The sequence below is a fragment of the Opisthocomus hoazin genome, chromosome 38, assembly GCF_030867145.1.
Source record: "Opisthocomus hoazin isolate bOpiHoa1 chromosome 38, bOpiHoa1.hap1, whole genome shotgun sequence".
Lineage (NCBI taxonomy): Eukaryota > Metazoa > Chordata > Aves > Opisthocomiformes > Opisthocomidae > Opisthocomus > Opisthocomus hoazin.
This window is the reverse complement of record NC_134451.1, coordinates 1,576,120-1,716,686: the sequence shown is the minus strand read 5'-3', so window position 1 is coordinate 1,716,686 and position 140,567 is coordinate 1,576,120. Positions and strand designations below refer to the sequence as shown.

The 140,567-nt window shown below is 53.8% G+C and overlaps 4 protein-coding genes across 4 annotated transcripts; 1 reads left to right on the top strand and 3 right to left on the bottom strand.

The window, feature by feature from the left end:
* Positions 1-2,247: 2,247 nt before the first annotated feature.
* LOC142365374 (MAP kinase-interacting serine/threonine-protein kinase 2-like) lies at positions 2,248-10,230 on the bottom strand. Its single transcript, XM_075446111.1, has 13 exons — positions 10,172-10,230; positions 7,977-8,088; positions 7,729-7,809; positions 7,513-7,610; positions 6,434-6,513; positions 5,833-5,906; positions 5,639-5,743; positions 5,258-5,313; positions 5,012-5,107; positions 3,362-3,562; positions 3,103-3,267; positions 2,952-2,995; positions 2,248-2,682 (listed from the first exon to the last, which is right to left on the bottom strand). Exons 1-12 carry the CDS (start codon positions 10,217-10,219, stop codon positions 2,954-2,956), a joined length of 1,158 nt encoding a protein of 385 aa, XP_075302226.1. The 5' UTR covers positions 10,220-10,230; the 3' UTR covers positions 2,248-2,682; positions 2,952-2,953.
* A 23,671-nt stretch (positions 10,231-33,901) lies between these two features.
* LOC142365375 (MAP kinase-interacting serine/threonine-protein kinase 2-like) lies at positions 33,902-41,756 on the bottom strand. The gene is made up of 13 exons (XM_075446112.1): positions 41,683-41,756; positions 39,486-39,597; positions 39,238-39,318; positions 38,995-39,092; positions 37,916-37,995; positions 37,316-37,389; positions 37,121-37,225; positions 36,738-36,793; positions 36,492-36,587; positions 34,844-35,044; positions 34,585-34,749; positions 34,434-34,477; positions 33,902-34,164 (listed from the first exon to the last, which is right to left on the bottom strand). The coding sequence occupies exons 1-12, from the start codon at positions 41,728-41,730 to the stop codon at positions 34,436-34,438; spliced, it is 1,158 nt and encodes a 385-aa protein (XP_075302227.1). The 5' UTR covers positions 41,731-41,756; the 3' UTR covers positions 33,902-34,164; positions 34,434-34,435.
* Positions 41,757-62,836: 21,080 nt separating this feature from the next.
* LOC104330352 (MAP kinase-interacting serine/threonine-protein kinase 2-like) lies at positions 62,837-110,332 on the bottom strand. Its single transcript, XM_075446107.1, has 13 exons — positions 110,321-110,332; positions 68,469-68,580; positions 68,221-68,301; positions 67,978-68,075; positions 66,899-66,978; positions 66,299-66,372; positions 66,105-66,209; positions 65,724-65,779; positions 65,479-65,574; positions 63,831-64,031; positions 63,572-63,736; positions 63,421-63,464; positions 62,837-63,151 (listed from the first exon to the last, which is right to left on the bottom strand). Exons 1-12 carry the CDS (start codon positions 110,330-110,332, stop codon positions 63,423-63,425), a joined length of 1,122 nt encoding a protein of 373 aa, XP_075302222.1. The 3' UTR covers positions 62,837-63,151; positions 63,421-63,422.
* Positions 110,333-111,244: 912 nt separating this feature from the next.
* LOC142365370 (E3 ubiquitin-protein ligase RBBP6-like) lies at positions 111,245-118,364 on the top strand. Its single transcript, XM_075446105.1, has 8 exons — positions 111,245-111,322; positions 111,985-112,062; positions 113,857-113,945; positions 114,063-114,159; positions 115,353-115,492; positions 116,398-116,570; positions 117,315-117,418; positions 118,236-118,364. Exons 1-8 carry the CDS (start codon positions 111,245-111,247, stop codon positions 118,362-118,364), a joined length of 888 nt encoding a protein of 295 aa, XP_075302220.1.
* The last annotated feature ends 22,203 nt before the right edge of the window (positions 118,365-140,567 follow it).

Below are 140,567 nucleotides of genomic sequence, written 5' to 3'. Positions count from 1 at the left end.
CGCGTTTCTCTGTGGAAGAGCTCGGCCTTACGCATGGGAAGAGAGGGAAATTCAGTCTGCCAACACCAGCACGGGGGCCAAAAACACACGGGAGAGACTTCCCCCTGCCATCCCCTTCCCGAGATTTTTTTCTTTTTTAAAAACAGGGCTGCGGCGTGCAGCATTAACAACAGCTTCCACAACACCAGCTCAAGGCATCGCGTACTGTACAGCAACCAAGTATTTCTTAATGTAAGACAATAAGGAATTATCGACAACTGGTAAGACAGAATAAGCTATAAAAAGTAACAATGTACAATCAAGATGGATTTCTTTTTTTTCCTTTAAAGGAGGCTTCTCCGGGCTGTCGCGGTGCCTGTGCTGGGGGTCTCCCCTCGCCGCTGCCCTGCTCCTCCCCACCCTGTGTGGTGGGACCGGGGGCACCCAGGGGAGAGGGCAGAGGCGGTTTTGGGGGGAGCACCCTCCCAACCCACCGATGCTGCTCAGCAGAAGGGCCGGGAAGGGCCAGAAAAGACGGTCCCTGCCCCAAGCTCCATCAACACCCGAGATCACCATCTCCCAAGCTCACTCACACACACCTCCCTGAAACAAAAAACAACAGATATTGCATAGTTTTGCTGTCAGCAGTCTTCAAATAAAAAGGAGAACTTTGTTTTGCTTTCAGAGACAGTGACTGTGTCCTCAGCTGAAGACCTGGGGGGAGTCTCTTCCCCGGCTCACAGCAAGCTCCCAAAGCCTTCCCCTGTGCACGCCATGGGCCGAGGCTGCTTTTTCAGAGTGTAAAGCTCAAAGCATTCAGCTGGAAGGGAGAGGAGATCGCTAACGAAGGGGCACCCTCCCTCCCGGTGAGGCGCGGGGACGGCGGCGGGCGCAGCTCGGTGGCACGACGCGCGGCGGGCAGCGGGGCTTTGCCCCTCCGGCGTGGTGCCAGGGGGGGTTCGGAGGAGCTGGAGGCCAGCCCGGCCCCCAGCACGGGCGCTGCTGGCTCACCCGGACGGATCCGGCCCCGCTCCGCAGAAACCAGCCAAGGGCCTCGTCCCAGTTCAGCACCCCCAGGCCCTCCCCCGCGAGCATTCCCTCCCTTCCCCAAAGCAAGCTCCGAGGAAAGCGTGACTCCATGCATGAACACACATGAACACGGATGCACACACATGAACACGCATGCCCAGCTCTCCCCAGCCGCCCGTCCCACCCTGCGCTGCCGCCGCGACCCCAAACCCTCCGGCCCCGCATCCCGAGCCCTTCCCAAGCTGCTCCCCAGTGCCGTGGCCCTCGGGTGCTGCTGCCAGCCCGGCCGCTCGCCCACCGGCACATCCTGGGGCACTCGGCACCCTCGGCACCCCCAGACCCTCCGGCCACGGCAGCCTCGGGGACAGCCCGAAGCCACGCCAGGTCACACTGCCCTGCAGCGAGTTCCAGCACTTTTTAAAGGGGGGTCCTTCCCTTCCCACAGAGCACCCCGCTATTCCCGCAGGGGTATTATTTTTTGGCTGCTCCAGCCGCCCTGGAGACCTCATCCTGCCCTGCACCTCCACCAGCCACTGGTGAGCCCCCCCCTCCACAAACAGGGGTGCAACGCACGGCCCCAGGCGCCTGAGCATCCCCCCAGCTCTGACCTTGCCCCTGGGGAGCCGCCGGCCGGAGCGCGGGAGGAAAGGAAGACATTTCTCCATGCCCTGCAGAAAAGCACAGCTAGCAGTTTAAAACCAAAAATTTAAAAAAAAAAAAAAAAAGAAAAAAAGGGGTGAATAGCTTATTCTGAAAGCAGGCTGCCGAGGAGAGAGGGCGGCTCAGTGGGACGGGAGCTGCTCCCTCGCTGGCACCGTCTCTCCCCGGCCCGAGCTGCTCCCTGCCCGCCACAGCCCCTCCAAGCGCAGCCGGGGATGCCCCCGAGCACGGGACGGCGGGGGTCCCTGCGCCCGGGAGATGCCTCCCAGACCCCCGGGAGGGGGGGTTTGTGGGATCGACCCCAACATCGGAGAAAGACCCGCAGCTCCGAAGGGAGGGACGAGGTTAAAACGCAACTCCCGCTGTCGAAAATGCGACCGAGGGCCTTTTGTTCACAGCATGAAATGAGCTGAACTCGGCAAAGCGGCCGCGGATACAAAGAGTCCTTTGGTGTCAGGGAGGGAGGAAAAAATGTCAGAGGAGAAACCAAGAGTCGGGGAAACAAAAGTCCGTGTGTCAGTCAGATGTCCTGGGTGAAACAACCTTAATGATTTAATACCTTAAAAAACAGATCTTCAACAAACCCTCCCAACCCCAGACCTACAAGATCAGCAAAATCTTAGAAACCAGCCGCAGGGACAAGTCCTGATCTTGTCAGTAGCCAGAAATGGTGGGGGGTTGGGGGGGAGGGAAGAAAAATATAGGATGGGGGAGACGTGGGGTACAAGAGGTCCGAGGGGTGCAGCTCAGACTTGGTCAGCCACCAGGACCACGGGGGCTACCAGGTGCTGCCCAGCAGCCACCGCCTTGACCAGGTTGCTCTTCTGCCGCCGCTTGGCCAGCTTGGACTCAGAGGGGAGGTAGAGGTGCATGGCCCATGAGGTAGCACTGATGGTGATGGGCTGTGCTTCCTCCTCCACCTCCTCTTCCTCGTCCTTGTCGCGCTGTGTCAGCTGGTGGTTGACAGCAACGGCCTCTGCGGCGAAGGAGGTGAGCTCTTTGGCACTGCTCTTCCTGCGGGGAGAAAGCGGCTCAGGGTGGGATGCAGGGGGCTGCAGGGAGGTTGGGGGGCAAATATCGGGGTGTCCCCTCGCGCGCATGCCACGCCAGATGGGTCAGGCACCAAAAACACGGCTCCAGCCCGAATCACGTGCTGCAACCGCTGCCCAGACGGCGAGAGCCGCAGCCGAGCAGAGCCGAGAGCGGCTCACTGGGGAGAGGAGCCAGGATTTGGGGGGCTGGAATGTGTCCCCCACCCCCACCCCAGGGCCACCCACGCTCACCTCTACAAGATGATGGGGGTCAGCAGGCTGTTATCCAGGACATACTGCAACGAAACACAGCCGCGTCAGAGCCGAGCACCCCGCAATGGGGTGTCCCCCCACCCCGGCTTTCGGGAGTGGGGGAGGGGGTAGGGGGGGCAGCAGCACTCACCCCCTGCACCCAGGGGTGCTCCAGGACCTGGGCCGCGGTGAGCCGCTTGTTGGCATCTCTCACCAGCAGCCTGGAAATGAGATCTTTGGCCGCAGGGGAGATGTGCGCCCAGTCCTTTTCGGGAAACTCGTACTTCCCTTTCCGGATGCTCTTGAAGATCATTTTCTAGGTGGGGGGGGGGAATAAAAAAGGGGCTGAGCTGGGAGGGGTGCTGCCAAGCCAGTGGCGGGTTTTGGCACTGCCGGGGTCCGCCACGCACCTGGCAGGTGTTGCACATCTCGCCCATGTCCCAGCCGCAGTCGGAGCCGCAGCGTTCCATGAAGGGGGTGTACCCGCTCAGCATGTTGTACAGGAGGACGCCCAGGCTCCACAGGTCGCAGCGCTTGTCGTAGCTGGGCACCTCCTTGTGGCTGTAAAAAGTTTCCACCACCTCCGGGGCCATGAACTCGGCGGTGCCGCACTGCGGGGAGAGGCGGGGGTGAGCCCCAAAGGACAGGGGAGCGATGGGGCAGAGCTCAGAGACGGGGGGGGGGGGGGGTCTGCCAGAACTAAGGGGCTACCCCCTCCAAAATGAGGGTGCAGACACGGCCGCTTCCCGGGTTTGGTCCTGGCAGGGCAGATCATCCCGGCCAGGTTTCCCATCGCCACGCGGGGGATGTCACAGCCCTGCCACCCCCAAAAAAAATAAAACCCTGAAGGGGTACAACACCCCCCCCAGACCCCCCCCGGCACTGCCGCCACCGGGCCGGCTCAGCGGGGCAGCGTCCGTCCCATCGCCCGGGACACGGCGGCGGGGACGGAGCCGGCTCTGCCTGTTCCCCTGCCTGACGCGGGCAGGGCCGCCGCAGCGGGCACCGGATCCGGTGCCGGAGGAGCTACCGCTGGCGCGAGGCGAGAGCCAGCGGTCCCGTTCCCCCATGGTTCCCCCACGGCTCCCGGGGCTCTGGGGCTTTCCAGCGCACGTGACCCGACCCGCAGCCCGCACCGCCTCGTGACCAGGGGAGAGCAGAGCTGCAGCCAGCAGATAATCACCCCGTAACATAACGAGAGGCCTCCAAACGAGAGGCCTCGCCGGCCTCGGCAGCTGATGCCACCGCAAGAAGAAGAAAAACACCCACACAAGCCCAACCCGCAGCACCCTGCATGGGCTTCCACCCGGCAGGGACCGCAGCACCCACCCCCCTCTGCCCCCGCTGCTGAGAACGGGAAACTCAGGACACCTCAGAAATTCAGGTTCTCCCCCAGGCGGAGGGGAAACGCAGAGGAACGAGGAGGGTGGGGAGGGTGTTTTGGCCCCCACCTCGGCTGTTGGGCACCCTGCGTTGGCCCCCCCCAGCATGTGAGCACCCCGGAAACACCGTGAGCACCCCGAAAACAGCAGGGCACAGGGCAACACCCTGCACGGGGGGGCCCTGCTGCTGGTGATAAGGGGAGCAGGGCTTTCTGCAGGGGGGGGCAGGCTTGGTATGTGCCCCCCCCCAAAATGTGAGACAGCTCCTTGCAACACAGGGGCACCCAGAAGCTTTCAGGGTGCCCACCCTGCAGGGGCTGCACCGCACGCAAGCAGCCCCGGCTCCCTCTCACCCGCAACCTGAGTGGGGCGGGGGGGGATCACTGTGGCCCCCCCAGCCCCTCGCCTGACCCACTTCTCCCCGAAAGCGCAGCCTCCGCGCAGCCGCCTCCGCCGGGGCCGGCTGTTGCTAAGGCTCACGGCAGCCCGGGCTCTGCGCCAGCCCCCCCTGCGCTGCCCGGCCCCCCCGCGTTACAGAACCGCATCTCGCCCGCCGCTGCTGAGGGGGGTCCCGCAGCGACGGGAGCCCAAAGCCTGAGGGGGCCCCTCCAGGGACATTCCACCCCCCCCCCCCCCATCGACATTATACCCCCCCTGCCCCATGGTCTGCACGCTCACCGGCGAGAACAGCTTCGGGGTGGAAATGGGGAAGGAATCGTCCGTGAATTTGATGCCGCTTGCCAGGTCGAAGTCGCAGATCTTCACGGGGGAGACCTGGGGAGGGGGGAGAGGCGGCCAGTGACCCCCCCCAGCAGCCCCCGGGTACCCTCAGCCCCACGTTCGCGCCCCAGCTGCCGCAGCAGCATCCCCCGCGGGGAACCAGGGCCCCCCCAGCCCCGGCACCACCCCCTGCTCCCCGCTCACCTGGTCCAGGCGCTCGCACAGAATATTTTCGGGTTTTAAATCCCTGTGAGCAATTCCTGGGAGGGGGGAGAAGAGGCAATGAGTGGAAAAGCCTGCCCCCCCCCCCAAGATTTCCACAGCAGAAGGTCTGGGGGCGGCACAGGGACCCCTCCCTCCCCACCCCAAATCACCGCCCGCGTCACGGCGAAGGGCACAAATTGCTGCTGGCCCCGAGTCCCGGCCAAACCGGAGGAGCAGGCTGCGCACCATGACAACACGACGCAGCCGGGCCTGACCCTGCGCGCCCGCGGCCGGCACCAGCCCCTGCTCCCCGGGCAGGAGGGGGGGGCAGCACCCCCCGGCTGGGGGGGCATGGCTGCACCCCGGGGTGGCTCGGCTCACCTCTGATGTGCAAAAAGTGCAGGGCGCTGGCGATGTCCCGTACCACCATGCTGGCCTCCAGCTCGTTGAAGCGGCATCTCTCCAGGATGTGGGTCATGATGGAGCCTGCGGCCGGGCAAGAGCAGAGTGGGGGCTCGTGGGTGTTGGGGGGGCTCCCGCCGCCCCCGCTCCCCCTGCCCCGGCACCGCACTCACCTCCCCTCATCTTCTCAACCACCAGGTAAAAACTGTCCTCCTCCTCGAAGAACTCGATCAGCTGCAGGATGTTCCTGCGGGGACGGCGGCATCAGCCTGGCATCCCGCCAAAAAGATCGCGGGGTCCCCCCCTCCCCGCAGCCCCCCACCCCGCATGGCTCCTTGGGGGAGGGCCAACGGAGGAGAAAATCGGGTTTCCAGCGACTGAAACCACGCGGCTGGGGCCCCCGGCCACATTCCAGCGGGGAGAGGGGCTTCCAGCGCCGGGCCCCGCTCCCTAATGGCTCGCAGACCCTCCTGGCTCGCTCGCCCCGCTCCAGAAACAGCCCCGCTCAGCAGCTCTCCGCGGCGGGACGGCGAACGCCGCGGCGGCATCTCGGCTCGCCCCTCGGCACCGCTCCAACTTGGCCGCCGCGGCCCCTTCGTCATGGCAAGCGGCTCCACGTCGCCTCGGGATGCTCCCGGCGAGGCCCACGCAGAGGGAGAGCCGCGCAGGAGGGCGGCCTGCCTGCCGCCCATGGGTGTCTCGAGCGTCAGCCCGGTCTCAGCCCGCGCCCTGTGCCCACCGTGGGGGATGGGGACGGCGGCTGCCCTGCGGTACCTGTGTCCCTGGCACAGATTCAGCATCACCACCTCCCGTAAGACCCTGTTGAAGACTTGGCCCTGGCGCTTGTCGATGATCTGCAAGACAAAGCGGGCGAGACTCAGGGAGAGGCACCGCTGCCGGAGAGGGACCGGGGCCGGCAACCACTGCGCTCCAACTCAGCCGGCGCTGGGGATCCCCGGGGCCGGGCAGAGGCAGGCGGGAGGTGCCCGAAGGGGTTAAGGCAGCAGAACAGGCTGTTCCCGGTGGCGGGGCCAAGCCGCTCCCTCCCGGGGCCCGCGGCCAAGGCGAGCTCCGCGGCCGAGCCCCGGCGCAGCCGCCCCGGCAGCGGAGCACGGCCCTTCGCCCTGCCGGGCGCTGGCACAGCGGGTGCCTGGTGGACGTGCCATGGGGTGAGCAGGGGGTCTCCACCCACAGGGGAGAGCTGGGTGGTCCCACTGACCCCCAGCCCTTCGGGGCACACTGAACACCCAACCGCCATGCAGCCCTCCCCCTGCCTCAGTTTCCCTGCTTGGGCACCCAAAAGCACCCGGGGGCAACAGGGGAAGCCAAGTGCCCCTTGCGTTTGGACACAGGGCCTGTCCCAGCCCCCCCACGCCGTGACTGGGAGCCTGTGGGGTGCAGGGACGCGGCACCACCATCCCCGACCCCAAAAGCAGCTGGCTCACCCCGACCCCTCTAGTGTTCGCGGGGGCAGAAAACCCTCCCTGGGGCGAGCGGGGGCTGGCCACCCTGCCACACCACATGCCCCTGCTTGCCCCAAGTCCCTAGACGTGGCGCAAGCGTTAATTTAATCTCGCGTCTGCCCTAATTTACAGGGGTAGGAGCGTGGCTAAGGGGGTTGACCAAGGTCCTGCAGCTGGGCGGTGGCAGAGGACAGCGTGCCACCTGTGTGGCCTGGCCCTGCCCCGCTCCTGCCCCTCTCCATCCCCCCTACTCCGTGAAACCGTCGTCCTGTGCCAGCTCCGCACAGCCAGGAGAGCCAGGAGCCCAGGATGTGGAGGGCAGAAGGAGAAACTGAAGGCAGGGGGTGGGCAGGAGCCGGCTCTGCAGCCCCAAGCCCCGCGGAGCTTTACCTTCACTGCGTACTCCTTGTTGGTGATGAGGTTAACGCAGGTCTGGACTCTGCCTTGGGCCCCTTCTCCCAGCACCTCGTCGCACAGCCAGTAAACATCTGGCAGGAGAGAGGGCGCCTGAGCTGCCGGCCCCACCGCGGCACGGGACACCAGGAGGGCCCCAGCCCTGCCGCAGCCCGGGGGGGACCCCTGGGGTCCCTGGGCAGCCCCGCTCACCTTCGAACCTGCCGGAGAAGCTGTTGTTCTTGCTCCTTTTCTTGGTGCTGGGGGTGTCGATGGGCTGACTCAAAGGCACATCTGCGCCGGAGCAAAGCCACCGGCGTGAGTCACCCCCGGCCACCCTGCGCTCCCCCCAGCATCGCCAGCCCCGGGGCAGCCCCCCAGCGCCTTCAGGGCAACGCAGAGGGCCGACATCCCGGGGTCCAGGGTGAGGGCACCCCCCTGGGTGGACACCCGCAGCTCACCAGGACGGGATGGGCACTCAGAGACGGGCTCCAGGTCATTGGACTTGTCGAGCTCCAGGTCACTGGACTTGTCGAGCTCCAGGTCAAACGCCACCTCGAAGGGATTTTGTTCCTGCAGGGGCCAAGAACAGGAGTGAGACGGCAGCCGCCGGACCAGCCGCCGCCGCCCGCCCGGTCCGGGCACGCAGCCGGGCACGCCACTGGCCTGGGCACACACCCTGCTCGTGCAGGGCACCGGCTCACGGCACTGCTGCCAGAGGGATGCGGCAGAGCCGGAGGAAGAGGAGGAGGAGGAGGAGGAAGGGTTTGACCACGTCTCCTGCCGGGGATGTTGCCGCAGGGTCATGCCTCCGCGCCAGCAGCCCCAGGCCGGCACGCAGGCGATGATGAGAGGGACTGGGGCTGCGCGTACCAACCCAGCCCCGAATCTCCACCCCGACCTGAACTACAGCGAGGGGGGGAGGAAGAAAAGCCACAGGGCAGGACGGGCTCCGGAGCCACCGCACCGCGTCCTCCCGCCTCCCCGCAAGGTCACGGGGGGCCGGAGCCCACTCAGCGCCGCTCCGGTGAGCGCCGTGCCCATGGCTGCGTGACGCCCGTGACCTGGCAGGATCGGGCCCCGCTCCCAACCCTCCCTGCACCCCGCATGGGTGATGGGTGTGGGAACCACTGCCTCCCCCACCCCAAACCCAGCGCCTCCGCCCCCAGCACCCCAAAGGGGACATGGGGACCTTCAGCCCCCCCCGAGCCACCCCACCGCGGGACGGGGCAGTGCCGGGGGCACCCGGCCGCGAGGCGAAAGGGCCCCGTCCTCCACAGGGTTACGAAATCTGTTTGGGTGGAGGCAGCAGCTCCCGGCGGCGTTCCCCAACCCACCCCGGTGCCCCGGTGCCCGGGCCGGCTGCCAGACCCAGCGCGGCGCGGGAGCAGCCAGCCCCGGCCACCGCCACCAGAAACAGCCCGAGAGCGCTTGTTTGCTGCCAGGGCGGCTCTCGGGGGGCCGGGGGGTCCCCATCGCGGTGCGGGGATGCCAGGAGCATCCCCCCCAACCAAGCACCATTCCTGATGCCTGAAAACGCTCCTGCGCAGCGTTTGGCCAGATTCCTCCCCCCCCCCCTAAAAAAAGACAGTATCAAGGTTTGCGGAGTGCGGTGTCACCCTCCAGCCCCCCCCCAAGGCCCCCATGTCATGGCGGGGACGAGCGGCTCGGGCCCAAGGCCCTGCACCGTGGGCAGGATGAGGCCTCCCGGGGGGGCTCCAGGGGGGTACAGGGGGAGAGGGGGCCCTGCCCGCTGCCGCAGCACTGGCGCACAAAAGGTTTGGGGGATGGGACACACAGGGCAGACGCTGCGCGGTGGCTGCGGCAGCGCATCCGAGGTGTCCCCCGTGTCCCCCCCGTCCTGGTCCCTAACCACCCGGGGTGGGGGGGATGGAGGGGGGGCCCAAACCCCAGCCAGAAGTCCTCAAAGCAGGATTAGGTGTCAGCTAAAATAAGCTGGGCAGGTTTCGGGTGAGCTCCCAGCATCCCTCGCAGACCCGGGAGCCAAAGTAAACAAAGCTCCCATGAAGACGCCCGGCTGACGAGAGCCAGCGTTTGGGGGACCCAGACCCCCCCCCTCGCACCCCCCTCGCGTGACAGCGCCCAAGAGGGACAGGGGTCCTGGTGCCCCGGCTGCAGCCCCCTTACCAGGATCTGGCCCTCGCACAACAGGTCCTGGGCTGGGCCCGGCAGCCCCCCCAGCCCCTGCTCACAGACGTGCGGTGAATGGGTGCAGCTGGGGGGGGGGACATGCAGCCCACCCGCTGACCCACCCCACGGGGGACACCCGTGGGAGCTGCAGCGGGGTGAGCAAAGCCTTGCTGCGGGGGGGAGGGGTGTGGGGGGTGTCTGACCCCCCCTCGGGGAGCACACCCTGAGCCCCCGGGGCGGGGGGACAGGTGGGTCTTGCGGCCCGAGTTGGGTGGCAGCACCCTGGGCGCTCCCCTCCCTTCTCGGGGGCGGGGGGAAGGGGGGAGGTCGCTGATGTGTGTCCGTGCCCCCCCCTACCCCGGGCAGAGGATGCGGCGCAGAGCGCTGCAGATCGCAGGATCCGGCCGCAGCAGACCTGCACCCCAACCCCGCACCCTTCCGTCCGCCCCCCAGAGCACCCTCCCCCCACTCCGGAGCATCACGGGGGCGGGGAGCACCCCCTTACCTTGACGGAGCGGTGGAAACCGGGGTTCTCAGATTCCTTCTGCACCATCTTGCTGCGGGGAGGGGGCAGGGAGAAACACGGGAGAGGTGCGGGGCAGGAAAAAGCCCAACCGGCCAACCAACAAAAACAGGAAAATAAACCGGGAAAGGGGGGAGGGATGTGGAGGAGCGGCCAGAGACATCGGGGGGGTGCCAGGGGTGGGACGAGACCTGCGGAGAGAGGAGCCCGGGGGGGCGGGTGTCAGGGGGCTGCGGCCCGCACGGGGCCCGCACGGAGCCCCCCCGGTCCCAAAACCCCCCCGGCGCTCACCGGCCCCGCAGAGCCGCCGCTGCCAGGGGTACCGCAGCCCACCCCGCTCCGCATCGCTCCGCACCGCCGGGAGGGGATGCTCCCCTGCCCCCCCCCCGGAGCTTTATGGCAGAGGCTCCGCCCCCCCGCCCCGCCCCCGCCATGTGACACCGCCCCCCGGGGGGACACACCCCCACCCCAACCCCCGCGCTGCACCCAGGGGCGGGGACCCCCCCAGCCCCCCCCGGCTGCACCGGGCGGGGTGCGGAGAGCCCCAGGGACACCCCCCGGTGTCCCCCCCCACCCCAGCCCACGCGTGTCACGAGCGGGGCGGTGCTCAGCCTCGAGGCCTGCGCGCGGCAGGGGGTCACAGCACAGCCCCCCCCCCGGCCCCACCCCGGCTGGGTGGAACCGTGGGAGCCCGTCACGGCGCGGGTGTCCCCTCTCCCCTCCCCCCACCCCACGTCTTGCGTGACGCCGACCCGGGCTGAGAACGCACGCGCCGAGCGGCGGCGCCTCGGCCAATGGCTGCGCATGACGTCACCGCCCGCGCTGCCTATTGGCTGCTCACCCCCTCCCCTCCCGAGCCGCCACCGCCCCGCCCCACCGCGCCCCGCCCCCCCCGGGCACCGCGTCACGCTCCGCCCCCCTCGCCGCAGTCCGGGTGTGCCCCCACCCCCCAAAGTGCCGGTGGAGCCACAGCGGGGGGTCGCGACCCCCCCAGGCCCCCAAATTCCGCCCTCTCGCAGCCGGGGCAATCAGCGCCCTGCTCCACATTAGCGCTAACGAGGGCGCCCCAATTAGCGACACTCCTCCTAATGCACCCCAGGATGCCATTGGCCTTCTTGGCAGCCAGGGCACGCTGCTGGCTCATGGTCACCCTGTCGTCCACCAGGACACCCAGGTCCCTCTCCGCAAAGCTGCTCTCCAGCAGGGCCGCCCCAGCCTGTACTCGTGCCTGGGGTTGTTCCTCCCCAGGGGCAGGACCCTGCATTTGCCCTTGTTGAACCTCATCAGGTTCCTCTCTGCCCAACTCTCCAGCCTGTCCAGGTCTCGCTGAATGGCAGCACAGCCTGCTGGTGTATCCACCACTCCTCCCAGTTTGGTGGCATCAGCAAACTTGCTGAGGGTACATTCTAACTCTTCATCCAGGTCACTGATGAAGAAGTTAAACAAGGCTGGGCCCAGTACTGACCCCTGGGGCACACCACTGGTTACGGACCTCCAACCAGACTCAGCGCCGCTGATGACAACTCCCTGAGCTCTGCCATTCAGCCAGTTCTCAATCCACCTCACCGACCACTCGTCCAGCCCACACTGCCTGAGCTTCCCTAGGAGGATGTGATGGGAGACCGTGTCGAAAGCCTTGCTGAAGATGAGACAGACAACACCCACGGCTCTCCCCTCATCTACCCAGCCAGTCACGCCATCGCAGAAAGCTCCCTGCACGCTCCTGGCCTGTCTGCACACTCACTGCACGCTTAATGCACACTTACCGCGTGCTCCTTGCATGGTCACTGCTCACGCTCCACGCTCACAACTTGCTCCCTGTGCACGCCTGGCCTCTCTGCACGCTGCCTGCACGCTGCCTGCACACTCAACTGAACCACGGAACCACGGAATGTTTGGGGGTTGCCAGGGCGCTCTGTGAGTCACGGAATCACGGAATGTTCGGGGTTGGAAGGGACCTCTGGGGTCAAGGGGTCACGGAATGTTCGGGGTTGGAAGGGACCTCTGGGGTCACGGGGTCACGGAATGTTCGGGGTTGGAAGGGATCTCTGGGGTCACCCAGTCCAACCCCCTGCCCAAGCAGGGTCACCCAGAGCAGGCTGCACAGCACCGCGGCCAGAGGGCTCTTGAATATCTCTAGAGAAGGAGATGCCACATCCTCCCTGGGCAGCCTGGGCCAGGGCTCCGTCACCCTCAGAGAGAAGAAGTTCTTCCTCGGGTTCAGCTGGAGCTTCCTCTGCTTCAGTTTGTGCCCGTTGCCCCTTGTCCTATCGCTGGGCACCACTGAACAGAGTCTGGGCCCGTCCTCCTGACCCCCACCCTGCAGATCTTTAGAGGCATTTCTAAGGTCCCCTCTCAGCCTTCTCTTCTCCAGGCTGAACAAGTCCAGCTCCCTCAGCCTCTCCTCATAGGAGAGATGCTCCAGTCCCCTCATCATCCTCCTAATCCTCCTCTGGACTCTCTCCAGTAGCTCCTCGTCTTTCTTGAACTGGGGAGCCCAGAACTGGACAGAGTACTCCAGATGGGGCCTCACTAGGGCAGTGTAGAGGGGAAGGAGAACCTCCCTCGACCTGCTGGTGACACTCCTCCTAATGCACCCCAGGATGCCATAGGCCTTCTTGGCAGCCAGGGCACACTGCTGGCTCATGGTCACCCTGTCGTCCACCAGGACACCCAGGTCCCTCTCCACACAGCTGCTCTCCAGCAGGGCCGCCCCAGCCTGTACTCGTGCCTGGGGTTGTTCCTCCCCAGGTGCAGGACCCTGCATTTGCCTTTGTTGAACCTCATCAGGTTCCTCTCTGCCCAACTCTCCAGCCTCTCCAGGTCTCGCTGAATGGCAGCACAGCCTGCTGGTGTATCCACCACTCCTCCCAGTTTGGTGGCATCAGCAAACTTGCTGAGGGTACACTCTAACTCTTCATCCACGTCACTGATGAAGAAGTTAAACAAGGCTGGGCCCAGTACTGACCCTGGGGCACACCACTGGTTACGGACCTCCAACTAGACTCAGCACCACTGATGACAACTCCCTGAGCTCTGCCATTCAGCCAGTTCTCAATCCACCTCACCGACCACTCGTCCAGCCCACACTGCCTGAGCTTCCCTAGGAGGATGTGATGGGAGACCGTGTCGAAAGCCTTGCTGAAGATGAGACAGACAACAGCCACGGCTCTCCCCTCATCTACCCAGCCAGTCACGCCATCGCAGAAAGCTCCCTGCACGCTCCTGGCCTGTCTGCACACTCACTGCACGCTTAATGCACACTTACCGCGTGCTCCTTGCATGGTCACTGCTCACGCTCCACGCTCACAACTTGCTCCCTGTGCACGCCTGGCCTCTCTGCACGCTGCCTGCACGCTGCCTGCACACTCAACTGAACCACGGAACCACGGAATGTTTGGGGGTTGCCAGGGCGCTCTGTGAGTCACGGAATCACGGAATGTTCGGGGTTGGAAGGGACCTCTGGGGTCACGGGGTCACGGAATGTTCGGGGTTGGAAGGGACCTCTGGGGTCACCCAGTCCAACCCCCTGCCCAAGCAGGGTCACCCAGAGCAGGCTGCACAGCACCGCGGCCAGGGGGGTCTTGAATATTTAAAACTAAAATGAGATGTAGAAAGGCAACGTTAAAAGCCAGGGTGTTCTGGAAAAACAACAAAAAGAGACTAGAATAGAATGGAAGAGGAAGACATGAACGTTGACAAGTGAAAAACCAACAGAGACTAGGGAACAAAACAAAAAATATAGTGAAATACAAGGACCGCGACCTAAAAGACAGATTTCGAAAGAAAATCTGTAATACTAACGACTTAAGGAATGACACAAAACTCTTAAAGACAGCGATTTAAAAATATTACACTTTAAATGAACCTTGAAATAGGGAGGAAGATTCAGGAAACCAAGGAAAAAACTAAAAACTGAGGGCAGCACACGAAAAAAGACATAGCAAGGCTATGCAAAAATCTAGACTTCTACAGCAAAACTAGCAATACCTATAAATACAGGCAACGATTTCAAAAACTCAGCCTTCAATAAGATGTCAATAGGGAGGAGGATGAAGGAAGTCAAGGGAAATACTAAACAAAACACTGGCAGCAAACTAAAATGAGATGTAGAAAGACAATGTACAAAGCCAGGGTGTTCTGGAAAAACAACAAAAAGTGACTAGAATACAATGGAAGACGAAGACATGAACGTTGACAAGTGAAAAACCAACAGAGATTAGGGAACAAAAGAAAAAATCTCAGAGAAATACAAGGACCTCGAACTAAATAAAGATTTCGAAAGAAGATCTATAATACTAACGACCTAAGGAATGACACAAAACTCTTGAAGACAGCGATTTTAAAACCTTACACTTCAAATGAACCTTGAAATAAGGAGGAAGATCCAGGAAACCAAGGAAAAAACTAAAAACTGAGGGCAGCACACGAAAAAAGACACAGCAAGGCTATGCAAAAAGATAAAGATCTGCAGCAAAACTAGCAATACCTACAAATATAGGCAATGATTTCAAAAACTTAGCCTTCAATAAGATCTCAATACGGAGGAGGATGAAGGAAGTCAAGGGAAATACTAAACAAAAGAGTGGCAGCAGACTGAAACAGCTGTGGAAAGACAATGCAAAAAGCCAGCATAAAGACGCAAACCAAGACAGAATGACTACCACAGAAAGGAAGACCAAGAAATGAATAACTATAAGTGAAAAAAAACACAGATTAAAGAAACAAAGGAAAAAAAATAGAACAATACAGGTAAGTACTAAGGAATGACACAAAATTCGTGAAGAAAACCAGATTTGAAAGCCTCAGACTTCACACAAACATTAAAATAAAGAAGAAGATGAAGGAAGTAACGGGCAAAACTTGTAACCCTTGGCTTCAAAGTAATTCCGGTGCAGTAATACAGTGTAGAAAGCAAGACCACTCTGGAAACCCTTCAACTTAGAAAGAAAAGTGAACTAGGGAGGAAGATTAAGGAAGTCAAGGCAAAACCTAAAAACCTGAGCGCAGCACACTAACACAATGCAAAAAGCTAGAGATCTAAAGCAAAACTAGCAGTACCTACAAATACAAGCAATGATTTCAAAATCTTAGCCTTCAATAAGATCTCAATAGGGAGGAGGATGAAGGAAGTCAAGGGAAATGCTAAACAAAAGAGTGGCAGCAGACTGAAACAGCTGTGGAAAGACAATGCAAAAAGCCAGTATAAAGACACAGACCAAGACAGAATGACTACAACAGAAAGGAAGAGCAAGAAGTGAATGTCAAAAAGTGAAAAACCGACAGAGATTAAAGAAACAAAGGAAAAAAAATACAACAATACAGGTAAGTACTAAGGAATGACACAAAATTCGTGAAGAAAACCAGATTTGAAAGCCTCAGACTTCACACAACATTAAAATAAAGAAGAAGATTAAGGAAGTAAAGGGCAAAACTTGTAACCCTTGGCTTCAAAGTAATTCCGGTGCAGAAATACAATGTAGAAAGCAAACCACTCTGGAAACCCTTCGACTTAGAAAGAAAAGTGAACTAGGGAGGAAGATTAAGGAAGTCAAGGCAAAACCTAAAAACCTGAGCACAGCACAGTAACACAGACATAGCAAGGCTATGCAAAAAGCTAAAGATGTACAGCAAAATAAGCAATACGTACAAATACAGGCAATGATTTCAAAAACTTAGCCTTCAATAAGATCTCAATAGGGAGGAGGATGAAGGAAGTCAAGGGAAATACTAAACAAAACAGTGGCAGCAGACTGAAACAGATCTAGAAAGACAACGTAAAATCCAAGGCTCTTAAGGTGCCAGTATTTAACATGAACGTTTCTGTATTTCAAGGTCAGGGCTGCAACAGCTCTGCTGTCTGTGCATACCAGTGAGAGATGACCTGCTTTTCACCCGCTCAGGCACTGCACCTACACTTAGTCACAGATGTAGACGTATGTTTTCCCCTCCAAGATGTAACAGACAACAGGGCACTCTTTAAGTGAAACTACATAGCAGTTCTACTGATTTAAATACAAAAAGTTTTCTCCTGTGGTACATTCACCCACAAGAACTTTAACACCTCTTGATAGAAAAAATAATAAGAAACATGAAACTTTAACAACCTAGCTTCAGTGGGATTTTCTCGTTTTAGTTTTAACAAAGCAGCTGTGTGGAAGTTGCAAGCTGTCCTTATAGATTAGCAAACTTAGCAAGGACAAGACAGTGACAAGAGCAGGAGCTGCGACCAAGAACCAGCGAAAACCAGCTTTGCAGTTTTGCAACGAGATAGAATGAACCGAGTATGCGCAGTGCCCCGGATGTAAGTCACGGGCAAATGAGGAAGACTACCGAAAGAGATGAAGTAACCACCAAAGACCACCAGAGACCACCCGGGAGCTGTAATACACCTGCGTAAAGGAGAATGTGAATAGATTCATACGCTCTCGGAAATATAACGATTAATATGCATATTGTAGTTCTATTTAACCCGAAATTAAAGGGTGTTTGGCACACACGTTTGGAGGAGAAATCCCCTGTGTGCCTGGTGCCGTAATAAAGGACACCTGGTTAACAGTATACATTGTACTGTTAGGTTATTACCGGATTTGTGAATCACTCTAACCAGCATTTTCCTTTTTGACTAGAAAATGAAAATCTTCAACAGCAGATAGCCCTGAATTTAATATTAGTCAAATCTGGACCAAATACAGGGTGTGCGTTATGATATGACACAGATCTGGACTTGACTCTTCAAAGCAATCATGCACTAAGGAAAATTTTGGGTTGTTACACAGAGTTTTAACTAGAGTCTTGGCAACCAAATTTGGGACATGAAAGGTATTAGCACTACAGTGCCACGTGCAGTAAAGAAAAATGCTCTTGCAGTTCAATTCCAACGCCGCATCCTCAATCAAATTGAAGCTGCTGTGTTTGAGGAACATGGGTGGAAATCTCACCTGCCACGCTGCAGTGACGCTGGAGCATTTCTTCACCTTGTAGTCTCTTTCCTCAGGCGTCGTGAATCTCTCCCAGAGTCTGAGGCAAAGCCCATGCATTTCTCCTGTTTGCAACAGGGGATGTCTGAGCCGTCACATGGTGGTTTGTTGTGGGGCACCACTTGTACCCTGGATTTGCCTTCATAAATGCATCCCTGTACTAGAAAGAAAAGGAAAACTTCCAGTCAGGTCACTCATGAGAATGGACTATCCACAGGGCAACAGAGTGCACTGCTTGTAATGGGATTTAAGACCGTAAAGAAACCTTCAATAGCTTGATTTTTAACAGTTTAATGACATGTTTAGAGTCTGACTGCCAACACAACCGAACAAAAGGAACAGGATGATAAGAAGAGTTGTATTTAAAAAAGCGAGGTTTCTCTTTACCCACCTGACGGTCTATCACCCAGAGCAGGCTGAAGTTCTGATCCTGCAAACTGCTCCCCACTGCTTCTCTGCTCACCTTGGCAAACAAGGACAGCTGTTCCCATTCTTTTGCAGGTACAATATTTCCAGATGTACACTGCAGTTTGAATGAAATGAAGACATACATTTAGCAATACATGCAGAATAATGCTCCCAGACCAGGCACAGAAAAAAACCCCACGACCAGGATCACCTCATTCTCAGCAACTTTGGATACATCATTCCCGTGTTCCCACCAAAATGTACCACACTGCATCAAATCAACCAGGAAAAAAAATCTTCAGGTAACGCTGACCCACAGACACGCTGTATCTTCAGAACAGGGCGGCTGTAGGAAAGCTGCACACTCGGGGCTGCGACCCCTCTCCCCTCACCCCTTTTCTCTCTCCCTCAGCCCGGGCTGGGAGCTCATCTCACCACGGAAGGACACCAGGGAAGGACACCAGGGAAGGACACCAGCCTCACCGAGGGACAGGGAGGGGAGAAGGGAGCAGAGGGAAAGGCAACGCAGAGAGGAGCAGCTCTGCCTTCCCTCGATCAGCCCACAGCCCGCTGGTGCCTGTGCCCAGGGGCCCCGTCGCCGTCCCCTGCCACTCCCCAGCTCTGGGCTCACCCCCAGGGCTGCCCCGGCCGGGCCCGGCTCCAGCAGGGAGCTCCCCCTCGCCCCCCTGGCGCAGCCAGCAGGCAGCAGAGCCCCCATTGCCTGCCCCAGGGCCCCGCTCCCCTCACCGGCAGCCCCAGCCCTCACCTCAGCCGGGGCCTGGACTGGATCCTGTCCCTGCCACACCAACATGGCCACCCAGCAGCCCCTGACTCGGGCCTACAGCTCCCAGCATGCCCCGGGAACCAACATGGCCACCCAGCAGTCCCTGCCCCGGGCCTACAGCTCCCAGCATGCCCCAGGAACCAACATGGCCACCCAGCAGTCCCTGCCCTGGGCCTACAGCTCCCAGCATGCCCCGGGAACCAACATGGCCACCCAGCAGCCCCTGCCCCAGGGCAGGCCCCAGGACTACACCTCCCAGCATGCCCCGGGCCGCTCCCCCCCACACCCTGCCTTCCACCCTCTGGAAGCCTTTTCTTTCTTTCGTAACAGCTGAGCATTTAACCGAGTAAATCTCAGAGGTGCTCTTGTTTCTTCTCAACAAAGCAGCCATCTCCATCTGCTCCCGTCTGCCAAGCACACATCCAGTCAGGCCAGGAGAGCACGGGGTCCCATCTGCTCCCTGTCCCTCACACAGTAAGGAGGGTGACAGCCACCAGCCCCTGTGAGCTGACAGCTCGCCAACAGCCACCGCGCAAAGGGACACAGCCCCTGCTCAGACACCACGGGCCTCTGGAATGGCTCTCCAGAAAGGTGCACAGGAGAGGGACAAAAGCAGGACCAGGTATCTGCACGATCAGAGCAGAATGAGGAAGCCAAGAGCGTAACTTGCAACACTCCAAAAGTGAGAAAAGACACCAAACTCTTCTAAGGATGTCACATCATCTTGGCAGACCAGTGCCAGTGCCTGCATGCCAGCAGGACCCAGCAAAGTCTTACTCCTGAGATTTTCACCATCTGTGGTGGCAAGCCCCATGGGCAGGCCTCATTAGCCATATCCTCAACAGCTTTAATTGACGCCTCCAGCCCTTGGGACAGACAGACAGATGAGAGGCTGACCGAGGCTGTAAGGAAGAAAGAACCCCATGCTACGTCTACATCACCAAACGTCTCCAGGCGCATCAGACCTCAGCACGCTTCCCAGTTCCTCACAGCTCTACTAGTTATACCCGTAAATGTAAAATTTCCACTTACCAGAGTGCCTGTAATTAAACTAAAGTAGATCCTTGCTGTTTTGAGAAGATAGGAAAGCTCTAAGATAGAGAGATTCCTAAATAATTCTACTCCAGACAGCTCGGCCTTGGGAGGGCAGATGCACCAAGCTACAGAGAGAAAGAGGCACCAAGAGGGCAACAAGACCAGGGCAAACAACCTGGAAGGACACGGGACACTGATCTCAGAACTGGGTTTGCGCAGAAACAAAGGACAATGAGCGGACACTGTGATGAGGAGTATGAGCCTTCATCTTAGGACACCCAAAGGCCACCCGTGGATGATAACAGACATGTGTGAAAGACAACACCACGTGTTAATGACTTCTTGGAAAACTCATGAATATGCTAAGCATTTCTCAGAAATATAATGAATATGTATACTGTGATTGTATTTAACCCGAAATGACAGGGTGTTTGGCATGCAAATACCTGCTTAATAGCCTTCTGGCTATTGAGTCTTCAACCCTGGCTTGTCATGGCATCATTTCGCTACTGCCGAAATAACGACTTTGTCTCTCTCTGTCTTTTCTTTCGTAGCACTGTCCATTGCCGACAGCAGCCTGCTGCAAACTCCTTCCCTTAATTTCGCTCACTGACTGCAGTCGTGTGTGCATACAGACAGGACCCAGTAAGGAGTGGCACAGCAGGGAACGGGATTTTTGCCAAACTTGACAAAGACACCCTGTGAAAATGACATCCCTTCTGTCTGAGAGAGCAAAAACAGCTTTAGTAGCGGGGCGGGGAGGGGGGGAAGCTGAAAGAAGTTCTGTAGCATTTTTCAGTATTTTCCCTTGGAACAAACTGAATGAAATCAAGGTGCAATCATGCCTTGTGACTTTGGCCAATGAAATCCATTAAAAATTTAAGGAAATAGTTTATACTTTAAAAAAAAGCAACAACCAAACCAAACACCACAGCTGCATTTCTAGCAATTACTGGAAATCTGCTGACATAAATGTTGCACATTGCAAAGCTAAAGCACAGCCGCACAGAGCTGTTTGGTGGTTGGAATAATCACCAAATAATAGAAGAAGAGGAGAACATTTTGCAACTTCCAGAACTACAGTTGATTTGGATGGAGTCAAGAACTAAAGCAGCCACAACAGATGAAGGACATCATGTAACATCCATCATGTAACACATGCAAAAACTTTAGTTACTGAGACTCTGGTTAAAAACTGGGTGCAGGCATGACACATCCCTCCACTGCTGCTGAAACCGGAGCTCCATCACTGCTCCAGGGTTTCCACCGTGTCCCTAAACACGCGCTCCTGCACTTCACGTTGGACTTATCCAGCTGATAAACGATCCAGGACCATAAACCCAAACAGAAGGAACAAAGAAAAGTGTGAATTTTAGTGGAAGATTTCTGATTTCTCTTTCAGCTGAACATCAGATGCTTCCGAAAAGGAAACGCTGGGGCAGACAGCCCTGTTAGAAGAAACTGACCTCCACAAATACGAACAGTGACGGCTGCTGGCAAGCTTCCGTCGGATGAGTCGCATCAGACTGCGATTACTGGAGGAAACCTGGAACAGAGAGAGGGGAGAAAAACACCTCTGTGTTACCCCAACATCATCCTCTGAAGGAACTGTGTCCCATGGGACGCACTCGTTAACTGTCACAGCACATGTCACTAGCAGGCACATGTCAGCTCCTCGTTTTATTTCATGTTCCTGATTTCTGCGCTGCGTTCCTGTGCACTGTTCGGACAAGCTTTAGAGAAAGTTTTACAAGATTTTACATTACCCAGGGAGGTAAAATCATTGCAATATGTGGATGATTTATTGGTAGCAGGGGAAACTGAAGAGAGAACTCAAGAAGCCACTATTAAATTGTTAGATTTCCTAGGAGAAAAGGGATTGAAGGTGTCCCGATCAAAGTTACAGTTTGTAGAACAGGAGGTAAAATACTTAGGGCATTGGCTGAGTCAGGGAAAAAAGAAGGTAGATCCTGACAGGGTATCTGGAATCCTATCCTTAAGACTTCCACAAACTAAAAAGGAAATTCAGCAAATATTGGGATTGTTAGGATATTGTAGACCGTGGTTTGAAAGCTATAGTGAAAAGGTGAAATTTCTATATGAAAAATTAACTGATAACCAGCTTAAGTGGTTTACGGAAGATAATCAGAAATTTGAGGAGATAAAAAAGGCATTAATACAAGAACCTGTATTAAGTCTCCCAGACCTAGAAAAGCCTTTTTATCTTTTTGTGAACACATCAAACCAAACAGCATATGGGGTTCTTAATCAAGACTGGGCAGGAATCAAAAAACCTGTGGCGTATTGTTCTAAATTACTGGATCCAGTAAGCAGAGGGTGGCCTGCCTGTCCCCAAGCTTTAGTCGCTACAGCCTTATTAATAGAGGAAGCTAGAAGGATTACCTTTAGTGCTCCTTTAAAGGTGTATACCCCACACAATGTTAGGGGTGTTTTACAACAGAAAGCGGAAAAATGGTTAACGAATAGCCGGATTCTAAAATAGGAAGCAATACTAATTGGCTCCCCTGACTTAGAACTGAAGGTGACCTCGGCTCAGACTCCAGCACAATTCCTGTTTGGAAAACCATCAGAGGAATTACAACATAACCGTTTAGAGGTAATTGAGACCCAAACTAAAGTGAGGCCAGATATAAGGGATACTGAGTTGGGGAAAGGAGAAGCACTGTTTATAGATGGCTCCTCCCGAGTGGTGGGAGGACAGAGAAAATCAGGATATGCACTAATTAATAAGGACCTAGAACCAGTGGAATCAGGACCTTTGAGTCCATCATGGTCAGCTCAGGCTTGTGAATTTTATGCCCTATGTAGAGCCCTGGAATTATTAAAGGGGAAAAGCGGGACTATATTTACAGATTCTAAGTATGCATATGGGGTGATCCACACCTTTGGGAAAATTTGGGAAGAAAGAGGTTTAATCAACACTCAAGGGAGGAATCTTATACATCAGGAATTAATAGCAAGAATATTAAGGGCATTAAGAGAACCAAAGGAGATAGCAGTGGTACATGTGAGAGGACACCAAAAGGGATTAGATTACTGAACCAGAGGAAATAATTTAGCAGATAAAGAAGCCCGGGAGGCAGCCCTGAAGACTCAGGTCGCTAAAATTAGTGTAATACAGGGGGACACCAGCGAAGAAAAACGAGAGGGAGAAGGAAGGAGATTTACCCTGAGGAACACACAAGAGAAGATACGAGCCAAGTTAGAACAGGGAAAATGGACACTGCCCGATGGGCGAGAGATGCTGCCAAAAGCCTATGCCAGGCAAATATTGGAACGTTTGCATGCACACACACACTGCAGTACAAAGGCGTGAAGTGATCATTTTCTTAAACAATTCGGCTGCATTGGGATTTTTGAAATAGCAAAACAAATTACACGAGGCTGCTTAACTTGCCAGAAGATAAATAAGAAAGTGTTTCAACAAGCAGCCACAGGGGGGAGGAAAAAACCCTGCCTACAGACCTTTTGAGAGGGTACAGGCTGATTTCACCGAATTGCCTCAAGTAGGAAGGACAAAATATCTATTGGTAATAGCAGATCTCTTAACACAATGGGTAGAAGCCTATCCTGTAGCAAGAGCTATGGCACAAATGGTGGTAAAAATCTTATTAGAAAACTTGATACCCAGATATGGAATAATCCAGTACATTGATTCAGATCAGGGCACACACTTTACTTCTAAAATAATAAAATTGTTATGTCAGTCATTAGGTATCCAGTGGGAATACCGCACTCCGTGGCACCCACAGAGCTCAGGGAAAGTAGAATGAATGAAACAATAAAACAACAATTGGCAAGATTAATGATTGAGACTCAAATGCCTTGGACAAAATGCTTACCATTGGCACTTTTGGACATAAGAACTAAACCACATAGTGAGACTGGATTATGGCCATATGAAATGTTATATGGTATGCCGTATTCTCAGGGAATGCCTTTAGGGAATAATGTCATTGAGGATCATAGTATCCAAAAATACCTAATTACTATTGGGAAAAGATTAAAAGAATTAAGAGAGATTGGGATGGTGGCCCAAACACCACCTTCAGGATTTGCAATTCATCAGTTCGAACCAGGAGACAAGGTTCTAATAAAAGCATGGAAAGAAAGAAACTTATCTCCCCTCTGGGAAGGACCTTTTCTTGTTTTATTAACTACAGAAACGGCTGTGAGGACTGCTGAAAAAGGATGGACACATGTGTTGCGAGTGAAAGGTCCAGTGAAGGAGTGGAAAATAACATCTGAACCAGCAGAAACCAAGCTAACCATCAGACAAACCCGAAGAGGCCTTCATCAAAGAATATAAGTTAAGTTCCTGTGGGAATCTTACTGTAATTACTCCTGTAAAAATTTGTCAACGGGGAGATTTTAAATGCATACCTATTAGGGGAATCAACAACAGAGATCAATCAGTCCCCAAAGAGAACTACAGGTTGTCCGCAGTATACACCAAATTTTTACATAGCATACGAATTAGGAAGGAGGTAACCGTCACCTTCATTTGAGTCCTCGAAAGAAGGAGAACACCCCTTAAATTAAGGAAGAGGACAAGACCAGATAGGGAACTGGGGTTGCGGCTTGAAAGGTCTGCCAAGGGCTGCAATCCCTTCGGGCTGTGACCGCCGATCACTATGGCCCTTACTGGACCTCTTCTAGTCCTACTTGGGGTGAGTTCCTTAACGCAGGCTACAGCAAACAACGGCAGCCAATGTATGGTTACTCCTAGAAGGGGATGGGTAAGCTCCCACGCTTTGGTTTGTCATACCATCTATGATTGTAAAGGCCAGAAAATGGGAGGCTGCATTCATAACCAAACCCGATATGCCTGATGCAAAGAAGGAAACAGAACCATATGCTATGATCCAAAAGAACTCCCTTACCGATATGGGGTAGAAATGAGGACAAATTCAGAAGAGGGCAGATTAATTGGAACAAGTAAGATTATAGATGACTTGAGTGCATCGGTATCGATAGTTTTTGATGCATGCGACATTATAGATGATGATCCAGATACTCACTGGGGACCTCTAGAATGGAGACGGTATTATAGTGATACACCAAAATACATCTGTCCTGGTCGCCGTCAATGTCACATAAACCCTGATTAGGTACCAAGTCGAACTGCGAGACATCAGTCGGCACACCGATGTGGAAGGAGGGGATGGTCCTGTGTCTGTTGGGATACTGCCGGCTGGGGATATGACAGCCTGTGTGGGGATTTACGAGCTTCGATCACAAGGGTGCAAACAGACAGTGATTGTACAGCCAGTACCTGCAATCTGATAAACTTAACTCTTATAAATTTAGGAATTTGGAAACAGAGGAAGATAACTAAAATTGGGCTGAAGATAAATGGGCCTGGAGAAGATCCTGGTGTAGTTATTAATATTGAAATAAAAGGAAACACGAAAGAATCAGTACAACATAGACTGCTATTTAACTCCTTTTATAACGAAATAGAAACAGGGGTGAAATATGAGATTCCCACAGTTACTAAAAATCTATTTATAAACGTTGCTGAAAACATTGCTAAGTCATTAAATGTAACTAATTGTTATGTTTGTGGCAGAACAAATCAAGGTGAACGATGGCCATGGGAAGCTATGGAGAGTGATGCCCAGTGACAGGACAAGGGGCAATGGGCACAAACTGAGGCACAGGAAGTTCCGCCTGAACATGAGGAAGAACTTCTTCCCTCTGAGGGTGACGGAGCACTGGAACAGGCTGCCCAGGGAGGTTGTGGAGTCTCCTTCTCTGGAGATATTCAAGACCCGCCTGGACAAGGTCCTGTGCAGCCTGCTGTAGGTGACCCTGCTTCGGCAGGGGGGTTGGACTAGATGACCCACAGAGGTCCCTTCCAACCCCTACTATTCTGTGATTCTGTGATTCTGTGAGAGCAACATAAGTGATCCGCAAGTACGGAAAACGATGGGGAAGGGTAATAGGAAACAACAATGGGCACTTCAAACGAGTATAATTGGAAGGAGCTGTTGGCAAAATCTAAAAGACAAAGGAAGACAAGTAGGTAACTTGGAGTGTGAAGGAGGTTACCTATGGAATGAAACTCAGAATAACTGGGATAAATGGGGAAGCCGACTGGAAATGAATAATCAATTTAAAAATTGGACCAATGGGACAAACATACCAAACAGTTGGCCAGCTCCTGAAGGACATTATTGGATATATGGCAAACTACCCTATGCATATTTGCCAGAGAATTGGGCAGGATCTTGTGTGTTAGGGACTATAAGACCCATTTTTTTCCTATTGCCCATAAATCGAGGAGAGCGACTAGGAGTCCCAGTGTATGCTGAAGCTGATGAGCTAAGGAAAAAGCGCCAAAGAAGGAGCCCGCAAATTGGAAAGATCATTATGGCCACCGGAGAGAATCATTGCCTATTATGATCCAGCTACGTGGGCTGAAGACGGATCCTGGGGCTATAGGACCCCAATATAGATGCTTAATAGAATAATTAGATTGCAAGCTGTAGTGGAAATAGTTGTAAATAAGACTGGAGATGCACTTGGACTAATTGCAAAGCAAAATACCAAGATGAGAACTGCTTTGTATCAAAATCATTTATCTTTGGATTATTTGTTAGCACAAGAAGGGGGAGTTTGTGGAAAGTTTAACCTCGGTAATTGTTGTTTAAAGACTGATGATGAAGGAAAAGCTGCAGATGAGCTTCTAACAGAAATGAAGAAAATTGCACATGTCCCAGTTCAAACTTGGGATGGAATCAATCTAAGAGGATTATGGGGAGAATTTATGGGCAGTGATTGGCTTGTTAAAATTGGGATAGTTGTGTTGGGGGTGTTTGGAGGATTGTTAATAATTCCATGTTTAATACCTTGTTTTACTAGATTAATACATTCAGTTATACAAGGAATGCAGATATCTGTGGTACCTGTCGACCCAGAAGCAGGGAAAGAGAGAGTCCATTCCCTGATGATAATAAGAACAAAAGAAGACCCAAAATTAATACCAATTCGGCAAAATATTGACCTGATTGGGAATGAAAAACACGAATCAATACCATGAAAAAGGAAATGGGGGACTGTGAAAAACATTCATCTGATTCGTGTCAATATGAAAGCTAGGGCAGCATGATAAGATGTGATTTTCTGTCTTGCCTACCCTTGTATAACCACAGACTGAAAGAAAACAGTGGTCTGGGTAATAGACAGTGTTTCTGTATCTTGCAAAGTTGCCTGACAAATACCTTGGTATAGGGAGATATGTTATGCTGTTTAGAAAATCAACAAAACCAACATCTTCTGGAACATTTTGTCATGCTATGTTCCCAGTTTAAACCAGTTTCGTTGTTACATAGTGTTACATAAGAGAAGCCCATAGGGCACACGGGTAAAGCCCAGAACCTTTGCTATGAATATGTATTAGCGACAACAAGAACCTATGGGAAAGTCCAGAACCTTCTCTATGAATATGTATTAGGAACAAGGAGAACCTATGGGAAAGTCCAGAACCTTCTCTATGAATATGTATCAACAGACCATATATAAACTGGAGACGGGAACTGGACAGTGTGTGTGTCTTGGTTGAGCAGAGACCCCTACTCCCAGCGCTGTTTGCTTGCCTTTATTCACCTAATAAATTGGATACTTAAACTGAAACGCTGTTTGGGACTACCTCATTTATCACAACGTGATGAAATAAATAAGGATGATTTGTGTTGTGGCAGTAGCCAGAGGCTCAACTCAGGACCAGTGTAAAGAAACACAGCTACAGAAATAAGAGGGGATAATATGGATGGCGCAGAAATCTGCGTGGGGCACTGCTGCCTTGGTCCTGTGGGATGGGACAAGGTGGTTGCTACAGCGTCCCCGGACCACAGCAGCAGCGATCAGCAGCGCATTAGACAAAAGAAATAAGGTCAAAGAATAGTGCCATAGGGGAGACTTTAACATCCCCAAAATAAATCCGAGAACAAATGCTTCTAAACATGGCACGGCGCTGTTATTTCTGGATCTGACAGCCAACGGATTTCTTGGCCAATAAAGCACTCGCCAAAAGGCGGCACTGTTTTAGACGGGTAATCACAAGCTGATAAAATGCCTACCCACACTAATAACCTTGGGTGGAGGAATCGGTGGGATTGAGCCGGTGTTAGATGAAAGCCGACCAACTACAGGTCTGGAAATAAAGGGTCTTGGCTGCACAAGGGTGAGCTACGAGCAGCTGGCATGAAACTGGTGGGACCGGAGTGCTCAGAGTTTGATGGCAGGGGACACCTGGTGTTGCTTTACTTTGTAGAGGCAAAGCAAAAAAAACCAGATCTGGAATACGTATTCCAAGCAAAAGACAGGAATGCAGAGGTAGCTCGTACCTGGCTGAGCAGCTCATCTCAAAGGGTTTATGCCAAGACTAAACGAAGCTCCAAGGAGGACTGTGTGGCAAAGGCAGACACATCTTGGGGGTTAGCCAGAGGAGGGCTAAAGTGGGACTTGCCAAACCCCGTGCTTTAGCGACGAGCCTGTATTTAAACCTTCAGACAGGAGAGAAGCACCGCGAGGTCCGTGACGCGCTCCGTCACAGGCAGCAGCAGAATCTGCAAGGGGCGCAGCTGGAGACGCTCTCCTGGGCTTTGGGAAAACCTGACGCTGCTCTGCTCCCGCTGACCCGCGGCTCGCACGGCCTGTGCAATTCCACCCAGAGCTGAAACCCTGTGGGAAAGCCCAACCTGCGGCCCGTGGCTCTCCGAAAGCCACACCTCACCGTCTGAGCCCACAAACGCAAGACTCACCAAGGAGTTTTCCAGGCAGTGGAGGAGACGGCCGTGCTGCGCGGTGCTCGTGCCTCCAAGGCTTGTCCTGGCACGAGGGACGGACGCGCCGCACAGCGTGCGGGTGCAGGGCCAGACCCGGGCTGCACGTCGCTCCCTGAGCAGGCCACAGAGGGAGAACCCGCACGCCTGCGCACCAGCCACAAAATGGCACCAAAATGGCAGCGTCTACCAAAACAAACAAACAAAAAGCCCGCAAGGGTTTGTTTCGGGTGCCTGGACAGACGCGGTGATTCACTGCAAAATGCTCAGTGACCCTTTCTTCCTCTGCCTTGTCCCATAATCCATTTTAAAAGCACGAAAAGGAAAAATAAAACCTGTTTTTTATCCAAAACAGCCCTTCATGCCTTCGTCTCCACATGCCCAGCGTGGCTTTGGGGCTCACTGGCTGTTTAGGAGACCAGTCTGGGGCTGAGGGAATGCATGTTCCTCACCTCAGGACTTCTTTCCAAGCAGATGGTGAATGAAAACATGGCTTAATCATTCAGTTTGTCTCCTGCCACCAGTTTAGCCAGGTTTAGACCCAAAATACTGAAGATGCTTCGTCTGCGCGCTCACCCACCCTCAGCAGTGCCCCGTGCCGAAGCCAAGTGCGTCTCCATGGGCCGCCCAGGTGCCGCGGCCGCTCGCATCCGCTCATGACCTGGTGGCTCCATTAAATCCTGAGAACCGACACAAACCACCACGTCACCCGAAGCCTGGCTGACCTGCTGCGGCACCTGGGCCACCCCGGCACCTCTGCAGCGGCCTCTTCGCTCTCGTGGTGTGGGTGGCATCGCCTCTGCTCCTGCCGCGGGCCTTTTCTCCAATACAGATCACGGCAGACTTATTTATAGCACCCTTATCCCAGTGGCAGAGCCTATTTTTGGGCCGATGCTCAAGCATCAGAGCAGCACAGGTTATTTTAACCCAACGCTGGTTTATTTTTGGAGCTGCCCTTCTCCGCACGTGCTCTGAGATGGTTTCCAGCTACCGGGCGCTGGTGAAGCCAGGAGCATGGGGAAAGAGGGACCATACGAAGAAATTTTACAGAATTTAAAACCTAAACCAGCCTCTGCAGCAAAGCTCCCCTTGACTCGCCGCCTGCCTGGGACGCGCCCCGCAGCTTGGGAGGCAGAGCATCTGCAGGACGGGCCGTGGGAGGAAGGGTTTCTGGAGCAGATAGCTGTGGGCACAAGGACAGGTGAGACGGTGTGCAAGATGGAAAGGAGAGCAGGGTACACCAGGGGAGAAGAAAAGGAGAGGCGAGAGCTGGCTGCTCCTAAAATGTCCCGGGTCACAAGGTGGTGACCCCAGGCACAGGAGGGAGCAATAGCTTTGTCCACTACATCCAGAGGACCTCGGCTCTGGTCCCACCACGGGCCACCCCGGAGCAGCCTGGAGAGGAGACGCCTGGAGCCGCCCTGCGCGGATGCCGCAGCTGCGCCGTTTTTCGAGCAGTGAGCAGGGACTGCTCGGCAGCCGGGCGCTGCGGGGTCTCCTCGGCTTGGAGCTGCCCTCGCCAGCGTGTGGAGCCGGGAGCAGCAGCCACTGCTCCGTGGCAGAGCTCGCAGCCCCATCCTCAAAACCGGGGTGCCACGTATGGGGGGGGTCTGCCAGGCCCGCAGCGCCGGATGGGGTGGCAGTGGCATCCAGAAGGCTCGCAGCTCCATCCCCCAGCGGGGCAGCAGGACTGGAAAACTTACTTACCAGGCCAGGAAATACCTTCAAAATTAAAATATGTAAAAAAATAACTTTAGCAAGATCTTCCCTGGCTCCTGCTGCCCTTCTCCCACATCCTGATCCCCAGCCTCCAGTCCCTGCTGCTTCCCATATCCGCAGTCCCCCCTGCATCCCACCACACACCTTCCACTTGCCTCAGTTTCCCCCTCTGCAACCTGCCCGATGAAGGGAACCAGGGCAGCGGGCAGAGCGCCCGGCGCTGCGCCGTCACCCTCCAGCCCCCGTTTGGGGATGTGGCAGATCTCACCACCCCCCTGGGAAAAGTGAGTCAGGACTGGAGCCGCTGCCAGCCGGGATTCCTGGGATCCCAACCCAGCACCCCGCAGCTCCAGCCCTGCCCTCCCAGCACCCTTGGGCCCAGCACAAGATGGTGGGAAGACTGGGGGTCTCACTACCCCCCTCCACAGCCACCACTGGCCCTGTGCCCCCCAGCCTGCCCGCAGCCACGTGCCGACCACATCGGTCTCAATGCATTCTGGCATCAACAATTGTTACAAAGGAAAACTTCAGTTCAGCTGTATCAGGTCACCTGGTACATACAGTAAAGTCCTTGTTTTTGTGGGTGTTGGGTTTTTTTTTTTCTTTTTTGGTTTTTTTTGTGTTTTTTTTTCGTTTTCATTTTTGTTTTCCAGCCAGCCCCTGAGCATTGGCCAAAGTTACAAACCAAGAGTGCGTTAACATGACTCTCGTCAAACCAGCTTTGGCAGTCTTCATCAATTGTAAAGTGGAGAAAGTTTCTCCTGTTTTGATAAAAAAAAGTTAGCTTCACAGTAAACGTTTCTAACCAGTTCTAAGTTGAGTTAGTCGGCTGAAGGAAGGGCGGGGGGGAAGAAGAGGAAGCGAAAACACTTAAAATTTCCAGCTTTAAAAAAAAAAACAACCAAAAATCCCCACAAAAAAACCCAAACAACACCACCTTTTTGAAGTTGGTTTCCAAGACAGATGCTCTACAGGGGGGAGGAAGGCTTTAAAAGAGGAAGAGGAGGAAGAAGGCTGTTGGTGAGGGGGGTTAGCTGGTGCCAGACCGCGGGCCGGGCAGCATCTATCTGGAAACCGCCCCGGAGAGGCGCTGGCAGCGGCGAGGGGACGCCCAGCCCTGGCACGAGCATCGCCCCAGCCGTGGCGGTGCGGAGCCAAGGCACCCACGGGTCCCCAGCACCACCGCGCGTCAGGGCTCGAGGAGGCCTGGGCGATCCCCCGCCTCTCGAAGCGTTTAAAACTTCTCTAGAAACGCCGACCCTGCCCCGCACGCCGGAGCTGCCAGGAGCTCGCCAGCCCCGCGGCACAGGTCCCCTCCGGACCCCGAGTGCCACGCCAGGAGCGCCGGGTCCAAAACCGACCCCCCCGAGCCGCAACGCAAAGCCAAGCCTGGGCCGAGCGACCAGCGAAGAGCTCGGATGCTCGCCGGCACGTCCACCGCCTCGCCGCAAAGACGCGGCCGAGGATGCCCACGCGTGGGCAACGCGCCCACGGGGACGAGCTCCGGCCCAGCGCGCGGCCCCCCGGCCACGCACCCGCCGCCAGCAGAGCGTGCACCGCGTTTCTCTGTGGAAGAGCTCGGCCTTACGCACGGGAAGAGAGGGAAATTCAGTCTGCCAACACCAGCACGGGGGCCAAAAACACACGGGAGAGACTTCCCCCTGCCATCCCCTTCCCGAGATTTTTTTCTTTTTTAAAAACAGGGCTGCGGCGTGCAGCATTAACAACAGCTTCCACAACACCAGCTCAAGGCATCGCGTACTGTACAGCAACCAAGTATTTCTTAATGTAAGACAATAAGGAATTATCGACAACTGGTAAGACAGAATAAGCTATAAAAAGTAACAATGTACAATCAAGATGGATTTCTTTTTCTTCCTTTAAAGGAGGCTTCTCCGGGGTGTCGCGGTGCCTGTGCTGGGGGTCTCCCCTCGCCGCTGCCCTGCTCCTCCCCACCCTGTGTGGTGGGACCGGGGGCACCCAGGGGAGAGGGCAGAGGCGGTTTTGGGGGGAGCACCCTCCCAACCCACCGATGCTGCTCAGCAGAAGGGCCGGGAAGGGCCAGAAAAGACGGTCCCTGCCCCAAGCTCCATCAACACCCGAGATCACCATCTCCCAAGCTCACTCACACACACCTCCCTGAAACAAAAAACAACAGATATTGCATAGTTTTGCTGTCAGCAGTCTTCAAATAAAAAGGAGAACTTTGTTTTGCTTTCAGAGACAGTGACTGTGTCCTCAGCTGAAGACCTGGGGGGAGTCTCTTCCCCGGCTCACAGCAAGCTCCCAAAGCCTTCCCCTGTGCACGCCATGGGCCGAGGCTGCTTTTTCAGAGTATAAAGCTCAAAGCATTCAGCTGGAAGGGAGAGGAGATCGCTAACGAAGGGGCACCCTCCCTCCCGGTGAGGCGCGGGGACGGCGGCGGGCGCAGCTCGGTGGCACGACGCGCGGCGGGCAGCGGGGCTTTGCCCCTCCGGCGTGGTGCCAGGGGGGGTTCGGAGGAGCTGGAGGCCAGCCCGGCCCCCAGCACGGGCGCTGCTGCCTCACCCGGACGGATCCGGCCCCGCTCCGCAGAAACCAGCCAAGGGCCTCGTCCCAGTTCAGCACCCCCAGGCCCTCCCCCGCGAGCATTCCCTCCCTTCCCCAAAGCAAGCTCCGAGGAAAGCGTGACTCCATGTATGAACACACATGAACACGGATGCACACACATGAACACGCATGCCCAGCTCTCCCCAGCCGCCCGTCCCACCCTGCGCTGCCGCCGCGACCCCAAACCCTCCGGCCCCGCATCCCGAGCCCTTCCCAAGCTGCTCCCCAGTGCCGTGGCCCTCGGGTGCTGCCGCCAGCCCGGCCGCTCGCCCACCGGCACATCCTGGGGCACTCGGCACCCTCGGCACCCCCAGACCCTCCGGCCACGGCAGCCTCGGGGACAGCCCGAAGCCACGCCAGGTCACACTGCCCTGCAGCGGGTCCCAGCACTCTTTAAAGGGGGGTCCTTCCCTTCCCACAGAGCACCCCGCTATTCCCGCAGGGGTATTATTTTTTGGCTGCTCCAGCCGCCCTGGAGACCTCATCCTGCCCTGCACCTCCACCAGCCACTGGTGAGCCCCCCCCTCCACAAACAGGGGTGCAACGCACGGCCCCAGGCGCCTGAGCATCCCCCCGGCTCTGACCTTGCCCCTGGGGAGCCGCCGGCCGGAGCGCGGGAGGAAAGGAAGACATTTCTCCATGCCCTGCAGAAAAGCACAGCTAGCAGTTTAAAACCAAAAATTTAAAAAAAAAAAAAAAAAGAAAAAAAGGGGTGAATAGCTTATTCTGAAAGCAGGCTGCCGAGGAGAGAGGGCGGCTCAGTGGGACGGGAGCTGCTCCCTCGCTGGCACCGTCTCTCCCCGGCCCGAGCTGCTCCCTGCCCGCCACAGCCCCTCGAAGCGCAGCCGCGGATGCCCCCGAGCACGGGACGGCGGGGGTCCCTGCGCCCGGGAGATGCCTCCCAGACCCCCGGGAGGGGGGGTTTGTGGGATCGACCCCAACATCGGAGAAAGACCCGCAGCTCCGAAGGGAGGGACGAGGTTAAAACGCAACTCCCGTTGTCGAAAATGCGACCGAGGGCCTTTTGTTCACAGCATGAAATGAGCTGAACTCGGCAAAGCGGCCGCGGATACAAAGAGTCCTTTGGTGTCAGGGAGGGAGGAAAAAATGTCAGAGGAGAAACCAAGAGTCGGGGAAACAAAAGTCCGTGTGTCAGTCAGATGTCCTGGGTGAAACAACCTTAATGATTTAATACCTTAAAAAACAGATCTTCAACAAACCCTCCCAACCCCAGACCTACAAGATCAGCAAAATCTTAGAAACCAGCCGCAGGGACAAGTCCTGATCTTGTCAGTAGCCAGAAATGGTGGGGGGTTGGGGGGGAGGGAAGAAAAATATAGGATGGGGGAGACGTGGGGTACAAGAGGTCCGAGGCGTGCAGCTCAGACTTGGTCAGCCACCAGGACCACGGGGGCTACCAGGTGCTGCCCAGCAGCCACCGCCTTGACCAGGTTGCTCTTCTGCCGCCGCTTGGCCAGCTTGGACTCAGAGGGGAGGTAGAGGTGCATGGCCCATGAGGTAGCACTGATGGTGATGGGCTGTGCTTCCTCCTCCACCTCCTCTTCCTCGTCCTTGTCGCGCTGTGTCAGCTGGTGGTTGACAGCAACGGCCTCTGCGGCGAAGGAGGTGAGCTCTTTGGCACTGCTCTTCCTGCGGGGAGAAAGCGGCTCAGGGTGGGATGCGGGGGGCTGCAGGGAGGTTGGGGGGCAAATATCGGGGTGTCCCCTCGCGCGCATGCCACGCCAGATGGGTCAGGCACCAAAAACACGGCTCCAGCCCGAATCACGTGCTGCAACCGCTGCCCAGACGGCGAGAGCCGCAGCCGAGCAGAGCCGAGAGTGGCTCACTGGGGAGAGGAGCCAGGATTTGGGGGGCTGGAATGTGTCCCCCACCCCCACCCCAGGGCCACCCACGCTCACCTCTACAAGATGATGGGGGTCAGCAGGCTGTTATCCAGGGCATACTGCAACGAAACACAGCCGCGTCAGAGCCGAGCACCCCGCAATGGGGTGTCCCCCCACCCCGGCTTTCGGGAGTGGGGGAGGGGGTAGGGGGGGCAGCAGCACTCACCCCCTGCACCCAGGGGTGCTCCAGGACCTGGGCCGCGGTGAGCCGCTTGTTGGCATCTCTCACCAGCAGACAGGAAATGAGATCTTTGGCCGCAGGGGAGATGTGCGCCCAGTCCTTTTCGGGAAACTCGTACTTCCCTTTCCGGATGCTCTTGAAGATCATTTTCTAGGTGGGGGGGGGGAATAAAAAAGGGGCTGAGCTGGGAGGGGTGCTGCCAAGCCAGTGGCGGGTTTTGGCACTGCCGGGGTCCGCCACGCACCTGGCAGGTGTTGCACATCTCGCCCATGTCCCAGCCGCAGTCGGAGCCGCAGCGTTCCATGAAGGGGGTGTACCCGCTCAGCATGTTGTACAGGAGGACGCCCAGGCTCCACAGGTCGCAGCGCTTGTCGTAGCTGGGCACCTCCTTGTGGCTGTAAAAAGTTTCCACCACCTCCGGGGCCATGAACTCGGCGGTGCCGCACTGCGGGGAGAGGCGGGGGTGAGCCCCAAAGGACAGGGGAGCGATGGGGCAGAGCTCAGAGACGGGGGGGGGGGGTCTGCCAGAACTAAGGGGCTACCCCCTCCAAAATGAGGGTGCAGACATGGCCGCTTCCCGGGTTTGGTCCTGGCAGGGCAGATCATCCCGGCCAGGTTTCCCATCGCCACGCGGGGGATGTCACAGCCCTGCCACCCCCAAAAAAAATAAAACCCTGAAGGGGTACAACACCCCCCCCAGACCCCCCCCGGCACTGCCGCCACCGGGCCGGCTCAGCGGGGCAGCGTCCGTCCCATCGCCCGGGACACGGCGGCGGGGACGGAGCCGGCTCTGCCTGTTCCCCTGCCTGACGCGGGCAGGGCCGCCGCAGCGGGCGCCGGATCCGGTGCCGGAGGAGCTACCGCTGGCGCGAGGCGAGAGCCAGCGGTCCCGTTCCCCCATGGTTCCCCCACGGCTCCCGGGGCTCTGGGGCTTTCCAGCGCACGTGACCCAACCCGCAGCCCGCACCGCCTCGTGACCAGGGGAGAGCAGAGCTGCAGCCAGCAGATAATCACCCCGTAACATAACGAGAGGCCTCCAAACGAGAGGCCTCGCCGGCCTCGGCAGCTGATGCCACCGCAAGAAGAAGAAAAACACCCACACAAGCCCAACCCGCAGTACCCTGCATGGGCTTCCACCCGGCAGGGACCGCAGCACCCACCCCCCTCTGCCCCCGCTGCTGAGAACGGGAAACTCAGGACACCTCAGAAATTCAGGTTCTCCCCCAGGCGGAGGGGAAACGCAGAGGAACGAGGAGGGTGGGGAGGGTGTTTTGGCCCCCACCTCGGCTGTTGGGCACCCTGCGTTGGCCCCCCCCAGCATGTGAGCACCCCGGAAACACCGTGAGCACCCCGAAAACAGTGGGGCACAGGGCAACACCCTGCACGGGGGGGCCCTGCTGCTGGTGATAAGGGGAGCAGGGCTTTCTGCAGGGGGGGGCAGGCTTGGTATGTGCCCCCCCCCAAATGTGAGACAGCTCCTTGCAACACAGGGGCACCCAGAAGCTTTCAGGGTGCCCACCCTGCAGGGGCTGCACCGCACGCAAGCAGCCCCGGCTCCCTCTCACCCGCAACCTGAGTGGGGCGGGGGGGGATCACTGTGGCCCCCCCAGCCCCTCGCCTGACCCACTTCTCCCCGAAAGCGCAGCCTCCGCGCAGCCGCCTCCGCCGGGGCCGGCTGTTGCTAAGGCTCACGGCAGCCCGGGCTCTGCGCCAGCCCCCCCTGCGCTGCCCGGCCCCCCCGCGTTACAGAACCGCATCTCGCCCGCCGCTGCTGAGGGGGGTCCCGCAGCGACGGGAGCCCAAAGCCTGAGGGGGCCCCTCCAGGGACATTCCACCCCCCCCCCCCCCCCATCGACATTATACCCCCCCTGCCCCATGGTCTGCACGCTCACCGGCGAGAACAGCTTCGGGGTGGAAATGGGGAAGGAATCGTCCGTGAATTTGATGCTGCTTGCCAGGTCGAAGTCGCAGATCTTCACGGGGGAGACCTGTGGAGGGGGGAGAGGCGGCCAGTGACACCCCCCAGCAGCCCCCGGGTACTCTCAGCCCCGTGTTCGCGCCCCAGCTGCCGCAGCAGCATCCCCCGCGGGGAACCAGGGCCCCCCCAGCCCCGGCACCACCCCCTGCTCCCCGCTCACCTGGTCCAGGCGCTCGCACAGAATATTTTCTGGTTTTAAATCCCTGTGAGCAATTCCTGGGAGGGGGGAGAAGAGGCAATGAGTGGAAAAGCCTGCCCCCCCCCCAAGATTTCCACAGCAGAAGGTCTGGGGGCGGCACAGGGACCCCTCCCTCCCCACCCCAAATCACCGCCCGCGTCACGGCGAAGGGCACAAATTGCTGCTGGCCCCAAGTCCCGGCCAAACCGGAGGAGCAGGCTGCGCACCACGACAACACGACGCAGCCGGGCCTGACCCTGCGCGCCCGCGGCCGGCACCGGCCCCTGCTCCCCGGGCAGGAGGGGGGGGCAGCACCCCCCGGCTGGGGGGGGGGCATGGCTGCACCCCGGGGTGGCTCGGCTCACCTCTGATGTGCAAAAAGTGCAGGGCGCTGGCGATGTCCCGTACCACCATGCTGGCCTCCAGCTCGTTGAAGCGGTATCTCTCCAGGATGTGGGTCATGATGGAGCCTGCGGCCGGGCGAGAGCAGAGTGGGGGCTCGTGGGTGTTGGGGGGGGCTCCCGCCGCCCCCGCTCCCCCTGCCCCGGCACCGCACTCACCTCCCCTCATCTTCTCAACCACCAGGTAAAAACTGTCCTCCTCCTCGAAGAACTCGATCAGCTGCAGGATGTTCCTGCGGGGACGGTGGCATCAGCCTGGCATCCGCCCAAAAAGATCGCAGGGTCCCCCCCTCCCCGCAGCCCCCCACCCCGCATGGCTCCTTGGGGGAGGGCCAACGGAGGAGAAAATCGGGTTTCCAGCGACTGAAACCACGCGGCTGGGGCCCCCGGCCACATTCCAGCGGGGAGAGGGGCTTCCAGCGCCGGGCCCCGCTCCCTAATGGCTCGCAGACCCTCCTGGCTCGCTCGCCCCGCTCCAGAAACAGCCCCGCTCAGCAGCTCTCCGCGGCGGGACGGCGAACACCGCGGCGGCAGCTCGGCTCGCCCCTCGGCACCGCTCCAACTTGGCCGCCGCGGCCCCTTCGTCATGGTAAGCGGCTCCACGTCGCCTCGGGATGCTCCCGGCGAGGCCACGCAGAGGGAGAGCCGTGCAGGAGGGCGGCCTGCCTGCCGCCCATGGGTGTCTCGAGCGTCAGCCCGGTCTCAGCCCGCGCCCTGTGCCCACCGTGGGGGATGGGGACGGCGGCTGCCCTGCGGTACCTGTGTCCCTGGCACAGATTCAGCATCACCACCTCCCGTAAGACCCTGTTGAAGACTTGGCCCTGGCGCTTGTCGATGATCTGCAAGACAAAGCGGGCGAGACTCAGGGAGAGGCACCGCTGCCGGAGAGGGACCGGGGCCGGCAACCACTGCGCTCCAACTCAGCCGGCGCTGGGGACCCCTGGGGCCGGGCAGAGGCAGGCGGGGGGTGCCCGAAGGGGTTAAGGCAGCAGAACAGGCTGTTCCCGGTGGCGGGGCCAAGCCGCTCCCTCCCGGGGCCCGCGGCCAAGGCGAGCTCCGCGGCCGAGCCCCGGCGCAGCCGCCCCGGCAGCGGAGCACGGCCCTTCGCCCTGCCAGGCGCTGGCACAGCGGGTGCCTGGTGGACGTGCCATGGGGTGAGCAGGGGGTCTCCACCCGCAGGGGAGAGCTGGGTGGTCCCACTGACCCCCAGCCCTTCGGGGCACACTGAACACCCAACCGCCATGCAGCCCTCCCCCTGCCTCAGTTTCCCTGCTTGGGCACCCAAAAGCACCCGGGGGCAACAGGGGAAGCCAAGTGCCCCTTGCGTTTGGACACAGGGCCTGTCCCAGCCCCCCCACGCCGTGACTGGGAGCCTGTGGGGTGCAGGGACGCGCCACCACCATCCCCGACCCCAAAAGCAGCTGGCTCACCCCGACCCCTCTAGTGTTTGCGGGGGCAGAAAGCCCTCCCTGGGGCGAGCGGGGGCTGGCCACCCTGCCACACCACATGCCCCTGCTTGCCCCAAGTCCCTAGACGTGGCGCAAGCGTTAATTTAATCTCGCGTCTGCCCTAATTTACAGGGGTAGGAGCGTGGCTAAGGGGGTTGACCAAGGTCCTGCAGCTGGGCGGTGGCAGAGGACAGCATGCCACCTGTGTGGCCTGGCCCTGCCCCGCTCCTGCCCCTCTCCATCCCCCCTACTCCGTGAAACCGTCGTCCTGTGCCAGCTCTGCACAGCCAGGAGAGCCAGGAGCCCAGGATGTGGAGGGCAGAAGGAGAAACTGAAGGCAGGGGGTGGGCAGGAGCCGGCTCTGCAGCCCCAAGCCCCGCGGAGCTTTACCTTCACTGCGTACTCCTTGTTGGTGATGAGGTTAACGCAGGTCTGGACTCTGCCTTGGGCCCCTTCTCCCAGCACCTCGTCGCACAGCCAGTAAACATCTGGCAGGAGAGAGGGCGCCTGAGCTGCCGGCCCCACCGCGGCACGGGACACCACGGCTGTCCCTGAGCCTGGGGACACCAGGAGGGCCCCAGCCCTGCCGCAGCCCGGGGGGGACCCCTGGGGTCCCTGGGCAGCCCCGCTCACCTTCGAACCTGCCGGAGAAGCTGTTGTTCTTGCTCCTTTTCTTGGTGCTGGGGGTGTCGATGGGCTGACTCAAAGGCACATCTGCGCCGGAGCAAAGCCACCGGTGTGAGTCACCCCCGGCCACCCTGTGCTCCCCCCAGCATCGCCACCCCCGGGGCAGCCCCCCAACGCCTTCAGGGCAACGCAGAGGGCCGACATCCCGGGGTCCAGGGTGAGGGCACCCCCCTGGGTGGACACCCGCAGCTCACCAGGACGGGATGGGCACTCAGAGACGGGCTCCAGGTCATTGGACTTGTCGAGCTCCAGGTCACTGGACTTGTCGAGCTCCAGGTCAAACGCCACCTCGAAGGGATTTTGTTCCTGCAGGGGCCAAGAACAGGAGTGAGACGGCAGCCGCCGGACCAGCCGCCGCCGCCCGCCCGGTCCGGGCACGCAGCCGGGCACGCCACTGGCCTGGGCACACACCCTGCTCGTGCAGGGCACCGGCTCACGGCACTGCTGCCAGAGGGATGCGGCAGAGCCGGAGGAAGAGGAGGAGGAGGAGGAGGAAGGGTTTGACCACGTCTCCTGCTGGGGATGTTGCCGCAGGGTCATGCCTCCGCGCCAGCAGCCCCAGGCCGGCACGCAGGCGATGATGAGAGGGACTGGGGCTGCGCGTACCAACCCAGCTCCGAATCTCCACCCTGACCTGAACTACAGCGAGGGGGGGAGGAAGAAGAGCCACAGGGCAGGACGGGCTCCGGAGCCACCGCACCACGTCCTCCCGCCTCCCCGCAAGGTCACGGGGGGCCAGAGCCCACTCAGCGCCGCTCCGGTGAGCGCCGTGCCCGTGGCTGCGTGACGCCCGTGACCTGGCAGGATCGGGCCCCGCTCCCAACCCTCCCTGCACCCCGCATGGGTGATGGGTGTGGGAACCACTGCCTCCCCCACCCCAAACCCAGCGCCTCCGCCCCCAGCACCCCAAAGGGGACATGGGGACCTTCAGCCCCCCCCGAGCCACCCCACCGCGGGACGGGGCAGTGCCGGGGGCACCCGGCCGCGAGGCGAAAGGGCCCCATCCTCCACAGGGTTACGAAATCTGTTTGGGTGGAGGCAGCAGCTCCCGGCGGCATTCCCCAACCCACCCCGGTGCCCCGGTGCCCGGGCCAGCTGCCAGCCCCAGCGCGGCGCGGGAGCAGCCAGCCCCGGCCACCGCCACCAGAAACAGCCCGAGAGCGCCTGTTTGCTGCCAGGGCGGCTCTCGGGGGGCCGGGGGGTCCCCATCGCAGTGCGGGGATGCCAGGAGCATCCCCCCCAACCAAGCACCACTCCTGATGCCTGAAAACGCTCCTGCGCAGCGTTTGGCCAGATTCCTCCCCCCCGCCCCCCCTAAAAAAAGACAGTATCAGGGTTTGCGGAGTGCGGTGTCACCCTCCAGCCCCCCCCAAGGCCCCCATGTCACGGTGGGGACGAGCGGCTCGGGCCCAAGGCCCTGCACCGTGGGCAGGATGAGGCCTCCCGGGGGGGCCCCAAGGGGGTACAGGGGGAGAGGGGGCCCTGCCCGCTGCCGCAGCACCGGCGCACAAAAGGTTTGGGGGATGGGACACACAGGGCAGACGCTGCGCGGTGGCTGCGGCAGCGCATCCGAGGTGTCCCCCGTGTCCCCCCCGTCCTGGTCCCCAACCACCCGGGGTGGGGGGGATGGAGGGGGGGCCCAAACCCCAGCCAGAAGTCCTCAAAGCAGGATTAGGTGTCAGCTAAAATAAGCCGGGCAGGTTTCGGGTGAGCTCCCAGCATCCCTCGCAGCCCCTGGAGACAAAGTAAACAAAGCTCCCATGAAGACGCCCGGCTGACGAGAGCCAGCGTTTGGGGGACCCAGACCCCCCCCCTCGCACCCCCCTAGCGTGACAGCGCCCGGGAGGGACAGGGGTCCTGGTGCCCCGGCTGCAGCCCCCTTACCAGGATCTGGCCCTCGCACAACAGGTCCTGGGCTGGGCCCGGCAGCCCCCCAGCCCCTGCTCACAGACGTGCGGTGAATGGGTGCAGCTGGGGGGAGGGACATGCAGCCCACCCGCTGACCCACCCCACGGGGGACACCCGTGGGAGCTGCAGCGGGGTGAGCAAAGCCTTGCTGAGGGGGGGAGGGGTGTGGGGGGTGTCTGACCCCCCCTCGGGGAGCACACCCTGAGCCCCCGGGGCAGGGGGACAGGTGGGTCTTGCGGCCCGGGTTGGGTGGCAGCACCCTGGGCGCTCCCCTCCCTTCTCGGGGGTGGGGGGAAGGGGGGAGGTCGCTGATGTGTGTCCGTGCCCCCCCCTACCCCGGGCAGAGGATGCGGCGCAGAGCGCTGCAGAACGCAGGATCCGGCCGCAGCAGACCTGCACCCCAACCCCGCACCCTTCCGTCCGCCCCCCAGAGCACCCTCCCCCCCCTCCGGAGCATCACGGGGGCGGGGAGCACCCCCTTACCTTGACGGAGCGGTGGAAACCGGGGTTCTCAGATTCCTTCTGCACCATCTTGCTGCGGGGAGGGTGCAGGGAGAAACACGGGAGGGATGCGGGGCAGGAAAAAGCCCAACCAACCAACCAACAAAAGAAGGAAAAAAAACCGGGAAAGGGGGGAGGGATGTGGAGGAGCGGCCAGAGACATCGGGGGGGTGCCAGGGGTGGGACGAGACCTGCGGAGAGAGGAGCCCGGGGGGCCGGGTGTCAGGAGGCCCGCACGGAGCCCCCCCGGTCCCAAAACCCCCCCGGCGCTCACCGGTCCCGCAGAGCCGCCGCTGCCAGGGGTACCGCAGCCCACCCCACTCCACATCGCTCCGCACCGCCGGGAGGGGACGCTCCCCTGCCCCCCCCCCGGGAGCTTTATGGCAGAGGCTCCGCCCCCCCGCCCCGCCCCCGCCATGTGACACCGCCCCCCGGGAGGACACACCCCCACCCCACCCCCCGCGCTACACCCAGGGGCGGGGACCCCCCCAGCCCCCCCCGGCTGCACCGGGCGGGGTGTGGAGAGCCCCAGGGACACCCCCCAGTGTCCCCCCCCACCCCAGCCCACGCGTGTCACGAGCGGGGCGGTGCTCAGCCGCGAGGCCTGCGCGCGGCAGGGGGTCACAGCACAGCCCCCCCCCCGGCCCCACCCCGGCTGGGTGGCACCGTGGGAGCCCGTCACGGCGCGGGTGTCCCCTCTCCCCTCCCCCCACCCCACGTCTTGCGTGACGCCGACCCGGGCTGAGAACGCACGCGCCGAGCGGCGGCGCCTCGGCCAATGGCTGCGCATGATGTCACCGCCCGCGCTGCCTATTGGCTGCTCGCCCCCTCCCCTCCCGAGCCACCATCGCCCCGCCCCCCCGAGCCCCGCCCACGCCGGGCACCGCGTCACGCTCCGCCCCCCTCCCCGCAGTCCGGGTGTGCCCCCACCCCCCAAAGTGCCGGTGGGGCCCCAGTGGGTGGGTCGCGACCCCCCTAGGCCCCCAAATTCCGCCCTCTCGCAGCCGGGGCAATCAGCGCCCTGCTCCACATTAGCGCTAACGAGGGCGCCCCAATTAGCGACACTCCTCCTAATGCACCCCAGGATGCCATTGGCCTTCTTGGCAGCCAGGGCACGCTGCTGGCTCATGGTCACCCTGTCGTCCACCAGGACACCCAGGTCCCTCTCCACACAGCTGCTCTCCAGCAGGGCCGCCCCAGCCTGTACTGGTGCCTGGGGTTGTTCCTCCCCAGGGGCAGGACCCTGCATTTGCCCTTGCTGAACCTCATCAGGTTCCTCTCTGCCCAACTCTCCAGCCTGTCCAGGTCTCGCTGAATGGCAGCACAGCCTGCTGGTGTATCCACCACTCCTCCCAGTTTGGTGGCATCAGCAAACTTGCTGAGGGTACACTCTAACTCTTCATCCAGGTCACTGATGAAGGAGTTAAACAAGGCTGGGCCCAGTACTGACCCCTGGGGCACACCACTAGTTACGGACCTCCAACCAGACTCAGCGCCGCTGATGACAACTCCCTGAGCTCTGCCATTCAGCCAGTTCTCAATCCACCTCACCGACCACTCGTCCAGCCCACACTGCCTGAGCTTCCCTAGGAGGATGTGATGGGAGACCGTGTCGAAAGCCTTGCTGAAGATGAGACAGACAACACCCACGGCTCTCCCCTCATCTACCCAGCCAGTCACGCCATCGCAGAAAGCTCCCTGCACGCTCCTGGCCTGTCTGCACACTCACTGCACGCTTAATGCACACTTACCGCGTGCTCCTTGCATGGTCACTGCTCACGCTCCACGCTCACGACTTGCTCCCTGTGCACGCCTGGCCTCTCTGCACGCTGCCTGCACGCTGCCTGCACACTCAACTGAACCACGGAACCACGGAATGTTTGGGGGTTGCCAGGGCGCTCTGTGAGTCACGGAATCACGGAATGTTCGGGGTTGGAAGGGACCTCTGGGGTCAAGGGGTCACGGAATGTTCGGGGTTGGAAGGGACCTCTGGGGTCACCCAGTCCAACCCCCTGCCCAAGCAGGGTCACCCAGAGCAGGCTGCACAGCACCGCGGCCAGGGGTGTCTTGAATATTTAAAACTAAAATGAGATGTAGAAAGGCAACGTTAAAAGCCAGGGTGTTCTGGAAAAACAACAAAAAGAGACTAGAATAGAATGGAAGAGGAAGATATGAACGTTGACAAGTGAAAAACCAACAGAGATTAGGGAACAAAACAAAAAATATACTGAAATACAAGGACCGCGACCTAAAAGAGAGATTTCGAAAGAAAAGCTATAATACTAACGACTTAAGGAATGACACAAAACTCTTAAAGACAGCGATTTAAATATCTTACACTTTAAATGAACCTTGAAATAGGGAGGAAGATTCAGGAAACCAAGGAAAAAACTAAAAACTGAGGGCAGAACACGAAAAAAGACATAGCAAGGCTATGCAAAAATCTAAAGATCTACAGCAAAACTAGCAATACCTACAAATACAGGCAATGATTTCAAAAACTTAGCCTTCAGTAAGATCTTAATAGGGAGGAGGATGAAGGAACTCAAGGCAAATACTAAACAAAAGAGTGGCAGCAGACTGAAACAGCTGTGGAAAGACAATGCAAAAAGCCAGCATAAAGACGCAAACCAAGACAGAATGACTACAATAGATAGGAAGACCAAGAAATGAATAACTATAAGTGAAAAAAACCACAGATTAAAGAAACAAAGGAAAAAAAATACAACAATACAGGTAAGTACTAAGGAATGACACAAAATTCGTGAAGAAAACCAGATTTGAAAGCCTCAGACTTCACACAAACATTAAAATAAAGAAGAAGATGAAGGAAGTAACGGGCAAAACTTGTAACCCTTGGCTTCAAAGTAATTCCGGTGCAGAAATACAATGTAGAAAGCAAACCACTCTGGAAACCCTTCGACTTAGAAAGAAAAGTGAACTAGGGAGGAAGATTAACAACGTCAAGGCAAAACCTAAAAACCTGAGCGCAGCACAGTAACACAGACATAGCAAGGCTATGCAAAAAGCTAAAGATCTGCAGCAAAATAAGCAATACGTACAAATACAGGCAATGATTTCAAAAACTTAGCCTCAATAAGATCTCAATAGGGAGGAGGATGAAGGAAGTCAAGGGAAATACTAAACAAAAGAGTGGCAGCAGACTGAAAGACATCTAGAAAGACAACGTAAAATCCAAGGCTCTTAAGGTGCCAGTATTTAACATCAATGTCTCTGTATTTCAAGGTCAGGGCTGCAACCGTTCTGCTGTCTGTGCATACCAGTGAGAGATGACCTGCTTTTCACCCGCTCAGGCACTGCACCTACACTTAGTCACAGATGTAGACGTATGTTTTCCCCTCCAAGATGTAATAGACAACAGGGCACTCTTTAAGTGAAGCTACATAGCAGTTCTACTGATTTAAATACAAAAAGTTTTCTCCTGTGGTACATTCACCCACAAGAACTTTAACACCTCTTGATAGAAAAAATAATAAGAAACATGAAACTTTAACAACCTAGCTTCAGTGGGATTTTCTCGTTTTAGTTTTAACAAAGCAGCTGTGTGGAAGTTGCAAGCTGTCCTTATAGGTTAGCAAACTTAGCAAGGACAAGACAGTGACAAGAGCAGGAGCTGCGACCAAGAACCAGCGAAAACCAGCTTTGCAGTTTTGCAACGAGATAGAATGAACCGAGTATGCGCAGTGCCCCGGATGTAAGTCACGGGCAAATGAGGAAGACTACCGAAAGAGATGAAGTAACCACCAAAGACCACCAGAGACCACCCGGGAGCTGTAATACACCTGCGTAAAGGAGAATGTGAATAGATTCATACGCTCTCGGAAATATAACGATTAATATGCATATTGTAGTTCTATTTAACCCGAAATTAAAGGGTGTTTGGCACACACGTTTGGAGGAGAGATCCCCCGTGTGCCTGGTGCCGTAATAAAGGATACCTGGTTAACAGTATACATTGTACTGTTAGGTTATTACCGGATTTGTGAATCACTCTAACCAGCATTTTCCTTTTTGACTAGAAAATGAAAATCTTCAACAGCAGATAGCCCTGAATTTAATATTAGTCAAATCTGGACCAAATACAGGGTGTGCGTTATGATATGACACAGATCTGGACTTGACTCTTCAAAGCAATCATGCACTAAGGAAAATTTTGGGTTGTTACGCAGAGTTTTAACTAGAGTCTTGGCAACCAAATTTGGGACATGAAAGGTATTAGCACTACAGTGCCACGTGCAGTAAAGAAAAATGCTCTTGCAGTTCAATTCCAACGCCGCATCCTCAATCAAATTGAAGCTGCTGTGTTTGAGGAACATGGGTGGAAATCTCACCTGCCACGCTGCAGTGACGCTGGAGCATTTCTTCACCTTGTAGTCTCTTTCCTCAGGCGTCGTGAATCTCTCCCAGAGTCTGAGGCAAAGCCCATGCATTTCTCCTGTTTGCAACAGGGGATGTCTGAGCCGTCACATGGTGGTTTGTTGTGGGGCACCACTTGTACCCTGGATTTGCCTTCATAAATGCATCCCTGTAATAGAAAGAAAAGGAAATCTTCCAGTCAGGTCACTCATGAGAATGGACTATCCACAGGGCAACAGAGTGCACTGCTTGTAATGGGATTTAAGACCGTAAAGAAACCTTCAATAGCTTGATTTTTAACAGTTTAATGACATGTTTAGATTCTGACTGCCAACACAACCGAACAAAAGAAACAGGATGATAAGAAGAGTTGTATTTAAAAAAGCGAGGTTTCTCTTTACCCACCTGACGGTCTATCACCCAGAGCAGGCTGAAGTTCTGATCCTGCAAACTGCTCCCCACTGCTTCTCTGCTCACCTTGGCAAACAAGGACAGCTGTTCCCATTCTTTTGCAGGTACAATATTTCCAGATGTACACTGCAGTTTGAATGAAATGAAGACATACATTTAGCAATACATGCAGAATAATGCTCCCAGACCAGGCACAGAAAAAACCCCCACGACCAGGATCACCTCATTCTCAGCAACTTTGGATACATCATCCCCGTGTTCCCACCAAAATGTACCACACTGCATCAAATCAACCAGGAAAAAAAATCTTCAGGTAACGCTGACCCACAGACACGCTGTATCTTCAGAACAGGGCGGCTGTAGGAAAGCTGCACACTCGGGGCTGCGACCCCTCTCCCCTCACCCCTTTTCTCTCTCCCTCAGCCCGGGCTGGGAGCTCATCTCACCAGGGACGGACACCAGGGAAGGACACCAGCCTCACCGAGGGACAGGGAGGGGAGAAGGGAGCAGAGGGAAAGGCAACGCAGAGAGGAGCAGCTCTGCCTTCCCTCGCTCAGCCCACAGCCCGCTGGTGCCTGTGCCCAGGGGCCCCGTCGCCGTCCCCTGCCACTCCCCAGCTCTGGGCTCACCCCCAGGGCTGCCCCGGCCGGGCCCGGCTCCAGCAGGGAGCTCCCCCTCGCCCCCCTGGCGCAGCCAGCAGGCAGCAGAGCCCCCATTGCCCGCCCCAGGGCCCCGCTCCCCTCACGGGCAGCCCCAGCCCTCACCTCAGCCGGGGCCTGGACTGGATCCTGTCCCTGCCACACCAACATGGCCACCCAGCAGCCCCTGACTCGGGCCTACAGCTCCCAGCATGCCCCAGGAACCAACATGGCCACCCAGCAGCCCCTGACTCGGGCCTACAGCTCCCAGCATGCCCCAGGAACCAACATGGCCACCCAGCAGTCCCTGCCCCGGGCCTACAGCTCCCAGCATGCCCCGGGAACCAACATGGCCACCCAGCAGTCCCTGCCCTGGGCCTACAGCTCCCAGCATGCCCCGGGAACCAACATGGCCACCCAGCAGCCCCTGCCCCAGGGCAGGCCCCAGGACTACACCTCCCAGCATGCCCCGGGCTGCCCCCCCCACACCCTGCCTTCCACCCTCTGGAAGCCTTTTCTTTCTTTCGTAACAGCTGAGCATTTAACCGAGTAAATCTCAGAGGTGCTCTTGTTTCTTCTCAACAAAGCAGCCATCTCCATCTGCTCCCGTCTGCCAAGCACACATCCAGTCAGGCCAGGAGAGCACGGGGTCCCATCTGCTCCCTGTCCCTCACACAGCAAGGAGGGTGACAGCCACCAGCCCCTGTGAGCTGACAGCTCGCCAACAGCCACCGCGCAAAGGGACACAGCCCCTGCTCAGACACCACGGGCCTCTGGAATGGCTCTCCAGAAAGGTGCACAGGAGAGGGACAAAAGCAGGACCAGGTATCTGCACGATCAGAGCAGAATGAGGAAGCCAAGAGCGTAACTTGCAACACTCCAAAAGTGAGAAAAGACACCAAACTCTTCTGAGGATGTCACATCATCTTGGCAGACCAGTGCCAGTGCCTGCATGCCAGCAGGACCCAGCAAAGTCTTACTCCTGAGATTTTCACCATCTGTGGTGGCAAGCCCCATGGGCAGGCCTCATTAGCCATATCCTCAACAGCTTTAATTGACGCCTCCAGCCCTTGGGACAGACAGACAGATGAGAGGCTGACCGAGGCTGTAAGGAAGAAAGAACCCCATGCTACGTCTACATCACCAAACGTCTCCAGGCGCATCAGACCTCAGCACGCTTCCCAGTTCCTCACAGCTCTACTAGTTATACCCGTAAATGTAAAATTTCCACTTACCAGAGTGCCTGTAATTAAACTAAAGTAGATCCTTGCTGTTTTGAGAAGATAGGAATGCTCTAAGATAGAGAGATTCCTAAATAATTCTACTCCAGACAGCTCGGCCTTGGGAGGGCAGATGCACCAAGCTACAGAGAGAAAGAGGCACCAAGAGGGCAACAAGACCGGGGCAAACAACCTGGAAGGACACGGGACACTGATCTCAGAACTGGGTTTGCGCAGAAACAAAGGACAATGAGCGGACACTGTGATGAGGAGTATGAGCCTTCATCTTAGGACACCCAAAGGCCACCCGTGGATGATAACAGACATGTGTGAAAGACAACACCACGTGTTAATGACTTCTTGGAAAACTCATGAATATGCTAAGCATTTCTCAGAAATATAATGAATATGTATACTGTGATTGTATTTAACCCGAAATGACAGGGTGTTTGGCATGCAAATACCTGCTTAATAGCCTTCTGGCTATTGAGTCTTCAACCCTGGCTTGTCATGGCATCATTTCGCTACTGCCGACATAACGACTTTGTCTCTCTCTGTCTTTTCTTTCGTAGCACTGTCCATTGCCAACAGCAGCCTGCTGCAAACTCCTTCCCGTAATTTCGCTCACTGACTGCAGTCGTGTGTGCATACAGACAGGACCCAGTAAGGAGTGGCACAGCAGGGAACGGGATTTTTGCCAAACTTGACAAAGACACCCTGTGAAAATGACATCCCTTCTGTCTGAGAGAGCAAAAACAGCTTTAGTAGCGGGGCGGGGAGGGGGGGAAGCTGAAAGAAGTTCTGTAGCATTTTTCAGTATTTTCCCTTGGAACAAACTGAATGAAATCAAGGTGCAATCATGCCTTGTGACTTTGGCCAATGAAATCCATTAAAAATTTAAGGAAATAGTTTATACTTTAAAAAAAAGCAACAACCAAACCAAACACCACAGCTGCATTTCTAGCAATTACTGGAAATCTGCTGACATAAATGTTGCACATTGCAAAGCTAAAGCACAGCCGCACAGAGCTGTTTGGTGGTTGGAATAATCACCAAATAATAGAAGAAGAGGAGAACATTTTGCAACTTCCAGAACTACAGTTGATTTGGATGGAGTCAAGAACTAAAGCAGCCACAACAGATGAAGGACATCATGTAACATCCATCATGTAACACATGCAAAAACTTTAGTTACTGAGACTCTGGTTAAAAACTGGGTGCAGGCATGACACATCCCTCCACTGCTGCTGAAACCGGAGCTCCATCACTGCTCCAGGGTTTCCACCGTGTCCCTAAACACGCGCTCCTGCACTTCACGTTGGACTTATCCAGCTGATAAACGATCCAGGACCATAAACCCAAACAGAAGGAACAAAGAAAAGTGTGAATTTTAGTGGAAGATTTCTGATTTCTCTTTCAGCTGAACATCAGATGCTTCCGAAAAGGAAACGCTGGGGCAGACAGCCCTGTTAGAAGAAACTGACCTCCACAAATACAAACAGTGACGGCTGCTGGCAAGCTTCCGTCGGATGAGTCGCATCAGACTGCGATTACTGGAGGAAACCTGGAACAGAGAGAGGGGAGAAAAACACCTCTGTGTTACCCCAACATCATCCTCTGAAGGAACTGTGTCCCATGGGACGCACTCGTTAACTGTCACAGCACATGTCACTAGCAGGCACATGTCAGCTCCTCGTTTTATTTCATGTTCCTGATTTCTGCGCTGCGTTCCTGTGCACTGTTCGGACAAGCTTTAGAGAAAGTTTTACAAGATTTTACATTACCCAGGGAGGTAAAATCATTGCAATATGTGGATGATTTATTGGTAGCAGGGGAAACTGAAGAGAGAACTCAAGAAGCCACTATTAAATTGTTAGATTTCCTAGGAGAAAAGGGATTGAAGGTGTCCCGATCAAAGTTACAGTTTGTAGAACAGGAGGTAAAATACTTAGGGCATTGGCTGAGTCAGGGAAAAAAGAAGGTAGATCCTGACAGGGTATCTGGAATCCTATCCTTAAGACTTCCACAAACTAAAAAGGAAATTCAGCAAATATTGGGATTGTTAGGATATTGTAGACCGTGGTTTGAAAGCTATAGTGAAAAGGTGAAATTTCTATATGAAAAATTAACTGATAACCAGCTTAAGTGGTTTACGGAAGATAATCAGAAATTTGAGGAGATAAAAAAGGCATTAATACAAGAACCTGTATTAAGTCTCCCAGACCTAGAAAAGCCTTTTTATCTTTTTGTGAACACATCAAACCAAACAGCATATGGGGTTCTTAATCAAGACTGGGCAGGAATCAAAAAACCTGTGGCGTATTGTTCTAAATTACTGGATCCAGTAAGCAGAGGGTGGTGGCCTGCCTGTCCCCAAGCTTTAGTCGCTACAGCCTTATTAATAGAGGAAGCTAGAAGGATTACCTTTAGTGCTCCTTTAAAGGTGTATACCCCACACAATGTTAGGGGTGTTTTACAACAGAAAGCGGAAAAATGGTTAACGAATAGCCGGATTCTAAAATATGAAGCAATACTAATTGGCTCCCCTGACTTAGAACTGAAGGTGACCTCGGCTCAGACTCCAGCACAATTCCTGTTTGGAAAACCATCAGAGGAATTACAACATAACTGTTTAGAGGTAATTGAGACCCAAACTAAAGTGAGGCCAGATATAAGGGATACTGAGTTGGGGAAAGGAGAAGCACTGTTTATAGATGGCTCCTCCCGAGTGGTGGGAGGACAGAGAAAATCAGGATATGCACTAATTAATAAGGACCTAGAACCAGTGGAATCAGGACCTTTGAGTCCATCATGGTCAGCTCAGGCTTGTGAATTTTATGCCCTATGTAGAGCCCTGGAATTATTAAAGGGGAAAAGCGGGACTATATTTACAGATTCTAAGTATGCATATGGGGTGATCCACACCTTTGGGAAAATTTGGGAAGAAAGAGGTTTAATCAACACTCAAGGGAGGAATCTTATACATCAGGAATTAATAGCAAGAATATTAAGGGCATTAAGAGAACCAAAGGAGATAGCAGTGGTACATGTGAGAGGACACCAAAAGGGATTAGATTACTGAACCAGAGGAAATAATTTAGCAGATAAAGAAGCCCGGGAGGCAGCCCTGAAGACTCAGGTTGCTAAAATTAGTGTAATACAGGGGGACACCAGCGAAGAAAAACGAGAGGGAGAAGGAAGGAGATTTACCCTGAGGAACACACAAGAGAAGATACGAGCCAAGTTAGAACAGGGAAAATGGACACTGCCCGATGGGCGAGAGATGCTGCCAAAAGCCTATGCCAGGCAAATATTGGAACGTTTGCATGCACACACACACTGCAGTACAAAGGCGTGAAGTGATCATTTTCTTAAACAATTCGGCTGCATTGGGATTTTTGAAATAGCAAAACAAATTACACGAGGCTGCTTAACTTGCCAGAAGATAAATAAGAAAGTGTTTCAACAAGCAGCCACAGGGGGGAGGAAAAAACCCTGCCTACAGACCTTTTGAGAGGGTACAGGCTGATTTCACCGAATTGCCTGAAGTAGGAAGGACAAAATATCTATTGGTAATAGCAGATCTCTTAACACAATGGGTAGAAGCCTATCCTGTAGCAAGAGCTATGGCACAAATGGTGGTAAAAATCTTATTAGAAAACTTGATACCCAGATATGGAATAATCCAGTACATTGATTCAGATCAGGGCACACACTTTACTTCTAAAATAATAAAATTGTTATGTCAGTCATTAGGTATCCAGTGGGAATACCGCACTCCGTGGCACCCACAGAGCTCAGGGAAAGTAGAATGAATGAAACAATAAAACAACAATTGGCAAGATTAATGATTGAGACTCAAATGCCTTGGACAAAATGCTTACCATTGGCACTTTTGGACATAAGAACTAAACCACATAGTGAGACTGGATTATGGCCATATGAAATGTTATATGGTATGCCGTATTCTCAGGGAATGCCTTTAGGGAATAATGTCATTGAGGATCATAGTATCCAAAAATACCTAATTACTATTGGGAAAAGATTAAAAGAATTAAGAGAGATTGGGATGGTGGCCCAAACACCACCTTCAGGATTTGCAATTCATCAGTTCGAACCAGGAGACAAGGTTCTAATAAAAGCATGGAAAGAAAGAAACTTATCTCCCCTCTGGGAAGGACCTTTTCTTGTTTTATTAACTACAGAAACGGCTGTGAGGACTGCTGAAAAAGGATGGACACATGTGTTGCGAGTGAAAGGTCCAGTGAAGGAGTGGAAAATAACATCTGAACCAGCAGAAACCAAGCTAACCATCAGACAAACCCGAAGAGGCCTTCATCAAAGAATATAAGTTAAGTTCCTGTGGGAATCTTACTGTAATTACTCCTGTAAAAATTTGTCAACGGGGAGATTTTAAATGCATACCTATTAGGGGAATCAACAACAGAGATCAATCAGTCCCCAAAGAGAACTACAGGTTGTCCGCAGTATACACCAAATTTTTACATAGCATACGAATTGGGAAGGAGGTAACCGTCACCTTCATTTGAGTCCTCGAAAGAAGGAGAACACCCCTTAAATTAAGGAAGAGGACAAGACCAGATAGGGAACTGGGGTTGCGGCTTGAAAGGTCTGCCAAGGGCTGCAATCCCTTCGGGCTGTGACCGCCGATCACTATGGCCCTTACTGGACCTCTTCTAGTCCTACTTGGGGTGAGTTCCTTAACGCAGGCTACAGCAAACAACGGCAGCCAATGTATGGTTACTCCTAGAAGGGGATGGGTAAGCTCCCACGCTTTGGTTTGTCATACCATCTATGATTGTAAAGGCCAGAAAATGGGAGGCTGCATTCATAACCAAACCCGATATGCCTGATGCAAAGAAGGAAACAGAACCATATGCTATGATCCAAAAGAACTCCCTTACCGATATGGGGTAGAAATGAGGACAAATTCAGAAGAGGGTAGATTAATTGGAACAAGTAAGATTATAGATGACTTGAGTGCATCGGTATCGATAGTTTTTGATGCATGCGACATTATAGATGATGATCCAGATACTCACTGGGGACCTCTAGAATGGAGACGGTATTATAGTGATACACCAAAATACATCTGTCCTGGTCGCCGTCAATGTCACATAAACCCTGATTAGGTACCAAGTCGAACTGCGAGACATCAGTCGGCACACCGATGTGGAAGGAGGGGATGGTCCTGTGTCTGTTGGGATACTGCCGGCTGGGGATATGACAGCCTGTGTGGGGATTTACGAGCTTCGATCACAAGGGTGCAAACAGACAGTGATTGTACAGCCAGTACCTGCAATCTGATAAACTTAACTCTTATAAATTTAGGAATTTGGAAACAGAGGAAGATAACTAAAATTGGGCTGAAGATAAATGGGCCTGGAGAAGATCCTGGTGTAGTTATTAATATTGAAATAAAAGGAAACACGAAAGAATCAGTACAACATAGACTGCTATTTAACTCCTTTTATAACGAAATAGAAACAGGGGTGAAATATGAGATTCCCACAGTTACTAAAAATCTATTTATAAACGTTGCTGAAAACATTGCTAAGTCATTAAATGTAACTAATTGTTATGTTTGTGGCAGAACAAATCAAGGTGAACGATGGCCATGGGAAGCTATGGAGAGTGATGCCCAGTGACAGGACAAGGGGCAATGGGCACAAACTGAGGCACAGGAAGTTCCGCCTGAACATGAGGAAGAACTTCTTCCCTCTGAGGGTGACGGAGCCCTGGCCCAGGCTTCCCAGGGAGGTTGTGGAGTCTCCTTCTCTGGAGATATTCAAGACCCGCCTGGACAAGGTCCTGTGCAGCCTGCTGTAGGTGACCCTGCTTCGGCAGGGGGGTTGGACTAGATGACCCACAGAGGTCCCTTCCAACCCCTACTATTCTGTGATTCTGTGATTCTGTGAGAGCAACATAAGTGATCCGCAAGTACGGAAAACGATGGGGAAGGGTAATAGGAAACAACAATGGGCACTTCAAACGAGTATAATTGGAAGGAGCTGTTGGCAAAATCTAAAAGACAAAGGAAGACAAGTAGGTAACTTGGAGTGTGAAGGAGGTTACCTATGGAATGAAACTCAGAATAACTGGGATAAATGGGGAAGCCGACTGGAAATGAATAATCAATTTAAAAATTGGACCAATGGGACAAACATACCAAACAGTTGGCCAGCTCCTGAAGGACATTATTGGATATATGGCAAACTACCCTATGCATATTTGCCAGAGAATTGGGCAGGATCTTGTGTGTTAGGGACTATAAGACCCATTTTTTTCCTATTGCCCATAAATCGAGGAGAGCGACTAGGAGTCCCAGTGTATGCTGAAGCTGATGAGCTAAGGAAAAAGCGCCAAAGACGGAGCCCGCAAATTGGAAAGATCATTATGGCCACCGGAGAGAATCATTGCCTATTATGATCCAGCTACGTGGGCTGAAGACGGATCCTGGGGCTATAGGACCCCAATATAGATGCTTAATAGAATAATTAGATTGCAAGCTGTAGTGGAAATAGTTGTAAATAAGACTGGAGATGCACTTGGACTAATTGCAAAGCAAAATACCAAGATGAGAACTGCTTTGTATCAAAATCATTTATCTTTGGATTATTTGTTAGCACAAGAAGGGGGAGTTTGTGGAAAGTTTAACCTCGGTAATTGTTGTTTAAAGACTGATGATGAAGGAAAAGCTGCAGATGAGCTTCTAACAGAAATGAAGAAAATTGCACATGTCCCAGTTCAAACTTGGGATGGAATCAATCTAAGAGGATTATGGGGAGAATTTATGGGCAGTGATTGGCTTGTTAAAATTGGGATAGTTGTGTGGGGGGTGTTTGGAGGATTGTTAATAATTCCATGTTTAATACCTTGTTTTACTAGATTAATACATTCAGTTATACAAGGAATGCAGATATCTGTGGTACCTGTCGACCCAGAAGCAGGGAAAGAGAGAGTCCGTTCCCTGATGATAATAAGAACAAAAGAAGACCCAAAATTAATACCAATTCGGCAAAATATTGACCTGATTGGGAATGAAAAACACGAATCAATACCATGAAAAAGGAAATGGGGGACTGTGAAAAACATTCATCTGATTCGTGTCAATATGAAAGCTAGGGCAGCATGATAAGATGTGATTTTCTGTCTTGCCTACCCTTGTATAACCACAGACTGAAAGAAAACAGTGGTCTGGGTAATAGACAGTGTTTCTGTATCTTGCAAAGTTGCCTGACAAATACCTTGGTATAGGGAGATATGTTATGCTGTTTAGAAAATCAACAAAACCAACATCTTCTGGAACATTTTGTCATGCTATGTTCCCAGTTTAAACCAGTTTCGTTGTTACATAGTGTTACATAAGAGAAGCCCATAGGGCACACGGGTAAAGCCCAGAACCTTTGCTATGAATATGTATTAGCGACAACAAGAACCTATGGGAAAGTCCAGAACCTTCTCTATGAATATGTATTAGGAACAAGGAGAACCTATGGGAAAGTCCAGAACCTTCTCTATGAATATGTATCAACAGACCATATATAAACTGGAGACGGGAACTGGACAGTGTGTGTGTCTTGGTTGAGCAGAGACCCCTAGCACTCCCAGGGCTGTTTGCTTGCCTTTATTCACCTAATAAATTGGATACTTAAACTGAAACGCTGTTTGGGACTACCTCATTTATCACAACGTGATGAAATAAATAAGGATGATTTGTGTTGTGGCAGTAGCCAGAGGCTCAACTCAGGACCAGTGTAAAGAAACACAGCTACAGAAATAAGAGGGGATAATATGGATGGCGCAGAAATCTGCGTGGGGCACTGCTGCCTTGGTCCTGTGGGATGGGACAAGGTGGTTGCTACAGCGTCCCCGGACCACAGCAGCAGCGATCAGCAGCGCATTAGACAAAAGAAATAAGGTCAAAGAATAGTGCCATAGGGGAGACTTTAACATCCCCAAAATAAATCCGAGAACAAATGCTCCTAAACATGGCACGGCGCTGTTATTTCTGGATCTGACAGCCAACGGATTTCTTGGCCAATAAAGCACTCGCCAAAAGGCGGCACTGTTTTAGACGGGTAATCACAAGCTGATAAAATGCCTACCCACACTAATAACCTTGGGTGGAGGAATCGGTGGGATTGAGCCGGTGTTAGATGAAAGCCGACCAACTACAGGTCTGGAAATAAAGGGTCTTGGCTGCACAAGGGTGAGCTACGAGCAGCTGGCATGAAACCGGTGGGACCGGAGTGCTCAGAGTTTGATGGCAGGGGACACCTGGTGTTGCTTTACTTTGTAGAGGCAAAGCAAAAAAAACCAGATCTGGAATACGTATTCCAAGCAAAAGACAGGAATGCAGAGGTAGCTCGTACCTGGCTGAGCAGCTCATCTCAAAGGGTTTATGCCAAGACTAAACGAAGCTCCAAGGAGGACTGTGTGGCAAAGGCAGACACATCTTGGGGGTTAGCCAGAGGAGGGCTAAAGTGGGACTTGCCAAACCCCGTGCTTTAGCGACGAGCCTGTATTTAAACCTTCAGACAGGAGAGAAGCACCGCGAGGTCCGTGACGCGCTCCGTCACAGGCAGCAGCAGAATCTGCAAGGGGCGCAGCTGGAGACGCTCTCCCGGGCTTTGGGAAAACCTGACGCTGCTCTGCTCCCGCTGACCCGCGGCTCGCACGGCCTGTGCAATTCCACCCAGAGCTGAAACCCTGTGGGAAAGCCCAACCTGCAGCCCGTGGCTCTCCGAAAGCCACACCTCACCGTCTGAGCCCACAAACGCAAGACTCACCAAGGAGTTTTCCAGGCAGTGGAGGAGACGGCCGTGCTGCGCGGTGCTCGTGCCTCCAAGGCTTGTCCTGGCACGAGGGACGGACGCGCCGCACAGCGTGCGGGTGCAGGGCCAGACCCGGGCTGCACGTCGCTCCCTGAGCAGGCCACAGAGGGAGAACCCGCACGCCTGCGCACCAGCCACAAAATGGCACCAAAATGGCAGCGTCTACCAAAACAAACAAACAAAAAGCCCGCAAGGGTTTGTTTCGGGTGCCTGGACAGACGCGGTGATTCACTGCAAAATGCTCAGTGACCCTTTCTTCCTCTGCCTTGTCCCATAATCCATTTTAAAAGCACGAAAAGGAAAAATAAAACCTGTTTTTTATCCAAAACAGCCCTTCATGCCTTCGTCTCCACATGCCCAGCGTGGCTTTGGGGCTCACTGGCTGTTTAGGAGACCAGTCTGGGGCTGAGGGAATGCATGTTCCTCACCTCAGGACTTCTTTCCAAGCAGATGGTGAATGAAAACATGGCTTAATCATTCAGTTTGTCTCCTGCCACCAGTTTAGCCAGGTTTAGACCCAAAATACTGAAGATGCTTCATCTGCGCGCTCACCCACCCTCAGCAGTGCCCCGTGCCGAAGCCAAGTGCGTCTCCATGGGCCGCCCAGGTGCCGCGGCCGCTCGCATCCGCTCATGACCTGGTGGCTCCATTAAATCCTGAGAACCGACACAAACCACCACGTCACCCGAAGCCTGGCTGACCTGCTGCGGCACCTGGGCCACCCCGGCACCTCTGCAGCGGCCTCTTCGCTCTCGTGGTGCCACCGGGATGGCGTGGGTGGCATCGCCTCTGCTCCTGCCGCGGGGCTTTTCTCCAATACAGATCACGGCAGACTTATTTATATCACCCTTATCCCAGTAGCAGAGCCTATTTTTGGGCCGATGCTCAAGCATCAGAGCAGCACAGGTTATTTTAACCCAACGCTGGTTTATTTTTGGAGCTGCCCTTCTCCGCACGTGCTCTGAGATGGTTTCCAGCTACCGGGCGCTGGTGAAGCCAGGAGCATGGGGAAAGAGGGACCATACGAAGAAATTTTACAGAATTTAAAACCTAAACCAGCCTCTGCAGCAAAGCTCCCCTTGACTCGCCGCCTGCCTGGGACGCGCCCCGCAGCTTGGGAGGCAGAGCATCTGCAGGACGGGCCGTGGGAGGAAGGGTTTCTGGAGCAGATAGCTGTGGGCACAAGGACAGGTGAGACGGTGTGCAAGATGGAAAGGAGAGCAGGGTACACCAGGGGAGAAGAAAAGGAGAGGCGAGAGCTGGCTGCTCCTAAAATGTCCCGGGTCACAAGGTGGTGACCCCAGGCACAGGAGGGAGCAATAGCTTTGTCCACTACATCCAGAGGACCTCGGCTCTGGTCCCACCACGGGCCACCCCGGAGCAGCCTGGAGAGGAGACGCCTGGAGCCGCCCTGCGCGGATGCCGCAGCTGCGCCGTTTTTCGAGCAGTGAGCAGGGACTGCTCGGCAGCCGGGCGCTGCGGGGTCTCCTCGGCTTGGAGCTGCCCTCGCCAGCGTGTGGAGCCGGGAGCAGCAGCCACTGCTCCGTGGCAGAGCTCGCAGCCCCATCCTCAAAACCGGGGTGCCACGTATGGGGGGGGTCTGCCAGGCCCGCAACGCCGGGTGGGGTGGCAGTGGCATCCAGAAGGCTCGCAGCTCCATCCCCCAGCGGGGCAGCAGGACTGGAAAACTTACTTACCAGGCCAGGAAATACCTTCAAAATTAAAATATGTAAAAAAATAACTTTAGCAAGATCTTCCCTGGCTCCTGCTGCCCTTCTCCCACATCCTGATCCCCAGCCTCCAGTCCCTGCTGCTTCCCATATCCGCAGCCCCCCCTGCATCCCACCACACACCTTCCACTTGCCTCAGTTTCCCCCTCTGCAACCTGCCCGATGAAGGGAACCAGGGCAGCGGGCAGAGCGCCCGGCGCTGCGCCGTCACCCTCCAGCCCCCGTTTGGGGATGCGGCAGATCTCACCACCCCCCTGGGAAAAGTGTGTCAGGGCTGGAGCCGCTGCCAGCCGGGATTCCTGGGATCCCAACCCAGCACCCCGCAGCTCCAGCCCTGCCCTCCCAGCACCCTTGGGCCCAGCACAAGATGGTGGGAAGACTGGGGGTCTCACTACCCCCCTCCACAGCCACCACTGGCCCCGTGCCCGCCAGCCTGCCCGCAGCCACGTGCCGACCACATCGGTCTCAATGCATTCTGGCATCAACAATTGTTACAAAGGAAAACTTCAGTTCAGCTGTATCAGGTCACCTGGTACATACAGTAAAGTGCTTGTTTTTGTGGGTGTTGGGTTTTTTTTTTTCTTTTTTGGTTTTTTTTGTGGTTTTTTTTCGTTTTCATTTTTGTTTTCCAGCCAGCCCCCGAGCATTGGCCAAAGTTACAAACCAAGAGTGCGTTAACATGACTCTCGTCAAACCAGCTTTGGCAGTCTTCATCAATTGTAAAGTGGAGAAAGTTTCTCCTGTTTTGATAAAAAAAGTTAGCTTCACAGTAAACGTTTCTAACCAGTTCTAAGTTGAGTTAGTCGGCTGAAGGAAGGGCGGGGGGGAAGAAGAGGAAGCCAAAACACTTAAAATTTCCAGCTTTAAAAAAAAAACAAACCAAAAATCCCCACAAAAAAACCCAAACAACACCACCTTTTTGAAGTTGGTTTCCAAGACAGATGCTCTACAGGGGGGAGGAAGGCTTTAAAAGAGGAAGAGGAGGAAGAAGGCTGTTGGTGAGGGGGGTTAGCTGGTGCCAGACCGCGGGCCGGGCAGCATCTGTCTGGAAACCGCCCCGGAGAGGCGCTGGCAGCGGCGAGGGGACGCCCGGCCCTGGCACGAGCATCGCCCCAGCCGTGCCGGTGCGGAGCCAAGGCACCCACGGGTCCCCAGCACCACCGCGCGTCAGGGCTCGAGGAGGCCTGGGCGATCCCCCGCCTCTCGAAGCGTTTAAAACTTCTCTAGAAACGCCGACCCTGCCCCGCACGCCGGAGCTGCCAGGAGCTCGCCAGCCCCGCGGCACAGGTCCCCTCCGGACCCCGAGTGCCACGCCAGGAGCGCCGGGTCCAAAACCGACCCCCCCGAGCTGCAACGCAAAGCCAAGCCTGGGCCGAGCGACCAGCGAAGAGCTCGGATGCTCGCCGGCACGTCCACCGCCTCGCCGCAAAGACGCGGCCGAGGATGCCCACGCGTGGGCAACGCGCCCACGGGGACGAGCTCCGGCCCAGCGCGCGGCCCCCCGGCCACGCACCCGCCGCCAGCAGAGCGTGCACCGCGTTTCTCTGTGGAAGAGCTCGGCCTTACGCACGGGAAGAGAGGGAAATTCAGTCTGCCAACACCAGCACGGGGGCCAAAAACACACGGGAGAGACTTCCCCCTGCCATCCCCTTCCCGAGATTTTTTTCTTTTTTAAAAACAGGGCTGCGGCGTGCAGCATTAACAACAGCTTCCACAACACCAGCTCAAGGCATCGCGTACTGTACAGCAACCAAGTATTTCTTAATGTAAGACAATAAGGAATTATCGACAACTGGTAAGACAGAATAAGCTATAAAAAGTAACAATGTACAATCAAGATGGATTTCTTTTTTTTCCTTTAAAGGAGGCTTCTCCGGGCTGTCGCGGTGCCTGTGCTGGGGGTCTCCCCTCGCCGCTGCCCTGCTCCTCCCCACCCTGTGTGGTGGGACCGGGGGCACCCAGGGGAGAGGGCAGAGGCGGTTTTGGGGGGAGCACCCTCCCAACCCACCGATGCTGCTCAGCAGAAGGGCCGGGAAGGGCCAGAAAAGACGGTCCCTGCCCCAAGCTCCATCAACACCCGAGATCACCATCTCCCAAGCTCACTCACACACACCTCCCTGAAACAAAAAACAACAGATATTGCATAGTTTTGCTGTCAGCAGTCTTCAAATAAAAAGGAGAACTTTGTTTTGCTTTCAGAGACAGTGACTGTGTCCTCAGCTGAAGACCTGGGGGGAGTCTCTTCCCCGGCTCACAGCAAGCTCCCAAAGCCTTCCCCTGTGCACGCCATGGGCCGAGGCTGCTTTTTCAGAGTATAAAGCTCAAAGCATTCAGCTGGAAGGGAGAGGAGATCGCTAACGAAGGGGCACCCTCCCTCCCGGTGAGGCGCGGGGACGGCGGCGGGCGCAGCTCGGTGGCACGACGCGCGGCGGGCAGCGGGGCTTTGCCCCTCCGGCGTGGTGCCAGGGGGGGTTCGGACGAGCTGGAGGCCAGCCCGGCCCCCAGCACGGGCGCTGCTGCCTCACCCGGACGGATCCGGCCCCGCTCCGCAGAAACCAGCCAAGGGCCTCGTCCCAGTTCAGCACCCCCAGGCCCTCCCCCGCGAGCATTCCCTCCCTTCCCCAAAGCAAGCTCCGAGGAAAGCGTGACTCCATGCATGAACACACATGAACACGGATGCACACACATGAACACGCATGCCCAGCTCTCCCCAGCCGCCCGTCCCACCCTGCGCTGCCGCCGCGACCCCAAACCCTCCGGCCCCGCATCCCGAGCCCTTCCCAAGCTGCTCCCCAGTGCCGTGGCCCTCGGGTGCTGCCGCCAGCCCGGCCGCTCGCCCACCGGCACATCCTGGGGCACTCGGCACCCTCGGCACCCCCAGACCCTCCGGCCACGGCAGCCTCGGGGACAGCCCGAAGCCACGCCAGGTCACACTGCCCTGCAGCGAGTCCCAGCGCTCTTTAAAGGGGGGCCCTTCCCTTCCCACAGAGCACCCCGCTATTCCCGCAGGGGTATTATTTTTTGGCTGCTCCAGCCGCCCTGGAGACCTCATCCTGCCCTGCACCTCCACCAGCCACTGGTGAGCCCCCCCCTCCACAAACAGGGGTGCAACGCACGGCCCCAGGCGCCTGAGCATCCCCCCGGCTCTGACCTTGCCCCTGGGGAGCCGCCGGCCGGAGCGCGGGAGGAAAGGAAGACATTTCTCCATGCCCTGCAGAAAAGCACAGCTAGCAGTTTAAAACCAAAAATTTAAAAAAAAAAAAAAAAAGAAAAAAAGGGGTGAATAGCTTATTCTGAAAGCAGGCTGCCGAGGAGAGAGGGCGGCTCAGTGGGACGGGAGCTGCTCCCTCGCTGGCACCGTCTCTCCCCGGCCCGAGCTGCTCCCTGCCCGCCGCAGCCCCTCGAAGCGCAGCCGCGGATGCCCCCGAGCACGGGACGGCGGGGGTCCCTGCGCCCGGGAGATGCCTCCCAGACCCCCGGGAGGGGGGGTTTGTGGGATCGACCCCAACATCGGAGAAAGACCCGCAGCTCCGAAGGGAGGGACGAGGTTAAAACGCAACTCCCGTTGTCGAAAACGCGACCGAGGGCCTTTTGTTCACAGCATGAAATGAGCTGAACTCGGCAAAGCGGCCGCGGATACAAAGAGTCCTTTGGTGTCAGGGAGGGAGGAAAAAATGTCAGAGGAGAAACCAAGAGTCGGGGAAACAAAAGTCCGTGTGTCAGTCAGATGTCCTGGGTGAAACAACCTTAATGATTTAATACCTTAAAAAACAGATCTTCAACAAACCCTCCCAACCCCAGACCTACAAGATCAGCAAAATCTTAGAAACCAGCCGCAGGGACAAGTCCTGATCTTGTCAGTAGCCAGAAATGGTGGGGGGTCGGGGGGGAGGGAAGAAAAATATAGGATGGGGGAGACGTGGGGTACAAGAGGTCCGAGGGGTGCAGCTCAGACTTGGTCAGCCACCAGGACCACGGGGGCTACCAGGTGCTGCCCAGCAGCCACCGCCTTGACCAGGTTGCTCTTCTGCCGCCGCTTGGCCAGCTTGGACTCAGAGGGGAGGTAGAGGTGCATGGCCCATGAGGTAGCACTGATGGTGATGGGCTGTGCTTCCTCCTCCACCTCCTCTTCCTCGTCCTTGTCGCGCTGTGTCAGCTGGTGGTTGACAGCAACGGCCTCTGCGGCGAAGGAGGTGAGCTCTTTGGCACTGCTCTTCCTGCGGGGAGAAAGCGGCTCAGGGTGGGATGCGGGGGGCTGCAGGGAGGTTGGGGGGCAAATATCGGGGTGTCCCCTCGCGCGCATGCCACGCCAGATGGGTCAGGCACCAAAAACACGGCTCCAGCCCGAATCACGTGCTGCAACCGCTGCCCAGACGGCGAGAGCCGCAGCCGAGCAGAGCCGAGAGCGGCTCACTGGGGAGAGGAGCCAGGATTTGGGGGGCTGGAATGTGTCCCCCACCCCCACCCCAGGGCCACCCACGCTCACCTCTACAAGATGATGGGGGTCAGCAGGCTGTTATCCAGGACATACTGCAACGAAACACAGCCGCGTCAGAGCCGAGCACCCCGCAATGGGGTGTCCCCCCACCCCGGCTTTCGGGAGTGGGGGAGGGGGTAGGGGGGGCAGCAGCACTCACCCCCTGCACCCAGGGGTGCTCCAGGACCTGGGCCGCGGTGAGCCGCTTGTTGGCATCTCTCACCAGCAGCCTGGAAATGAGATCTTTGGCCGCAGGGGAGATGTGCGCCCAGTCCTTTTCGGGAAACTCGTACTTCCCTTTCCGGATGCTCTTGAAGATCATTTTCTAGGTTGGGGGGGGGAATAAAAAAGGGGCTGAGCTGGGAGGGGTGCTGCCAAGCCAGTGGCGGGTTTTGGCACTGCCGGGGTCCGCCACGCACCTGGCAGGTGTTGCACATCTCGCCCATGTCCCAGCCGCAGTCGGAGCCGCAGCGTTCCATGAAGGGGGTGTACCCGCTCAGCATGTTGTACAGGAGGACGCCCAGGCTCCACAGGTCGCAGCGCTTGTCGTAGCTGGGCACCTCCTTGTGGCTGTAAAAAGTTTCCACCACCTCCGGGGCCATGAACTCGGCGGTGCCGCACTGCGGGGAGAGGCGGGGGTGAGCTCCAAAGGACAGGGGAGCGATGAGGCAGAGCTCAGAGACGGGGGGGGGGGGGTCTGCCAGAACTAAGGGGCTACCCCCTCCAAAATGAGGGTGCAGACATGGCCGCTTCCCGGGTTTGGTCCTGGCAGGGCAGATCATCCCGGCCAGGTTTCCCATCGCCACGCGGGGGATGTCACAGCCCTGCCACCCCCAAAAAAAATAAAACCCTGAAGGGGTACAACACCCCCCCCCAGACCCCCCCCGGCACTGCCGCCACCGGGCCGGCTCAGCGGGGCAGCGTCCGTCCCATCGCCCGGGACACGGCGGCGGGGACGGAGCCGGCTCTGCCTGTTCCCCTGCCTGACGCGGGCAGGGCCGCCGCAGCGGCCGCCGGATCCGGTGCCGGAGGAGCTACCGCTGGCGCGAGGCGAGAGCCAGCGGTCCCGTTCCCCCATGGTTCCCCCACGGCTCCCGGGGCTCTGGGGCTTTCCAGCGCACGTGACCCGACCCGCAGCCCGCACCGCCTCGTGACCAGGGGAGAGCAGAGCTGCAGCCAGCAGATAATCACCCCGTAACATAACGAGAGGCCTCCAAACGAGAGGCCTCGCCGGCCTCGGCAGCTGATGCCACCGCAAGAAGAAGAAAAACACCCACACAAGCCCAACCCGCAGCACCCTGCATGGGCTTCCACCCGGCAGGGACCGCAGCACCCACCCCCCTCTGCCCCCGCTGCTGAGAACGGGAAACTCAGGACACCTCAGAAATTCAGGTTCTCCCCCAGGCGGAGGGGAAACGCAGAGGAACGAGGAGGGTGGGGAGGGTGTTTTGGCCCCCACCTCGGCTGTTGGGCACCCTGCGTTGGCCCCCCCCAGCATGTGAGCACCCCGGAAACACCGTGAGCACCCCGAAAACAGCAGGGCACAGGGCAACACCCTGCACGGGGGGGCCCTGCTGCTGGTGATAAGGGGAGCAGGGCTTTCTGCAGGGGGGGGCAGGCTTGGTATGTGCCCCCCCCCAAAATGTGAGACAGCTCCTTGCAACACAGGGGCACCCAGAAGCTTTTGGGGTGTCCACCCTGCAGGGGCTGCACCGCACGCAAGCAGCCCTGGCTCCCTCTCACCCGCAACCTGAGTGGGGCGGGGGGGGATCACTGTGGCCCCCCCAGCCCCTCGCCTGACCCACTTCTCCCCGAAAGCGCAGCCTCCGCGCAGCCGCCTCCGCCGGGGCCGGCTGTTGCTAAGGCTCACGGCAGCCCGGGCTCTGCGCCAGCCCCCCCTGCGCTGCCCGGCCCCCCCGCGTTACAGAACCGCATCTCGCCCGCCGCTGCTGAGGGGGGTCCCGCAGCGACGGGAGCCCAAAGCCTGAGGGGGCCTCTCCAGGGACATTCCACCCCCCCCCCCCCATCGACATTATACCCCCCCTGCCCCATGGTCTGCACGCTCACCGGCGAGAACAGCTTCGGGGTGGAAATGGGGAAGGAATCGTCCGTGAATTTGATGCCGCTTGCCAGGTCGAAGTCGCAGATCTTCACGGGGGAGACCTGGGGAGGGGGGAGAGGCGGCCAGTGACCCCCCCCAGCAGCCCCCGGGTACCCTCAGCCCCACGTTCGCGCCCCAGCTGCCGCAGCAGCATCCCCCGCGGGGAACCAGGCCCCCCCAGCCCCGGCACCACCCCCTGCTCCCCGCTCACCTGGTCCAGGCGCTCGCACAGAATATTTTCTGGTTTTAAATCCCTGTGAGCAATTCCTGGGAGGGGGGAGAAGAGGCAATGAGTGGAAAAGCCTGCCCCCCCCCAAGATTTCCACAGCAGAAGGTCTGGGGGCGGCACAGGGACCCCTCCCTCCCCATCCCAAATCACCGCCCGCGTCACGGCGAAGGGCACAAATTGCTGCTGGCCCCGAGTTCCGGCCAAACCGGAGGAGCAGGCTGCGCACCACGACAACACGACGCAGCCGGGCCTGATCCTGCGCGCCCGCGGCCGGCACCGGCCCCTGCTCCCCGGGCAGGAGGGGGGGGCAGCACCCCCCGGCTGGGGGGGGGCATGGCTGCACCCCGGGGTGGCTCGGCTCACCTCTGATGTGCAAAAAGTGCAGGGCGCTGGCGATGTCCCGTACCACCATGCTGGCCTCCTGCTCGTTGAAGCGGCATCTCCGTTCGATGTGGGTCATGATGGAGCCTGTGGCCGGGCAAGAGCAGAGTGGGGGCTCGTGGGTGTTGGGGGGGCTCCCGCCGCCCCCGCTCCCCCTGCCCCGGCACCGCACTCACCTCCCCTCATCTTCTCAACCACAAGGTAAAAACTGTCCTCCTCCTCGAAGAACTCGATCAGCTGCAGGATGTTCCTGCGGGGACGGTGGCATCAGCCTGGCATCCCGCCAAAAAGATCGCGGGGTCCCCCCCTCCCCGCAGCCCCCCACCCCGCATGGCTCCTTGGGGGAGGGCCAACGGAGGAGAAAATCGGGTTTCCAGCGACTGAAACCACGCGGCTGGGGCCCCCGGCCACATTCCAGCGGGGAGAGGGGCTTCCAGCGCCGGGCCCCGCTCCCTAATGGCTCGCAGACCCTCCTGGCTCGCTCGCCCCGCTCCAGAAACAGCCCCGCTCAGCAGCTCTCCGCGGCGGGACAGCGAACGCCGCGGCGGCAGCTCGGCTCGCCCCTCGGCACCGCTCCAACTCGGCCGCCGCGGCCCCTTCGTCATGGCAAGCGGCTCCACGTCGCCTCGGGATGCTCCCGGCGAGGCCACGCAGAGGGAGAGCCGCGCAGGAGGGCGGCCTGCCTGCCGCCCATGGGTGTCTCGAGCGTCAGCCCGGTCTCAGCCCGCGCCCTGTGCCCACCGTGGGGGATGGGGATGGCGGCTGCCCTGCGGTACCTGTGTCCCTGGCACAGATTCAGCATCACCACCTCCCGTAAGACCCTGTTGAAGACTCGGCCCTGGCGCTTGTCGATGATCTGCAAGACAAAGCGGGCGAGACTCAGGGAGAGGCACCGCTGCCGGAGAGGGACCGGGGCCGGCAACCACTGCGCTCCAACTCAGCCGGCGCTGGGGACCCCCGGGGCCAGGCAGAGGCAGGCGGGGGGTGCCCGAAGGGGTTAAGGCAGCAGAACAGGCTGTTCCCGGTGGCGGGGCCAAGCCGCTCCCTCCCGGGGCCCGCGGCCAAGGCGAGCTCCGCGGCCGAGCCCCGGCGCAGCCGCCCCGGCAGCGGAGCACGGCCCTTCGCCCCGCCGGGCGCTGGCACAGCGGGTGCCTGGTGGACGTGCCATGGGGTGAGCAGGGGGTCTCCACCCGCAGGGGAGAGCTGGGTGGTCCCACTGACCCCCAGCCCTTCGGGGCACACTGAACACCCAGCCGCCATGCAGCCCTCCCCCTGCCTCAGTTTCCCTGCTTGGGCACCCAAAAGCACCCGGGGGCAACAGGGGAAGCCAAGTGCCCCTTGCGTTTGGACACAGGGCCTGTCCCAGCCCCCCAACGCCGTGACTGGGAGCCTGTGGGGTGCAGGGACGCGGCACCACCATCCCCGACCCCAAAAGCAGCTGGCTCACCCCGACCCCTCTAGTGTTTGCGGGGGCAGAAAGCCCTCCCTGGGGCGAGCGGGGGCTGGCCACCCTGCCACACCACATGCCCCTGCTTGCCCCAAGTCCCTAGACGTGGCGCAAGCGTTAATTTAATCTCGCGTCTGCCCTAATTTACAGGGGTAGGAGCGTGGCTAAGGGGGTTGACCAAGGTCCTGCAGCTGGGCGGTGGCAGAGGACAGCGTGCCACCTGTGTGGCCTGGCCCTGCCCCGCTCCTGCCCCTCTCCATCCCCCCTACTCCGTGAAACCGTCGTCCTGTGCCAGCTCCGCACAGCCAGGAGAGCCAGGAGCCCAGGATGTGGAGGGCAGAAGGAGAAACTGAAGGCAGGGGGTGGGCAGGAGCCGGCTCTGCAGCCCCAAGCCCCGCGGAGCTTTACCTTCACTGCGTACTCCTTGTTGGTGATGAGGTTAACGCAGGTCTGGACTCTGCCTTGGGCCCCTTCTCCCAGCACCTCGTCGCACAGCCAGTAAACATCTGGCAGGAGAGAGGGCGCCTGAGCTGCCGGCCCCACCGCGGCACGGGACACCACGGCTGTCCCTGAGCCTGGGGACACCAGGAGGGCCCCAGCCCTGCCGCAGCCCGGGGGGGACCCCTGGGGTCCCTGGGCAGCCCCGCTCACCTTCGAACCTGCCGGAGAAGCTGTTGTTCTTGCTCCTTTTCTTGGTGCTGGGGGTGTCGATGGGCTGACTCAAAGGCACATCTGCGCCGGAGCAAAGCCACCGGCGTGAGTCACCCCCGGCCACCCTGCGCTCCCCCCAGCATCGCCAGCCCCGGGGCAGCCCCCCAGCGCCTTCAGGGCAACGCAGAGGGCCGACATCCCGGGGTCCAGGGTGAGGGCACCCCCCTGGGTGGACACCCGCAGCTCACCAGGACGGGATGGGCACTCAGAGACGGGCTCCAGGTCATTGGACTTGTCGAGCTCCAGGTCACTGGACTTGTCGAGCTCCAGGTCAAACGCCACCTCGAAGGGATTTTGTTCCTGCAGGGGCCAAGAACAGGAGTGAGACGGCAGCCGCCGGACCAGCCGCCGCCGCCCGCCCGGTCCGGGCACGCAGCCGGGCACGCCACTGGCCTGGGCACACACCCTGCTCGTGCAGGGCACCGGCTCACGGCACTGCTGCCAGAGGGATGCGGCAGAGCCGGAGGAAGAGGAGGAGGAGGAGGAGGAAGGGTTTGACCACGTCTCCTGCCGGGGATGTTGCCGCGGGGTCATGCCTCCGCGCCAGCAGCCCCAGGCCGGCACGCAGGCGATGATGAGAGGGACTGGGGCTGCGCGTACCAACCCAGCCCCGAATCTCCACCCCGACCTGAACTACAGCCGGGGGGGAGGAAGAAAAGCCACAGGGCAGGACGGGCTCCGGAGCCACCGCACCGCGTCCTCCCGCCTCCCCGCAAGGTCACGGGGGGCCGGAGCCCACTCAGCGCCGCTCCGGTGAGCGCCGTGCCCATGGCTGCGTGACGCCCGTGACCTGGCAGGATCGGGCCCCGCTCCCAACCCTCCCTGCACCCCGCATGGGTGATGGGTGTGGGAACCACTGCCTCCCCCACCCCAAACCCAGCGCCTCCGCCCCCAGCACCCCAAAGGGGACATGGGGACCTTCAGCCCCCCCCGAGCCACCCCACCGCGGGACGGGGCAGTGCCGGGGGCACCCGGCCGCGAGGCGAAAGGGCCCCGTCCTCCACAGGGTTACGAAATCTGTTTGGGTGGAGGCAGCAGCTCCCGGCGGCGTTCCCCAACCCACCCCGGTGCCCCGGTGCCCGGGCCGGCTGCCAGCCCCAGCGCGGCGCGGGAGCAGCCAGCCCCGGCCACCGCCACCAGAAACAGCCCGAGAGCGCTTGTTTGCTGCCAGGGCGGCTCTCGGGGGGCCGGGGGGTCCCCATCGCGGTGCGGGGATGCCAGGAGCATCCCCCCCAACCAAGCACCACTCCTGATGCCTGAAAACGCTCCTGCGCAGCGTTTGGCCAGATTCCTCCCCCCCGCCCCCCCTAAAAAAAGACAGTATCAGGGTTTGCGGAGTGCGGTGTCACCCTCCAGCCCCCCCCAAGGCCCCCATGTCATGGCGGGGACGAGCGGCTCGGGCCCAAGGCCCTGCACCGTGGGCAGGATGAGGCCTCCCGGGGGGGCTCCAAGGGGGTACAGGGGGAGAGGGGGCCCTGCCCGCTGCCGCAGCACCGGCGCACAAAAGGTTTGGGGGATGGGACACACAGGGCAGACGCTGCGCGGTGGCTGCGGCAGCGCATCCGAGGTGTCCCCCGTGTCCCCCCCGTCCTGGTCCCTAACCACCCGGGGTGGGGGGGATGGAGGGGGGGCCCAAACCCCAGCCAGAAGTCCTCAAAGCAGGATTAGGTGTCAGCTAAAATAAGCTGGGCAGGTTTCGGGTGAGCTCCCAGCATCCCTCGCAGACCCGGGAGCCAAAGTAAACAAAGCTTCCATGAAGATGCCCAGCTGACGAGAGCCAGCGTTTGGGGGACCCAGACCCCCCCCCTCGCACCCGCCTCGCGTGACAGCGCCCAAGAGGGACAGGGGTCCTAGTGCCCCGGCTGCAGCCCCCTTACCAGGATCTGGCCCTCGCACAACAGGTCCTGGGCTGGGCCCGGCAGCCCCCCCAGCCCCTGCTCACAGACGTGCGGTGAATGGGTGCAGCTGGGGGGGGGGACATGCAGCCCACCCGCTGACCCACCCCACGGGGGACACCCGTGGGAGCTGCAGCGGGGTGAGCAAAGCCTTGCTGCGGGGGGGAGGGGTGTGGGGGGTGTCTGACCCCCCCCTCGGGGAGCACACCCTGAGCCCCCGGGGCGGGGGGACAGGTGGGTCTTGCGGCCCGAGTTGGGTGGCAGCACCCTGGGCGCTCCCCTCCCTTCTCGGGGGTGGGGGGAAGGGGGGAGGTCGCTGATGTGTGTCCGTGCCCCCCCCTACCCCGGGCAGAGGATGCGGCGCAGAGCGCTGCAGATCGCAGGATCCGGCCGCAGCAGACCTGCACCCCAACCCCGCACCCTTCCGTCCGCCCCCCAGAGCACCCTCCCCCCACTCCGGAGCATCACGGGGGCGGGGAGCACCCCCTTACCTTGACGGAGCGGTGGAAACCGGGGTTCTCAGATTCCTTCTGCACCATCTTGCTGCGGGGAGGGGGCAGGGAGAAACACGGGAGGGGTGCGGGGCAGGAAAAAGCCCAACCGGCCAACCAACAAAAACAGGAAAATAAACCGGGAAAGGGGGGAGGGATGTGGAGGAGCGGCCAGAGACATCGGGGGGGTGCCAGGGGTGGGACGAGACCTGCGGAGAGAGGAGCCCGGGGGGGTGGGTGTCAGGGGGCTGCGGCCCGCACGGGGCCCGCACGGAGCCCCCCCGGTCCCAAAACCCCCCCGGCGCTCACCGGCCCCGCAGAGCCGCCGCTGCCGGGGGTACCGCAGCCCACCCCGCTCCGCATCGCTCCGCACCGCCGGGAGGGGATGCTCCCCTGCCCCCCCCCCGGAGCTTTATGGCAGAGGCTCCGCCCCCCCGCCCCGCCCCCGCCGTGTGACACCGCCCCCCGGGGGGACACACCCCCACCCCACCCCCCGCGCTGCACCCAGGGGCGGGGACCCCCCCAGCCCCCCCCGGCTGCACCGGGCGGGGTGCGGAGAGCCCCAGGGACACCCCCCGGTGTCCCCCCCCACCCCAGCCCACGCGTGTCACGAGCGGGGCGGTGCTCAGCCTCGAGGCCTGCGCGCGGCAGGGGGTCACAGCACAGCCCCCCCCCCGGCCCCACCCCGGCTGGGTGGCACCGTGGGAGCCCGTCACGGCGCGGGTGTCCCCTCTCCCTCCCCCCACCCCACGTCTCGCGTGACGCCGACCCGGGCTGAGAACGCACGCGCCGAGCGGCGGCGCCTCGGCCAATGGCTGCGCATGACGTCACCGCCCGCGCTGCCTATTGGCTGCTCACCCCCTCCCCTCCCGAGCCGCCACCGCCCCGCCCCACCGCGCCCTGCCCCCCCCGGGCACCGCGTCACGCTCCGCCCCCCTCCCCGCAGTCCGGGTGTGCCCCCACCCCCCAAAGTGCCGGTGGAGCCACAGCGGGGGGTCGCGACCCCCCCAGGCCCCCAAATTCCGCCCTCTCGCAGCCGGGGCAATCAGCGCCCTGCTCCACATTAGCGCTAACGAGGGCGCCCCAATTAGCGACACTCCTGCTAATGCACCCCAGGATGCCATAGGCCTTCTTGGCAGCCAGGGCACGCTGCTGGCTCATGGTCACCCTGTCGTCCACCAGGACACCCAGGTCCCTCTCCGCAAAGCTGCTCTCCAGCAGGGCCGCCCCAGCCTGTACTCGTGCCTGGGGTTGTTCCTCCCCAGGGGCAGGACCCTGCATTTGCCCTTGTTGAACCTCATCAGGTTCCTCTCTGCCCAACTCTCCAGCCTGTCCAGGTCTCGCTGAATGGCAGCACAGCCTGCTGGTGTATCCACCACTCCTCCCAGTTTGGTGGCATCAGCAAACTTGCTGAGGGTACATTCTAACTCTTCATCCAGGTCACTGATGAAGAAGTTAAACAAGGCTGGGCCCAGTACTGACCCCTGGGGCACACCACTGGTTACGGACCTCCAACCAGACTCAGCGCCGCTGATGACAACTCCCTGAGCTCTGCCATTCAGCCAGTTCTCAATCCACCTCACAGACCACTCGTCCAGCCCACACTGCCTGAGCTTCCCTAGGAGGATGTGATGGGCGACCGTGTCGAAAGCCTTGCTGAAGATGAGACAGACAACAGCCACGGCTCTCCCCTCATCTACCCAGCCAGTCACGCCATCGCAGAAAGCTCCCTGCACGCTCCTGGCCTGTCTGCACACTCACTGCACGCTTAATGCACACTTACCGCGTGCTCCTTGCATGGTCACTGCTCACGCTCCACGCTCACGACTTGCTCCCTGTGCACGCCTGGCCTCTCTGCACGCTGCCTGCACGCTGCCTGCACACTCAACTGAACCACGGAACCACGGAATGTTTGGGGGTTGCCAGGGCGCTCTGTGAGTCACGGAATCACGGAATGTTCGGGGTTGGAAGGGACCTCTGGGGTCACGGGGTCACGGAATGTTCGGGGTTGGAAGGGATCTCTGGGGTCACCCAGTCCAACCCCCTGCCCAAGCAGGGTCACCCAGAGCAGGCTGCACAGCACCGCGGCCAGAGGGCTCTTGAATATCTCTAGAGAAGGAGATGCCACATCCTCCCTGGGCAGCCTGGGCCAGGGCTCCGTCACCCTCAGAGGGAAGAAGTTCTTCCTCGGGTTCAGCTGGAGCTTCCTCTGCTTCAGTTTGTGCCCGTTGCCCCTTGTCCTATCGCTGGGCACCACTGAACAGAGTCTGGGCCCGTCCTCCTGACCCCCACCCTGCAGATCTTTAGAGGTATTTCTAAGGTCCCCTCTCAGCCTTCTCTTCTCCAGGCTGAACAAGTCCAGCTCCCTCAGCCTCTCCTCATAGGAGAGATGCTCCAGTCCCCTCATCATCCTCCTAATCCTCCTCTGGACTCTCTCCAGTAGCTCCTCGTCTTTCTTGAACTGGGGAGCCCAGAACTGGACAGAGTACTCCAGATGGGGCCTCACTAGGGCAGTGTAGAGGGGAAGGAGAACCTCCCTCGACCTGCTGGTGACACTCCTCCTAATGCACCCCAGGATGCCATAGGCCTTCTTGGCAGCCAGGGCACACTGCTGGCTCATGGTCACCCTGTCGTCCACCAGGACACCCAGGTCCCTCTCCACACAGCTGCTCTCAGCAGGTCTGCCCCAGCCTGTACTCGTGCCTGGGGTTGTTCCTCCCCAGGTGCAGGACCCTGCATTTGCCTTTGTTGAACCTCATCAGGTTCCTCTCTGCCCAACTCTCCAGCCTGTCCAGGTCTCGCTGAATGGCAGCACAGCCTGCTGGTGTATCCACCACTCCTCCCAGTTTGGTGGCATCAGCAAACTTGCTGAGGGTACACTCTAACTCTTCATCCAGGTCACTGATGAAGAAGTTAAACAAGGCTGGGCCCAGTACTGACCCCTGGGGCACACCACTGGTTACGGACCTCCAACCAGACTCAGCGCCGCTGATGACAACTCCCTGAGCTCTGCCATTCAGCCAGTTCTCAATCCACCTCACCGACCACTCGTCCAGCCCACACTGCCTGAGCTTCCCTAGGAGGATGTGATGGGAGACCGTGTCAAAAGCCTTGCTGAAGATGAGACAGACAACAGCCACGGCTCTCCCCTCATCTACCCAGCCAGTCACGCCATCGCAGAAAGCTCCCTGCACGCTCCTGGCCTGTCTGCACACTCACTGCACGCTTAATGCACACTTACCGCATGCTCCTTGCATGGTCACTGCTCACGCTCCACGCTCACGACTTGCTCCCTGTGCACGCCTGGCCTCTCTGCACGCTGCCTGCACGCTGCCTGCACACTCAACTGAACCACGGAACCACGGAATGTTTGGGGGTTGCCAGGGCGCTCTGTGAGTCACGGAATCACGGAATGTTCGGGGTTGGAAGGGACCTCTGGGGTCACGGGGTCACGGAATGTTCGGGGTTGGAAGGGACCTCTGGGGTCACCCAGTCCAACCCCCTGCCCAAGCAGGGTCACCCAGAGCAGGCTGCACAGCACCGCGGCCAGGGGGGTCTTGAATATTTAAAACTAAAATGAGATGTAGAAAGGCAACGTTAAAAGCCAGGGTGTTCTGGAAAAGCAACAAAAAGAGACTAGAATAGAATGGAAGAGGAAGACATGAACGTTGACAAGTGAAAAACCAACAGAGACTAGGGAACAAAACAAAAAATATAGGGAAATACAAGGACCGCGACCTAAAAGACAGATTTCGAAAGAAAATCTGTAATACTAACGACTTAAGGAATGACACAAAACTCTTAAAGACAGCGATTTAAATATCTTACACTTTAAATGAACCTTGAAATAGGGAGGAAGATTCAGGAAACCAAGGAAAAAACTAAAAACTGAGGGCAGCACACGAAAAAAGACATAGCAAGGCTATGCAAAAATCTAGACTTCTACAGCAAAACTAGCAATACCTATAAATACAGGCAACGATTTCAAAAACTCAGCCTTCAATAAGATGTCAATAGGGAGGAGGATGAAGGAAGTCAAGGGAAATACTAAACAAAACACTGGCAGCAAACTAAAATGAGATGTAGAAAGACAATGTACAAAGCCAGGGTGTTCTGGAAAAACAACAAAAAGTGACTAGAATACAATGGAAGACGAAGACATGAACGTTGACAAGTGAAAAACCAACAGAGATTAGGGAACAAAAGAAAAAATCTCAGAGAAATACAAGGACCTCGAACTAAATAAAGATTTCGAAAGAAGATCTATAATACTAACGACCTAAGGAATGACACAAAACTCTTGAAGACAGCGATTTTAAAACCTTACACTTCAAATGAACCTTGAAATAAGGAGGAAGATTCAGGAAACCAAGGAAAAAACTAAAAACTGAGGGCAGCACACGAAAATAGACACAGCAAGGCTATGCAAAAAGATAAAGATCTACAGCAAAACTAGCAATACCTACAAATATAGGCAATGATTTCAAAAACTTAGCCTTCAATAAGATCTCAATAGGGAGGAGGATGAAGGAACTCAAGGGAAATACTAAACAAAAGAGTGGCAGCAGACTGAAACAGCTGTGGAAAGACAATGCAAAAAGCCAGCATAAAGACGCAAACCAAGACAGAATGACTACCACAGAAAGGAAGACCAAGAAATGAATAACTATAAGTGAAAAAAACCACAGATTAAAGAAACAAAGGAAAAAAAATAGAACAATACAGGTAAGTACTAAGGAATGACACAAAATTCGTGAAGAAAACCAGATTTGAAAGCCTCAGACTTCACACAAACATTAAAATAAAGAAGAAGATGAAGGAAGTAACGGGCAAAACTTGTAACCCTTGGCTTCAAAGTAATTCCGGTGCAGTAATACAGTGTAGAAAGCAAGACCACTCTGGAAACCCTTCAACTTAGAAAGAAAAGTGAACTAGGGAGGAAGATTAAGGAAGTCAAGGCAAAACCTAAAAACCTGAGCGCAGCACACTAACACAATGCAAAAAGCTAGAGATCTAAAGCAAAACTAGCAATACCTACAAATACAAGCAATGATTTCAAAATCTTAGCCTTCAATAAGATCTCAATAGGGAGGAGGATGAAGGAAGTCAAGGGAAATGCTAAACAAAAGAGTGGCAGCAGACTGAAACAGCTGTGGAAAGACAATGCAAAAAGCCAGTATAAAGACACAGACCAAGACAGAATGACTACAACAGAAAGGAAGAGCAAGAAGTGAATGTCAAAAAGTGAAAAACCGACAGAGATTAAAGAAACAAAGGAAAAAAAATACAACAATACAGGTAAGTACTAAGGAATGACACAAAATTCGTGAAGAAAACCAGATTTGAAAGCCTCAGACTTCACACAACATTAAAATAAAGAAGAAGATTAAGGAAGTAAAGGGCAAAACTTGTAACCCTTGGCTTCAAAGTAATTCCGGTGCAGAAATACAATGTAGAAAGCAAACCACTCTGGAAACCCTTCGACTTAGAAAGAAAAGTGAACTAGGGAGGAAGATTAAGGAAGTCAAGGCAAAACCTAAAAACCTGAGCACAGCACAGTAACACAGACATAGCAAGGCTATGCAAAAAGCTAAAGATGTACAGCAAAATAAGCAATACGTACAAATACAGGCAATGATTTCAAAAACTTAGCCTTCAATAAGATCTCAATAGGGAGGAGGATGAAGGAAGTCAAGGGAAATACTAAACAAAAGAGTGGCAGCAGACTGAAAGACATCTAGAAAGACAACGTAAAATCCAAGGCTCTTAAGGTGCCAGTATTTAACATCAATGTCTCTGTATTTCAAGGTCAGGGCTGCAACAGTTCTGCTGTCTGTGCATACCAGTGAGAGATGACCTGCTTTTCACCCGCTCAGGCACTGCACCTACGCTTAGTCACAGATGTAGACGTATGTTTTCCCCTCCAAGATGTAATAGACAACAGGGCACTCTTTAAGTGAAACTACATAGCAGTTCTACTGATTTAAATACAAAAAGTTTTCTCCTGTGGTACATTCACCCACAAGAACTTTAACACCTCTTGATAGAAAAAATAATAAGAAACATGAAACTTTAACAACCTAGCTTCAGTGGGATTTTCTCGTTTTAGTTTTAACAAAGCAGCTGTGTGGAAGTTGCAAGCTGTCCTTATAGGTTAGCAAACTTAGCAAGGACAAGACAGTGACAAGACCACGAGCTGCAACCAAGAACCAGCGAAAACCAGCTTTGCAGTTTTGCAATGAGATAGAACGAACCAAGCGTGCGCAGCACTCCACAGGTAACTCATGGGCAAATGAGGAAGACTACCGAAAGAGATGAAGTAACCACCAAAGACCACCAGAGACCACTCGGGAGCTGTAATACACCTGCCTAAAAGAGAATTTGAATAGATTCATACGCTCTCGGAAATGTAACGATTAATATGCATATTGTAGTTCTATTTAACCCGAAATTAAAGGGTGTTTGGAACACACGTTTGGAGGAGAGATCCCCCGTGTGCCTGGTGCCGTAATAAAGGACACCTGGTTAACAGCATACATTGTACTGTTAGGTTATTACGGGATCTGTGAATCACTCTAACCAGCATTTTCCTTTTTGACTAGAAAATGAAAATCTTCAACAGCAGATAGCCCTGAAATAAGCTTCAGTCAAATCTGGACCAAATACAGGGTGTGCGTTATGATATGACACAGATCTGGACTTGACTCTTCAAAGCAATCATGCACTAAGGAAAATTTTGGGTTGTTACGCAGAGTTTTAGCTAGAGTCTTGGCAACCAAATTTGGGACATGAAAGGTATTAGCACTACAGTGCCACGTGCCGTAAAGAAAAATGCTCTTGCAGTTCAATTCCAACGCCGCATCCTCAATCAAATTGAAGCTGCTGTGTTTGAGGAACATGGGTGGAAATCTCACCTGCCACGCTGCAGTGACGCTGGAGCATTTCTTCACCTTGTAGTCTCTTTCCTCAGGCGTCGTGAATCTCTCCCAGAGTCTGAGGCAAAGCCCATGCATTTCACCTGTTTGCAACAGGGGATGTCTGAGCTGTCACATGGTGGTTTGTTGTGGGGCACCACTTGTACCCTGGATTTGCCTTCATAAATGCATCCCTGTACTAGAAAGAAAAGGAAAACTTCCAGTCAGGTCACTCATGAGAATGGACTATCCACAGGGCAACAGAGTGCACTGCTTGTAATGGGATTTAAGACAGTAAAGAATCCTTCAATAGCTTTATTTTTAACAGTTTAATCACATGTTTAGAGTCTGACTGCCAACACAACCGAACAAAAGGAACAGGATGATAAGTAGAGTTATATTTAAAAAAGCGAGGTTTCTCTTTACCCACCTGACGGTCTATCACCCAGAGCAGGCTGAAGTTCTGATCCTGCAAACTGCTCCCCACTGCTTCTCTGCTCACCTTGGCAAACAAGGACAGCTGTTCCCATTCTTTTGCAGGTACAATATTTCCAGATGTACACTGCAATTTGAATGAAATGAAGACATACATTTAGCAATACATGCAGAATAATGCTCCCAGACCAGGCACAGAAAAAACCCCCACGACCAGGATCACCTCATTCTCAGCAACTTTGGATACATCATCCCCGTGTTCCCACCAAAATGTACCACACTGCATCAAATCAACCAGGAAAAAACATCTTCAAGTAACGCTGACCCACAGACACGCTGTATCTTCAGAACAGGGCGGCTGTAGGAAATCTGCACACTCAGGGCTGCGACCCCTCTCCCCTCACCCCTTTTCTCTCTCCCTCAGCCCGGGCTGGGAGCTCATCTCACCAGGGAAGGACACCAGGGAAGGACACCAGGGAAGGACACCAGCCTCACCGAGGGACAGGGAGGGGAGAAGGGAGCAGAGGGAAAGGCAACGCAGAGAGGAGCAGCTCTGCCTTCCCTCGCTCAGCCCAAAGCCTGCTGGTGCCTGTGCCCAGGGGCCCCGTCTTCGTCCCCTGCCCCTCCCCAGCTCTGGGCTCACCCCCGGGGCTGCCCCGGCCGGGTCCGGCTCCAGCAGGGAGCTCCCCCCCACCCCCCTGGCATGGCCAGCAGGCAGCAGAGCCCCCAGTGCCCGCCCCAGGGCCCCGCTCCCCTCACCGGCAGCCCCAGCCCTCACCTCAGCCGGGGCCTGGACTGGATCCTGTCCCTGCCACACCAACATGGCCGGCAGTAGCCCCTGCCCCAGGGCCTACAGCTCCCAGCATGCCCCGGGAACCAACATGGCCGGCAGTAGCCCCTGACTCGGGCCTACAGCTCCCAGCATGCCCCGGGAACCAACATGGCCACCCAGCAGCCCCTGCCCCAGGGCCTACAGCTCCCAGCATGCCCCGGGCCGCCCCCCCCACACCCTGCCTTCCACCCTCTGGAAGCCTTTTCTTTCTTTTGTAACAGCTGAGCATTTAACCGAGTAAATCTCAGAGGTGCTCTTGTTTCTTCTCAACAAAGCAGCCATCTCCATCTGCTCCCGTCTGCCAAGCACACACCCAGTCAGGCCAGGAGAGCACGGGGTAATGGGCACAAACTGAGGCACAGGAAGTTCCGTCTGAACATGAGGAGGAACTTCTTCTCTCTGAGGGTGACGGAGCACTGGAACAGGCTGCCCAGGGAGCTTGTGGAGTCTCCTTCTCTGGAGATATTCAAGACCCGCCTGGACAAGGTCCTGTGCAGCCTGCTGTAGGTGACCCTGCTTCGGCAGGGGGGTTGGACTAGATGACCCACAGAGGTCCCTTCCAACCCCTACTATTCTGTGATTCTGTGATTCTGGGGTCCCATCTGCTCCCTGTCCCTCACACAGCAAGGAGGGTGACAGCCACCAGCCCCTGTGAGCTGACAGCTCGCCAACAGCCACCGTGCAAAGGGACACAGCCCCTGCTCAGACACCACGGGCCTCTGGAATGGCTCTCCAGAAAGGTACCCAGGAGAGGGACAAAAGCAGGACCAGGTATCTGCAAGATCAGAGCAGAATGAGGAAGCCAAGAGCGTAACTTGCAACACTCCAAAAGTGAGAAAAGACACCAAACTCTTCTGAGGATGTCACATCATCATGGCAGACCAGTGCCCGTGCCTGCACGCCAGCAGGACCCACCGAAGTCTTACTCCTGAGATTTTCACCATCTGTGGTGGAAAGCCACTGGGTTTAACTGACGCCTCCAGCCCTTGGGACAGACAGACAGATGAGAGGCTGACCGAGGCTGTAAGGAAGAAAGAACCCCATGCTACGTCTACATCACCAAACGTCTCCAGGCACATCAGACCTCAGCACGCTTCCCAGTTCCTCACAGCTCTACTTGTGATACCCGTAAATGTAAAATTTCCACTTACCAGAGTGATTGTAATTAAACTAAAGTAGATCCTTGCTGTTTTGAGAAGATAGGAATGCTCTAAGATAGAGAGATTCCTAAATAATTCTACTCCAGACAGCTCGGCCTTGGGACGGCAGATGCACCAAGCTACAGAGAGAAAGAGGCACCAAGAGGGCAACAAGACCGGGGCAAACAACCTGGAAGGACACGGGACACTGATCTCAGAACCGGGTTTGCGCAGAAACAAAGGACAATGAGCGGACACTGTGATGAGGAGCATGAGCCTTCATCTTAGGACACCCAAAGGCCACCCATGGGTGATATGGAATTATTAGTAAAATTAAGGTTTTACATCCGAAAATTAAGGTTTCTATGAAAAATGTAACAGTGTTCACCCATTGAGGGAAAGCATGAAATCCAAAGGAGCTCTGAGGATGGGACACAGCTGCAGCAGGCATGCGAGGAATCCACTCACACAGCAACTCTCTGCAATGTACCACAGAGGACAGAACGGAGTGGAGACTCCGTGGCCCTGCTCCGTGATGATAAAGCGGAAGAAATGGTTCTCTAGAACTGATCAGCAGCTCAGCTGGCCCCCTGAGCCAACAGGTTTTCGAAACCTTGCCAAAGTGCTATCCTCTCGTGAACTTTGCTCGTTTTATTATCATTTTAATACCAAAACACACCTCCATCCCGAAGGCTACCCGCCTCCGAGGTGCGACCACCCCTCTTCGAGTCTGCGCTCTCGATTGTTCGTAAACTCTACCTTTAAACGTGAAGCGAGACAATTTTACACCAATCATGATAAAAGGTCTGTATGACTTCAGTCACTCAAACTCCACCTTAAAGGCAGAAAGGCTATAAAAATAGCCAGGGAAATGGGGGATTTTCGGAGAAGAAGATAACACCGTAGATTTTCGGAGAAGAAGATCTTTGGAGGAAAAGAAGATAACACCGTGAGCGAGTCAAGGGAAACTCCACCTCAGACTGCCTCCGACCACCGGGACTGGCCGACGGGCTGAGCCTTGCTTCTCCCCCCCTTGGGACGCCTTGGGTGAGACTTCAGTTAAGCGCTTTTCTCGGGAATAGTTACTCCCTAATGTTTATAGCCAGGCTGTATTATTTATGATCTTTTCACGCGTTTTCGATTTGCACGTGCTTTCTTGCAGACAGTCACTCTCACCGGCAATTCAAAAAACCTATATATCTGTTGCACAAATAAAACTGCACTGTTTCAGGAGCCAGTTGTCACAGTTTCTCACTGAACACGACCGAATGCGGCCGTGCCAGTTCATGAGCACGACTGGACTGAAGGTGCAGACTGCTAAGAGTGTATCCAGAGTCGTGGTAGTTTAATATACGTATTAAACGCGACTGGACTGGTAGTGGCAAATTGGACATCACTCAGAATTCAAACCTAGCCGCACCGAGCCTCTCACTCCGGTGAAGAGCGTTAGAAAGCAGGGGGTTTATTTTCTGCCAAATTAACGCGACAGATGATAACAGACATGTGTGAAAGACAACAACATGTGTTAATGACTTCTTGGAAAACTCATGAATATGCTAAGCATTTCTCAGAAATATAATGAATATGTATACTGTGATTGTATTTAACGAAATACAATCACATGAAAACAGACATAGCAAGGCTATGCAAAAATCTAAAGATCTACAGCAAAACTAGTAATACCTACAAATACAGGCAATGATTTCAAAAACCTAGCCTTCAGTAGGATCTCAATAGAAAGGAGGATGAAGGAAGTCAAGGGAAGTACTAAATAAAAGAGTGGCAGCAGACTGAAACAGATGTGGAAAGACAACTTAAAAAGCCAGGCTTCTTAAGGTGCCAGTATTTAACATGAACGTTTCTGTATTTCAAGGTCAGGGCTGCAACAGCTCTGCTGTCTGTGCATACCAGTGAGAGATGACCTGCTTTTCACCCGCTCAGGCACTGCACCTACGCTTAGTCACAGATCTGACGGGTTTTTTTAAGTTTTCCCCTCGAAGATGTAATAGACAACAGGGCACTCTTTAAGTGAAACTACATAGCAGTTCTACTGATTTAAATACAAAAAGTTTTCTCCTGTGGTACATTCACCCACAAGAACTTTAACACCTCTTGATAGAAAAAATAATAAGAAACATGAAACTTTAACAACCTAGCTTCAGTGGGATTTTCTCGTTTTAGTTTTAACAAAGCAGCTGTGTGGAAGTTGCAAGCTGTCCTTATAGGTTAGCAAACTTAGCAAGGACAAGACAGTGACAAGACCACGAGCTGCAACCAAGAACCAGCGAAAACCAGCTTTGCAGTTTTGCAATGAGATAGAACGAACCAAGCGTGCGCAGCACTCCACAGGTAACTCATGGGCAAATGAGGAAGACTACCGAAAGAGATGAAGTAACCACCAAAGACCACCAGAGACCACTCGGGAGCTGTAATACACCTGCCTAAAAGAGAATTTGAATAGATTCATACGCTCTCGGAAATGTAACGATTAATATGCATATTGTAGTTCTATTTAACCCGAAATTAAAGGGTGTTTGGAACACACGTTTGGAGGAGAGATCCCCCGTGTGCCTGGTGCCGTAATAAAGGACACCTGGTTAACAGCATACATTGTACTGTTAGGTTATTACGGGATCTGTGAATCACTCTAACCAGCATTTTCCTTTTTGACTAGAAAATGAAAATCTTCAACAGCAGATAGCCCTGAAATAAGCTTCAGTCAAATCTGGACCAAATACAGGGTGTGCGTTATGATATGACACAGATCTGGACTTGACTCTTCAAAGCAATCATGCACTAAGGAAAATTTTGGGTTGTTACGCAGAGTTTTAGCTAGAGTCTTGGCAACCAAATTTGGGACATGAAAGGTATTAGCACTACAGTGCCACGTGCCGTAAAGAAAAATGCTCTTGCAGTTCAATTCCAACGCCGCATCCTCAATCAAATTGAAGCTGCTGTGTTTGAGCAACATGGGTGGAAATCTCACCTGCCACGCTGCAGTGACGCTGGAGCATTTCTTCACCTTGTAGTCTCTTTCCTCAGGCGTCGTGAATCTCTCCCAGAGTCTGAGGCAAAGCCCATGCATTTCACCTGTTTGCAACAGGGGATGTCTGAGCTGTCACATGGTGGTTTGTTGTGGGGCACCACTTGTACCCTGGATTTGCCTTCATAAATGCATCCCTGTACTAGAAAGAAAAGGAAAACTTCCAGTCAGGTCACTCATGAGAATGGACTATCCACAGGGCAACAGAGTGCACTGCTTGTAATGGGATTTAAGACAGTAAAGAATCCTTCAATAGCTTTATTTTTAACAGTTTAATCACATGTTTAGAGTCTGACTGCCAACACAACCGAACAAAAGGAACAGGATGATAAGTAGAGTTATATTTAAAAAAGCGAGGTTTCTCTTTACCCACCTGACGGTCTATCACCCAGAGCAGGCTGAAGTTCTGATCCTGCAAACTGCTCCCCACTGCTTCTCTGCTCACCTTGGCAAACAAGGACAGCTGTTCCCATTCTTTTGCAGGTACAATATTTCCAGATGTACACTGCAATTTGAATGAAATGAAGACATACATTTAGCAATACATGCAGAATAATGCTCCCAGACCAGGCACAGAAAAAACCCCCACGACCAGGATCACCTCATTCTCAGCAACTTTGGATACATCATCCCCGTGTTCCCACCAAAATGTACCACACTGCATCAAATCAACCAGGAAAAAACATCTTCAAGTAACGCTGACCCACAGACACGCTGTATCTTCAGAACAGGGCGGCTGTAGGAAAGCTGCACACTCAGGGCTGCGACCCCTCTCCCCTCACCCCTTTTCTCTCTCCCTCAGCCCGGGCTGGGAGCTCATCTCACCAGGGAAGGACACCAGGGAAGGACACCAGGGAAGGACACCCGCCTCACCGAGGGACAGGGAGGGGAGAAGAGAGCAGAGGGAAAGGCAACGCAGAGAGGAGCAGCTCTGCCTTCCCTCGCTCAGCCCACAGCCTGCTGGTGCCTGTGCCCGGGGGCCCCGTCTTCGTCCCCTGCCCCTCCCCAGCTCTGGGCTCACCCCCGGGGCTGCCCCGGCCGGGCCCGGCTCCAGCAGGGAGCTCCCCCCCACCCCCCTGGCATGGCCAGCAGGCAGCAGAGCCCCCAGTGCCCGCCCCAGGGCCCCACTCCCCTCACCGGCAGCCCCAGCCCTCACCTCAGCCGGGGCCTGGACTGGATCCTGTCCCTGCCACACCAACATGGCCGGCAGTAGCCCCTGCCCCAGGGCCTACAGCTCCCAGCATGCCCCGGGAACCAACATGGCCACCCAGCAGCCCCTGCCCTGGGCCTACAGCTCCCAGCATGCCCCGGGAACCAACATGGCTACCCAGCAGCCCCTGCCCCAGGGCCTACAGCTCCCAGCATGCCCCGGGCCGCCCCCCTTACACCCTGCCTTCCACCCTCTGGAAGCCTTTTCTTTCTTTCGTAACAGCTGAGCATTTAACCGAGTAAATCTCAGAGGTGCTCTTGTTTCTTCTCAACAAAGCAGCCATCTCCATCTGCTCCCGTCTGCCAAGCACACACCCAGTCAGGCCAGGAGAGCACGGGGTAATGGGCACAAACTGAGGCACAGGAAGTTCCGTCTGAACATGAGGAGGAACTTCTTCTCTCTGAGGGTGACGGAGCACTGGAACAGGCTGCCCAGGGAGCTTGTGGAGTCTCCTTCTCTGGAGATATTCAAGACCCGCCTGGACAAGGTCCTGTGCAGCCTGCTGTAGGTGACCCTGCTTCGGCGGGGGGTTTGGACTAGATGACCCACAGAGGTCCCTTCCAACCCCTACTATTCTGTGATTCTGTGATTCTGGGGTCCCATCTGCTCCCTGTCCCTCACACAGCAAGGAGGGTGACAGCCACCAGCCCCTGTGAGCTGACAGCTCGCCAACAGCCACCGCGCAAAGGGACACAGCCCCTGCTCAGACACCACGGGCCTCTGGAATGGCTCTCCAGAAAGGTACCCAGGAGAGGGACAAAAGCAGGACCAGGTATCTGCAAGATCAGAGCAGAATGAGGAAGCCAAGAGCGTAACTTGCAACACTCCAAAAGTGAGAAAAGACACCAAACTCTTCTGAGGATGTCACATCATCATGGCAGACCAGTGCCCGTGCCTGCACGCCAGCAGGACCCACCGAAGTCTTACTCCTGAGATTTTCACCATCTGTGGTGGAAAGCCACTGGATTTAACTGACGCCTCCAGCCCTTGGGACAGACAGACAGATGAGAGGCTGACCGAGGCTGTAAGGAAGAAAGAACCCCGTGATACGTCTACATCACCAAACGTCTCCAGGCACATCAGACCTCAGCACGCTTCCCAGTTCCTCACAGCTCTACTTGTGATACCCGTAAATGTAAAATTTCCACTTACCAGAGTGATTGTAATTAAACTAAAGTAGATCCTTGCTGTTTTGAGAAGATAGGAATGCTCTAAGATAGAGAGATTCCTAAATAATTCTACTCCAGACAGCTCGGCCTTGGGACGGCAGATGCACCAAGCTACAGAGAGAAAGAGGCACCAAGAGGGCAACAAGACCGGGGCAAACAACCTGGAAGGACACGGGACACTGATCTCAGAACCGGGTTTGCGCAGAAACAAAGGACAATGAGCGGACACTGTGATGAGGAGCATGAGCCTTCATCTTAGGACACCCAAAGGCCACCCATGGGTGATATGGAATTATTAGTAAAATTAAGGTTTTACATCCGAAAATTAAGGTTTCTATGAAAAATGTAACAGTGTTCACCCATTGAGGGAAAGCATGAAATCCAAAGGAGCTCTGAGGATGGGACACAGCTGCAGCAGGCATGCGAGGAATCCACTCACACAGCAACTCTCTGCAATGTACCACAGAGGACAGAACGGAGTGGAGACTCCGTGGCCCTGCTCCGTGATGATAAAGCGGAAGAAATGGTTCTCTAGAACTGATCAGCAGCTCAGCTGGCCCCCTGAGCCAACAGGTTTTCGAAACCTTGCCAAAGTGCTATCCTCTCGTGAACTTTGCTCGTTTTATTATCATTTTAATACCAAAACACACCTCCATCCCGAAGGCTACCCGCCTCCGAGGTGCGACCACCCCTCTTCGAGTCTGCGCTCTCGATTGTTCGTAAACTCTACCTTTAAACGTGAAGCGAGACAATTTTACACCAATCATGATAAAAGGTCTGTATGACTTCAGTCACTCAAACTCCACCTTAAAGGCAGAAAGGCTATAAAAATAGCCAGGGAAATGGGGGATTTTCGGAGAAGAAGATAACACCGTAGATTTTCGGAGAAGAAGATCTTTGGAGGAAAAGAAGATAACACCGTGAGCGAGTCAAGGGAAACTCCACCTCAGACTGCCTCCGACAACCGGGACTGGCCGACGGGCTGAGCCTTGCTTCTCCCCCCCTTGGGATGCCCTGGGTGAGACTTCAGTTAAGCGCTTTTCTCGGGAATAGTTACTCCCTAATGTTTATAGCCAGGCTGTATTATTTATGATCTTTTCACGCGTTTTCGATTTGCACGTGCTTTCTTGCAGACAGTCACTATCACCGGCAATTCAAAAAACCTATATATCTGTTGCACAAATAAAACTGCACTGTTTCAGGAGCCAGTTGTCACAGTTTCTCACTGAACACGACCGAATGCGGCCGTGCCAGTTCATGAGCACGACTGGACTGAAGGTGCAGACTGCTAAGAGTGTATCCAGAGTCGTGGTAGTTTAATATACGTATTAAACGCGACTGGACTGGTAGTGGCAAATTGGACATCACTCAGAATTCAAACCTAGCCGCACCGAGCCTCTCACTCCGGTGAAGAGCGTTAGAAAGCAGGGGGTTTATTTTCTGCCAAATTAACGCGACAGATGATAACAGACATGTGTGAAAGACAACAACATGTGTTAATGACTTCTTGGAAAACTCATGAATATGCTAAGCATTTCTCAGAAATATAATGAATATGTATACTGTGATTGTATTTAACGAAATACAATCACACGAAAACAGACATAGCAAGGCTATGCGAAAATCTAAAGATCTACAGCAAAACTAGTAATACCTACAAATACAGGCAATGATTTCAAAAACCTAGCCTTCAGTAGGATCTCAATAGAAAGGAGGATGAAGGAAGTCAAGGGAAGTACTAAATAAAAGAGTGGCAGCAGACTGAAACAGATGTGGAAAGACAACTTAAAAAGCCAGGCTTCTTAAGGTGCCAGTATTTAACATGAACGTTTCTGTATTTCAAGGTCAGGGCTGCAACAGCTCTGCTGTCTGTGCATACCAGTGAGCGATGACCTGCTTTTCACCCGCTCAGGCACTGCACCTACGCTTAGTCACAGATCTGACGGGTTTTTTTAAGTTTTCCCCTCGAAGATGTAATAGACAACAGGGCACTCTTTAAGTGAAACTACATAGCAGTTCTACTGATTTAAATACAAAAAGTTTTCTCCTGTGGTACATTCACCCACAAGAACTTTAACACCTCTTGATAGAAAAAATAATAAGAAACATGAAACTTTAACAACCTAGCTTCAGTGGGATTTTCTCGTTTTAGTTTTAACAAAGCAGCTGTGTGGAAGTTGCAAGCTGTCCTTATAGGTTAGCAAACTTAGCAAGGACAAGACAGTGACAAGAGCAGGAGCTGCAACCAAGAACCAGCGAAAACCAGCTTTGCAGTTTTGCAATGAGATAGAACGAACCAAGCGTGCGCAGCACTCCACAGGTAACTCATGGGCAAATGAGGAAGACTACCGAAAGAGATGAAGTAACCACCAAAGACCACCAGAGACCACTCGGGAGCTGTAATACACCTGCCTAAAAGAGAATTTGAATAGATTCATACGCTCTCGGAAATGTAACGATTAATATGCATATTGTAGTTCTATTTAACCTGAAATTAAAGCATGTTTGGCACACACGTTTGGAGGAGAGATCCCCCGTGTGCCTGGTGCCGTAATAAAGGACACCTGGTTAACAGCATACATTGTACTGTTAGGTTATTACGGGATCTGTGAATCACTCTAACCAGCATTTTCCTTTTTGACTAGAAAATGAAAATCTTCAACAGCAGATAGCCCTGAAATAAGCTTCAGTCAAATCTGGACCAAATACAGGGTGTGCGTTATGATATGACACAGATCTGGACTTGACTCTTCAAAGCAATCATGCACTAAGGAAAATTTTGGGTTGTTACGCAGAGTTTTAGCTAGAGTCTTGGCAACCAAATTTGGGACATGAAAGGTATTAGCACTACAGTGCCACGTGCCGTAAAGAAAAATGCTCTTGCAGTTCAATTCCAACGCCGCATCCTCAATCAAATTGAAGCTGCTGTGTTTGAGGAACATGGGTGGAAATCTCACCTGCCACGCTGCAGTGACGCTGGAGCATTTCTTCACCTTGTAGTCTCTTTCCTCAGGCGTCGTGAATCTCTCCCAGAGTCTGAGGCAAAGCCCATGCATTTCACCTGTTTGCAACAGGGGATGTCTGAGCTGTCACATGGTGGTTTGTTGTGGGGCACCACTTGTACCCTGGATTTGCCTTCATAAATGCATCCCTGTAATAGAAAGAAAAGGAAAACTTCCAGTCAGGTCACTCATGAGAATGGACTATCCACAGGGCAACAGAGTGCACTGCTTGTAATGGGATTTAAGACCGTAAAGAATCCTTCAATAGCTTTATTTTTAACAGTTTAATCACATGTTTAGAGTCTGACTGCCAACACAACCGAACAAAAGGAACAGGATGATAAGTAGAGTTATATTTAAAAAAGCGAGGTTTCTCTTTACCCACCTGACGGTCTATCACCCAGAGCAGGCTGAAGTTCTGATCCTGCAAACTGCTCCCCACTGCTTCTCTGCTCACCTTGGCAAACAAGGACAGCTGTTCCCATTCTTTTGCAGGTACAATATTTCCAGATGTACACTGCAATTTGAATGAAATGAAGACATACATTTAGCAATACATGCAGAATAATGCTCCCAGACCAGGCACAGAAAAAACCCCCACGACCAGGATCACCTCATTCTCAGCAACTTTGGATACATCATCCCCGTGTTCCCACCAAAATGTACCACACTGCATCAAATCAACCAGGAAAAAACATCTTCAAGTAACGCTGACCCACAGACACGCTGTATCTTCAGAACAGGGCGGCTGTAGGAAAGCTGCACACTCAGGGCTGCGACCCCTCTCCCCTCACCCCTTTTCTCTCTCCCTCAGCCCGGGCTGGGAGCTCATCTCACCAGGGAAGGACACCAGGGAAGGACACCAGGGAAGGACACCAGCCTCACCGAGGGACAGGGAGGGGAGAAGGGAGCAGAGGGAAAGGCAACGCAGAGAGGAGCAGCTCTGCCTTCCCTCGCTCAGCCCACAGCCTGCTGGTGCCTGTGCCCGGGGGCCCCGTCTTCGTCCCCTGCCCCTCCCCAGCTCTGGGCTCACCCCCGGGGCTGCCCCGGCCGGGCCTGGCTCCAGCAGGGAGCTCCCCCCCACCCCCCTGGCATGGCCAGCAGGCAGCAGAGCCCCCAGTGCCCGCCCCAGGGCCCCGCTGCCCTCACCGGCAGCCCCAGCCCTCACCTCAGCCGGGGCCTGGACTGGATCCTGTCCCTGCCACACCAACATGGCCGGCGGTAGCCCCTGACTCGGGCCTACAGCTCCCAGCATGCCCCGGGAAACAACATGGCCACCCAGCAGCCCCTGCCCCAGGGCCTACAGCTCCCAGCATGCCCCGGGCCGCCCCCCCCACACCCTGCCTTCCACCCTCTGGAAGCCTTTTCTTTCTTTCGTAACAGCTGAGCATTTAACCGAGTAAATCTCAGAGGTGCTCTTGTTTCTTCTCAACAAAGCAGCCATCTCCATCTGCTCCCGTCTGCCAAGCACACACCCAGGCAGGCCAGGAGAGCTCGGGGTCCCATCTGCTCCCTGTCCCTCACACAGCAAGGAGGGTGACAGCCACCAGCCCCTGTGAGCTGACAGCTCACCAACAGCCACCGCGCAAAGGGACACAGCCCCTGCTCAGACACCACGGGCCTCTGGAATGGCTCTCCAGAAAGGTACCCAGGAGAGGGACAAAAGCAGGACCAGGTATCTGCAAGATCAGAGCAGAATGAGGAAGCCAAGAGCGTAACTTGCAACACTCCAAAAGTGAGAAAAGACACCAAACTCTTCTGAGGATGTCACATCATCATGGCAGACCAGTGCCCGTGCCTGCACGCCAGCAGGACCCACCGAAGTCTTACTCCTGAGATTTTCACCATCTGTGGTGGAAAGCCACTGGGTTTAACTGACGCCTCCAGCCCTTGGGACAGACAGACAGATGAGAGGCTGACCGAGGCTGTAAGGAAGAAAGAACCCCATGCTACGTCTACATCACCAAACGTCTCCAGGCACATCAGACCTCAGCACGCTTCCCAGTTCCTCACAGCTCTACTTGTGATACCCGTAAATGTAAAATTTCCACTTACCAGAGTGATTGTAATTAAACTAAAGTAGATCCTTGCTGTTTTGAGAAGATAGGAATGCTCTAAGATAGAGAGATTCCTAAATAATTCTACTCCAGACAGCTCGGCCTTGGGACGGCAGATGCACCAAGCTACAGAGAGAAAGAGGCACCAAGAGGGCAACAAGACCGGGGCAAACAACCTGGAAGGACACGGGACACTGATCTCAGAACCGGGTTTGCGCAGAAACAAAGGACAATGAGCGGACACTGTGATGAGGAGCATGAGCCTTCATCTTAGGACACCCAAAGGCCACCCATGGGTGATATGGAATTATTAGTAAAATTAAGGTTTTGCATCCGAAAATTAAGGTTTCTATGAAAAACGTAGCAGTGTTCACCCATTGAGGGAAAGCATGAAATCCAAAGGAGCTCTGAGGATGGGACACAGCTGCAGCAGGCATGCGAGGAATCCACTCACACAGCAACTCTCTGCAATGTACCACAGAGGACAGAACGGAGTGGAGACTCCGTGGCCCTGCTCCGTGATGATAAAGCGGAAGAAATGGTTCTCTAGAACTGATCAGCAGCTCAGCTGGCCCCCTGAGCCAACAGGTTTTCGAAACCTTGCCAAAGTGCTATCCTCTCGTGAACTTTGCTCGTTTTATTATCATTTTAATACCAAAACACACCTCCATCCCGAAGGCTACCCGCCTCCGAGGTGCGACCACCCCTCTTCGAGTCTGCGCTCTCGATTGTTCGTAAACTCTACCTTTAAACGTGAAGCGAGACAATTTTACACCAATCATGATAAAAGGTCTGTATGACTACAGTCACTCAAACTCCACCTTAAAGGCAGAAAGGCTATAAAAATAGCCAGGGAAATGGGGGATTTTCGGAGAAGAAGATAACACCGTAGATTTTCGGAGAAGAAGATCTTTGGAGGAAAAGAAGATAACACCGTGAGCGAGTCAAGGGAAACTCCACCTCACACTGCCTCCGACAACCGGGACTGGCCGACGGGCTGAGCCTTGCTTCTCCCCCCCTTGGGACGCCTTGGGTGAGACTTCAGTTAAGCGCTTTTCTCGGGAATAGTTACTCCCTAATGTTTATAGCCAGGCTGTATTATTTATGATCTTTTCACGCGTTTTCGATTTGCACGTGCTTTCTTGCAGACAGTCACTATCACCGGCAATTCAAAAAACCTATATATCTGTTGCACAAATAAAACTGCACTGTTTCAGGAGCCAGTTGTCACAGTTTCTCACTGAACACGACCGAATGCGGCCGTGCCAGTTCATGAGCACGACTGGACTGAAGGTGCAGACTGCTAAGAGTGTATCCAGAGTCGTGGTAGTTTAATATACGTATTAAACGCGACTGGACTGGTAGTGGCAAATTGGACATCACTCAGAATTCAAACCTAGCCGCACCGAGCCTCTCACTCCGGTGAAGAGCGTTAGAAAGCAGGGGGTTTATTTTCTGCCAAATTAACGCGACAGATGATAACAGACATGTGTGAAAGACAACAACATGTGTTAATGACTTCTTGGAAAACTCATGAATATGCTAAGCATTTCTCAGAAATATAATGAATATGTATACTGTGATTGTATTTAACGAAATACAATCACACGAAAACAGACATAGCAAGGCTATGCGAAAATCTAAAGATCTACAGCAAAACTAGTAATACCTACAAATACAGGCAATGATTTCAAAAACCTAGCCTTCAGTAGGATCTCAATAGAAAGGAGGATGAAGGAAGTCAAGGGAAGTACTAAATAAAAGAGTGGCAGCAGACTGAAACAGATGTGGAAAGACAACTTAAAAAGCCAGGCTTCTTAAGGTGCCAGTATTTAACATGAACGTTTCTGTATTTCAAGGTCAGGGCTGCAACAGGTCTGCTGTCTGTGCATACCAGTGAGAGATGACCTGCTTTTCACCCGCTCAGGCACTGCACCTACGCTTAGTCACAGATCTGACGGGTTTTTTTAAGTTTTCCCCTCGAAGATGTAATAGACAACAGGGCACTCTTTAAGTGAAACTACATAGCAGTTCTACTGATTTAAATACAAAAAGTTTTCTCCTGTGGTACATTCACCCACAAGAACTTTAACACCTCTTGATAGAAAAAATAATAAGAAACATGAAACTTTAACAACCTAGCTTCAGTGGGATTTTCTCGTTTTAGTTTTAACAAAGCAGCTGTGTGGAAGTTGCAAGCTGTCCTTATAGGTTAGCAAACTTAGCAAGGACAAGACAGTGACAAGAGCAGGAGCTGCAACCAAGAACCAGCGAAAACCAGCTTTGCAGTTTTGCAATGAGATAGAACGAACCAAGCGTGCGCAGCACTCCACAGGTAACTCATGGGCAAATGAGGAAGACTACCGAAAGAGATGAAGTAACCACCAAAGACCACCAGAGACCACTCGGGAGCTGTAATACACCTGCCTAAAAGAGAATTTGAATAGATTCATACGCTCTCGGAAATGTAACGATTAATATGCATATTGTAGTTCTATTTAACCTGAAATTAAAGCATGTTTGGCACACACGTTTGGAGGAGAGATCCCCCGTGTGCCTGGTGCCGTAATAAAGGACACCTGGTTAACAGTATACATTGTACTGTTAGGTTATTACGGGATCTGTGAATCACTCTAACCAGCATTTTCCTTTTTGACTAGAAAATGAAAATCTTCAACAGCAGATAGCCCTGAAATAAGCTTCAGTCAAATCTGGACCAAATACAGGGTGTGCGTTATGATATGACACAGATCTGGACTTGACTCTTCAAAGCAATCATGCACTAAGGAAAATTTTGGGTTGTTACGCAGAGTTTTAGCTAGAGTCTTGGCAACCAAATTTGGGACATGAAAGGTATTAGCACTACAGTGCCACGTGCAGTAAAGAAAAATGCTCTTGCAGTTCAATTCCAACGCCGCATCCTCAATCAAATTGAAGCTGCTGTGTTTGAGGAACATGGGTGGAAATCTCACCTGCCACGCTGCAGTGACGCTGGAGCATTTCTTCACCTTGTAGTCTCTTTCCTCAGGCGTCGTGAATCTCTCCCAGAGTCTGAGGCAAAGCCCATGCATTTCACCTGTTTGCAACAGGGGATGTCTGAGCTGTCACATGGTGGTTTGTTGTGGGGCACCACTTGTACCCTGGATTTGCCTTCATAAATGCATCCCTGTAATAGAAAGAAAAGGAAAACTTCCAGTCAGGTCACTCATGAGAATGGACTATCCACAGGGCAACAGAGTGCACTGCTTGTAATGGGATTTAAGACCGTAAAGAATCCTTCAATAGCTTTATTTTTAACAGTTTAATCACATGTTTAGAGTCTGACTGCCAACACAACCGAACAAAAGGAACAGGATGATAAGTAGAGTTATATTTAAAAAAGCGAGGTTTCTCTTTACCCACCTGACGGTCTATCACCCAGAGCAGGCTGAAGTTCTGATCCTGCAAACTGCTCCCCACTGCTTCTCTGCTCACCTTGGCAAACAAGGACAGCTGTTCCCATTCTTTTGCAGGTACAATATTTCCAGATGTACACTGCAATTTGAATGAAATGAAGACATACATTTAGCAATACATGCAGAATAATGCTCCCAGACCAGGCACAGAAAAAACCCCCACGACCAGGATCACCTCATTCTCAGCAACTTTGGATACATCATCCCCGTGTTCCCACCAAAATGTACCACACTGCATCAAATCAACCAGGAAAAAACATCTTCAAGTAACGCTGACCCACAGACACGCTGTATCTTCAGAACAGGGCGGCTGTAGGAAAGCTGCACACTCAGGGCTGCGACCCCTCTCCCCTCACCCCTTTTCTCTCTCCCTCAGCCTGGGCTGGGAGCTCATCTCACCAGGGAAGGACACCAGGGAAGGACACCAGGGAAGGACACCAGCCTCACCGAGGGACAGGGAGGGGAGAAGGGAGCAGAGGGAAAGGCAACGCAGAGAGGAGCAGCTCTGCCTTCCCTCGCTCAGCCCACAGCCTGCTGGTGCCTGTGCCCGGGGGCCCCGTCTTCGTCCCCTGCCCCTCCCCAGCTCTGGGCTCACCCCCGGGGCTGCCCCGGCCGGGCCCGGCTCCAGCAGGGAGCTCCCCCCCACCCCCCTGGCATTGCCAGCAGGCAGCAGAGCCCCCAGTGCCCGCCCCAGGGCCCCGCTGCCCTCACCGGCAGCCCCAGCCCTCACCTCAGCCGGGGCCTGCAGCAGAGCCTGTCCCTGCCACACCAACATGGCCGGCAGCAGCCCCTGCCCCGGGCCTACAGCTCCCAGCATGCCCCGGGAAACAACATGGCCACCCAGCAGCCCCTGCCCCAGGGCCTACAGCTCCCAGCATGCCCCGGGCCGCCCCCCCCACACCCTGCCTTCCACCCTCTGGAAGCCTTTTCTTTCTTTCGTAACAGCTGAGCATTTAACCGAGTAAATCTCAGAGGTGCTCTTGTTTCTTCTCAACAAAGCAGCCATCTCCATCTGCTCCCGTCTGCCAAGCACACACCCAGGCAGGCCAGGAGAGCACGGGGTCCCATCTGCTCCCTGTCCCTCACACAGCAAGGAGGGTGACAGCCACCAGCCCCTGTGAGCTGACAGCTCACCAACAGCCACCGCGCAAAGGGACACAGCCCCTGCTCAGACACCACGGGCCTCTGGAATGGCTCTCCAGAAAGGTACCCAGGAGAGGGACAAAAGCAGGACCAGGTATCTGCAAGATCAGAGCAGAATGAGGAAGCCAAGAGCGTAACTTGCAACACTCCAAAAGTGAGAAAAGACACCAAACTCTTCTGAGGATGTCACATCATCATGGCAGACCAGTGCCCGTGCCTGCACGCCAGCAGGACCCACCGAAGTCTTACTCCTGAGATTTTCACCATCTGTGGTGGAAAGCCACTGGGTTTAACTGACGCCTCCAGCCCTTGGGACAGACAGACAGATGAGAGGCTGACCGAGGCTGTAAGGAAGAAAGAACCCCATGCTACGTCTACATCACCAAACGTCTCCAGGCACATCAGACCTCAGCACGCTTCCCAGTTCCTCACAGCTCTACTTGTGATACCCGTAAATGTAAAATTTCCACTTACCAGAGTGATTGTAATTAAACTAAAGTAGATCCTTGCTGTTTTGAGAAGATAGGAATGCTCTAAGATAGAGAGATTCCTAAATAATTCTACTCCAGACAGCTCGGCCTTGGGACGGCAGATGCACCAAGCTACAGAGAGAAAGAGGCACCAAGAGGGCAACAAGACCGGGGCAAACAACCTGGAAGGACACGGGACACTGATCTCAGAACCGGGTTTGCGCAGAAACAAAGGACAATGAGCGGACACTGTGATGAGGAGCATGAGCCTTCATCTTAGGACACCCAAAGGCCACCCATGGGTGATATGGAATTATTAGTAAAATTAAGGTTTTGCATCCGAAAATTAAGGTTTCTATGAAAAACGTAACAGTGTTCACCCATTGAGGGAAAGCATGAAATCCAAAGGAGCTCTGAGGATGGGACACAGCTGCAGCAGGCATGCGAGGAATCCACTCACACAGCAACTCTCTGCAATGTACCACAGAGGACAGAACGGAGTGGAGACTCCGTGGCCCTGCTCCGTGATGATAAAGCGGAAGAAATGGTTCTCTAGAACTGATCAGCAGCTCAGCTGGCCCCCTGAGCCAACAGGTTTTCGAAACCTTGCCAAAGTGCTATCCTCTCGTGAACTTTGCTCGTTTTATTATCATTTTAATACCAAAACACACCTCCATCCCGAAGGCTACCCGCCTCCGAGGTGCGACCACCCCTCTTCGAGTCTGCGCTCTCGATTGTTCGTAAACTCTACCTTTAAACGTGAAGCGAGACAATTTTACACCAATCATGATAAAAGGTCTGTATGACTACAGTCACTCAAACTCCACCTTAAAGGCAGAAAGGCTATAAAAATAGCCAGGGAAATGGGGGATTTTCGGAGAAGAAGATAACACCGTAGATTTTCGGAGAAGAAGATCTTTGGAGGAAAAGAAGATAACACCGTGAGCGAGTCAAGGGAAACTCTACCTCAGACTGCCTCCGACAACCGGGACTGGCCGACGGGCTGAGCCTTGCTTCTCCCCCCCCTTGGGACGCCCTGGGTGAGACTTCAGTTAAGCGCTTTTCTCGGGAATAGTTACTCCCTAATGTTTATAGCCAGGCTGTATTATTTATGATCTTTTCACGCGTTTTCGATTTGCACGTGCTTTCTTGCAGACAGTCACTATCACCGGCAATTCAAAAAACCTATATATCTGTTGCACAAATAAAACTGCACTGTTTCAGGAGCCAGTTGTCACAGTTTCTCACTGAACACGACCGAATGCGGCCGTGCCAGTTCATGAGCACGACTGGACTGAAGGTGCAGACTGCTAAGAGTGTATCCAGAGTCGTGGTAGTTTAATATACGTATTAAACGCGACTGGACTGGTAGTGGCAAATTGGACATCACTCAGAATTCAAACCTAGCCGCACCGAGCCTCTCACTCCGGTGAAGAGCGTTAGAAAGCAGGGGGTTTATTTTCTGCCAAATTAACGCGACAGATGATAACAGACATGTGTGAAAGACAACAACATGTGTTAATGACTTCTTGGAAAACTCATGAATATGCTAAGCATTTCTCAGAAATATAATGAATATGTATACTGTGATTGTATTTAACGAAATACAATCACACGAAAACAGACATAGCAAGGCTATGCAAAAATCTAAAGATCTACAGCAAAACTAGTAATACCTACAAATACAGGCAATGATTTCAAAAACCTAGCCTTCAGTAGGATCTCAATAGAAAGGAGGATGAAGGAAGTCAAGGGAAGTACTAAATAAAAGAGTGGCAGCAGACTGAAACAGATGTGGAAAGACAACTTAAAAAGCCAGGCTTCTTAAGGTGCCAGTATTTAACATGAACGTTTCTGTATTTCAAGGTCAGGGCTGCAACAGCTCTGCTGTCTGTGCATACCAGTGAGAGATGACCTGCTTTTCACCCGCTCAGGCACTGCACCTACGCTTAGTCACAGATCTGACGGGTTTTTTTAAGTTTTCCCCTCGAAGATGTAATAGACAACAGGGCACTCTTTAAGTGAAACTACATAGCAGTTCTACTGATTTAAATACAAAAAGTTTTCTCCTGTGGTACATTCACCCACAAGAACTTTAACACCTCTTGATAGAAAAAATAATAAGAAACATGAAACTTTAACAACCTAGCTTCAGTGGGATTTTCTCGTTTTAGTTTTAACAAAGCAGCTGTGTGGAAGTTGCAAGCTGTCCTTATAGGTTAGCAAACTTAGCAAGGACAAGACAGTGACAAGAGCAGGAGCTGCAACCAAGAACCAGCGAAAACCAGCTTTGCAGTTTTGCAATGAGATAGAACGAACCAAGCGTGCGCAGCACTCCACAGGTAACTCATGGGCAAATGAGGAAGACTACCGAAAGAGATGAAGTAACCACCAAAGACCACCAGAGACCACTCGGGAGCTGTAATACACCTGCCTAAAAGAGAATTTGAATAGATTCATACGCTCTCGGAAATGTAACGATTAATATGCATATTGTAGTTCTATTTAACCTGAAATTAAAGCATGTTTGGCACACACGTTTGGAGGAGAGATCCCCCGTGTGCCTGGTGCCGTAATAAAGGACACCTGGTTAACAGTATACATTGTACTGTTAGGTTATTACGGGATCTGTGAATCACTCTAACCAGCATTTTCCTTTTTGACTAGAAAATGAAAATCTTCAACAGCAGATAGCCCTGAAATAAGCTTCAGTCAAATCTGGACCAAATACAGGGTGTGCGTTATGATATGACACAGATCTGGACTTGACTCTTCAAAGCAATCATGCACTAAGGAAAATTTTGGGTTGTTACGCAGAGTTTTAGCTAGAGTCTTGGCAACCAAATTTGGGACATGAAAGGTATTAGCACTACAGTGCCACGTGCAGTAAAGAAAAATGCTCTTGCAGTTCAATTCCAACGCCGCATCCTCAATCAAATTGAAGCTGCTGTGTTTGAGGAACATGGGTGGAAATCTCACCTGCCACGCTGCAGTGACGCTGGAGCATTTCTTCACCTTGTAGTCTCTTTCCTCAGGCGTCGTGAATCTCTCCCAGAGTCTGAGGCAAAGCCCATGCATTTCACCTGTTTGCAACAGGGGATGTCTGAGCTGTCACATGGTGGTTTGTTGTGGGGCACCACTTGTACCCTGGATTTGCCTTCATAAATGCATCCCTGTAATAGAAAGAAAAGGAAAACTTCCAGTCAGGTCACTCATGAGAATGGACTATCCACAGGGCAACAGAGTGCACTGCTTGTAATGGGATTTAAGACCGTAAAGAATCCTTCAATAGCTTTATTTTTAACAGTTTAATCACATGTTTAGAGTCTGACTGCCAACACAACCGAACAAAAGGAACAGGATGATAAGTAGAGTTATATTTAAAAAAGCGAGGTTTCTCTTTACCCACCTGACGGTCTATCACCCAGAGCAGGCTGAAGTTCTGATCCTGCAAACTGCTCCCCACTGCTTCTCTGCTCACCTTGGCAAACAAGGACAGCTGTTCCCATTCTTTTGCAGGTACAATATTTCCAGATGTACACTGCAATTTGAATGAAATGAAGACATACATTTAGCAATACATGCAGAATAATGCTCCCAGACCAGGCACAGAAAAAACCCCCACGACCAGGATCACCTCATTCTCAGCAACTTTGGATACATCATCCCCGTGTTCCCACCAAAATGTACCACACTGCATCAAATCAACCAGGAAAAAACATCTTCAAGTAACGCTGACCCACAGACACGCTGTATCTTCAGAACAGGGCGGCTGTAGGAAAGCTGCACACTCAGGGCTGCGACCCCTCTCCCCTCACCCCTTTTCTCTCTCCCTCAGCCTGGGCTGGGAGCTCATCTCACCAGGGAAGGACACCAGGGAAGGACACCAGGGAAGGACACCAGCCTCACCGAGGGACAGGGAGGGGAGAAGGGAGCAGAGGGAAAGGCAACGCAGAGAGGAGCAGCTCTGCCTTCCCTCGCTCAGCCCACAGCCTGCTGGTGCCTGTGCCCGGGGGCCCCGTCTTCGTCCCCTGCCCCTCCCCAGCTCTGGGCTCACCCCCGGGGCTGCCCCGGCCGGGCCCGGCTCCAGCAGGGAGCTCCCCCCCACCCCCCTGGCATTGCCAGCAGGCAGCAGAGCCCCCAGTGCCCGCCCCAGGGCCCCGCTGCCCTCACCGGCAGCCCCAGCCCTCACCTCAGCCGGGGCCTGCAGCAGAGCCTGTCCCTGCCACACCAACATGGCCGGCAGCAGCCCCTGCCCCGGGCCTACAGCTCCCAGCATGCCCCGGGAAACAACATGGCCACCCAGCAGCCCCTGCCCCAGGGCCTACAGCTCCCAGCATGCCCCGGGCCGCCCCCCCCACACCCTGCCTTCCACCCTCTGGAAGCCTTTTCTTTCTTTCGTAACAGCTGAGCATTTAACCGAGTAAATCTCAGAGGTGCTCTTGTTTCTTCTCAACAAAGCAGCCATCTCCATCTGCTCCCGTCTGCCAAGCACACACCCAGGCAGGCCAGGAGAGCACGGGGTCCCATCTGCTCCCTGTCCCTCACACAGCAAGGAGGGTGACAGCCACCAGCCCCTGTGAGCTGACAGCTCACCAACAGCCACCGCGCAAAGGGACACAGCCCCTGCTCAGACACCACGGGCCTCTGGAATGGCTCTCCAGAAAGGTACCCAGGAGAGGGACAAAAGCAGGACCAGGTATCTGCAAGATCAGAGCAGAATGAGGAAGCCAAGAGCGTAACTTGCAACACTCCAAAAGTGAGAAAAGACACCAAACTCTTCTGAGGATGTCACATCATCATGGCAGACCAGTGCCCGTGCCTGCACGCCAGCAGGACCCACCGAAGTCTTACTCCTGAGATTTTCACCATCTGTGGTGGAAAGCCACTGGGTTTAACTGACGCCTCCAGCCCTTGGGACAGACAGACAGATGAGAGGCTGACCGAGGCTGTAAGGAAGAAAGAACCCCATGCTACGTCTACATCACCAAACGTCTCCAGGCACATCAGACCTCAGCACGCTTCCCAGTTCCTCACAGCTCTACTTGTGATACCCGTAAATGTAAAATTTCCACTTACCAGAGTGATTGTAATTAAACTAAAGTAGATCCTTGCTGTTTTGAGAAGATAGGAATGCTCTAAGATAGAGAGATTCCTAAATAATTCTACTCCAGACAGCTCGGCCTTGGGACGGCAGATGCACCAAGCTACAGAGAGAAAGAGGCACCAAGAGGGCAACAAGACCGGGGCAAACAACCTGGAAGGACACGGGACACTGATCTCAGAACCGGGTTTGCGCAGAAACAAAGGACAATGAGCGGACACTGTGATGAGGAGCATGAGCCTTCATCTTAGGACACCCAAAGGCCACCCATGGGTGATATGGAATTATTAGTAAAATTAAGGTTTTGCATCCGAAAATTAAGGTTTCTATGAAAAACGTAGCAGTGTTCACCCATTGAGGGAAAGCATGAAATCCAAAGGAGCTCTGAGGATGGGACACAGCTGCAGCAGGCATGCGAGGAATCCACTCACACAGCAACTCTCTGCAATGTACCACAGAGGACAGAACGGAGTGGAGACTCCGTGGCCCTGCTCCGTGATGATAAAGCGGAAGAAATGGTTCTCTAGAACTGATCAGCAGCTCAGCTGGCCCCCTGAGCCAACAGGTTTTCGAAACCTTGCCAAAGTGCTATCCTCTCGTGAACTTTGCTCGTTTTATTATCATTTTAATACCAAAACACACCTCCATCCCGAAGGCTACCCGCCTCCGAGGTGCGACCACCCCTCTTCGAGTCTGCGCTCTCGATTGTTCGTAAACTCTACCTTTAAACGTGAAGCGAGACAATTTTACACCAATCATGATAAAAGGTCTGTATGACTACAGTCACTCAAACTCCACCTTAAAGGCAGAAAGGCTATAAAAATAGCCAGGGAAATGGGGGATTTTCGGAGAAGAAGATAACACCGTAGATTTTCGGAGAAGAAGATCTTTGGAGGAAAAGAAGATAACACCGTGAGCGAGTCAAGGGAAACTCTACCTCAGACTGCCTCCGACAACCGGGACTGGCCGACGGGCTGAGCCTTGCTTCTCCCCCCCCTTGGGACGCCCTGGGTGAGACTTCAGTTAAGCGCTTTTCTCGGGAATAGTTACTCCCTAATGTTTATAGCCAGGCTGTATTATTTATGATCTTTTCACGCGTTTTCGATTTGCACGTGCTTTCTTGCAGACAGTCACTATCACCGGCAATTCAAAAAACCTATATATCTGTTGCACAAATAAAACTGCACTGTTTCAGGAGCCAGTTGTCACAGTTTCTCACTGAACACGACCGAATGCGGCCGTGCCAGTTCATGAGCACGACTGGACTGAAGGTGCAGACTGCTAAGAGTGTATCCAGAGTCGTGGTAGTTTAATATACGTATTAAACGCGACTGGACTGGTAGTGGCAAATTGGACATCACTCAGAATTCAAACCTAGCCGCACCGAGCCTCTCACTCCGGTGAAGAGCGTTAGAAAGCAGGGGGTTTATTTTCTGCCAAATTAACGCGACAGATGATAACAGACATGTGTGAAAGACAACAACATGTGTTAATGACTTCTTGGAAAACTCATGAATATGCTAAGCATTTCTCAGAAATATAATGAATATGTATACTGTGATTGTATTTAACGAAATACAATCACACGAAAACAGACATAGCAAGGCTATGCAAAAATCTAAAGATCTACAGCAAAACTAGTAATACCTACAAATACAGGCAATGATTTCAAAAACCTAGCCTTCAGTAGGATCTCAATAGAAAGGAGGATGAAGGAAGTCAAGGGAAGTACTAAATAAAAGAGTGGCAGCAGACTGAAACAGATGTGGAAAGACAACTTAAAAAGCCAGGCTTCTTAAGGTGCCAGTATTTAACATGAACGTTTCTGTATTTCAAGGTCAGGGCTGCAACAGGTCTGCTGTCTGTGCATACCAGTGAGAGATGACCTGCTTTTCACCCGCTCAGGCACTGCACCTACGCTTAGTCACAGATCTGACGGGTTTTTTTAAGTTTTCCCCTCGAAGATGTAATAGACAACAGGGCACTCTTTAAGTGAAACTACATAGCAGTTCTACTGATTTAAATACAAAAAGTTTTCTCCTGTGGTACATTCACCCACAAGAACTTTAACACCTCTTGATAGAAAAAATAATAAGAAACATGAAACTTTAACAACCTAGCTTCAGTGGGATTTTCTCGTTTTAGTTTTAACAAAGCAGCTGTGTGGAAGTTGCAAGCTGTCCTTATAGGTTAGCAAACTTAGCAAGGACAAGACAGTGACAAGAGCAGGAGCTGCAACCAAGAACCAGCGAAAACCAGCTTTGCAGTTTTGCAATGAGATAGAACGAACCAAGCGTGCGCAGCACTCCACAGGTAACTCATGGGCAAATGAGGAAGACTACCGAAAGAGATGAAGTAACCACCAAAGACCACCAGAGACCACTCGGGAGCTGTAATACACCTGCCTAAAAGAGAATTTGAATAGATTCATACGCTCTCGGAAATGTAACGATTAATATGCATATTGTAGTTCTATTTAACCTGAAATTAAAGCATGTTTGGCACACACGTTTGGAGGAGAGATCCCCCGTGTGCCTGGTGCCGTAATAAAGGACACCTGGTTAACAGTATACATTGTACTGTTAGGTTATTACGGGATCTGTGAATCACTCTAACCAGCATTTTCCTTTTTGACTAGAAAATGAAAATCTTCAACAGCAGATAGCCCTGAAATAAGCTTCAGTCAAATCTGGACCAAATACAGGGTGTGCGTTATGATATGACACAGATCTGGACTTGACTCTTCAAAGCAATCATGCACTAAGGAAAATTTTGGGTTGTTACGCAGAGTTTTAGCTAGAGTCTTGGCAACCAAATTTGGGACATGAAAGGTATTAGCACTACAGTGCCACGTGCCGTAAAGAAAAATGCTCTTGCAGTTCAATTCCAACGCCGCATCCTCAATGAAATTGAAGCTGCTGTGTTTGAGCAACATGGGTGGAAATCTCACCTGCCACGCTGCAGTGACGCTGGAGCATTTCTTTACCTTGTAGTCTCTTTCCTCAGGCGTCGTGAATCTCTCCCAGAGTCTGAGGCAAAGCCCATGCATTTCTCCTGTTTGCAACAGGGGATGTCTGAGCCGTCACATGGTGGTTTGTTGTGGGGCACCATTTGTACCCTGGATTTGCCTTCATAAATGCATCCCTGTAATAGAAAGAAAAGGAAAACTTCCAGTCAGGTCACTCATGAGAATGGACTATCCACAGGGCAACAGAGTGCACTGCTTGTAATGGGATTTAAGACCGTAAAGAAACCTTCAATAGCTTGATTCTTAACAGTTTAATCACATGTTTAGAGTCTGACTGCCAACACAACCGAACAAAAGAAACAGGATGATAAGAAGAGTTGTATTTAAAAAAGCGAGGTTTCTCTTTACCCACCTGACTGTCTATCACCCAGAGCAGGCTGAAGTTCTGATCCTGCAAACTGCTCCCCACCGCTTCTCTGCTCACCTTGGCAAACAAGGACAGCTGTTCCCATTCTTTTGCAGGTACAATATTTCCAGATGTACACTGTAGTTTGAACGAAATGAAGACATACATTTAGTAATACATGCAGAATGATCCTCCCAGACCAGCCACAGAAAAAACCCCCACGACCAGGATCACCTCATTTTCAGGAACTTCGGATAAATCATCCCCGTGTTCCCACCAAAATGTACCACACTGCATCAAATCAACCAGGAAAAAAAATCTTCAGGTAACGCTGACCCACAGACACGCTGTATCTTCAGAACAAGGTGGCTGTAGGAAAGCTGCACACTCAGGGCTGCGACCCCTCTCCCCTCACCCCTTTTCTCTCTCCCTCAGCCTGGGCTGGGAGCTCATCTCACCAGGGAAGGACACCAGGGAAGGACACCAGCCTCACCGAGGGACAGGGAGGGGAGAAGGGAGCAGAGGGAAAGGCAACGCAGAGAGGAGCAGCTCTGCCTTCCCTCGCTCAGCCCACAGCCTGCTGGTGCCTGTGCCCGGGGGCTCCGTCTCCGTCCCCTGCCCCTCCCCAGCTCTGGGCTCACCCCCGGGGCTGCCCCGGCCGGGTCCGGCTCCAGCAGGGAGCTCCCCCCCGCCCCCCCAGCGCGGCCAGCAGGCAGCAGAGCCCCCAGTGCCCGCCCCAGGGCCCCACTCCCCTCAGCGGCAGCCCCAGCCCTCACCTCAGCCGGGGCCTGGACTGGATCCTGTCCCTGCCACACCAACATGGCCACCCAGCAGGCCCTGCCCCGGGCCTACAGCTCCCAGCATGCCCCGGGAAACAACATGGCCACCCAGCAGCCCCTGCCCCGGGCCTACAGCTCCCAGCATGCCCCGGGAACCAACATGGCCACCCAGCAGCCCCTGCCCCAGGGCAGGCCCCGGGCCTACACCTCCCAGCATGCCCCGGGGCGCCCCCCCACTCCCTGCCTTCCACCCTCTGGAAGCCTTTTCTTTCTTTCGTAACAGCTGAGCATTTAAGCGAGTAAATCTCAGAGGTGCTCTTGTTTCTTCTCAACAAAGCAGCCATCTCCATCTGCTCGGGGTCCCATCTGCTCCCTGTCCCTCACACAGCAAGGAGGGTGACAGCCACCAGCCCCTGTGAGCTGACAGCTCGCCAACAGCCACCGCGCAAAGGGACACAGCCCCTGCTCAGACACCACGGGCCTCTGGAATGGCTCTCCAGAAAGGTGCACAGGAGAGGGACAAAAGCAGGACCAGGTATCTGCAAGATCAGAGCAGAATGAGGAAGCCAAGAGCGTAACTTGCAACACTCCAAAAGTGAGAAAAGACACCAAACTCTTCTGAGGATGTCACATCATCATGGCAGACCAGTGCCCGTGCCTGCACGCCAGCAGGACCCACCGAAGTCTTACTCCTGAGATTTTCACCATCTGTGGTGGAAAGCCACTGGGTTTAACTGACGCCTCCAGCCCTTGGGACAGACAGACAGATGAGAGGCTGACCGAGGCTGTAAGGAAGAAAGAACCCCATGCTACGTCTACATCACCAAACGTCTCCAGGCACATCAGACCTCAGCACGCTTCCCAGTTCCTCACAGCTCTACTCGGCTACTGCAGAAATAACTACTCCATAGCACTGTCCATTGCCAACAGCAGCCTGCTGCAAACTCCTTCCCGTAATTTCGCTCACTGACTGCAGTCGTGTGCATACAGACAGGACCCAGTAAGGAGTGGCACAGCAGGGAACGGGATTTTTGCCAAACTTGACAAAGACACCCTGTGAAAATGACATCCCTTCTGTCTGAGAGAGCAAAAACAGCTTTAGTAGCGGGGCGGGGAGGGGGGGAAGCTGAAAGAAGTTCTGTAGCATTTTTCAGTATTTTCCCTTGGAACAGCTTGAATGAAATCAACTGAATGAAATCAAGGTGCAATCATGCCTTGTGACTTTGGCCAATGAAATCCATTAAAAATTTAAGGAAATAGTTTATACTTTAAAAAAAAGCAACAACCAAACCAAACACCACAGCTGCATTTCTAGCAATTACTGGAAATCTGCTGACATAAATGTTGCACATTGCAAAGCTAAAGCACAGCCGCACAGAGCTGTTTGGTGGTTGGAATAACCACAGCGTGTGCTGTGCTGTGCGATTCACTGCCCTGTCTGCTCTCTGTCGCATTCCCTGTGCTGTGCTGCTGCGTTCTGTGGTACCGACTGCCCTGTACCCACGGTCTGTGTGACACTGTCACAGAATCACAGAATCACAGAATAGTAGGGGTTCGAAGGGACCTCTGTGTGTCATCTAGTCCAACCCCCTGCCCAAGCAGGGTCACCCAGAGCAGGCTGTAAAGCACCGCGGCCAGGCGGGTCTTGAATATCTCCAGAGAAGGAGACTCCACAACCTCCCTGGGAAGCCTGGGCCAGGGCTCCGTCACCCTCAGAGGGAAGAAGTTCTTCCTTATGTTCAGACGGAACTTCCTGTGTCTCAGTTTGTGCCCATTGCCCCTTGTCCTGTCGCTGGGCACCACTGAAAAGAGCTTGGCCCCATCCTCCTGACACCCACCCTTCAGATATTTATAAGCATTTATTAGGTCCCCTCTCAGCCTTCTCTTCTCCAGGCTGAACAAGCCCAGCTCCCTCAGCCTCTCCTCGTAGGCGAGATGTTCCAGTCCCCTCATCATCCTTGTAGCCCTCCGCTGGACTCTCTCCAGTAGCTCTTCATCTTTCTTGAACTGGGGAGCCCAGAACTGGACACAGGACTCCAGATGAGGCCTCACTAGGGCAGCGTAGAGAGGAAGGAGAACCTCCCTCGTCCTGCTGTCCACACTCTTGCTAATGCACCCCAGGATCCCATTGGTCTTCTTGGCAGCCAGGGCACACTGCTGGCTCATGCTCAACCTGTCGTCCACCAGGACACCCAGGTCCCTCTCCACAGAGCTGCTCTCCAGCAGGTCCACCCCAAGCCTGTACTGATGCATGGGGTTGTTCCTTCCCAGGGGCAGGACCCTGCATTTGCCCTTGTTGAACCTCATCAGGTTTTTCTCTGCCCAACTTTCCAGCCTATCCAGGTCACTCTGAATGGCAGCAAAGCCTGCCGGTGTGTCTACCACACCTCCCAGTTTGGTGTCATCAGCAAACTTGCTGAGGGTACACTCTAACTCTTCATCCAGGTCATTGATGAAGAAGTTAAACGTTTAATACTGGGCCCAGCACTGACCCCTGGGGCACACCACTAGTTACCAGCCTCCAACTAGACTCAGCGCCACTGATGACAACCCGCTGAGCTCTGCCATTCAGCCAGTTCTCAATCCTCCTCACCGACCACTCATCCAGCCCACACTTCCTGAGCTTCCCTAGGAGGATGTGATGGGAGACTGTGTCGAAAGCCTTGCTGAAGTCGAGGTAGACAACATCCACGGCTCTCCCTTCGTCTACCCAGCCAGTCATGTCATCATAGAAAGCTATTAGATTGATCAGGCATGATTTCTCCTGGGTGAATCCATGCTGACTACTCCTGATAACCTTATTTTCTTCCACTTGCCTGATGATGGCCTCCAGAATAAGCTGCTCCATCACCTTTCCTGGGATGGAGGTGAGGCTGACCAGCCTGCAGTTCCCTGGGTCCTCCTTCTTGCCCTTTTTGAAGATTGGAGTGACATTGGCCTTCCTCCAGTCCTCGGGCACCTCTCCTGTCCTCCAGGACCTCTCAAAGATGATGGAGATTGGCTCAGCAATGACATCCACCAGCTCCCTCAGCACTCGCGGGTGCATTCCATTGGGGCCCATGGATTTGTGGACGTCCAGATCACTTAAGCGATCCCTCACACAGTCCTCCTCGACCAAGGGAAAGTCGTCCTGTTTGTAGGCTTCCTCTCTTACCTCCGGGGCCTGGGATTCCTGAGGGCCAGTCTTAGCACTGAAGACTGAAGCAAAGAAAGCATTCAGTAGCTCTGCCTTCTCCGCATCCTCTGTCATCAGGACACCCGCCTCGTTCAGCAGCAGCCCCACATTGTCCCTAGCCTTCCTTTTGCTGCTGATGTAGTTGAAGAAGCCCTTCTTGTTGTTTTTGACATCCCTTGCCAGCTTCAATTCCAGGTGGGCTTTGGCCTTCCTCGTCGCATCCCTGCACGCTCTGACCACATTCCTGTACTCTTCCCAAGTGGCCTGTCCCTCTTTCCGCATTCCATGGACCTTTCTCTTCTGCCTGATCTCTGCTAGAAGCTCCTTGTTTAACCATGCAGGTCTCCTGCCTCCTTTGCTCAATTTCTTTCTCAGGGGGATGCATTGCTCCTGTGCATGGAAGAAGTGTCGTTTAAAGAGCGACCAGCACTCATGGACCCCCCTGCCTTCAAGAGCCCCGGCCCATGGGATTCCTCCCAGTAGCTCCTTGAAGAGGGCAAAGTCAGCCCTCCTGAGCTCCAAGGTTTTGATCCTGCTTATCGCCCTGCTTCCTCCACGCAGGATCCTGAACTCGACCATTTCATGGTCACTGCAGCCGAGTCTACCTCCAACCTTCACATCCTCAACCAGTCCCTCCTTGTTTGTTAACACAAGGTCCAGCAGCACGCCTTTCCTTGTTGGTTCCTCCACCACATGCATCAGAAAGTTATCATCGATGCTCTGTAGGAACCTCCTGGATTGCGCCTGCCTAGCTGTATGGTCTTCCCAGCTGATGTCAGGGTGGTTGAAGTCCCCCATGAGAACCAGGGCCTGTGACTGTGAGGCTGCTTGCAGCTGCCTGTAGAAGGCCTCATCAACCTCCTCCTCCTGGTCAGGTGGCCTGTAGTACACACCCACCGTAATGTCACCCTTATGAGCCTGTCCCTTAATTCTAACCGACAAGTTTTCAACTTGTTCCTCATTTGCCCCCAGGCCAAGCTCAATGCATTCCAGTTGCTCCCTCACATATAGAGCAACTGCCCCACCTCTCCTTGTTGGTCTGTCTTTCCTAAAGAGTCTGTAGCCATCCATGACAGCATGCCAGTCATGCGAGTTGTCCCACCACGTTTCTGTGATGGCGACCAAGTCGTAGCCGTCCTGCTGTATAATGGCTTCCAGCTCCTCCTGTTTATTGCCCATGCTACGTCCGTTGGTGCAAACACACTTGAGCTGGGCTGTCAATCTCACCCCTGGCCTTGGCACGCCAAGCCTAGGCTCATCCCTAGTGAGCTGGGCAATATCCCCTTCCCCCTTCGAACCTAGTTTAAAGCCCTCTCAATGAGCCCCGCCAGCTCGTGGCCAAGAATTCTTTTTCCCCTTTGAGATAGCTGAGTTCCACCTGTCGCCAGCAGGCCCGGTGCTGTGTACACCTCCCCATGATCAAAGAAGCCAAAATTTGACCAGTGGCACCAGTCCCTGAGCCACCTGTTAACCAGGTGAGTTTTCCTGCCCCTTTCAGTGCTGTTCCCTGCCATTGATGGGATGGAGGAAAACACCACCTGCGCCCCGATCCCTCAACCAGTCGCCCCAGTGCCCTGAAGTCCCTTTTGATGGCCTTGGGACTTCTTTCTGCGATCTTGTCCCCGCCAACCTGCATTACCAAGAGGGGGTGGTAATCAGAAGGCTGCACCAGACCAGGGAGTTTCTTAGCAACATCCCTAACCCGGGCCCCAGGGAGGCAGCAGACTTCCCTGTGGGATGGGTCCGGTCGGCAGATCGGGCCCTCTGTTCCCCTCAGAAGGGAATCACCTATGACAATGACCCTCTTTTCTTTCTTAGTTGAGGCAGTTGTAATACGTGGGGCTACATATGAATATACATTCCATGTTGTTTTCAGAATACACCAACGATAATGCCCTGATTCCGAAGAACTCATCTGTTATTGTCAGGAGAATCCCTGCCAGAGGAGTCACAGCGACCAGCAAAACATACGCTGCGTAGGTATCTGTAAAGCATTGCCTGCTCGGTTAGGGGTTTCAGGGTGTTAACTTGGTTTATGGATGTCAGTTCACAGAGGCGTTCAGGTTGTACCTCTCCTGCTAAAGCTGCTGTTAGGTTTTAGTGGAATGGGGTGGATTTTAACGTGTGTCCCCCAAAGCAGACAGACATTTTTAGGCCTGCTGGGACATGGGGTTCAAACTCCAACAATGGTAACTTTTAAGATGATGCTGTTGGGTTTGTTCTTGGGCTTGATTGTTCCGAGACCCAAGCGGTAATCCCGTTTCCTCTGTGTGGAGAGATTCCTTATTCTGTGTGTTTGCTTTTACTGCTTTTGCAGTAGAGAGGTAGGCATTTGCGCTGAGTGTAAGCTTACCATCAGCTCCATGCTCCAGAGAGTCTGATTCTCAGTGTTTGATTAGTTCTTGCATTTGGGGGAGAGGGGTGGGATATGGCAAGTGTTCTTACACCCCAAATCTGGGTTTTTTTACACACGAGCTATAGAGGGAAGACCAAGGGCTGCCAGCTGGCGACCCATGCAGACAAGAAGTTTAGAACTCGTAATTTGTGACGAAGTAGACATGTGATTTGGGGGTTTTGTTTTAGTTGCACTGAATGTCCCAAGAGAGACCAGTTAATGGATGCAAATAAATTTCCACATTCACTAGACTATCAGAACACATTGTTTTGGTTTTCAGGTTCTGTAATCTGCTTTCACTGCTTTAAGTTGGGTACAAGTGCTTGATTTTAAATTCTGATCACCTTTATTTCTTCTTCCAGAAATTGAACTGAACCAGGGAGTGGAACATCAAAAGCAGTACGTAAAAAACCAATCTCACACTTTTCTTCTGTAAAACTGTACTTAATTTTAAACGGTGTAGCCTTGTGCTAATTTTCCACGCATTGCCTTCCAACATGGTACATGTTGTAAATGCACTGTATTCAATTCAGCATCGTAAAAACCAAGGAATGCCATCACTGGCACAGTTCTAATGTGAATATTGGTATCTGTGCCTAGTAATGCATTGTATTTCATACTGAATATGCTGGAATAGTTCCTGTATGATTTTGTGTTGTACAGATAATGCAGGATCGTTTTTAGATCACGTAGGTTCGAGGTTTGCACAGCTGAGCATGGTGCCGTGTTCTACACCTGTCTGTCTGTAGCTGGTTAAATGAATGCTTGCATAGCTTGTTGTGTGCTTTTTGTTTCTTGCAAAAAGAATTGTTTGGAGTGTATTTTTTTCCATTTTCACATTATATCACTTACCTTTTTTTTTTAAATATGTTTTTTTGCCTAATGGTTTTTGACAATGTTATCAAAAACCATGGAGAACCCGTTCTTGTTAAACCTGGTGTCCTGTTTCTTACTTCCGACGTGGGGGTTCAATCAAATATGAAACCCAACATATCCGATATGTTTTGAGGACCGTTCTTGCAGCTAAATGATTTCTTTTCACTTTCTTAAAAAGTGGGTGTTTGTTCTTAAGCCTGTATAATTGAAATGATATTGTTTGGGCCCCTCTGAGTACATCAATGTCTTTCATAGATTGCTGTGAACGTAAATGTAGTTACAAAACGTGGGATTGTCACGTGGTGCATCTGTACTTTCCACTTTACATGATGAAGGAGTTTAGTTTCACAGTTTGCCTGCAAATGAAAGCATATAAAGCAGAGTGTACAAATTCTGGCAGCAGGTTAGAGGCTGGTGCATTTGTGGGTAAAATCCCTGTCATTTCTCCTAACTTCTGCCTGCAGTCCTTTTTTGGTCTTTTTTTCTTTTAAGCAGTGTTGAGCATTTGGCAAGGGTCTCTCTCCGAGATATTCTGGAGGAAGGAGTAGATCTCAAGTGGCTTTGGTTGTTTTAGTTTCTTCTCCTTCGTCACATGGGCACTCTCAGGCTGTCAAAGGTTTGGACTTTGTTTGGAACAAGTGCAAATCACACCAAGTTGGAAATGCCTCTTTCAGTGACGCTCAGAGGATATAGTGCAGACTTTCAGACTACAGCAGAGGTTAACTATTGCTGTGTTTTGATTGTAGAACTTCAAAATGTGTTTCATTTTTTGTGAACAGGTTGGTGACTCTTCTGCATCTCTTCCTCTGGCCCAGCTTATTAAGGTACATATATATTCTTGTCAAATCCTTAAAAAACAAAAGAGTTTCCTTCATATTTTTAAATCTTATACTGTGATCAATAGCTGGATCACTGTTTCAATCTGAACACAACATTACTTTAATTTATAATAATTTAAAATATTTATTTGAACCTTAAAGTATGAGTATCATCTGACACTGTCCTTTAAAGAGAAGCTCCCACTTTGGGAAGGTAGAAGGTGAGCAGCTTGTCAGACTCAACATGATGTGGCAGTATTACTCATTTTCAAGACACAAAGAAGAAGAACTGTAGATGCCGTTTACCATTTCTAACACTTTTCATTAATTTTGCATTGGAAACTAACACCATTCTCAGAGAAGAATTCAGTTCCTGTAAGTTGTGGACATTTCAGTGGGGTTTGCAAGAACCAAAACAGAGGCGTTTCTGTAACAAGGACAACAGCGCTGTCACGAAACGTGTCCGTGGTTCTGTAAAGTCCTGTGAAGTTTGGCTCTAAAATGTGAAACACTGTCCAAGTGGTGTACACATTTCAGCTTTCTGGAAAACGCAAATATTTCCAAAAAGTGCAGGAACAGAAGATAAAGCAGCTCAAAACTGTTACGTACTCGACCTCTTCAGTGCAGACCGGCTTGGCATGGAGGCAGTGTGTTACAGTCAAAAGTTTTCTGGTTTATTATTACTGTGTATTAAAGGGCATACTTGAATTGTGGTCTATTCCTGGAAATATTTTGTGGGTTTTGGATGTCTTCTGGAAACTATTTGGGTTCCAACAAATTGGTCAGGTATCCATAAAGTTTTCTGTAAGTGTTCGTGGAAATGATTTCAAAGATGTTGGTCTGGATTATGTTACTGTTGAGAAAAAACTGTGTGTATGAAACAACCATTTAATACAATGCTGAAACGAGTGGGCGCTTTTCTGAATGAATACATATAAAACCAAACCCACGAGTGATTGATCTCAGTGATAGGTGCTTGAAGGTCCAGACCCTTTACAGTCGCTCCCTTAGAGCCTGCTTGTATCTGGAATAATGTGTAACAAAAATTTGAACAAACAGAACTTTAAAACAAATCAGATGGCTTCACTGATTTGAAGATCTAGTTCTGCGTAAGGCTTCTATTACAATTTGTATATTAAAAGGGCACAATCACCTGGAAGAAAGTGCAGGTTTTTCTTACAGTAGTTCAAGAAGTCAGCAGGGGGGGAGCATGGTCAAATTTCAACTGAAAAGAATCTTTTGTCTTGCTGAGTGACTTTAAAAAATTTGATTGCTTTTAATGCTTCCGTGTCTGAAGCTGAATTTCATGAAGCAGAAACAACTGCCCCGACTCTTCAGCTGGGTGTCCTTTCAATGCCGTAAAATGGAAATAAGGATACTTGCATACGTCTTTCTCAGTGAAATGTACAGTGGATGTCTTCTCCTTCAAATAGTCTGGGGCGTAAAATCCAGTTTAAAACCACTGAATACTATAGGCTTTTCTACGCACAGGTTCAGTCCACTCAGAATAGAATTGGATTGGTTACACAAGTCCTTCTGTAAGGCCCAAACAGAGCCTAAGGACTGGAGTGCCCAAGAATGCTCCTGTCAAGTAGATTGACAGGTACATGAAGACCATGCCATGGCATGAGGACTCTCCAGAACATCTCCAGGACAACTGTCTTTTGTAGAAGCAGCTGTCTTCATGCCCCCCAGCCAGCGCTGTGCTGTTCTTTGCAGGACGGGATGAGCGATGTTGTCTTTGCTGTGTGGGCTGAAATGTGTTTCCAGTGTGTGTGCCAATAACTGTCTGCTCAACAGACTGCCAACCTGGCTGCAGCCAATGCTTCCGAAGAGGATAAAATAAAGGCCATGATGGTACAGTCTTGCCAGGAGTACGATCCCATCAAGTAAGTGTTGAGAATGCCAAATCTTTTCTTTGGAGACTATGGAAAGGTTGTAGAGATGTTTGTTTTAGCAAGAGAGACAAAGAATACCTTTTTCTTTTTTTCCCCCAAAATCTCCAGTTACATGAAAAGACCCGTGGGTCCACCTCCATCATTGTTCACTTGCCTTTACTGCGGAAAACCGGCCCACTATAGAAAGAACTGCCCGACAAGTGGGGTAATGTTGTGGGGGACTGTTGCGGTGGGAACGAGGACTCGATCAATATGATCCATAACAGTCACCTTTATTAGCAGAGAATCTGGATTATATGGACAGCACTCGGTACAGCACTCGGTTATGACAGGTCACTATTCACAGAGCGTCTATTAATAGAACACCCGGATTATATAGGCAGAACTTGACTATGATAGGTTACTACTCATAGAACGTCTGTTTACCTGCAGCCAGCCTTGGGGCATCTGTTTATCCACAGCCGGCCTCTCGATGGCCTTGAGGCCTGTGCTGCTGCAGAGCAATCAAGTCCATATTCAGAGTGTCTGGGCTGCTCACAATATGACCCTGTTCTTCCAGAAATCCCACAGGGGACCTCTGGTGTTGCTCAGGTTTCCATGTTTTCACCTTGGCAGTCACAGGACAAATGCACGAAGACTCCTGTTAAGAATTGTTTCTCTTGGGGTGAAGTACAGAGGTTCTAGGGCAATGTTGCAAAGCTCCTCAAAATTCAAGGGAAACCTGGAATGATAAAAGCAAAATTTTCTTTCTTCTGGATCATAGACATTAAAGATGAGCACAGATCTTTCTTGGTTAACTTTCATGCCTATTTTTATCTATTTCACTATTACTGTAAATTTTTCTGGTTTGAGCTCTTTTTAATGACAGTTCACAGTTTCCAGTGTTCCGTATAAAACCAAGATGATTCTGTTGACCCCATCCACTGAATATTTGTGTGTTTTAATTACACAAGTCTCTGCTTGAGTTTTCATGCCACTGAACGTTAGTCACTGACTGTACACGCGTGAGGTGTGAATCCAGCCCTCGTATAGGGACGGTGAACAGAAGTTTCTCCAGTGACCGATTCAGGGCGCGGAATTGAGCTCTGGCTCTGAGCTGCGCTTTGGAGGAGAAGCGGGTTTGTGGCTCTCCCCTGCGTGGATGGTGAGCTCAGGGATATTTCACGCTTAAGGAACCTGAAGTTAAGCCAAAGAATGTCGACTGAGTGCAAACCACTGCTCAAGCCTTTGGAGCATCCTGGCTATATTCATTTAGGAAAAGAAGTATTTTAGCTGAGCAACCCTTACGCTAGGTGAAAGGAGAGGGTTACAGGCTTTTGCTGCTTCAAATCAACATTGAAAGGTCATTTGAAGTGTGGGCCTTAAGATGAGATATGTCTGCATTTCTTTTCTGAACAGCACAAAAATTTTGCACCTGCTCCGAGAATGAGAAGGAGCACAGGAATTCCGAGGAGTTTCCTGATTGAGCTGAAAGATCCCAACACAAAGGGCGCGATGCTGACAAAGACTGGAAAATACGCAATACCAATTATTAGTGTGTACGTATGGCCTTCAGTGGAGTGACCAAAAAGAGAAAAACCACGCGTAAATGTCTGAATGGTAATGCAGCCATGTTGGCCGGCATCTGTGATTACGAGGGAGGAAGCATTGTTGCCGTATCTTCAACTTAAAATCTGTGATACTTTCTAGTATTAAAATCGCGGGATCCTGCCCCTGGAACTTGGGTCAGCTTATGGCATTTCTGTATTTCTGCAAAACGTTTCAGTAGTGTTGACAGTGGGAGTCGTTCTCTTGGAAAGCTCATTTTGCTCCTGGTTTATGTTTCAAAGGCTTCTTGCAACATTTAACAAGTGGCTGTTGCACTGAGGTTTCCTCCCCCTCTGACTTTGAGCAAATCCCACATGTGAAAGAGACAAAAGTTCTCCTCTTGCTCTAAACTAAGAAAATACTACTACTGTGTGCTGACAGGAGTGGCTGTTTTAAAAAGCACTTGATAGCACTTCTGCTTCTCTGTCGTGGATCTCCTCGGGTAGAAGCCGTAACACAGACTTCCTTTGTTTATAAAATGTAATTACTCAGAGACTAACTTTATTGTGAGCCTGCAATTTACTCTTACCCCCTGGCAAAAGAGAGGTGGGATTCATTTCACCTGCTCTCTAGCTGTCAAAAAATCATTTTTCTTGTCCGAGCTAATTTCTTAGTAGATCCAATAAATGGGAGAGTTCTGCAGAAGGAAAATTGTTCCCCCTCTCCCTTCTAGTCTTGTGGCTATCGAAAAGTAGTTGAAACTGAATGCTGACATTTTAGAAGGCTGATGTGGAGTGAGAAGAATTCCGTCTATTACCTTCCTTTGATAAAATCCACAGCTTGGAGAAGTTTTCCTTTACCCACCTTTAACTTTTTTCCGTTTCCTTGCCCCCCCACCACCACCCCCTGCCTGCAGGGAAGCTTACGCCAGAGGCAAGAAGGAGAAGCCTCCCTTTGTGCCAGAGGAGCTGCCCTCCTCCTCCTCCTCCTCCGATGCCCTTCCAGATGAGCAGCTGTGCCTCATCTGCAAAGACGCAATGACTGATGCAGCCGTTACTCCCTGCTGCGGCAGCAGTTACTGTGACGAGTGTGAGTGTTACTGCCTTGTTGTTAGCTCAGTGCATCGCGTCTGATCTTCTGAGAGCGGAACGAGGAGATAACAACTTGGTTACCAGTTCTATTTGATACTTAGGGATACCCTGAGTCGGGAAGGACTCTTCTTGTACAAAGGGGGAAAAAAGACAGAAAGCTTCTTCCCCTTTTCACCTGTCCAGTTGAATCCTCTTCACGCACGGAGGGACGGCTATGAGAAGAGTGCACACCTGTGCAGGTGCTGACAGCGTTAGATACCCAATGCATTTAGTCTGTCCGCAGCCCTTTCTCTCTTAGAACGTTACATAGCCAGCTCTGGTGACTTTCTGCAGCCTGCAGCAAACGGATCACTGGGCATTTAATGCCCATTCTGCTCCACGGGAAAGCTAGCTAAACCCTTCAGAACGCAAAGCTACTCATGGTCTTTTGAGATGTGTTTTCTTCATTAACCTTGAGGAGGGTGACTTCTCACTGTACAAGACAAGGGAAAACAGACCAGTCGAAACATCAAGGCACAGCCTGCTCTGCATCTTCAGATGTGACAACAGTGAAATACCAAAACTGCACAGTTCTTTGCTGCGTACTAGAAATCTTCTGCACTCTGGAACCTTTATAGCTTCATGCTCTCAACTGAAAACCATAGTAACTCATGAACTGTATGGTGTTTTTACAACTGATTAGAACCCCCAGCATTTCCTTAGCTTTGCTAAAAACTATTTGGATGATTCTAATTTTTCACAGGTATTAGAACAGCATTGCTGGCATCTGAGGAACATACCTGCCCAGCGTGTCACCAGGCAGGCGTTTCTCCTGATGATTTAGCTGCCAACGAGTTCCTACGCCAGGTAACATGATGACTTTTAAATAAACAGTTTGTAAGCAAAGCCTGTCTGTAAAAAGCTGAAAGGGAAGAAAACATTAATTGACAGCTCCTTCAGCAAGGCTAAATTGAATAAATCTAAATGTTCTTTTCAAATACGTCGTTTGTTGTTACAGCAGCTTACAACTCTTCAGAGATGCTCTGGCAAATTGAGGTCAGGCTTTTGGTTTACAGGATTGCCTCCCTTTCAACTCGGTATTAACACTGAAGTACTGAAATGCAGACACTCGGGGTGACCAGTGATTAACATCAGTGTTTATTGGGATGCGTTCCTCTGTCTGTCTGTCGATGTATTTTAGGATTGATAGCATTTACAGGAATACACAAGGAATTTTACTCTCTGGAGGCTTTTGTGCGTCTATGGACTCAAGTTTTCTGTTACCTTTTTGTAAATGTTCTTCTGCCTCCAGGCTGTCAACAACTTCAAAACCGGAGCTGGCTACACCACAAGGTTCCTTCAGAAGATTCAGCAGCAGCAGCAGCAGCCACCACCACTCCTGCCTGTCGCACCTCCTGGACCCTTTCAGTAAGTAAATCTGTAGATCAACCTGAACAGAAAAGACACCAAAACGCTGCAGTTAGAGTCTTCTTCTTGAGCTCCCCCGCTAGCAGTTTGTGTGTCACTAGTGCCAGTCCAGATAATTGTGGGAGTTCTGGCTGCCGCTTCTGCTCGGAGAGAGGACACTTTGAGATGCTGGACGTGTGCCTCATGCAAGAATTTTCTTAGCAGTGTTGCTTGTGTGGTGCCCTTCTCAGTCCTTCAGTGCAGGTTTACCCTGAAGGAGGAACTTTTTCCACCTGATGCCTGGAATGCAAAGAGCCGCTCTGTCCAAAGCCTGTCAGGCTCCTCTGTGCCGTTGAACGCAAAGGATCGCAATTCAAAAGAAGCTCTGAGGCAGCCCCTGAACTAGCACACAAGCCTTTCCTCAGAAAACTTCTGTTGTTGCATCTTCCAAAATGGAGATGCAGCGTGGGGGCTTTACATATTCTAATGCTTTCATGCGCAACTGGCTTAAGAAAATAGCTGGTGTAGATTTTTTTTTTTTCCAGTTTACAGTAGTCAGGCTTTTCACACCTTGGACTTTATATTTCAAGTAGCACTTCAAAACCCTGTGTGAATCATAAAAATTTGTTTTTTTGTTTTTTTGTTTTTTGTAGTGCTGCCAATACCGCTATACCTTCTCCTGCTCTGGTGACTGCCACTGATGAACGTTCTGAATCTTCTTCTCTGTCAGTGAGCCGCTTCCTGGAAGAGGAGGTGAGTTGATTTCAAGAGATGCAGGGATTCCTCTATTGTACTGGAGCTCTATTTTCCACCCCTTTGCATTTTTTCACAAGGGCTATCAGGTTGCTGTCCTAAGACAAGCAGCATTACCGAGTCTCCTGGGCCCCCAAAGGCAATCAATCCCCACCACTGGTAAGTCAGTATTACTTTAGAATTTCTTTTATCGATGATCTTCAGGTAAACTGAGTGGGATTTTGTTCTGTTTCCTCTCCCTGCTCCCAAAGGTCATCCCATGAGAGCCGGTACAATTCGCCCAGCAGGCGCCAGACCAGGCTGGGAACTGTGAGTATCGACAGAAATTCGGTGTATTACTACTTGTAACCTGTGAAATGAGGCTGTAACACGTAACTGATGCAACAGCGGATTTGTAATGACAGAAGTGTGCACAGATAGTTGTGGAGAATACAGGTGGCAATTAATTTTTAAATGGCTTAACTGGAATTGGCTTTAACAAAGGGGATCTGTGCTTGCAGTAAGATTATTTCAAGGAAATCTTTTTTGAGGATCTCTTGAATTGGTGAAGGACTTTGACAGGAGGCGTGATGCTAATGAGCATACGCAGAATAATGGGAAATGATTCTTTTAAAAATCAGAAAAGAAAAACTTGTGAAGAAAAAACTCAGGGTAGATGATGTTTTCTACCCCCAAAAATCGCTGGGGTGGGAGTCTGGCTAGCTCTCTGCTGGCGATGCTGTCAGTCTCTTTCCGAGAGCAGTGGCACTGAGTCCTGGTACGAGAGGCCGAGTTGAGAAGCTTTTTGGTACGACTCTTGTTGAAATGCGGTCACTGTCCCTGGCTAGAGCTAGCGGTGTGTGCAGCATTTTGCTAGGACATCTGGCTGGAAGTGTTGGTTAAGTAGTGCTGTCTGTAGGAGTGCAGTGCAAGTATTTTACGTTGCGCACAGACTGCCGAAGAAGTAGTGAAGTTCAGCAGACTGAGCTGGCATTTTAAAATGGAGCTTTACTGACTTCAGGTTAAATGCTGTTTTCCTGATGTTTGATACTGCCCTGTAGCCATTCAGAGTTGCTCTTTCTGCATCTCACTGCAACAAAAATGATTTGCACTGCGAGTAGTGGTGGAGTAGTTAAAAATGTGCGTGCTCACCTACCAGTAAGGCCGGTATACACCACCTCGAATCAATCAGTGGCTGTGGTAGTTCATGCGCCAGAGGGGAGTGGAAAAGACTGACCCTTCCTGCATGTTTTCACGCTAACGAAGCAGCAGTTGTTCTGTCTGGGGAGCAGAACCTTTCCCACGTCATCAGGTTCTGCAATTTGCAGTAGCATTATGTCGGCAGCTGCGTGAATCTTTGACGTGAGCATGTAGAGAGGAAAAATAAACCCCAACCGAATTTGGGAGGAAAAAAACTGGCAAGAGTGACTGTTTTGAATGAACTTCTATTATTTTTTGGCGTTTTTTTTAAGGTCCAAGTCTCCGTATAATACTTCACCTTACTGCAGGAGTTCACATACCTACTCCAAGTCGAGATCTGCCCACTCGTGCTCCTGCTCTCGATCATTAAGGCGTTCCCACTCTCGTTCCCGCTCACCATCGCTGCCGTATCCAAGAAGAGGCAAAGGGAAGTGTCTAAAGCATCATTCTCGGTCAAGGTCACACAGGTCTCAACGTTCAAGGTCACGCTCACGCCCATGCAGAGGACATCTTTCACAGTCAAGGTCTCCAGTGTTTAGAGGCCAGTCTCCCACCAAACGGACTGCAGCTCGAAGGGGAGGAGAGAGGGAGCGTTTTAACAGAGGCACAGAAGGTCCACCCTGCGATCTGAAGGCTTACTGTGGCACTGAAAGCAGTGCTGCGTATTTCCAGTTTGATTGACTTTAGAATGGCTTTACTCTTAGTAAAGGAATGACTTCAGATGGAGATAAGAAGTAACTTATTTCTTTTGCCTTTAATAGAAATATTAAGACATGATTTCAAATAATAAACAACATACAACAGAAAGAAACTTGATTTGATATGTTTTTAATTAGATGTGTTGCATATTACAAGCCATGTCAGGTCACTGGTAATCGGCCTTGACTTTGCTGTGCAAAAACAACAGGGCTAAACTTGATCAGTTACCTGAAATCAATAATTAAAATAATAAAAATCCTTGGATTAAAAAATAGCAAAGAGTCACTCACAGCTCCAACAGATACAGGAGCAGGCCATCTGCACAGATTGAGTACAGCTGTATTTGTCAGCCCTTTGGTGACATTTGTATTGCATGTGCACACCCCCAGCTCATCGAGAATATCACACCGCAGGCAGAGTCAGGAGAGAGAAAACGTCCTTTTACTGTGGACACCAAGTGCGGGAGCCTGGCAGTCACAGGGGTTCCTCCAGGAGCAGAGCTGCTCCTTCAGGGGCGTGCGGGCGCTGCTCGTTAACGGGCGCTGCTCTCTGTCCTGGCCGTGCCCTGCCTCGCCCTCCTTAATGAGCCTGGCCCTGCTAATGAGCCCCTGGCTGCCAATTAACCTTCCAGAGGTTAGCCCTCCCCAGATGGTTATTAGCCCCGCCCTGGGTTAATTATCCCCCCACCCTTTAATTAGCTGCCCAGATGTTAATTAGCCAGACCCAGAGGTTAATTAACCCCTCCCAGATGTTTAGTACCCCCCCCCGGGTGGATTAGCCCCACCCAGGTGTTAATTAGCCCCATGTAAGGATTAATTAGCCCCACCCAGGCAGCCACTATCGCCGAGCCCTCCCGGGGGACAGGGCTGCCCCTGAGGGCAGCCTTGCCGGCACCCGCCGCACCGCCATCTCTGCTCATCATCGCGTGGAACCATGCCTGGTGTCCGAGGCTGGCTGAATTGCTGGAAAAGCTCTCGGGAAGAACCAGCAGAATCATTTCCCGTTTTCAAGAGCCAGAGGTTGGGGAAAGCTTGTTGTTTTAAAGAATAGCCTTCCGGTAAACCAAGCAGCAGTGTTTCATCATCAGGGCCTGATAACTCCAGAGTCTGGGCACTGGAGTGTAACTTGCCAGGCGTGCTGTCCTGATGGCCGAGGCACGCCTTTCGCGTTAGTCGTGCAAATTCTCTTTCGAAATCCCAGCTGAGGGGGGCAGCCTGAAGGCACTGAGATTTGTTATTATTCCCTCAAGGCCACTGGGAAACACAGGAAATGATCAGCTTCATTTCCAGCAGAACAGGTTTCTGTTATGGAAACCCCAGCACCGCGCTGCTGGCTGAAAAGCCAGGCCACCTCCAGAAACTGTAGCATCGTGCCGTGGTTTGACCCCGAGACCATCACACGCCTCCTTTGCTGTGACTTTTGATAGACGAGTTAGACGAAGGTTTTTGAAGGACAGTCAAACTAGGCTTGACGCTACAGCACGGCAGAGGCCAGAGCGGGTGATGTCCGTCTCCCCAGCCCTGCAGTGCCGCGATGAGCTGTGTCCCATCCGGCTGGGAGGACTCAGCGCTTGCTCCCAAAGTCTCTGCGTTGGGGGAAAGGGAAGAAGCCCGCTGGTCTGAAGTCCGTGGGTCAGAAGCCCGTCGGTCAGTTCTACTCGCCCGTAACCACCTTCTCCACCTGCTGCTGGCACTTTCCTGCTTCTTCAGTGCCTCGAGGCACTCTCCTTCAGTGCTCCATTCCTTGGGTTTTTCCCCTAAGTTTCTGAAGTCACCAATACTTTTTCCCCAACGACAGATTCATTTAACCTCCCTGAGCCTCTGTAACATTTCTGGAAATCCAGTTCGCCGTGAAACGTCTCGTTTGGATCCTCTCTCAAGGCTCAAGCCAAGAAAAAGCTCTGTCCCTTCACCTCCCTTTTCTATTCCCCCAAAGGCCACCAGCCCCTCGCGGCGGTGTTTCACCGCTGCGGCTGCACCACTGCTCCCTGCGTTGTCCCCAGCCCGTGGCCCTCGTACCCCCCACAGCCGCCCCACTGATTCACCAGGTGAACGGGCAGGGTTGTGCTGGTTTATTGCCCTCACAGGACCGAGCGTTGGCGTCCCGAAAGCACTGACGGAAAACTCGCGTGGGCCGGAGCCCGGGGGCTGCCTGCGGGACGGGGGCTCTGGACGCGTCCCCCGGCCCCTTCCCGGGCGGCAGCAGCTGCGTCTTCCAAGGGCGTCGCTTTGCCCGCAGGCAGGGCAGCGGCGGGAGACACGGACGCCTTCCCACATCTGCGACTGAACACTGCCAGGGATCTTTCGAACCTTTCGGATGACTTCTTCCACTGCGCCATCTTTCTCTCCTGTTCTTTCAAAAACTGCTGCTGTAAGTATTTGTGGAAACGTTTAGTCTTCTTTTTGGCGTCTTCTAAAAGTTTTACCTTTACAAAAGCAAACGTAAGACCTTGTAGCCGCTGTCCTCACCACAGAAATAAAGAATTGCAAAGTGGTGCTTGACTTCGGGAAGCGAGACATCCCGCCGCTCCCCTCCCCGTGGCCAAGGTGACCGCCACGCAGAATTCCCCCCTGTCACGCTCAGCATTGGTCTGAGCGAAGTTACTGAAGCCCCCCCACCTCCCGGGCTGCAGCTCGCATTGCACTGCGGCAGGACGCCGGTCAGGAGGACAGCAGTCACACCCGGGGTGGACGGGGGAGCGGGGGCCGTCACCTTCTCTTCCAGGAGCATCTGGGCATGACGGGCACCGTGGCCGGCCGAGTCGCGCAGAGGACTGCTGGGCAAGGGGCTGTCCCACTCGAGGTCCACGTCTACGAAGGTGCTGTGGGCAAGAGGGCTCTTTGTGTCACACGAAGCAGGGTGCGGGGTGCGGCTGAGGTGTACCCCCCATCCCCGGGGTGTGAGGGTCCCCATCCCCAGGATGGTGTGAGGGTCCCCAGCCTCAGGATGGTGTGAGGTTCCCCAGCCCCAGGATGACGTGAGGGTCCCCAGCCCCAGGATGAGAGGGTCGCCATCCCCAGGAGGGTGTGAGTGTCCCCAGCTTCAGGGTGAGAGGGTCCCCAGCCCCAGGGTGGTGAGAGGGTCCCCATCCCAGGATGGTGCGAGGGTCCCCTTCTCCAGGATGGTGTGAGGGTCCCCAGCTCAGGACAGTCTGAGGATCCCCAGCCCCAGGATGCTGTGAGGGACCACAGCCCCAGGACGGTATGAGGGTCCCCAGCCCCACGACGGTGTGAGGGTCCCCAGCCCCAGGGTTTAAGGGTCCCCAGCCCCACGACGGTGTGAGGGTCCCCAGCCCCAGGGTGTGAGGGTCCCCCGCCCGCACCGGGGCCCGCTGAGCTGCCGGCTCTGGGGCGGTGGGAAGAAGGTGAGGCGAGGCCGCGCGCCGCCCTGCTCCGCCATGGCCGCAGTGCCCCCGCCATTGTGCGCGGCAGCGATTGCCATGGGGGTCCCGGCCTGGCCCCTGCACCGCACCCCGCATTGTGACGCGCGTTGTGGAAACCAGCGCAAGGTCAGAGAGCTGACATTCACAGAAATGGGCTGGATACAGATGAAAAATTGTCCTCAAATATTCCTGTGAAAGAAAAGTTTTCGTTTTCACACTTAATTCTGTTTGTGAAAAGACAAAGCACTTTTTGGAAATTTTTTCAGCATCTCTTGGACTGATACACCAACACGGAGAAAGTACTTAAGCGTCACTCAGGAATCGTTCACAAATATTAAAGATCCCTTTTTAAAAGCCAGTTGGCTTCCTCAAAATCCATCAGCTCTTCGGCAACCTTGCAGCAAAGGGGGAGACTGCTCCACTCTTCTGCATCTCTTCTGCTGAAAGGTTTGTCCCACTGCCATTCTCATCATCGGTCCCGTGGTTTTTTCCGATTTACAGCATTAAAAATCTCCCTTTCAATTTCCGGCTATGCTCGCTCTTTTTGAAAGTCCCCAGCGCATTCAGAACATCCCACTTCTGGCAATAAATGAACTTCCACCACACTTGGTCTGAATATATTTGTGTGCATTAAGAACGACGCGAGGAAGGCGACAGCGGCCAGCGCTCCTCCTCCTGGACACGCGATGAGCAACCCCCGTCAACCAGCATCAACCCTCATCGCCACCCAGACGCAGCCCGGAGACCCCGCTGCTTCCTTCCGTCTGCCCAACAGCGACGAGCACCAGCGGCCGAGCGAAGGAGGACGCGGAGAGAGGCCACGGCTTCAGCAGAGGCGCTGGCTGGAACCACCGCACGCTGCTCCCCACCATCCCCGGCTGACGCCAGCGGGGAAGGCTTGCGGGCGGACTCGTCTCCGCAATCAAGCTGGGAAATCAAAGTTTCTCTGTGTTCCCATGGGAAACCCACTGCTTCTTAGCTGTTTGCCCAGACTATCTCGGAGAACATCGGTCGCATTCTAGCTGGGGAAGGGCCCCTCCAATACTGGTCGTCCCAGCGCCCTCAGGAACAAGCGCCTTCACTCCTCCCGCTGAGCAGATCCCAACAAACACCAAGCAGCTGCTCTGAAGACACTTTCTCTGCCTAAAGCTTTGACTTTTCTTACTGACTTACACTCAATCCACTGACAAGATTTCATTCCTCCGTTGGCTGCGTTATAAGCAGTGATTCAAATGTTTGATAACACCGAATGCACGGGGGCTCCACCAGTGAGACTCCCGACGAGTTCTGCAGGCTGCCGGGCAGACAACGAGTTTCCAGAGCAGCTGCTGGGTCCCAGCAAGGACCAAGCTCACCTCACTCCAACGCGCCTTTAGCCAAGTGCTGTAGAGCAGAGCGGCCGTTTCCTTCAGGCACTCGCAGAAACTGACTCCAGAAGGGATCTGAGCTCTGCACAGAGTAACTCACTACCACAGTACCTCCAAACCCACAGCAAGACTGTCTTCTGGTCTGAAAATGTGTATTGAAGAGAAAAGGAGATCTATACCCAGATAACCAGGAGAAAGGAAGAAAAGACACGTCCTCAGTTTCCCCCCCAAACCATTCCTCTGCAATTTACCTTTCCCTTAAGTTTCAGCTTCAATGTTTTAACAGCAACAAAACCAAACAACCAACAAGGCTGAACTTTCCTTTCCCTTTCCTGTGCTGTTCAACCTGAGGAAATCAAGTGCTTTTCACTGAAAGCTTGCATGGGATGCAAGAAGAAACGGCAATAAAACTTCCTCACAACATACACCTACCAAAACATCTTGCTCAGGAGTCAGTATTAGAACTTAATAACGTTTTGCTGTTTCCTAGGTGTCTGGGAAAGGTACAGACACGTGTCCTGCCCCCGCGACAAGAGGCAGAAAGCCAGCATTCGGTACCACATTCCAGGAGAGAGACACAGGGACGTTCCTGTTTCCCCTGCAAAAGCAACAAAGATTGTGAGCACAAACACTTGAGTAAACCAATTTCATTCATAATTACCAATATTCAGTAAATTCAGATACAAATTGTTTTCCTGATCCCGAAACAGCGATCTTTTTAATTTTATGTAGTGACTTCACAAAGCATTACCTACTTTCCAGACCAGGCTTTTTCTCCTGCCGTTACCGCACTCCCCTGGAGCTGAGCGCATCACACAACTGATTCCACGCAGACAACGCTGGAAGCAAAACCCAGCAGCCCACTGCTCATATTGACAGCGCCAGCTTCTAGGCTGCAGAAGAAGCAGGGTGTCTTCTGTCCCAGGGTCACATTCTCACAACCAGACCGCGAAGATGCGATGGACTGACACAACATCAGACACAATGTAGGTATCTGGCCACACCAACAGAATCACAGGATGCTTTGGCTTGGAAAGGACCTTCAGAGGTCACCCAGCCCAACCCCCTGCAGCGAGCAGGGACATCTTCAACTGGAGCAGGGTGCTCAGAGCCCCCTCCAACCTGGCCTTGAATGTTTCCAGGGATGGGGCATCTACCACCTCTCTGGGCAACCTGGGCCAGGGTTTCACCACCCTCACGGTAAAAAGTTTCTTCCTCATATCCAGTCTGAATCCACCCTCTCTAGGTTTAAAGCCATTGCTCCTTGTCCTGTCAAAACACGCCTTGCTAAAAAGATTGTCCCCATCTTTCCTGTGGGGCCCCTGTAAGTACTGACAGGCTGCTCCAAGGTCTCCCTGGAGCCTGCTCTTCTCCAGGCTGAACAGCCCCAGCCCTCCCAGCCTGTCCTCCCAGCAGAGGTGCTCCAGCCCTCGGATCGTTTTTGTGACCTCCTCTGGCCCTGCTCCAACAGATCCCTGTCCTTCCTGTGCTGAGGGCTCCAGAGCTGGACGCAGGACTCCCGGGGGGGTCCCACCAAAGCAGAGCAGAGGGGCAGAACCCCCTCATCGACCTGCTGGCCACGTTGCTCTTGATGCAGCCCAGGATACAGTTGGCCTTCTGGGCTGTGAGCACACACTGCTGGATCATGTCCAGGTTTTTGCTTTTCATCCACCAGCACCCCCAAGTCCTTCTCCTCAGGGCCGCTCTCAACCCCTTCGTTCCCCCGCCTGTATCGATACTGAGGGCTGCCCCAACCCAGGTGCAGGACCTTGCACTTGGCCTTGCTGAACCTCATGAGGTTCGTGCAGGTCCACCTCCCCAGCTTGTCCAGGTCTCTCTGGATGACATCCCATCCTTCTGGTGTCGACTGCACCGCTCAGCTTGGTGTCACCTGCAGACGTGCTAAGGGTGCACTCGATCTCAGTGTCTGTGTCATTGCTAAAGATATTAAACAGCACTGGTCCCAGTGCGGACCCCTGAGAGACACCACTTGTCACTGGCATTGATTTGGACATCGAGCCGTTGTCCACTACCCTCTGGCTGGGACCATCCCATCAGTTCCTCATCCACAAAACAGCCCACCCATCAAATCCGTATCTCTCCAATTGAGAGAGAAGGGCATCGCGGGGGGCTGTGTCAAAGGCCTTACAGAAGTCCAGACAGACCACACCCATTGCTCTTCCCTTGTCCGCTGATGCAGTCGCTCCATCATAGATAGCCCCGAGGTTGGTCAGGCAGGACTTGCCCTTGGTGAAGCCATGCTGGCTATCTCAAATCACCTCCCTGTCCTCCATGTGCCTTAGCACAGCTTCTAGGAGGTCCTGTTCCATGATCTTCCCATGCACAGAGGTGGGGCTGACAGGTCGGTAGTTCCCAGGATCCTCCTTTCTACCCTTTTGAAAAATGGGCACAATGCTTCCCTTCTTCCAGTCACCAGGGGCTTCACCTGACGGCCGTGATTTTTCAAATATCACGGAGAGTGGCTGGGCAACTCCATCAGCCGATTCCCTCAGGACTCTGGGATGCATCTCGTCAGGTGCCATAAACTTCTGTCTGTTCAGGTTCCTCACGTAGTCACAAACCCGACCTTCCCTTCCAGTGGGAGGGGCTTTACCCCTCTCGTCCCCTTCCTGTAGTCCACCGACTCGGGAGAGGTGAGGAGAGAGGCTGCCAGTGAAGACTGGGGCAAAAAAGTTGTTGAGCACCTCAGCCTTCTCCTCGTCTGTTGATACGAGGTCACCATTCTTGTTCATCGGGGGGGCACGCTTTCTTTATAACCTTCCTTTTCTAGGTGACTGACCTGGAGCAGCCTTTCTTGTTCTTCTCTGCGTCCCTTGCCAAATTCAGCTCCAGCCACACCTTGTCCCTCCTGACCCCATCCCTACACAACCGGGCAGCGTCCCCGTGCTCTTCCCAGGTTTCCTGTCCCTGCTGCCACTGCCTGGGCACTTCCCTCTTGCTCTTTAGTTCCACCAGCAGGTCTCGACTCAGCCATGCTGGTCTCTTCCCTTCCTCGCGTGATAAAAACACATATAAAATGCAAAGTATGCAAGTAAATCAAGACACCATGACTATTATTAATAACAATAATACGGATTTACTTACTTGAGACCATTTCCATCATCAAAGTACTTTGACTTCATGTCTTTTAAGAACAGCCTTGGGTTATCTCCTCTCAACAGGATCTTGTCCCAGAGAACCACCTGGTTTAGAGCCTACAAATACAATTGTCATGAAGTCAGCGAGGCACCTTACAAGATCATATTCCGTCACTGGAATTTCACAGCATTATTCATCTAAAACCCCTGAAGTTCAAGTACATGCTTGCAATCCGTAACCAATTTAACAAAGGGATGCTTTACAGGGGGGAAACGAGTTACACACCCAAGCGTGTCACAGAATGGAAGGAACAAACAGCTCAGCAAACCACGAGAAAGCCATTTAAAAACCTCATAAGCTTTCAAAGGCTTACAAGGTGTGAGGATCTTTCCTTTCCAACTGCAAAGGCGAGTCGCTTTCAAAGCAATATTTAGACTTTGTTTCAAATGAAGGACTTCAATTGAACTGTCATGACACTGCCTAGGTATTTAACATTTGTCCAACGTGAATGGAAAAAATCGCTACTTGACTTGCAAAGTCAGCCCCAAGAATTGTATGAACAATTCAAAACACAGATCCCAAACTCTTAAATATTTGAAACGTTGTTATACTGTTCTTTGGAAGTCGTTAACTCTGAACAGTCTTGCTTAGTACCTTACAGAACCATTTAGAAAAAAATGTTTCTCAATATTTGCTAGAACTAGTGAGTCACGTGAAAAAAAAAAATGTGGAAGATGAAAGGCGACAATCAATTCCGAGACCCTACTAAAGAACGTTAAAACTATTTTAGAACAAACACAATATCCACCAGCACCTATAAAACAACGAAGGTACTTTAAAACAAAAAATCACGAAAAGCAGGGAGATAGTTTTGCGCAGCAAGTTAAGAAGAAAGCCCCAAGCCTTCTCCACAGCCTTGCAGTCTGACCACAGCAGCTTCAACGAGAATTCAGTAGGACCATGGCAGCACGCTTCACTGAAATCGTTCTTCCGCAGGCTGTCCTTAATGAGCCCAGCCCTGCTAACGAGCCCCTGGCTGCCAATTAACCCCTGAGCCTGGCCCAGGAGTTCTTTAGACCTGCCCAGGGTTCTATTAGCCCCCCCAATGTTCATTAGCCCCACTCAGAGGTTAATTAGCCCTTCAGAGATGTTAATTAGCCCAATTCAATGGTTAATTAGCCCTGCCCAGTGTTCAATTAGCCCATCCACAAGTTAATTAGCCCAACTTAGGGGTTAATTGCCCCTTCCCAAGGGTTTCTTAGCCCCTCCCCCGGGTAATTAGCCCCACCCAGATGTTATTTGGTGCCTCCAAGATGTCAATATAGCCCCGCCCAGGCGTTAATTAGCCCCTCCCCCTGCTCATTAACAGCCTCTGGGGGTAATTAACAGTCCACAAGGTTTAATCCAGCCGGCCGCGAGGAGCGGCTGGTCCCGCCAGCCCGCAGCCGCCCCAGCCCGCGGGCGTGCGCCCCGGGCTCTGCTGCCTGCCCCGCACCCCCTCGCTGGGCAGGAGAGGGCCGCTTCCCCGCGGCTCCCGGGGCTCCCCAGCCTCTCCGCCAGCCCTGCCTGGGGCTCTCCTGCAGGAGGGACGCCTGGTGGCCCGCACGGCTCCAGCGCTGCCCGCTCCCGCCCGGCCGGGTTCTGCTCCAGGGCAAGGCCCTGCCGCGCTGCCTCTCTCCAGGAGCAGACGGGACCCCCAGCCCCGTCCCCTGCCTGGGACACGCTGGGAGCAGCCACGTGCTGTGACGCGCCTGCCGCTGCTGGGAGCCAGCGCGGGCAGCAGCCACCATTCTGCTTCCCGGGCCGTGGTTCCTGCCAGCCTCTTGCAGCTGGGAGAGAGGGCTGGGGACCCCCTGTCCCGCCTGCCTCACCTTCAGGGGCTAGGGCAGCGTGCCGTCCTCCCCGCACAGGGCTGCCAGGGGCTGCCCAAAGAGCGCCTGCTGCAGCCGCAGCCTGCCTGCCCGGGCGCCGGGGCAGCGGCCGGGCTGCGCCGCAGAGCCAAGGGCCAGGGCAGCCCCCTCCTCCTCCTCCCGCTGCTCCCTCCTGCTGCAAAGGAAAACAGAGCAAGAGCCCGTCAGTGCCGACCGCCAGCCCAGCGCTCCCGCAGCCTGCCCGGCCCTGCCCGCAGCGCGGTGCTGAGCGGGGCGGCAGGACGGGCAGGGAGCGAGCAGCTGGAACCGTGGCTCCGGCTCAGCGGCTCCAGCTCGGAGCCTCCCGAGAGCCGGCGTGCCAGTGGGACAGCCTGGCCCAGCCCTCGCCCTGCCCTCCTCCAAGCTCTGCGCAGCACCAGAGTCTCCGTGTCCTCGCAGAACCACCTCCAGCGGCCGCTGCCCAGCGCGTGTCCTTGCTCCTGTGGCTGATCTCCCGTCGGGTGCCAAACCTGCGTGGTGACACTCAGGGGACAAGTGAGCACAGCTCCTGCTACTCCAGCCCAGGAGCGGGCACCCATCTGCCTGGCCCTGAGGATGGAGCAGAGGCAGGTACCACCTCCAGCGCTTGGCAGTGGTCCCTCGGCCCCTGTGTGCAACGGAGAGACGTCGGGGGGAACGAAGCGACCCTGCGGGCTTAGCTCTCTCCTGCTGCACAGTGATGGCGACCGACTTGCTCGGGGCGAAGGACAGCCGCAGCAGCATCCCATCTTCTGCAGAAGTGCTGGCGCCAGGAGGAAACACAGCACTCCCTGCCTTGCTCTCCAAAACTCACCCGCCGACTGGCAACGTCCCCCTCCATTGACAGAAGGGACCGGCGCAGGCCCTCTCTTGGCGTCATCCTGCAAGAACCAGGCTGTGCTCAGACAGCAGCCCTGCAGCACGAAGGGCCACCAGCGAGCTGCTACGCGGCACCAGCAGCCTGAGCGCGGCAGAGCTGGGACCCTCTGCCCCACCGGGCTCTCTGCCCAGCACGGCCAGCTTCCTCCCAGCACCACCAGCCAGGACGTGCTGGCGTTCCTGGTGCTCCCCAACCCTCTCAGCTCTTGAGTGGCACCACACAACCCTCCTGCAGAAGGTCACCCCACTCGCCTGGCACCCCGGCACACTTTTGCCTGGACCTTGAGCAGGGCCTCCAGGCTCCTGGCCCTCGGTGTCCTCCACTGGGAAAAAGAGAAGGAGTGGAAGAAGATGAGAAGCGATGCCTCTGGTGCTGGGCTGGACGACCAGTGCTTGGGGGACACAGCCGAGAGGAGAGAGACGCTCACGGCATGGCGGCGGCTCAGCTGCTGCTCCAGGAGTTTGGTGGAGGGCAGTCGCGTCACCCGGGCTCTCTTGGCTCCTTCTGGTTGCCTGTGTGTGGGGCAGGGACAGAGGAAGAGTGAGCCCGAGCCACCTCTTCTCTCTCCAGCGAGAGGGAGCCCGGCAGAGAGCACCCAGCCCTGCTTCCCCGCCTGCTCCTCCCTGCTGCACACAGAGGAACCAGAGCCTTTCTGTCCCCGCTCATCGCCCGCCTGCCCCAGCGCTGCCTGCAGCCGTGGGGCCCCTCTCCCCAGCTGCAGAGCTGTGTTCCCCTCTACGGCTGCGCCTGGAGCATCCCCCCGCCTTACCCCAGCAGCGTGCCCACCCACAGCTCCTTCAGCGCCCGTGAGCTGCAGAAAGAGAGGAGAAACATTGTCAGGCATGGCTGGGAACTTCTCCTGCCCCGCGCCAGCCCTGGACGCAGCTGCCAGACCCCAGAGAGGACCCCAGCACCGCGCCGCAGCCTCCAGCCCTGCTGTGGGACCTGGCACCACAACTCACTCAAAAGTGCAAGGCAGGAACCGGTGGGCCAGGCACGGAGGAGGGAATTTCTGCCCTCGCCACTGCCACCCTTTTTTTCTTCCTTCTCCCCCACCACCTCTGCCTCCCCGCTCAGCACCCTCAGCTGCTCCAGGGCCAGGCACAGCTGTGGGCGCACGGTGGTGCCACGTCTGCAGAGAGGAGAGGCCGGCAGTGAGCTGGAGGTGGCCTCCTTGGGGTCCCCCCGGGCACAGCCCTGTCCCCTGCCTGCTCTTGGGATGGACTTTGGGGCATCCAGCACCGAGGTCCCCAGGGATGGAGCCAGGGTGTCCCTGCCCTGCTCCCAGGGCCAAGATGGCGGAAAGGCAGTCGGGCTCTCAGAGCCTTTCTGCAGCTTGGCCACCACCAGTTCCTCCGGGAGCAGGAGAAGCCGCCTCCCGCTCCTCTTGCGGCCCCGGGTCAGCCGCACGTCCGCGCTCAGCACCGGCTCGGCGTCGGTGAGAGCCTCCCTGCAGAGCAGAGTGCGGTGGCCATGAGCAAAGCTGCTGCTGCGTGCCAGCACCGCTCCGTCCTGCCAGCACTGGGGCTGTTGGCTCCAACTGCCCCACGGACACTGCGGCGGGGCTGGGGGCGGGGCTGGGGGCGGGGGTCTCTCCAGTATGGCCACCACACGCCCAGCCTGGACGTTCACGGCTGGGATGTCAGACTCCTGTCACAGGGCTCACAGTGCAGTCCCACCTGAGGGATGGGTCCTACAGTTCATTTCCCAATGGTCAAATCTTCCTCCTCTGAGGTCTCTTTCAGCTGAGGGCTCGCGGGAAGGGAGAGAAGAGAGTTCCCTACCACTTGTGCACTCAGGGCAAGCTCCCCTGCGAAAAGCAGCTTGCTCGGGCCTCCTGTTTGTGTAGGATCTGTCAAAAGATTCAAGCCAAATCTCAGTATTATTTACCTGATCGTTTAAAGAACCTCCCATTGGCAGCGTCAAACCCCCAGGAGACGACTGGCCGCAGACACTCTCAGCCAGCTGCCACAAAGGGCAGCTCAGGAGAATCACAAATAACCATTTCTGTGCCCGCTGGGAGAGGCTGTCACAGCTCTCTGAAGGGTTTCGTTGGGTTTGGGAGCTCAACACCCCACTGCGTGGATGCACAATGCTACTGCCAAAGGGCTGAGGTGCTACAGAGATGGGTACAGTTAAAGCAGCAACTGCCAGGATCTCGTGCATCAATGTATACAAAGATGTTTTTTTGCCTCAGTCTTCACTGGCAACCTCTCTCCTCACCCCTCCCGAGTCGATGGATGGCATGAAGGAAACCAGGAGGGTAAAATCCCTCCAGCTGTAATTGAAGATCAGGTTTGGGACCTCCTGAGGAACCTAAACGTACAGAAGTCCATGGGACCTGATGAGATGCATCCCAGAGTCCTGAGGGAACTGGCTGATGTAGTTGCCAAGCCACTCTCCATGACATTTGAAAATTCATGGCAGGCAGGGGAAGTCCCCAGTGACTGGAAGAAGGGAAACATTGTGCCCCTTTTCAAAAAGGGTAGAAAGGAAAACCCTGGGAACTACCGACCTGTCAGCCTCACCTCTGTGCCTGGGAAGGTCATGGAACATATCCTCCTAGAAGCTATGCTAAGGCACATGGAGGCCAGGGAGGTGATTCGAGACAGCCAGCTTGGCTTCACCAAGGACAAGTCCTGCCTGACCTACGTAGTGGCTTTCTATGATGGTGTAACAACAAGGGTGGACAAGGGAAAACCAATGGACATCATCTATCTGGATTTTTGTAAAGCCTTTGACACGGTCCCCCTCAACATCCTTCTCTCTAAATTGGAGAGCCATGGATTTGATGGGTGGACTGTTTGGTGGATAAGGAATTGGTTGGATGGTCGCAGCCAAAGGGTAGTGGTCAACGGCTCAATGTCCAGATGGAGACCAGTGACGAGTGGAGCCCCTCAGGGGTCCATACTGGGACCGGTGCTGTTCAATATATTTATCAATGACATGGACAGCGACATCGAGTGTACCCTCAGCAAGTTTGCAGATGACACCAAGCTGAGTGGTACGGTCGAGACACCAGAAGGACGGAATGCCATCCAGAGGGACCTGGACAAGCTGGAAAGGTGGGCCTGTGTGAACCTCATGAGGTTCAACTCGGCCAAGTGCAAGGTCCTACACCTGGGTCGGGGTAATCCCCGGTATCAATACAGGCTGGGGGGTGAAAGGATCGAGAGCAGCTCTGCTGAGAGGGACTTGGGGGTACTGACAGACGAAAGGCTGGACATGAGCCAGCAATGTGCGCTGGCAGCCCAGAGGGCCAGCCGTGTCCTGGGCTGCATCAAGAGAAGCGTGGTCAGCAGGTCGAGAGAGGTGATTCTGCCCCTCTACTCTGCTCTGGTGAGACCTCGCCTGGAGTCCTGCGTTCAGCTCTGGAGCCCTCAGCACAAGAAGGACATGGAGCTGTTGGAGCAGGTCCAAAGGAGGGCTACAAAAATGATCCGAGGGCTGGAGCACCTCTCCTATGAGGACAGGCTGAGAGAGTTGGGCTTGTTCAGCCTGGAGAAGAGAAGGCTGCGGGGAGACCTGATTGCAGCCTTTCAGTACTTAAAGGGAGCCTATAGGAAAGATGGGGACAATCTGTTTAGCAGAGACAGCAGTGACAGGACGAGGGGTAATGGTTTTAAACTAAAACAGGGTAGGTTTAGGCTGGATATAAGGAAGAAATTCTTTACAATGAGGGTGGTGAAACACTGGAACGGGTTGCCCAGAGAGGCAGTGGAGGCCCCATGCCTGGAAACATTCAAGACGAGGTTGGACAGGGCTCTGAGCAACCTGATCTAGTTAGCGGTGTCCCTGCTCGCTGCGGGGGGGTTGGACTAGATGACCTCTACGGGTCCCTTCCAACCCAAAACTTTCTATGATTCTATGATCCTATGCTCTCATATCACACCTGTTTATGACTCCGTGATACCCCTACCAAGGGAGCGGGTCCCTTCCGTAGCCACGGAACAAGCAAAAGGGTGGAACCAAATGACATCATCAAGCTCAGAAAAAAATCTCTAGGTTCATTTGGCTTTAACTTAGAGCTGCATTTAGTGCAGAAAAGGGCCGGCCTTTTTTATAAAAATAAAAAAATAACTGAAAAATTAATAAATAGAAAATACCCGAACAGCAACAGTTCTGACCTTCAAACAAGAGGACAGCACAGCGAGCAGAAAGTGAAAAGCAAACACGAGTCTCGAAAGGCACTGCCTGCAGAGGCAGTTGCTCTGGAGGAAGGAGAGGCTGGAAGAGGTACCCCCGCCCATCACGAACTCACCGAGCTCCAGGTTCATCAGCAGGGGCTGCGCTGGCTGCTTTCTGCTTCCTTGATTTCCGTCGGAAGGCTGCTGCAGAACCCCAGTCTTCATAGCATTAAGCGTTTGCTTCAAGGTTTCACCTTAAATGTACTCAGGGCTGGGCAGCCACCTACAGAACCCGTGTGCACCCCTGTAAACCCTTCTAACCCCCCGTGGGCTCTTACAAACCCCATGCAGGCACCTATAGATTCCTTACAGACACTTACAAACCCATATAGCCCCCCCTATATCCCCTGTGGGCTCCCCACAGCAACCTGTTGATTCCCTGCAGCCCTGTACACCCTCTCACAGGCTCCTATAAGCCCTCTCTCGGTTCCTATAGCTCCCTGCAACCCCCCTAGAAGCCCCTATAGACCCTACAGGCTCCTATAAGCACCTACAAACCCCATCACGGGCTTCCATAGCTGTCTGTACCCCTGCGAGCTCCGACACTCGCTACAAACCCTCCTACAGCCCACTACAAACCCCTCTACAGGCACCTTTAAGTCCCCGTAACCCCCCCAACAGACTCCTATAGATCCTGGAAGGCCTCCTATAGACCCTATGGAGGTCTCTGCTGCTGCCCTCGGGTGCTCGAGAAGGGAAACGAGAACCCCGGTCCAGGGGGGAGTCAGGGGTTGGGGGGGGAGCCAGGCGTCCGGGGGGGGCAGGGGTTCAGGAGGGGACCCGGGAGGTCGGAGGGCACCCAGCTGTCTGGGGGGGGGCACCCAGGCATATGGAAACGGGAACTTCAGTGAGCCGATACAAAACTCACTGACTCATTAAGAGCCACCAAACGGCCCCAAAAACAAACCCCCTCCTCCCCCCACCCCAAAAAGGGGACCCAGGCGTCTGTGCTGAGCCCCACCGCCCTCGCGCCTGAGAACGGGCACAACTCACTACAGCAGTGCCTTCAACCCGGCACGCGGAGGGGGCCTCCCACTGCGGTACGCATGTTTTCTGGTGCCCACCCCCTCCTTCTGCACTTGCAGGAGTCACCCCACTCTTCTCCCACTCGCTTTTCTAGCCTGAGCAAGCCAAGAACTCTGGTGCCATCACGCCTGCCCATCTCCAGTCACTCCAGGGCAGTTCCTCTTTCTGCTGCGGGAAGGACCTGCAGCACAGGCATTATCACCACAGGACAAGGAGAGCACTGTTGTGTCCCCAACTAAGAAAATGCTTAAAATGTTGATTTAAACAGAAAAATAAAGAGCAAGGAAAAAAATGACGGCTAAGTGGAAAGTGAAAGTTTCCTTTGGTGCTTAAACCACTGGAGTACTTTTGCTGCAGCTGAGGGCTGGCAATTAGATATCTGATCAGGATAAAACCAAAAATCCTCCCATTAAGCTTTCAAATTACAAAATGACTTCATCCAAGGGAAGACAAAATCTACACCTACAAGCATTGCCTCGTGTTTACAGACCCTGCTCAGCACAGCGTCTCTCTAGTGGCACCAAGAACTTACTGGTATGAAAAAATTGCAAATTTTAAGTGCTATTCTAAAGACATTCACAGTTAAATCAACAGTCGTGAGAAAACAGTCAAGAACTGCACTTGCCCAATGGGAGATGATCCAGGACTTTCACTGCAGCTTTTAATACTGATGCAGCTTACAACCACCTCACTGTTGGCGAACACCATTCGTGTTAGCGTTGGTCTGGTTTGAAACCTGGCAGCCTGGTTTCTTCCTCATTGCAGCTCTTCAGTCAGAGGAAAGCAAGAACTGGGGAAGAACCAAGCAGCAAGAAGGCCAGTAGGTACCAGTGGCAACTGACTTTCACCTGAGTGCAGAAGGAAGCTTCTTGCGAGAAACAAAACTTGCACCTCTATCGGGATATTGGCTATTCTAGGAAGGGCCTTTTTTCCACTTTTTGCTTCACTGAAAAGCTTTTTGGCCAAGATGGTTTTCTCCTGATGCAGAAATGAGGAAGTATTGGGAATTTAACATTAATGTCCCTGTACTTCAAGGTCACGCCTGCAACAGTTCTGCCAGCTGTGAATGTCAGTGAGAGATGAGCTGCCTTTCACCAGTTTACACACTCTACCTGTTTATTCAGGGATTATATTTTCTTCTTTTTGTTAATGTTTAAAACGTTAGAATTCCCTCCTACAAGCTATAAGAGGGAACAGGGCAAACTTCCAGTGGTATTAAATAAGGCTTCTCTCAATTTCAATACAAAAAGTTTGCTCCACTGGTACGTTCATCCACAGAAACGTTAACACCTTAAACTTCATAGACACCAATAAATTATTTTTGTAAACAGCAAATTACTAAACAGAATCACAGAATCATAGAATGTTCAGAGTTGGAAGGGAGCTCTGTGGGTCATCTAGTCCAACCCCCCTGCCAAAGCAGGCTCACCCATCCTCAGCTGTGAGTCTGTCATTGCCAAGGGACGGGGTGGGGGTGGCGCTTTGTCTCCAGGATTCATCTTTAGCGTCCAAAGTTTTATTTTAGGCTGTAAAGCCTTCTTTTTAGGACCCAAAGCCTCATTGTTAGGGTACAAACCCTCATTTCTAAGTTCCAAACCCACCTTTTAAGGTTCAAAGACTCATCTTAAGGGTCCAAAGCATCATTTTGAAGGTACAGAGCCTCCGTTTCAGAGTCCAAAGCATTGTTTATAGAGTCCAAAGTCTCCATTTGAGGTCTCAACCCTCATTTTTAGCTTCCAAAGCCTCCTTGTAGAATCGAAACTGCTCCTTTAGAGTAAGAATCTTGTTTAATGTGCCAAGCCTCATTCTGAGGGTCTGATGTCCCATGTTTAGAGTGCACAGCCCTAATTTTAACAAAGCAAAGCATCACTTGAGTGCTTAAAACCTACTTTCAGGGTTCAAAGCCTCAATTTCATTTCTAAAGCCCCATTTTCAGGGCCCAAAGCCCTATTCTTAAGGCCCAAAGCACCCTTTGGAGGGTCCAAACTCTCCTTTGGAGGGTCCCAAGCCTTTTTTAACAGCTCAAAACCTCCACTGGAGTGCCCAGAGCCCTCTGTTCTGGACCGAAGCTCCATTTCTGGGGGCCACAAAAGAACCAAGAGATTCCCCTTCTTTTTCAGGGTCTAAAGCATCCTTTGTAGCATCTAACCCATGCTTTTCCCTGCCCAAAGCCCCATTTTTAGGGCTGAAATCCTCATTTATGGGGTCAAACCTCTCTTTCATTGCCCATAGGCTTCTTTTAGGGCCCAGAGTTTAATTTTCAGAGAATCATAGAATCATAGAATGCTTAGGGTTGGAAGGGAGCTTCAGAGGTCATGTAGACCAGACCCCCTGCAGTGAGTAGCGATATCTTGAAAGAGCATTTGGACCCTCCATTTTTTTAGGGTCGAAATGCTCATTTTTCAGGCAGAGCCTCCTTTTAGGCTCCAGAGCTACACTTCTACTGTCCAAAGCCTCACTTTTACTTTCCAAAGTCTTAGCTTTAGCTTCCAAAGTCTCCTTCTCATAGTCCAAAGACTCAGCTGTAGTTTGCAAAGTCTCCTTTTTTAGAGCCCAAAGCCACGTTATTAGTGTCTAACACCTCCTTTTCAGCCTCTAAAGCCTCATTTTTAGGATCCAGCCTGTCTTTTTAAGGGTCCAAGCTGCACTTTCAGCGTCCAAACCCTCATTTTGATTACCCAAACCCCTCTTTTAGGTGACAGAGCCAAATTTTCAGGTCCCAGAGCCTCATTTTAGGGTCCAAGCCCTCCTTCCTCTGTTCCAAGCCCTGCATTTCAAGGTTCAAGACCTCATCTGAAGGGCCCAGAGTGTCGGTTTGATGGCTTAAAGTCTTGCTGTGAAGGTCCAAATCCTCCGTTTTAGAGCCCAAAGCCTTTTTTAGAGAGTCCACAGTCTCCTTTTCAGACCACAACCCTCATGTGTATCTTCCAGAGTTTCATTTTCAGGGAAATGTTTGGATTCACAAAATCCAAGCCTATTGGTGAAGCTGTTACTCACACGAGTCGTTCCACGTCGTGGCCATTGCTCCTCTCAGGAATGGAGGGGAAAGCTCTAAATGACAAAGGATGTCAGAACATGCTCCAGAAAGAGACAACCAGTGCAAATCCCGTCACCTAATCGCAAAGAAATATTTCTAGCTCACTGAAATTGATTTGCTATGCCCAAGACGGCCTCCCACCATCACATCACCCACAAGTCCTTCCCTGTTCACAAAGAACAGGTCCAGCAGGGCCCCTTCCCTCATTGGCTGGCTCACCAGGTGTGTCAGGAAGTTCTCCTTCACACCGTCCAGGAACCTCCTGGACTGTTTCCTCTCCACTGTACTGCATTTCCAACAGACATCTTGTAAAGTTGAGGTCCCTCATTAGAAAAGGGGCTAGCAATCACAACATAACTCCCAGCTGCTTATAGCTTTGTGTGTGTCTTCATCCCAGCTGGGTGGTCTACAACAGGCTCCCACCATGATATCTGCATTGGTGGCCTTTCCCCTGATTCTTACCCATGAACACTCAACCTTTTTATCACTGTCAAGCTCTAGACAGTCAAAGCACTCCCTAACACACAGGGCTACCCCACCGCCTCTCCTTCCTTGTCTATCCCTTCTGAAGAGTTTATAGCCATCCGTTGAATCTGTGACTCTACGATTCTATGATAACAACAGGTAGCTCCTCCTGCCCAGGTCGCGGCTGCCCAGAAATCAAGGCCCCCCCCATCAGGTGCAGCCAAGGGGCGCAGCGCGGCACTGTGAGGAGAGGCCCAGGCTCATTTGTGCCTTTCCCCCCACCCAAGCTGTGCTGCTGGCTCTTGGGAAATGGGGGTAGCGAGGGCAGATGGTTTTACCACAGCGGGAAGTTCCAGTCAACCTGTCAGGGATGTTTTTCTTCCTCGTTCTGGCAGATACATGTTTTAAAACCGTCAAGCAAAGAAGTTTTCCAAGGGAAGTGCAGGGTTGGGGTCTGCTTGCTCTCTGTGTGGATTGTGTCTGTCCTCAGCCAGGCGCACAGCAGCTTTCAGAAAAGGAATGGGACTCGTCCAGGGTGAAGTGAGCCATCAGGATCCCAAGTCTGTTTTGTTTAAGGCAGTCAGGTGAAAATGTGCAGTTAGAGCTGGCTGTGTTGTTTCCTCTATGATTTCAGTGCGCTCCTCTA

What these genes read in the sequence shown, in the direction of transcription:
- LOC104330352 (XM_075446107.1), bottom strand. An exon ending in TGAGTGCCCATCCCGTCCTG is followed by an intron (nt 68,302 to 68,468) that starts GTGAGCTGCGGG and finishes GCTCCGGCGCAG; the next exon opens with ATGTGCCTTTGAGTCAGCCC. An exon ending in AGATGTGCAACACCTGCCAG is followed by an intron (nt 63,737 to 63,830) that starts GTGCGTGGCGGA and finishes CCCCCAACCTAG; the next exon opens with AAAATGATCTTCAAGAGCAT.
- LOC142365375 (XM_075446112.1), bottom strand. Translation starts at nt 41,730, where the DNA reads ATGGTGCAGAAGGAATCTGAGAACCCCGGTTTCCACCGCTCCGTCAAG. An exon ending in GTTTCCACCGCTCCGTCAAG is followed by an intron (nt 39,598 to 41,682) that starts GTAAGGGGGTGC and finishes TGGCCCCTGCAG; the next exon opens with GAACAAAATCCCTTCGAGGT. An exon ending in CCCCGAAGCTGTTCTCGCCG is followed by an intron (nt 35,045 to 36,491) that starts GTGAGCGTGCAG and finishes CTCTCCCCGCAG; the next exon opens with TGCGGCACCGCCGAGTTCAT.
- LOC142365370 (XM_075446105.1), top strand. Translation starts at nt 111,245, where the DNA reads ATGGTTTTTGACAATGTTATCAAAAACCATGGAGAACCCGTTCTTGTT. An exon ending in CAGGAGTACGATCCCATCAA is followed by an intron (nt 113,946 to 114,062) that starts GTAAGTGTTGAG and finishes CAAAATCTCCAG; the next exon opens with TTACATGAAAAGACCCGTGG. An exon ending in GCAATACCAATTATTAGTGT is followed by an intron (nt 115,493 to 116,397) that starts GTACGTATGGCC and finishes CCCTGCCTGCAG; the next exon opens with GGAAGCTTACGCCAGAGGCA.
- LOC142365374 (XM_075446111.1), bottom strand. Translation starts at nt 10,219, where the DNA reads ATGGTGCAGAAGGAATCTGAGAACCCCGGTTTCCACCGCTCCGTCAAG. An exon ending in CTTCTCCGGCAGGTTCGAAG is followed by an intron (nt 7,611 to 7,728) that starts GTGAGCGGGGCT and finishes CTCTCCTGCCAG; the next exon opens with ATGTTTACTGGCTGTGCGAC. An exon ending in GCACTTTTTGCACATCAGAG is followed by an intron (nt 5,314 to 5,638) that starts GTGAGCCGAGCC and finishes CCCCCCTCCCAG; the next exon opens with GAATTGCTCACAGGGATTTA.